Source organism: Sorex araneus, chromosome 10 (genome assembly GCF_027595985.1).
Source record: "Sorex araneus isolate mSorAra2 chromosome 10, mSorAra2.pri, whole genome shotgun sequence".
NCBI classification, from domain to species: Eukaryota; Metazoa; Chordata; class Mammalia; order Eulipotyphla; family Soricidae; genus Sorex; species Sorex araneus.
Genome location: NC_073311.1, coordinates 7,292,443 through 7,410,092, shown reverse-complemented (window position 1 = coordinate 7,410,092; position 117,650 = coordinate 7,292,443). Strand labels below are relative to the sequence as shown.

General features: G+C 38.6%; 1 protein-coding gene across 1 annotated transcript; it reads right to left on the bottom strand.

Moving 5' to 3' along the window:
• Positions 1-8,460: 8,460 nt before the first annotated feature.
• Positions 8,461-84,538, bottom strand: LEMD3 (LEM domain containing 3). Its single transcript, XM_055118357.1, has 13 exons — positions 82,971-84,538; positions 48,395-48,432; positions 44,317-44,383; positions 42,557-42,624; positions 23,418-23,497; positions 23,188-23,333; positions 21,308-21,409; positions 21,099-21,201; positions 19,130-19,308; positions 13,219-13,300; positions 11,080-11,185; positions 10,910-10,988; positions 8,461-10,693 (listed from the first exon to the last, which is right to left on the bottom strand). Exons 1-13 carry the CDS (start codon positions 84,424-84,426, stop codon positions 10,530-10,532), a joined length of 2,670 nt encoding a protein of 889 aa, XP_054974332.1. The 5' UTR covers positions 84,427-84,538; the 3' UTR covers positions 8,461-10,529.
• Positions 84,539-117,650: the final 33,112 nt, after the last annotated feature.

Here is a 117,650-nt window from a genome sequence, read left to right as displayed (position 1 = left end):
TAATTAGAAGGAAAAAGACAAAGATGACCTTTCTCATATCTGTAGTATAAAGAAATAAAACAGGGATTAAACAATCCCCAATAGAAACAAACTCTGAAATGCTGCAACTCAGCTGAGAACTGAAGCTGTAAACACCCAGGGTGGGTGGGGAGAATGAAATGGGGACAAAGGTGGAGCAGGAATAGCAATGCTCTGGTGGGAGCTGTGAGTGGTGTAGTAGCACTGCATAGCATCTTGTAAGTCAGGTTACCTCAATAAAAAGAACTGATCATCACAGGAGAATTGGTCAACCCTCCTCCTTCCCTCACTCCCCAGGTGTTCAGTGCTGTAAGTAAAATTTGTTTATAAAGTCTATATAACCAGAGCCAAAGTCTTTCTCAGGTACATAGCAAACTATTTATAAACAACATACTACTTGTAAACTACTTAAAAGCCAGTATTTTGATGCAGAGAGTCTCTTGCCCGCATGCCTGGCTGTCTTCCCCAGGGCCCATCAGAGGGGATGGGCTCCAGCTTCCCTCCCCACTCCGAGCAGAGCTCCCGGTGGCCGAAGACCACCGGAACCTAGCTATAGCCATGCTGGAGGCCCCTCTCCACTTGTTCGGACAGGCCTCATGCATGAAGGTACAGGCAGAGGAACCCAGGTGTGTGTAATCCCATCAACGGCCAACATCCAGAGAGACTTAAAAGCAAGCTTTCAGAAGCGATATCTTTGGTCTACTTCTCCCTCTGGGAGAAACTGGCAGTCTTCTGAGAGTTTCCTGCCCACATGGGACAGCCTTGCAAGCTTCCCATGGTATATTCATATGCAAAATCCAGTAACAAGCTGGATCTCATTCCCCTGACCCTGAAGAGCCCCAGTGCAACATTGTTAGGAGGGCCAAGTCCAGATAGACTTCTAAGATCTCAGGGAAAGGACGAAATGAGATGTTACTGAGCCCACCCGAGAAATTGGTGATTAACGGGATATCGTGATCGTGATTTTGATATACAATTTCTGGATCTCTTCAACATCTCATTTTCTATGAGTCTGGTAAGGTTCTAACCACTGTTAAGAATTACAGACAATGCCAGAATACCAAATTAACAATTTGGGTTGTTTTGAGGACAGATTCTCTCTAGTTTCCAGATTTTGGCTATTGTGAATAGTGCTGCAATGAACATATAGGTACAGATGTCATTTCTACTGTGCTTTTTTGCATCCTCGGGATATATTCCCAGAAGTGGTATTGCATGGTCATATGGAAGCTCAATTTCTAGTTTTTGAAGGACTGTCCATATTGTTTTCCAGAAAGGCTGGACCAGTCGGCATTCCCACCAATACTGAAAGAGTGTCCCTTTTTCCACACATCCATGCCAGCACTGATTGCTTTTGTTCTTTTAATGTGTGCCAGTCTCTGTGGTGTGAGATGATATCTCATTGTTTTGATTTGCATCTCCCCGATGACTAGCGATGTAGAGCATTTTTTCATGTGCCTTTGGGCCATTTGTATTTATTTTTTGAGGAAACTTCTGTTCACTTCTTCTCCCCATTTTTTGATGGGGTTGGAGGTTTTTTTTCTTGTACAATTCTACTAGTGTCTTGTATATCTTGGATATTAATCCCTTATCAGATGGGTATTGGGTAAATATTCTTTCCTATTCCATGGGCTCTTTCTGTATTTTGATCAGTTTCTTTTGAAGTGCAGAAGCTTCTTAGGTTGATGCAGTCCCATTTGTTTATGTTTGCTTCTACTTGCATGGTCAGTGCTGTTTCATCCTTAAACATGCTTTTAGCTTCAATGTCATGAAAGTTCTGCCTACATTTTCCTCTATGTATCTTATAGATTCATGTCTGATATTGAGGGGTTTTTTTGTTTTAATTATTTATTTACTTTGCGTTTTGGGTCACATCCGGCAATGCACAGGGGTTATTCCTGGCTCTGCACTCAGGAATTACCCCTGGCGGTGCTCAGGGGACTATATGGGATGCTGGGAATGGACTCTGGTTCGGCTACGTGCAAGGCAAACGCCCTAAGGCAAATGCTCTACCTGCTGTGCTATTGCTCCAGCTCCTGATATTGAGGTTTTTAATCCACTTTGATCTGACTTTTGTGCCTGGCATTAGACAGAGGTCAGAGTTCATTTTTTTGCAGGTAGCTATCTGGTTTTCCCAGAATCATTTGTTGAAGTGATGAGTTGAAGTTGAAGAGTCTTTCCTTGTTCCACTTCACATTTCTTGCTCCTTTGTCAAAGATTAAGTGGCCATATACTTGGGGGTCTGTGACAGGATTTTCAACTCTGTTCCATTGGTCTGCAGGTCTGTTTCTAGCCCAATACCATGCTGTTTTAATTACTACTGTTTTGTAGTAGAGTTTAAAGTTGGGGAAGGTGACACCACCCATCTTCTCTTTCCCAAGGATTGCAACAACCCAAGTGCCCTAGAACAGATGACTGGTTAAAGAAACTTTGGTACATCTACACAATGGAATACTATGCAGCTGTTAGGAGAGATGAAGTCATGAAATTTGCTTATAAATGGATAGACATGGAGAGTAACATGCTAAGTGAAATGAATCCAAAAGAGAGGGACAGACATAGAAGGACTGCACTCATTTGTGGAGTATAGAATAACATCACATGAGGCTGACACCCAAGGAAAGTAGATACAAGGGCCAGGGGGATTGCCCCATAGCTGGAAGCCTGCTTCATGAGTGGAGAAGGCAGATGGAATAGAGAAGGGATCACTAAGAAAATGATGACTGGAGGAATCAGTTGGGATGGGAGATGTGTGCCGAAAGTAGATAATGGACCAAACATGATGACCTCTCAGTGTCTGTGTTGCAAGTCATAATGCCCAAAAGTACAGAGAGAATATGGGAAATATTGTCTGCCATGGAAGCGGGGGGAGGGCGGGAAGAGAGGTATACCAGGCATATTGGTGATGGGGAATGTGCACTGGTGGAGGGATGGGTGTTTGATCATTGTGAGATTGTAACCCAAACATGAAAGCTTGTAACTATCTCACAGTGATTCAATAAAATAAAATGAAAAAACGATTCTCTCTAGTGCTTCTTCTAATAAATTCCTATAATAGAAAAAATTCTGAAAAGAAATTTGACGATGCATGACTGCTTTTTCTCCCCCATCTAAAAATCCACAATTTAAATAATGTCATTAACCAGTCTAATCTATATCTAACCAGTTTGTCCCATTTAAAAAATGTGATAAAGTAAAACTAACTTTCCACCTTAACTTCACCTCAAAGACATGTTCATTTTTTATCTTCTTAATATTTTTCTTAGTATCTCACCTATATCCCCACCTAAGGAGAATACCATTAAACATGGCTAAAACTGGGATTAATTTATATAATCTCTGAGATGTCTTTCAGGATATTCCCAAATTATATAATGAACTCAGATCTTTTTCAGAATAACTAAAAATTAGGAATACATGTGCCTGTTAAGAAACATCAATGCTAGTATTCCAAATACATTGCAACCTTAAGACACCCAATTAATCACCTTTCCCATCCAATTTATTTATTACTTATTCTCTTAATATTGTACTTTTTGGTTTGGGGGACCATACCCAGTAGTGCTCATGGTTTATTCCAGGCTATGAACTCAGGAATCACTCCTGAGGTGTTGGGGTGGACATATATGGTGCTAATAATCAAACCTGGGTTGGAAAGATGCAAGCTAGCACTCCGCCCACTGTACTATCACTCTGGGCCCCAAATGTTTCAACACTAGACATACATTTTTCTCTTTCAATACCCAATCAAGTTTTCATTTTTCTCTATTAATCTCCAAATCCTTTTTTTTTTTCCATTCCAGTAAAACCTCACTTGAACTCCTGTTGACAAGTGACAATCCAGCTTTATAAACAGGATCCATAAGGTCTTCCTTGATGTGATCATCTTCCAAGTCCTCCTCTTTGTTGTCTGGTAGAAATTCAATCCTAAGAAAGTTGTAATTTAGACATGCATCAATCTTTCTGCATGTGCTTTTTGTGCTTAAGAAGCCTTGTCATCAACTTAATAAGATCTACAAAGACTACAAAGGAGAAAAAGTAAGTTAAAAATACAAAGTGTTGTGCAAGCAAGCAGCAAGAGTGAACTGGAAGACTCCTCCTTGGCCAAGGTGCCCAAATGAGCACCTAGGAGAGAGGGGATACCTGCAGTTTTTAGAAGTGCGCTGGAAGTAGAACCCAGGACGGGCACCAATCGAGGCCTCTCCTCCACAGGTACAGCAGTGGCTGGGGGCATGGCCTCCAGGGCAGTGGCTGCCTACTCGGCTGCCAGTTAATTTCCCCTTTCATAGTGCATTGGACTCATATACCTCAGTCTGTTACTAACTCTTATGAGGGCAGCCTGGCTACTCCAATCACATTAAACGAATGGTCCACTAGCTTATTCCAATCAAAATACTCCCAAAACTCACCAAATTAATGAACACAATAATCTGTACAAACCTAATCTAAAAGACCACATTCCCTGAAGCTGTGCTAGTGGCCCCACATAAGTCACAGAGGAAACCAGAGGGAGGTACTATCCTTGAAGGGGAAAGAGGAGGCCACCATTGACTGAGCTCGTCCAGAGTCCTACCTGGCAGTGAGAAGGGGACGCTGATAGTGAATTGGAAAGATCCACCTCCATGCTACTACAGCAACACGGGGAAACAGTGCAGAACCTCACCACCAGGAGTGAAGAAAAGAGTCCTGAGGGGCCGGAGTGATAGCACAGCGGGTAGGGCATTTGCCTTGCACGCGGCCGACCCGGGTTCGATCCCCGGCATCCCATATGGTCCCCCAAGCACTGCCAGGAGCAATTCTTGAGAGCAAAGCCAGGAGTAACCCCTGAGCATCGCTGGGTGTGACCCAAAAAGAAAAAAAAAAAGAAAAGAGTCCTGAAGTCTCACTAGGGAATACTCACATCTTCCTGATAAAGGATTCAGAGATGAAATGGTGAGGATGTTCAATGAGCTCAAAGAAACAATGGAACGGACATCCAATAAAGTACAGGAGGATAGGAAAGAAACAGTGGAACAGGCAAACAATAAAATACAGAAGAAATGAGAGCAGAAATAAGCTAGAAACATAAGTGTCACTAATAAAAAATTCAGTAGATGAGATTAAAAACTCAGTGAGTGCTCACAAGAGTAGAATGACAACAGCTGAAGACAGTCAATGGGCTTGAAGATGAGCTGCAAAAAGCATACAGACTTACAACAGAAAATAAGACCTCAAAATAGCTCAAAGGTGAGTAAGAGACATATGGGATGAGTTCAAGAGGAACAACATTAAGAATCATCAGAGTACCAGAAGGACAGAGAGGCAACCCCAATGAGGTAGTAACAGTTAAAGATATCATTGCTGAGAAGTTCCCAGAGTTGGTGAACGCAGGCATCCAGATCCAATAAGCCTAAAGGGTACCAGCTAAGGGACCCCAATGAAAAGACTCCAAGACATATCATAATGAAAATGACAAATACCATAGATAGAGATGCAAACAGCAAGGTCAAAGAAGAAAATCACATAGAAAGGAGCATCCCTTAGATTTACAGTGGACTTGTCAGATGAAACTATCATCTGAGCCCAAAGACAGTGGTGGAATATAGTGAAAAAACTCAATGAAATGAATGCTTCACCAAGATATGTCCAGCTAGACTCTCACTCAGACTTGAAGGAATGATACATTAAATGAAAAATACATGATTCCAAAAGCAACCAGTGTTGGCGTGGCTGTGGGGAGAAAGGGATTCTCCTAGTTGATGGGAATATCTACTAGTCCAACTTTTTGGAAAACAATATGGATGTTTCTCAAAAAGCTAGAAATTGAGCTCCATTTTGACCCAGCAATATCACTTCTGGGAATATATCCTGGGGGCCCCAAAACACCCAGCAGAAAACCCATCTGCAATTCTATGTTCATTGCAGCACTATTCACAATCGCCAGGAGCTGGAAACAACCTGAGTGTCTGAGAACAGATGAGCAGATAAAGAAACTACACAATGGAATACTATGCAGCTGTTAGGAAAAATGAAGTCATGAACTTTGCCTATAAATCGATGGACATGGAGAGTATCATACTGAATGAAATGAGTAAGAAGGAGAGGGATAGATATAGAATGACTGCATTCATTTGTGGGATATAAAAAATATATATATAGAAGACTAATATCCATGGCCAGGAAAACAGGAGCTAGGAGAACTGGTCAATGGTTGGAATCAACCACAAAAGTGTGGGGAGCACAGGGTAGGTAAGATAAAGAAGAGACTGAGTGTTAAAAGTAGGCAAAGGGATATTCTTGATAACCTTTCAGTATATTATTGTAAACCATAATACCATAATATCTGAGGGGGGAGGGAGGGGGAGAGAGAGAGAGAGGAGAGAGAGAGAGAGAGAGAGAGAGAGAGAGAGAGAGAGAGAGAGAGAGAGAGAGAGAGAGAGAGAAAAGCGTATGCCATAGAGATAGAGGCAGACTGGGGGTGGGGGTGGGGGGTGATGGGAGGGAAACTGGGGACACTGGTGCTGGGAAATGTACATTGGTGGAGGAATGAGTGTTGGAATATGTATGACTGAAACTTATCCACGAACAGTTTTGTAAAGGCCTATCTCAGTGATTAAATTAAAAAAAACGTATTTAAAAAAAAACACCCCGAAATGTTAGTTTTACAATAAGCAACAAAATGAATCCATCTTCTTCTCCAAGTATTTCTCCTTTTTTTGGGAGAGGTAAGGGTGGGAAGGGGTTCATCCAGCAATGCTCAGGCGTTATTCCTGGCTCTGCACTCAGGAATTATTCCTGGCAGAGCTTGGGGACAAAATGGAGTGCTGGAGGCAGAACCGGCATGAGCTGTGTGCAACCTGCTGTTCTCTCAGCCCTTAGTAATGGTTCCTTTAAGTTGTAAAAATCTTCCATCAATATACATAGATTGTACAATTGTATTTTTTGTTTTATGGGGAGAACACCTGATGGTGCTTAGGAATAACTCCTGGCAGCACTTGGGGGAACATATGTGGTGCCCAGGATCAAACTCAGGTCAGCTAGATGCCAGGCAATTACTTACCCACTGTACTCTTTCTCTAAACCCTCTCCAATGGAAATTAAATGTATTAACTAGTCATGCTTACTGGAACCAGAAAAAAAGAATACTGACATTTAGTGTTTTTCTCTTCAAACCTCAACTTCTGGTTTCTAATTATTTTTGATTATCAAATAGCTCTTCTTGAGTAGGTTCCAAAAGAGTGGCTACCAATATTCTGCTTGATTTATTTAGCATCCTCTGTTGATCTGCAAGAAGTGACTTTTAGAGAATATCTAGGAATAAAAAGTAAAGAAACCATGTAGATAACCTATAGAAATGTAATGTACCTGAAAGTACTATAAAAGAAATTTCATTAAAAGAACATGTTCTGGGGACATGATACATTAAAAAAATGGTACTCACCTGGAAATCACAAATTACAATTTGCTAAGAAGTGAATAGCAAACAAGAAAAATATAAAGAAATTCAACATTGCAATTTAATATTTAGAAGATATAATGCAATCTATAGACCAATGAGTATAAAAATGGATTTTTTACTAACTTAGGTTTCACAAATTGTTATGAACTCATCATAATAAAACTTCCCCAGGAAAACGGGGTTGGAGATGAAGCTTAGTAATAGAACACTCATGGTTCAACCACCAGTCCCATTTAAAAAAAATAAAAGAAAGCTTACCTTCATATGTATACGGTTTACTAAATGTTAACTGAATTAAAATATAGTTCATCTATGACCTTGTCAGCCATACTGTCTTCTCCAGGGTGCCTCTCTGTATTCCAAAATCTGTATCTTTTATTAATTTTTCATACTGCCTTTTAAATTACCTGTCCTATACTTGTCTTCTGGAGCATGGCCATCTGGAGTACTGGGCTATGTCTTATTTTCTGGCTGTGCTCAGGGTTTAGTCTGGCTTTGTGATCATTCCTGACAGGGTGCAGGGAACCATAAGTGGTGCCAGAGCTTAAACCTGAGCCAGCAAACTTCGAGACAAATGCACTACGGTCTAGCCCAAGGCCATGCTATTATCCTGTTATTTCTTTGTATCCTACCACCCAACAGTACCTAACATTTGTTAGCAATCAATAAAGGGAACTACCAATTGAGTCTTCTTTTGCCTTGACCAAAACAAAAAATCTAAACCAAAACTCTCAAAGTAACTAGCCTATAAATGATACAAAAGGTAAACAAGTCTAAGGCAGAAAGCGTACAGATTGCTTCCTTTTCTGAAAAAGTACAGATAGGAAAGAGTGTCTGGCGAAACATGCTTTCGTGATGCAACTTATTTTATCATGTTGCTCCTTTGGTCCAAATACTTAAGAATTAGATGAAGACATCTGCAGAAAGGAAAGCAAGTGTTGAGAAATGGATTGTTAAAATTTAACTTTATGTTCATAAATATACATATATTTAAGATTCCCAGAAACATTAAAAAACACCTGTTTTCACTGGTTTTAAAAAGATACAACACACTTAAAAAGTTTAAAAAATCAAGAGACATTTTAAAAAAACCTAATAAACTTTTAATTAGAATTTTTTTCCTTTTTAACAGGACAAGTAACGGATTACATCAAACTTCAGAACTTCTCAAATATCTAGTTATTATACACATTCCCATTTGTCTTGCAGGGAAGGATCTTGGTCGGCTTAACAGTTTTAGGTAAAATAAGCTGCATAATAGTATATATTACAACAATAAATGTACAATGTTTACATGAATGTTTTAGAATCAAGAAAAAGATGCATCTGCATCAAAAGGCGACCTTTGAAAATGCCACAACTATTTTTTACATTCACTCTTGCAACAGGTCACAAGATGGGGTTCACTAAGCTCAGATAAATCACTAGGATGCACATAAAATACAGAAAGATCGGTTATATTATATATTATATATTTATATTTTCACACTTTAGCATCTGAGACATAGACTGAGAATTTAGAATGTATTCTCTTCAGAGAGCAAATCTGCTTTATTCTTCAGAAACATGGTGCCCACAAAAGCACGCAGGTAAGGCACGGTAGGGTTTCCTGCTCCAGCACGCTGTGCGTCACGTTTACTTAGCCAAAGTCGTGCAATCTCTGTGCAAGTTCATGCTGCAAACCCAACACATACACAACTGAGCAAAAGAAAACCAAGGTTTGAACAGAATCAGAATTGGTAATTTCAGCTGTTTCACATATTCATTTGAACTGACAACAATATACCAACAGGTTAATTTTAAAGCCAATTGTTAGATTACAAGTAAACTTTGTTCAGTAACTATTTTGTTTGAAATTATCAACAGTAATAAAGTAACTTTACTGAAACAAAGTAAATACTTGAGGCACAAAGCAACAGTCATTCTTGCATTTACTATATTGCAAACATTCATGACCCCAAATTGCAAATATGATTATTCAAATACATACTTTGCTGTAACAATGTGCCCTGCTTAATACTTGACATACAACAGGAGAGTTAACTTTTCATTAAACTATAAACAGATTGGGAAAATGACTCAATCCCAATGGTACTACGTTATAGCCCTAATATAATAAATAGAGCTTTTCACAAAATACTTTATCAATATCTGCCAATTGCTTCTTTATTGCTCACATAAATTTGAATCAATTACAACTGGTATCAACTTTCACACAGTCATACTCGACATTTTTTCATATAAAACCTATAAAAGATATTTTTACCTTGTATCTAATACTTCCAGGTGCTTGGCTGTTTGATCTATGTGACAGTACAGCCATACGTATATATATGTGTGTGTATACACAAACATATACACATACATATATAATATACATACACGTATATACATATACACATACATATATACATTAGATTATGAATAAAATAAGCTTATTTTACTGCTATACTGCAGACATCCTCAAAATACAAGACTACATTCGCCACCACCAGCATTTATACATATATACAAAAGCCAGTTTAAGTACATGTACATCCACTTATATGTAACCACTAAACCCAAATGAATTTCCCCATATTCCAGCTGTAGCAAATAGAAATTTTACAAGCAATAGAAATCTAAGGTTAAATTGGAAAATGAACGTTTTTTTACCACATTAAGGAACTATGCAGGTGACCGTATACAAAAATTCACAACATTAGTTCACAGGAATTATGGAAATAACAAGAAGCCTCTTCACCATGCTTTTGTGCGGTAATCCAAACATTTCTTGGTGCAAAAATACAATCACCACATCTGAAAATGCTTAATAAAGTCAATGTTCCTCATGCAAAACTTTAAATGCATTGGCTTAACGGAGCTCCAAAAGTTGAATGAAACAAGTATTCTATCTACTCAGCATTGCTGCCTCACTATTAAGTCCCATTGGAACCTTAAGATTTCTGGAACATTTAAACAGAGCTTTATTCAGTTAAAATATTACATACAAAAAGCATTTTAAAAGGAAGACAAGAAGCCAAACAGTAATTTTTCTACTGTAAGTAACAGTTGTAAGAGGGGAAGAGTCTTTTCAGGAAGCTCCTTGAGAATTGGCTAGGCCAGTCCGAAGACGAAGATGAGACATAGAGTTCATATGCTTATTTGATGGCTTCAAGGGAGTGTTGCAAGTAAGAGCTTGGGGAAAGCGATGGTGATATCTATCTAGTCGTAAATATTTCACTGTAACCAATTTCCCTGTTGTAAAAAAAAGATAGTATTTTAGAAGTATAAAATGTGCTTAATGTTTACAGAAAACTATGGTAAAAATATGTGAATACAAAATGTAAACAAGAATGCCTAAAATTATTACTCATAAATTAATTTGAAATTTTTAAATTTAAAATCTAGTATAATTTAATAGTAAGTCATAATTTATCTTTTCAAAATGTTTATTATATTAAGATTTCTTACCATCAAACCAAGAGCCATGCAATGCCTTAAAAGCTTTTCCAGCATATTCTGGAGACAGACATTTAACATATACACAACCCTATAATATTAAAAACAAAAAGAGACAAAACAATCTTAGCTTAATAGTCACAAATTTAATATGTAGACTTCAATACAAAAAGTTATCTTACCTCACGTGAATTCTTGTCTACTGCAATGTGAACAATGCCATCATTATCACTGCATTTTTCTAAAATTGCTTCTTGGATTGCCAAATGCCACTGATCTCCTATTTCCCTGAAAAATTGACAAAAACAAAAAATTAACAGCCACATTCTTATTTAATAAGCTATCATCACTCTCTTTTATGGCATACATATCCTACTAAAATATGTTTAAAATTTCATGTTGTTAAAATTAGTTAGTAAAATGCTAGCTGTCAGATTTTTAAAATAAAATTCAGAACTCCCAGACTTTTACTTTTCATAATGAAAGAAAACACAGCGATGAGGCAATAAAGGATTAGCCCTCTACAGCAGTAAGAAAGTGCTATTTTTTTTAAGTGAATCAAAGCAGTTTTTATTAAACAAAAACTGCTAAGGAAGATATCAGAGGAGGAAAAAAAAGGGGAAATCCGTGTTCAAGGGAGAATAAGGGAGAATACAGGCTTCTCTAGGATGGGAAAAGAGATAGAAAAGAAAGTGACACGTGTACAAGGGAGAACAGGGGCTTGAAGAGAAAGCCTCCTTTTTGTTTAAAAGTCCAACATATTAAGCCATTTCTTTTTTTTCTTTCTACACTAGGAGGAATTAGTGAATTGTAGTGGCTTGTAGAAGTTCAGTATTTTATTTTTAACAACATTTTCAAATTCCTGCATTTAATTCTGAGTAAAAGTTACTCAGTTCTTGGTAAACTGTACCTATTTGCTGATGTATTCTGAACTTCATATCAAGCAAACACATTCTGAGTTTTTATCAAACGATTAAACGTATTCTGAGCTCTTTTTCAGTATAATGAAAGAATGATAAAGAAACATGATGCACAAACAGGTATTAATACCTATTAAACTCTGCTGCAGTAACAGACATTTGTTTGCCTTGTAAGATAATGACAGATGATGGGTGAGTGGGTAGACGGCTGCAGTTAAAATAGAAAACCTTACAACTGGACTATAATTGATGTCCGAATTCCTAAGGCATGATGTATAGCTCTTTACAGAGGAATTATCATACTGCTTCTAAACTCTACAAGTGTGTGAATATGTATACTCAGAACTTCCAACATTTCCAATTTTGCTATCATTCATTTAGAATTTCGTCTGGCCAAGAAATTTTGTCTTGTTTTGAGGTCACATTGAGTAGATCAGGGAGATACTCAGGTGTGGTACTTGAGGTTCCTCCCTGGCCATATTCAAATGACCAAGTGGGACCAGGGATTGAACAAGGGTTTCCACATGCAAAGCAGGCACTAGAATCCTTTGAGCCATCTTCCCAGTCCCTCCTCTTAACTATTTTTAAGTAAATGCATTGTCACATGGGATTTAAGGATATGTTATACATAAAGTAATTTATCCTATTTGGGTTAAAAAGAAAATTTATCTGTCAGGCCACTGAATAGATAGATAAGCAATGGCTGTTATAACTTTATTAAGATTACTACAGTGTATATGTGATATAATGAGTTTTAAGGTAATAACTTCTGACTCTGCCATTCTCTGGATACATGTGACTATAAAAAGAAAAGCTTCTCGAACATTACATGGACAGTAGAAAAGACTTACAGATGGGAATATTTAAACATCTTTTTTTTTTGCTTTTTGGGTCACATCCGGCAATGCACAAGGGTTACTCCTGGCTCTGCACTCAGGAATTACCCCTGGCAGTGCTCAGGGGACCATATGGGATGCTGGGAATCGAACCTGGATCCGCTTTGTGTAAGGCAAATGCCCTACCCGCTGTGCTATCGCTCTAGCCCGGGAATATTTAAACATTTTTGTAAAGAATTTTTGATAAAGAGATTTCAAATTAAAAAATAGCGGGTACTTTTACTATATTGCCTCCTGAGTCAATATAAACTGGCAGATATGACTGATACTTTTTGTAAGAGGTACTGATTATCATGTGTGTCATTAATTTGACTCAAGCAATTGTAGGATAAGTCATAGGGAATACAAAGATTTATTTGTATACAATAATTCATTGTACAAAGTTCAATTATATACCTAGCTTTTTCACGTGGAAGAGTAATTTAAAATTATAGGGAAAAATATCACTTTTTAAAACCAAATATACAAAATAAATATTAGATGTATTGCTTATTGTAATACTTACATAACTGGATCAAACATATTTCGAATCTTTAGACATGGCGTCAAACTATTTGGAGGTGAATTTCTTCTATCTAAATGAAATGCTATCAAAAGAACCCAAAAAACAAGTTAGTTTTATTGTGTACCATTGTTCTGTTTTGTTAAAAGGTATTATCATACAATTCATTCAAAAATATTCATATATGCTTGTGTTATGAGTCAGAACTCTGGATATTAAGATAAAAAAGGCATTTACAGTTTTGTTCTCAACGACTTGAAAGTTTTGGGAGAAATGTAAAAGTGTTACCCAATAAATCATTGTTGTAAATACTAAGAAAGGTAATTATCAGATAAGACAACACCAAGAAAATGAAATTTAAGATGGAACTAACTTAAAGATCAAATAGATAAAAGCAGATTGAAGAAAAGTGTAAAGGACATTTCAAGCAGGTTTTTCACACAGCCCCAGAGAAAAGAAGGTAGTTCTTATAATCATGCACCTAAATTACAGCCACTCAGACTAGTACAGGGATAAAAAAATAAACCCCCAAAATTAATTATCAGATTATGCAGAAACAAGTAGATCATATTACAATATCCATAAAAAACATTACTATAAGAAGCTACAGGAGGTCACTCAAATGTTTTAAGAAAATGTCTTTTTTAGACAGAAATTTTAAACAGACTCCAATGTGAAGAATTAGGTAGAAGCAAAAGGAAATGCACTGGAAACAGCTGAAAAGACTATTGGGCAGAATTAAGACCTAGGCATTTGACTTAATATTATTTTTAATATGATTTAAAGACTGTACCAGGGAGTAAGGAAAATAAAAAAGATGACTCCCAGTTGATGGCAGAATCAACTAGAGAGAGTTAACCAGATATGGTCATGACACTGGAGAAGGGGTCACTTTGGGGAAAGAAAATAAGGAATTTGTATGCATGCTGAATTTATTATGTCCATATCCCAATTTTAAAAAAATGTCAAATATAGCTTGGGTATAAAAATCTAAGTACCAGAAAAGTTATTTCAAGATATAAATTTGGAACCAACATATGTGACATAAAAGAAGTCACAGCATATCATTTAGGCAAACAAGGTACAATAAAAACAGTAGACAGCCTTGAGAAAGACAGCCTTGAGAAACTCGCATGCAAAGAGGTACAGGACATGACAAAAGTCTAATAAAAGAAATGGGTGAGAGAAAGTTTATGGGGCTGGAGGGAATATAATGGGTGGGTAGGGTTCTTGCCTTGTACATGCTTGATCTGTGTTCAATCCCTGGCATCCCACATGGTCACCTGAGCATAGCAAAAAATAATTCCTGAGTGCAGAGCCAGGAGGTGTGACCCATCAGGTGTGACCCATCCCCCATGCCCCCCCACCACAAAAAAAAAAAAAGAGGGACTAGAGCAATTGTACAGCAGAGAGGGTGCTTGCCTCGCACAGCACAAGGTCAACTTGGATTTGATCCCAGGCACACCATACAGTGCCCCAGGCTTGCCAAGAGTGATCCTGGAGCAAAGAGTCAGGGATAAGCCCCGAGCATGGCAGGATATGGCCAAAATTAGGGGTGGGAAGGGGAAAGGAGAGAGAGAAAGAGGTAGAGAGGGAGGAGAGAGGGAGAGAGGGAGACAGACAGACAGAGACAGAGGGAGACAGAGACAGACAGAGAGAAAGAGTGGGAGGGGGAGATAAAATAGAAGTGGTATCCTCGTAAGTTTTAAGAGAAGCTCAACTGTTAAAACTATTAATTACGTAAGAAGAGAAAAAATGCCCAATGGATTTTGTAAAAGTGAACTGAGAACTGCTTTTTTAAAAGAATGATGAGTATCAAAAATAATTGTTAATGAGCAAAAAATAAATGAAAAGGGCTTGAGAGAGTACAGGGGTTAAGGTGCTTGTCGTGCACATGGCCAACCTCAGTTTGATCCTGGGCACCACATATGATCCCCCATGCACCACCAGGAGAGATCCCTGAGCAGAGCCAGGAGTAAGCCCTGGGCTTACCAATAAATGAAAGGTGGGAAACAAAAACACAGTACAGTAAACTGTTTAATAGCAGTAATAGGGTGAAAACCACATGATAATGTAGAGTTGTACAGTGTGCTGAAAATGGAACAGATTATAGCCTGTTTAAGTACTGATGAAAAGATCCTGTACAGGAAGGAAGGGAATTTAAAGCTGAAGATACTCTTAAAAATCAGAGGGAGGGCCAGAGAGATAGTTCAGGGGTTAAGACTCTTGCTTTGCACTGTTACACCCAGATTTGATCCCAAGCACTGTATATGGTCCCACAGCACTGCCAGTTCCTGAGCCAGGTGTAAGCCCTGAGCACAAAGCCAGGTATAAGACCTGAGCTCAGCTGGGTGTGGCCCAAATCTCCCATCACAGCCCATGCCCCTGCCTGCACCGCTGCCTCACACTCACACACAACAAAACAATAATCCACTGGAGGGAACAGAATCTAAGTTGCAAGTCTTCGGAACCCCAATACCTTCTAGATATTCTAGATATCTAGGTAATTATATTAATTTGGTGGTGAAAACCTAAAGCAAGTATGATCTTATTTCTTCCATTTTAGTCACCAATTAAGAATTAGCAGAGATGGACAATGGTATGGAAAAAGAGGAGAAAATCTGAGATTGTTGCTGAGAGGAAAGTGTAGAGGCTGGTAGACTGTGGAAAGAGCATGAAAGTCACAGAGCACTGAGAATAAAATGAAGCTGACTGTTCGAGGAGGAACAACTCTGACAAGTCTGGTATGGTCTCCTCCAGCTGTGCTCAGTCACCTGTGTGCAGACAGGTATAGATATAACAGTCTCAGCCTTGGGTTAAACTGATCAGAGTAAGATAAAATCACAGTTAATTAAGGATAGTTAACAAGACAGTGCCTAGAAAGATGGATCATAGAAACCAAGATAGACATTGGAAAAGATGACAAAAAACAAATGAACAAAAAAAAAACTTAAGAAAGCAGGTAAATTAAACTGGAAATAGTGAACAAACAAAAAACCTTATAATCATAAGGCCAAAATTTTTCCTGGGTGCCACAACATGAACCAGGAATGATCCTGGCAGTTCCTTGGAAACTGCATGGAAACATAACTAAAAGCTGTCTGAGTGCCATGACCAGGAAGCGCAGCTGGCGAGCATATCTGAAAACCATAGTGACTCCCAGCTAGCAGCACAAGTAAAGAGTGTGGCCTGGGCAAGCATGTGTTCAAGTACCACTCTAGAGAAGTACAATCCTCAGGAGGGTACAATCCTCAGATGGGAACACCTAATATACAACCATGGCAAGTAAAACTAAGCATACAAGCATCAGAACCAACTTTGTAACTTTATCACTGCAACAACAGTGAAATGGTAAAATAAGTAACAAAAATATAAAATAATAGAAATGAAAGGATGTTTATTATAGCTAAAAGCCAAAGACATTGATTAAAAACTTCACAAGTATTTAGTATTATAAACCAGGTTATAAATGCTTGTGCAGTGCAAGGGAAGGAGGAATGGTGATTGGTCACAGAAAATTGACCAAATTGTGTATCAAGATCTATGACCTCTAGCACCTTCCAAACTTTTCTAGTAAGTGTTAGGTTCTATTCTTAGGTAAACTTTTAATGTAGGCAATATGATTTGTTTGTTTTTTGGTTCACACCCAGCAATGCACAGGGGTTACTCCTGGCTCTGCACTCAGGAATTACTCCTGGAGGTGCTTGGGGACCATATGGGATGCTGGAAATTGAGCCCAGATCTGCCTTGTGCAAGGCAAACGCACTACCCATTGTGCTATTGCTCCAGCCCCAGCAATATGATTTTAGTAAAAATCCAATATGGCTTGAGACAGGAGATGAACCAGAGACAACAGAAGCATTCATGGCACCTTATCCTAGCCTACACCTAAGTTTTCATGTAACAGCAGATCTGGGAAAAATTATTCCTGACCTATTTAGTCAGCAATTAGTTTCAAAGATCAACGGATTAAAAAAATAAACAAACCCTATGGTGCTAGGGATCAAACCCAGGTTGTCATAGAGGCAAAAATATCCCTGCTATATCCCTGGCACCAAACAGAATTTGAAGATATATTTTTTGTTTTCCTAACTGTAAGCACCACCTAAGACAATTGGAGATCACCAGTTAATGAATGATACATTTTAAATACCTCCTTCAAATGAATGCTCTTTATTCTAAACATTTTATCTGTCAAATCATAAATAATTTGCTGACTCTTTGCAGGTAATGTACACTAAGTCACAAAAACCCAGCTCATCTGGTGCTTTAAAATATGAATATGAACTTCAAATATTCAATTCATATTTAACTATATTTTAACAGAAAAAACGAAAAAAGGTAATTAATAAATAGTTGGGAAAGACATCATTATATAATAACAGCTTGCAGGGATAGTGAATTTCCAAAGGTTACTATAATTATTAACTCGCCAATTTTTTGTTGTTGGTGGTGGTGGTAAGGCTGAGTAGAGGAGGCTTCTAAAATCTCAGGGATAGGATGAATGGAGAGGTTATTAAGACCGCTCGAGAAATTCAACGATCAACAGGATGACGTTGGTGGTGGTGGGAAGGGGGTCTTGGAGCCATATTTAGTGGTAAACTGAACCTCAGTCAGCTGCATTGCAATGCAGCATCTGTAACCCACTGTGTTATCTTTCTAGATAATTCTCCAGTCTTTTATTTATAGTGCTGCACTTACATGAAGGGAAACATGAAATCTGTAAGTAAGTTAAACTTTTTTTACATATAAGCACTATACAGCATAACGTGCTTGATATATTTAAATGAAAGCAAGAGTTTTTATTTTATAAATGAATATACTTAAAAAGTCAGTGACATTATTATATTTAGATAAAACACACATGTAATGGCACTGAAGTGTATTATTAAAACCAAATTCTATGTTTGAGTTATATGTTGCTCTTTTAATGGATTAAAGATGTAAAACTATCATGTAGGAATATTACAATAATGTCTCAGTACTAGCTGGTACAATAATTTTTATAGTGAAATTCTTGAATGTTTTGCTAATGTTACCAGTAAAACTGTACAAAGGCAAAAAACATTTGTGACAGGTCTGCACATCATGAACTTAAAAGGAAAACTCTCAAAATACGTGACTCTTGGAATTGGATTTTTTTTTTGGTTCATTTTGTTATGTTTTCAGGCCATTAAGCAAAAAAGGTTTTGTTTTTTGGTAAGATAAAGAGCATCAAGTAAAGAAATATATCAAACAAAAATCCCCCTGATAAGAATTTTTCCTCAGTTCTCATAGCTGAGAATGGGTTCCCGAAATTCTCTCAGGCATTTTATAAAGTTATTAAAGAAAATGGAAATATTATCAATGTTTTAAAGTGTAAAACATCATTCTTGGGCTTTCAGATCAGTATGTGATAAACAAACAAATTAGAGTAACACATCATAGACCTTAAACTTACTTGACGTTATGTGCCAAAATTCAATTAAAAATTATCGATAGCCTAGGATTTCTACAAATTGCTAAAAGATAAAACCCAACAGAAAGATGGACAAAGAACAAGCAGAAAGTTACCCTGAAATAAAATTAAACTGACAACAAAACTTTATTATTTATTTCACTCAAGCACTTATGATTTTTGCAGTTGTGAAGTTAGAAAATTATTTTTCAAGTTTTTGTTGTTTAAAAAATACCCTTGTACAAATTTCAAGATGTAGACCAAAAAAAAAAAAAACAGGTAACTTTATTTTGTATTACATATTACTGGACTTTTTTTCCCCCCCCAGTTCCACAAGGTTCACAACAGACATGTAGAAAAAAATTGAGGAATTACATATGAATAAAAACATACTCAGTAGGCATAAGGATTCAGAAAATAATTTAGAACTTTACAAAAGTTTGTCACCTACGGAAAAAAAAAACAAAAATAGCATACCTTGACCTTGCCATACTTTAGAAGGTATTACTAATATTTTGTCACAGGATGCAGAAGGTTGGATCCACCGCCAAACCAGAAAATCTGCACCGCCTATTCTTCTTGTTTCTGTGCGAACTCTAGACTCATTAGCAGCAAGAAACTCAACAGCTCTATCCCAGACTTTCTTCATTTTTTTCCTAGCATGTAAACAAAATAATTCCTATTATGTTAACAAAATGACAAAGGTACTATCATATTGGCTTATCGTCTTTTCCAAACACTAGTGATTTAAGGTAGGGTTTACTGTTAATCCGGGAGGTTGTTGATGCTCAGAGGTTTGTTTTTGGCTACACCAGCAGTGCTCAGGGCTGACTGCTGTTTTTGCATTCAGGACCAGTCCTGGCAGGCTCAGGCAACCTTGTGGGGTGCCAGGGACTGAATCTGGATTGACCATATGCAAGGCAAGTGCCCCACGCACTGAACTATCACTCTGGCCCTAAGATTTTTCTTTTCCAAACAAACTCAGAGACCTGAACCTTTCCTCAGATTTATTAAATTTCAATCTCCAGAGGCAGAGCATGAGCATCAGTACTTTATTCTTCAAAAAAACTCCACTGTGATTCTGATGTTCTGTTAAGGCTAAATGCTTAAAAAGGGGCTAGAGTAGCAATACCACTTCTGGGAATATATCCTGGAGAAACAAAAAGGTATAGTCAAAAAGACATCTGCACTTATATGTTCATCGCAGCACTGTTTACAATAGCCAGAATCTGGAAAAAACCTCTCAGGTTTTTTCTGCCCGAGAACAGATGACTGGTTAAAGAAACTTTGGTACATCAATACAATGGAATACTATGCAGCTGTTAGAAAAGATGAAGTCATGAACTTTGCATATAAGTGGATCAACATGGAAAGTATCATGCTAAGTGAAATGAGTCAGAAAGAGAGAGGGACAGACATAGAAAGATTGCACTCATCTGTGGAATATAAAATAACAGAGTTGGAGACTAACACCCAAGAATAGCAGTATATAATACAAGGAGGTTGGCTCCATGGCTTGTAAGCTGGCCTCACATGCTGGGGAAAGGCAGCCTGGATAGAGAAGGGAACACCAAGTAAAATGTGGTTGGGGACCCTGCTCGAGAAGAGAGAAGCGTGCTGAAAGTAGACTAGAGACTGAACACGATGGCCACTCAATATCCCTATCGCAAATCACAACACCCAAAAGGAGAGAGAACAAAATGGAATGCCCTGCCACAGAGGTAGGGTGGGGTGGGTGGGGGTGGGAGTGGAGGGTGGGAGGGATACTGGGTTCATTGGTGGTGGAGAATGGACACTGGTGGAGGGAAGGGTTCTCGAACATTGTTTGAGAGAAACACAAGCACGAAGATGGGTAAATTTGTAACTGTACCCTTACGGTGACTCACTTATTTAAAAAAATAAAAACGGTCTGGAGTGATAGCACAGTGGGTAGGATGTTTGTTTTGCACACGGCCAACCCGGGTTTGATTCCTAGCATACCATATGGTTCCCTGAGCACTGCCAGGGGTGATTCCTGAGTGCAGAGGCAGGGGTAACCCCTGTGCATCGCCAGGTGTGACCCCCCCCCCAAAAAAAAACCCAGAATGCTTAAAAAAGCATTTTTATTCTATCTCATTTTTCAACTTATTTTTTGTTGTCATATTTTAAAATCTTCACTAACAAAATATTTTTAAAAGTTCAGGTAAAATATTCACAGACTGTTATATAAATGTATTTTTTTTATCATGATAAAATTAAGGTTAAGAAAAAGACAAAATAAAAATTGCACAGGAATGAGAGTAATTTAGAGTCTAGTTATGCTACTCAAAAATTAAGATAAGAAATTTTAGAAAGAAAAATTAAAAATACAAATATAAAGCCTGTAGAGAAAATCAGGTATAGTTGAGAAGGGTTGTAACTCTCAATATAATTCTCGTGACTTCAACTCACAATACTTTGAACACACCTGTCATGAGGTTGTATTAAAGAATCTCGCACATGTGGGATAGGCATGTAAGGTTGTAAATCTTTATTTTCCTGGCAAGCCTCATTATGGCTTCGTAAAACATCTGTAAACAAATCACAAAAACTTAAAAATAAATCAATCACCAGACATTATATAGCATTTTATCACATAATTACATCTAAAAAGTATGTACTTCACAAACACTATACCTATAATCTTTACCACCATATCATACATCTGTCTTGTTTCTTCTTCTTCTTTTGTCCAGCGATACTTCATGTAACGCAGAACGACACAAACCATCACTACACCTGCAATATTAATATACAGTCTTTGTTGTAAAACTGTGGACACTGTACTCAGTAACACCAATTACAACTTGAACTTACTGAGCAGTCAACAGTTAACTCTGATATTAGCATAGCACGAGGCCGACCCGCAATTCCTCCGCCCCTCTCGGAGAGCCGGGCAAGCTACCCGTGGTGTATTCGATATGCCAAAAACAGATCTCACAATTGAGATGTTACCGGTGCCCGCTCGAGCAAATCAATGAACAACTTTAAACAACGTGATGACACTGACAATGATACAGTGACAGTGATTAACAAAATAAAACAAAAACAAAAAGAAAACTATTGAGGTGCTCCAGCCACAACAGAATAAATCTTACCCAGTGTTTTGAAAGTTAAATAATTTAAACTGCATAGAAGAAATAATATTAACTATTTCCCAGAATTTCATTTTTCTTTTTGGAGTTGGAGGCTCAAATCCAGTGATTCTCAGGGGTCACTCCTGGTTCTGCACTCAGGAATTGTTCCTGGCGGTGCTCAGGGGACCATATGGGTTGCCAAGGATCAAATCCAGGTCAGGCACATGCAAGGCAAGTGCCGTTCTGACTGGTCTCTTTCTCCAAGCCCCACGTAACTTCTTTTAAAAATTTTTTTTTCATTCCACTGACAATACAACATTTACATACTATTTTGTTGTTGCTTTGAGGCCAGACCTTGTGGTGCTCAGGGCTTATTCCAGGCTCTGTGCTCAGGGATCATTCATTATGGAATAGGGGAACCATATATAGTTTGGGGATAAAACCCAGGTCAGCTGTGTGCAAGGCAAGCATCCTGCCTGCTGTACTATCTCTCTTTGGCCCCTAAATGCCATTATTAAAAAATAAAGCAAAAATTATGTTTCAAATACTTCTTCCTTTATGACATTAAAACACTAGGAAAGTTTCATAGAACTATAAATGTACTATATTTTAAAGTGAATTAACTTCAATATGAATTAAGGAGGTGTTAATTTATATACCTACTTATATATATATTTAACTTATTATATCATCATCACTGTATCACTGTCATCCCGTTGCTCATCGATTTGCTCGAGTGGGCACCAGTAACATCTCCACTGTGAGACTTGCTGTTACTGCTTTTGGCATATCATCATCATATATTATTATAACTTATTTTATCATTATATATTACATATGTATATAATTTATATCTATACCTAGATATTAACTGATAATAGAACATAGTATCTACATAATAGGATGTAATATAGATATTTCTAATATCTAGGAATCTCAACTAAATTTTTATTTTGTCACATATCTGTTATTATAAAATCATTTTAACTCCTGGTACTTCATATTATTTAAAACTAAGTCTGGGGCCAGAAAGATAATTCAACAGACTCAGCACATACTTTCATATAAGTTTGATTTTCAGAGCCACATAGTTCTCTGGGCACTGGAAGGATGACTCTGGGGCCCTCTTCCCACAAAAAACGAAAAATAAGCTTAATCTTTACATTTTCCTGTTCTATTTTCTAAAATAGATTTCTATTATACACTACATAGATTTTCTGGAGGTTTTTAGGATGATCTTATTCCTGCCTCCCCTGTAGCACTATTCTTTAAGTCCTTCAACTGATATTAACATTATTAAGAAATCTCATTATTATTTAGGTTAGTGAAGACTTTCGAATATAATTATAATGACAACCATTATAGAAGTGAATTCTCAAAGCTGGCATCTTTCACGCTACCGCATTAAAAACTAATGTCTTTCTCATTCTACAAACTTACCTAAGCATAACAGTAATAATCTGTGGGTGACAGTAATAAAAGCACGTCTGAAACGACACCAGAAAGACATCTGAGGTCTTGTGGACTGTAAAAACTGCACATGAGTTATGTTTGTCAGTTCTTCCTCTGGGCCATTACCAACACACCTATTAAAAGCAATGAAGGGCGATCATTCAGAGTTAAAGTAACAAGTCTTATACTAAAATCAGAGTGGAAATAAAATCCTTTACCTTATTCCCACATCTTTTCCATTTTCCAAAATCCATTGCAATGAGGTGTTAAATATATCTTTATATTCAGGACCTAAATCCTAATAAGAAAAATAAAGAAAATAACTATTCTTAATAATTCACATTAAACTTAACTCTGTGAACTGTCCCATAAAAACATACCTTATATGACATTAAATATAAAACATTTATAAATACAAAGTACTTAAATGTTACCATTTAAGAATATTTTGCTATTTAAAAAATAGTTACATATTTGGGGTCAAAGCAATAGTAAAATGGGCCGGGTGACTGCCTGGAAAGTGCTGACTACGGTTTGATCCCCTGGCACCACATATCATCTCCTGAGTCCTGTCAGGAATGATGCCTGTGCACAGAGCCAGGAGTAATTCCTAAGCACCACCAGGTGTGACCTCCACAAACAACTGAAATATATGGGGGCTCACTTTCTGTTGACTTAAAGAAAATTGGGCACAGACTACTGCTATTTTCTGAACCCTATAGTCTGTTTCTTATAATGTATCACTGCGATAAAATTTGGCCACCTTTTTCCTTAATGGAATACTATTTTTATCTGGACAAACTGATTAGATATTGCTGTTTCATAAATATCTTATTTCAAATATTACAAATATAAATATTTTTTCAAAATGTGCATGAAGACTATAAAATTAAGAAAAACTGAGTTATCAATGATAAAACTCAAACTTTGAAATAAAAAGTAGAATATGGATCCAGAACTGTAAGCTAGACTGCTTCATAATATCTGAAAATCTTACAATGATAATAATGTTACTTTTGAGTGTAGCATGATAAAATTAGTCAATATCGAGAAGATCCACATAACCTCAAAAACAGTATTTTCCAAATGACCAATGTAAGTTACAAAACATTACACAGGTCAAAGAAACATTCAGTACGTAAAACAGACCTAAGCAGACTAATGCAGATAGAATATACCACTGCTCAATAAATGTTATTTTGAAAAATATTACTTTAATAAAACTACATTATTTATATGAACAAGCAGTGAATTCATTACTACATTTTAGATGACCAATAAATTAAAAGTATTTTCTACAGTTTCAATTTCAAATATGGTAAACATATGTGCATGTATCTCAAATGTATGACTACAAATATGTAAATTTAAGTTTTCTATAATTTCAGGAATGCAAAAGAATCCTGGATATATATATACAAAATATAAATTTTGTACTTTCAATAAAAATGTTAAAGTAGTATATAATATGTAGTTTTTCATTAAATGAATGAAGCACTGAATATATATATCAGCACACATAAAACAATTAGAATATTTTAAAATCAAGATAGTATTTTATCACATCTTATTTTACATTTTAATCAATTAACTCTGTAAGGAAATATTTTCAATTATTTAATATTAAACAGTATTGTAATATATAACATTGAAAATTTTTTCATTCAACATTTAAGGGCACATATGTGCCAGATAACTGTTCTTAGACCCTTAAGACATAACACTAAAAACAATCAAAATTTTCTGAACTCATGAATATATTAAAAAAAAAAAGTCTTTACTTTTTTCAAGTACAAAGAACAAATTCTAAAAGAGTAAGAAGTCAAGAAAATTTAAAAACCTTTAAAATTTTTATAACTAAGAGCCATTGTACTTATCAACATCCTTTTTTCTGTTTGTTTTGGCCACATCTGGTAGTGCTTAGGGAACCATTTGGGGTACTGAATCAGGGTTGCCTTGCACAAGGCAGGGGCATAATCCCCTGTACTATGGTTCTGGCTCAAGTTCCTTTTTTAAAGGCATTGGAAATTGCAGCTTTTCCGATTAATGCAATTTGCCTTCTAATATGAAATGGGAAAGTTACTGTAATCATATCAAGTTTTATAAAGCAGAACTAGTCTTGTAAGGTATCATTACTGTGTGTTATGACAACCAGTATTTTTCAGATGGCTATGATTTAAAAAATAAAAAAGTGGAGGCCAGAAAGCTATTACAGTGGGAAGGGCACTTGCCTTGCTCATGTCTGACCTGGGTTTCATCCCTGCCACACATATACACTGAAAACCACCGTGAGTTATCCCTGAGTACAGTCAGGAATAAGCCCTGAGCATTGACAGCTGTGACCCAAAAAAACAATAACAAAAAAAGTGTGGTCACTCATTACAACATCATTATAAATCTAAGAATCTGTGAGCAATGTAAATATTTAATAATTGAGAAATGGTTCATTTGCAATCATTTCAAATGGATACTACCAGTTCAGAGATGATAAGAGCAAAATAGCTATGAACTTTTAAGAGTATGCACACGCTCATATGAGGAAGAACTGAAAAAAATGATTTTAAAGGATTTTTTAGTTTTAATCCTGTTGGAAGATATAACAAAATTATCAAAAATTAATTTCAGACTAGTCTCAACTGTTATTAGTATAGTACTAGAAAAGCTTTGCATATACGTAAAAAAAATATAATTTGGTCCACAAGGCCATAGTTTGTTGAACCACCATATTCACTTGGCTGAACATCAAAAAAGGTAAAAAGCTCTGATGAAAGATCAACAAGACATACTTTTGATAACATTTCATGGATGAAGACTTGCAAAAGAATACACGATATAGGACTAGAAGGGCTAGAGAGTAAATACTCTTTTGCAGCCTTATACACTTCTTACCTGTTACAGTTTTGTATTTTAATTGTCTCTCTGACTTATCATTGAACTATACACATATTTCATTTGTAATATTTTGGAACTTCAGAGGCTAAGTTTCATACCTTTATATGTATAATTATCACTCATCTCAGAGTTCCAGTCAAATCATCACCAAAAAGATACCTCACTCATTCCTTTAACTCCCCTCTTCTAGTAACTGCCATACTATACTTTACTTTGAGTCTTCAGAACTAGTTCCATTGTTTCTCAACAGTTAGTTTGCTATAGTAATTGATACTTGACAGAGATGTGACATAATTTGATCTTTGTCTTTCACTTCTTTATTTCACTTAGCCAGAATCCCCTCAAGATACATCCATTATGTCCCAAAGGGCACAATCTAATCTTTTTAAAAAAAAAAAAATAGCAGAGCTATTTCCATTAAAATATAAATCATAGACTCTTTAACAAATCATGTCAGTGGACATTTCAGCAGATTCTATGTTTTGATTATGTGTCACATTCTTATTTTTAAGAAATCTTCAAAAATGTTATAAAACTATGCCATAAAACATATGCTACAAGTAGTAATTAAAACAGCATGGTATTGGGATGGAGACAGACTCACAGACCAATGAAACAGAGTTGAATATTCTGACACAGACTCTCAAATATATGATCACTTAATCTTTGTTAAAGGACAAGAAATGTGAAATGAAACAAGGAAAACCTCTTCAACAAATGGTGCTGGGAAAACTGGACAGCTGCCTGCAAAAAAATAAACTCTAACCTCTATGTAATGCCAGGCACAAAAGTCAGATCAAAGTGGGTTAAGGAACTCAACATCAGACCTGAATTCATACATGGTACATGGAAGAAAATAAAGGCAGAACCCTCCATGATATTGAAGCTAAAAGCATCTTTAAGGATGAAACACCACTGACCAAGCAAGTGGAAACAAACATAAACAAATAAGACTACATTAAACTAAGAAGCTTCTGCATCTCAAAAGATAGAGTGACCAAAATACAGAGAGAGCCCACTGAATGGGAAAAATTATTTACCCAGTACCCATCAGGTAAGGGGTTAATATCCAGACATTAGTAGAAATGTATAAGAAAAAAACCTTCAACCCCATCAAAGAATGGGGAGAAGAAATGAACAGAAACGCCCTCATCAAATGACCAAAAGGCACATGAAAAATGCTCTACATCTCTAATCATTAGAGAGATGCAAATCAAAACAATGAGATATCATCTCACAGCAGAGACTGGCACACATCAAAAAGAACAAGAACAACCAGTGCTGGTGTGGATGTGAGGAGAAAGGGACTCTCATTGCTGGTGGGAAAGCCAACTGGTCCAGCCTTCCTGGAAAACAATATGGGCATTCCATATCAACCAGCAATACTACTTCAGTGATTATATCCCAGGGGGTGCAAAAAAGAACAATAGGAATGACATCTGCACCTGTTTGTTCATTGTAGCACTGTTCACAATAGCCAGAATCTGGAAACAACTTGAGTGCCGGAGAAAAGATGATTGGTTTAAGAAACCATGGTACATCTACACAATGGAATACTATGCAGATGTTAGGAAAGAAGAAGTCATGAAATTAGCTCATAAGTGGATGGACAGGGACAGTATCATACTAAGTGAAATGAGTCAAAAAAGAGGGACAGACATAGAATGACTGCACTCATTTGTGGAATATAAAATAATATGAGACTGACACCCAAGGACAGTAGAGACACAGGCCAGGAAGACTGCTCCATGGTTGGAAGCCTGCCTCATGAGCTGGGGGAGAAGGCAACTAGGATAAAGAAGGAATCACTAAATCAATGATGGTTGGAGGGATCATTCGAGATGGGAGATGTGTGCTGAAAATAGACCAAGGACCAAACATGATGGCCTCTCAGTGTCTGTATTGCAAACCATAATGCCCATAAGTAGAGAGAGTAAGAGGGAAACTGTCAGCCAAAGAGGTAGGGGGTAGGATGGAATGGGGGGCGGGGGGGAAGGAAAATGGGGACATTGGTGGTGGAAAATGTGCACTGGTGGAGGGATAGGTGTTCGATCATTATATGAATGAAACTCAAACATGAAAGCTTTGTAACTGTATCTCACAGTGATTCAAAAACAAAACAAAACAAAACACATGCTACAGGATGAATTTGGCCCACAGGGACAATTTGTCAGCTCCTAAGCTTAGTCATTGCTGCACTGTTCACAACAGCCAAAATCTGGAAACAGCCCAAGTGCCCTAGAACAAATGACTGGTTTGACTGGTTAAAGAAACTTTGGCACATCTACACAATGGAATACTATGCAGCTGTTAGGAGAGATGAAGTCATGAAATTTGTTTATAAATGGGTAGACATGGAGAGTATCATGCTAAGTGAAATGAGTAAGAAAGAGAAGGACAGACACAGAAGGACTGAACTCATTTGTGGAGTATAGAATAACATCACATGAGGCTGACACTCAAGGAAAGTAGATACAAGGGCCAGGATGACTGCCCCATAGCTGAAAGCCTACTTCATGAGCGGAGGGGAGAAGGCAGATGGAATAGAGAAGGGATCACTAAGAAAATGGGAGATGTGTGCCAAGTGTAGAAAATGGACCAAACATAATGACCTTTCAGTGTCTGTGTTGCAAGCCATAATGCCCCAAAGTAGAGAGAGAGTATGGGGAATATTGTCTGCCATGTAGGCAGGGGGAGGGTGGGAAAGGGGGTGTGTGTATACCGGGGATATTGGTGGTGGGGAATGTGCACTGGTGGAGGGATGGGTGTTTGATCATTGTGTGATTTTAACTCAAACATGAAAGCTTGTAACTATCTCACAATGATTCAATAAAATTTTTTTTAAAAAGTCACTGCTGCACCAAAAAAAAAAAAAAAAGTTAAAACCAACAAATCAGTAAAGTGGCAGGATACAAAATAGAAATCTAATCTTAGACTTTAAAGAATGAGAAAAGGAGAAACAAGCAGTCAAATATCGGCTTATAGAAGAAAATAATAAAAATTAAAGTAGAAATAAATGAAATACAAAAAGATACAAATGATCAATGGAACCAAGAGATAGTTCTTTTAAAGTATGAAGTTGACCAAGAATAGTAGAAATAAGTACCAGGAGGTTGACTCCATGGCTTGGAGGCTGGCCTCACATTCTAGGGAGAGGGCAACTCAGAAATGGGAACACCAAGTAAAATGTGGTTGGAGGCCATGCGGGGGTGTGGGGGGGAGGGGAGGGAAGGGTGATGAGTGCTGAATGTAGACTAGAGACTGAACACAGTGGCCACTCAACACCTTTATTGCAAACCACAACACCTAATTAGAGAGAGAGAACAAAAGGGAATAGCTGCCACAGTGGCAGGGTGGGGTAGGGGTAGATGGGATTAGGGGGTGGGAGGCATGCTGAGTTTACTGGTGGTGGAGAATGGGCACTGGTGAAGGGATGGGTTCTCGAACTTTGTATGAGGGAAACATGAGCACGAAAATGTATAAATCTGTAACTGTACCCTCACAGTGATTCACTAATTAAAAATAAATTAATTAATAAAAAAAAGTATGAAGCTGATAATCCCCTCCCCAGACATCCCCTCAAACCTCCAATAAAACCTGTTAAAAAAAATCAGAAATGAAAATGTTACAACTGATATAGCAGAAATTAAATGGGTCTTAAGAAATTACAACAAATTATCTATGTGCAAAAACGATGGACACCCTCTGGTGGAAGCCACACGCACGACTGCTGCAGCGTGATTCGCCTTGCACTGGCCAGCCTGGGCCTCAGTCCCGGCAGCACGTGGCTCCTCAAGCCCAAGCCCACCAGGAGTGAGCCCTGAGCAGTTGGATGTGGCCAAAAAAACAAGAGGAAAAGAGGGGGGACTAGCCGAGAGGAAGTGGCCAATTTTTTAAATCATGAAACCTAAGACCAACCAGGAAAAAAACAGCTTGAATGGACCAACAAATACATAATAAAAGGAGTAACAACAACAACTGCCTAAAGACCCATGGATACGGCTCAGATTTCCAGCACCACACCATAATCTGAGTATGATCCTCTGAGGCACTGTCATTTGCAACCAATTGTGTGAGATATTTGGCATGTCGAAAGCAAGTGAGCAACATTTGGAGAGCTCACACTACAACCATGTGACTTCTAGTATCACAATGAAAACAAGAGAAGAAAAAGGAAGGCGCAGGGATAAAGGCTCCCTTAGAACAAAAGACCAGGACCAAATGGCATCATCAGTGAATTTTAGGAAAACTTGCAAAAAAGACCTAATATGCTTCCTACTTACACTCTTCTAAATACAGCAGAGAGGAGGAACACTCTCAAACACATTCTATGAGATCAGTATCACTCTGATCCCCAAGCCAAAAAAAGAACAGCACACATACAAAAGAAAACTGGTATTTCACAGTGAAAATCACCAACAAAATCTTAGCAAACTGATTCCAATAAATCAAGAGAATCATTCATCATGATCACATGCGATTTATTCTATCAATCTAAGAATGCTTCAACAATGTAAAAGGATTTCGAGTTTGACTTAGCACTGCAAAAAAAAGAGAAAGGTTCAACATATACCAATCAATTAATGTGATACACCATTAGCAACAACAAGTCAGTCTTATTAATAGATACTAAAAAAAAATTTGGCATGATTTAATATCCATTTATTTTTTTAACTTTAAACACTGTGGTTTACAAAGTTGTTTATAATACAGATTTGGGCATTCAAAGTCCCGCACTGATCCTATCACCCTATGACCTTTCCTAACCCTTGTTCCATTTCCCATCCACCCTCCAAACCTGCCCCCTTACCAAGCACAAAATATTTTATTTTATGTTGCTTATTACAACAAAATAGCAAACGAAGTTATCAAAAAATAAGCAATTCAGAGAGATATTATGCACCCCAATTTAGAACAATGTTATAAAGAAATGGCAGTTTAAACAGTATGGTATTGGGAACTGGCCCACTGTACAAGGCAAAACAGAATAGAACACTCAGAAATAAGCTCACACATAAATATAGACATCTGATCTATGATAAATACTGAGTCAGAGCTGTACTATGGTCTTTTCAACAAACGGTCCTAGGAAAACTGGAAGAACCACGTACAAATAAAGGGGGGGAGGACTAGATCACTTTAACACTCTTCTCAAATACTAACTCAAAATGGCTTAGTCTTTAACATTAGATCTGAAATCATATGAAGAAAACATAGCCACTTGAGCTTAAGAATGTATCTGGAAACTGAACTCCACTGACAAGAAAAAAGAACAGATAATCAGAAGTACACCAATTAAAAAGCTTTTCCACACAGTATAAGAAACTACCACAAAACCCAAATGCCACAGTAGAAACTGGGAGAAGATTTTTGTACATCATATTTCCTGAAGAGGCTGATATTCAAAATTTAAAAAGCATTTACACAATTCAACAACAAAAAAGAAAAGCACTGCAAAAATGGACAAGAAAGGGGCCTGGTATAGCATGGGGTTAAGACGCTTGCCCTGCAAAGTCCACTTGTGGTTTGATCCCAGCATCTCAGCAGGTGCTCTGAGCACAACAGGAGTGAATCTTGTGGGCATAGCAAGGAACACTGCCAAATGCTGCCCAACTTCTCTCCCCACCTCCCCTCCACGCCACCCCCCCCCAAAAAAAAAGTGAAATTTTACCTTTGGAGACAAAGGGAAAAAATTTGAGGTGATTACGCTAGGTAAAATAAGGAAGTAAACAATAATTACCGTAAGGTTTCACTAATATATAGACTATAAAGAAAGCAAAATAATTGGCAAAAACCAATAAAACTCTTCGAAAACTATGGTGTTATTCAGTGAAAAAGAGGAGAAAGGATGAGAGAAGTGGATAGAGGAGATATTTGAATAGTGAGATGAGGGGCTGGACCGATAGTATATCAGGTAGGGCATTTGCCTTGCACACGGCTGACCCCGGTTTGATCCTCGGCATCCCATATGGTTGCCCCAGCACCGCCAGGAGTAATTCTTGAGTACAGAGCCAGAAGTAACCTCTGAGTATTGCTGTTAGTGACTCAAAAAGAAAAAAAAATTAAATAGTGAGATGACACTAGAAGTTTGGTGAAAAGTCTGGTGAGTCATATATACATATAGAGGTGCAAAGAAGCTATATCACTTTAATACTGTAGCCTTGTACAAATACATAATTAAAATAAAAACTCATTACAATAGTGAATATGACTTAATGTTTGATGATTTAGTAGCAACTTGATCTTTCACCTTCAGAAATAATGAAAAGAACATGCTCTTTGAAATAAAGCAGTTTTGGGAATTATAGCATGTCTCCATTACTGACTTAGCCATATGAACTTATGTAGCACTGCACTGTAGCACTGTCATCCCATTGTTTATTGATTTGCTCGAGTGGGCACCAATGTTATTTATACAGATCTGTCCACTTTGATCACTTTTTCAGATCCTAACCCTTAAAATCAGTCCCTTATCTAATTGATACTCAGAGCTAAGGGTTTAAGATATACTGTAATAGATAAACATACTAATTATTAAATTTCTCCCACATTTCACTTCTTAGATTACCTTTTCTTTAAAAAGACAAATTTAATTTCATTAATAATAGATTATCTAGGGGCTGGAGCAATAGCACAGCGGGTAGGGTGTTTGCCTTGCACGCAGCCGACCCGGGTTTGAATCCCAGCATCCCATATGGTCCCCCAAGCACCGCCAGGAGTAATTCCTGAGTGCATGAGCCAGGAGTAACCCCTGTGCATCGCTGGGTGTGACCCAAAAGGCAATAAATAAATAAATAAATAATAGATTATCTAGGTCATAAAAGTCTATCAAACCCATAACTTTACAAAGTTATTGCTATCTTCTTGATTATTACTATTAGTAGAAGTAGTATTTTTTTTTGGGGGGGGGGGCAGACCTAACTGTGCTCAGGGCTTACTCCTGGCTCTGCATTCAGAATCACTTATGGCAGGGCCCAGAGGACCACATGGGGCCCCAGGAACTGAATCTGGGTCTACTGTGTGCAAGGCAAGTGCCCTGCCAGCCTTACTCTTTACAACCCCATTTCCTTATACCTTCTTATAATATCCTGAACAGAGGCAAAAGACATGACTTGACTTTATAGCACCTGCTTTGCATATGTGAGGCTGCAAATCTGGCAATGCCTTTGTGATCCCAGCACCACAACTGCAATCATCTATGGATCACAACCAACCGTGAGACCACCACAAAGGCAAGGCAAGAAAAAGAACCTTAAACATCTCCCTATATTAAAGGTTACAAAATGTTTAGAAAGCAACCTAGGAAGCCAACCACTGTTCACTACATCCTTCATTCAAAAAGTTACAACACAATGCTACTACCATTTAAAATAACAATCTTTAGTTTTCTTAGGAATATATAATGCTATGCATTTCCTAAATGTTCCACCAGAGGGACCTCTTAACTTTTCATAAATCAAAACAAAATTTTCAATCATAAAAATGAAAACAGCTCAAATTGAGAAAGTTAGAAAGACAGTGCTTAAACTAAATTAATCAATGTTTACTTAAATGTCCTTTGAAAGAAAAAGTGGAAAAAATTAATTGGGAGCGGAATGTAAAGTATAAAAAATAAATTTCAATAGTCTTTATTACTAATTTCACTCTATCAATTTCTAATATTATGCTTAAAATTGACTATATGTTAGAGAAAATTTAGTTTATACCTGTATGACTTCTACACATTCTTTGACTCGTACTTTTAGCTCTGAATGCATTTGGTTGCAAAATGCATTTGGTTGCTTAATTGTATTGCTGGTGAAACCCAAACCCAAAAACTAAAACTACAACTCCATTAACAAAAATGCATGTTTTGTAAACAAATCTTTTCTAGGAGTCTTTCTAGAAAAAAAAACTGATTAGAAAATAAAATATTTCCTGCCTAGTTTGAAGTATTTTCATAATACTAAAATACCATAAACCAAATCAATGTAATCATATAAATGACATGGGAAGATATTCATAATAAATTAAGAATAAAAATATTTTTTAAAATTGGGGGTTGGGCGGCACACTTGGCTGTGCTCAGGGCTTACACTTGGTTCTGTGCTCATTCTGAAATCATTCTTGGCAGGCTCAGGGGCCTGTATTTGGTCTGGGATTGAACTTCAGTTGGCAGTGTGCAAGGCAAGTACACCCCCCTCCTGCCCCCCTGTCTTTTACTTCTGGGAAAAAATATTTGTAATAAAATATTAGTGATATTTATAGTGATATTAGTTTTAAAGAAAAAACTAAAAAAATTGAGTAAATTAGTATTTATCCCTAGGAGTTAAATTTGAAATGCTTCTGTTACCTTTTGTTTTCCATATGAATTAAACCAAGGACATGAGTTACAGTCATATGGGAAAAATAAACAATATTAAAAAGAGTACTTGAAAGCTGACCAAACAGACAGGAATCTTCTTTTGGCCCCAAATTCCTATTTCATGGTTTTGTTTTCTTTTGTTTTTTAACTGAATCTCTGGAGGTTACAAGCCATACCTGATATCACAGAACATCAAATTCTTAGATGGGCTTCCAAAAATGAAAAGATTATATACTAACACAGCGATATAGTCAATGTATATGAAGGATATGTAATGTTTCTACATAAAGTAACTTCACTTGATATATTGAGAAATGGAGTTAAAACAATTCAGGATCTTTTATAAAGAATAAAGTTAGATAGCACAGGAGTTAAGGCACTTGCTTGCCTTGCACGTGGCTGACTTGGTTCAATCCCTGGCATCCCAGACGGTCTCCCAAACCTACCAGAAGTGATCCCTTAGCTTAGAGTAATGTAAACCCTAAGCACCACCTGATGTGGCCAAAGAAAAAACAAAATAAAAAACCTTCAAAATCCTACTCAATTAAAAACTGCAAAACCCAATCTGAAACAAAAAACAATCCCAAGGAAAAGATTTAAATATATCCTTAAAAAGTTTGATATTACCAATTTTTTTAATGTAATATAGGAAGTTTCCAACTTAACACTTTTTGTAACAAATACTTTGTTGCATTTTTAGTAAAATGAATTCTCTTGTTTGTTTTTGGGGCCACACCTGGTGGTGCTCAGGGATTACTCCTGGTTCTGCACTCAGAAATTACTCCTGATGAATCATATGGGATACCAGGTATTGAACCTGGGTAGTCTGTGTGCAAGGCAAGCACCCTACCAGCTGTACTAACTCTCTGGCCCCTAAAATTAATCTTTATCATACCCTACTGCAGCTAGCTTAGACTCCAAAAGAATTTCTGGTTCTGTGTCTTTTGTTACCTATCTTGTTGATTCACAGCTACAATCAAATAGTTAGGAAAAGAGGCAGAGAAAAATTTTATCTTTTCACACCACCACCTGTCCCTTTCTCAATTCTAGTTTAATTAAACTTGTTAAAGTAGCCTTCTTTCTATCCTGTCGCCAGATCCCATCAGATCTACCTTAGTCCTTCAAGTATAGCATCCAAAAAATTTTAAAGATTCTCTTAGAGTCTTAAATGAGTATCCTGCTTCAGAATTGATAAAAATTATTTGCTATACCTGAAGACATTAAACTGAGCAAAGGTGGTGTGTGGTGTTGTGGAGGAAAGAAAGAAGCACTAACCATAATCAGTTTTTCCTATAGCTAAAAGTAAAAAAAAAATTAAATATTAGGAACCTGCTTGTATTGGATTGTTACATGCTGTGTCTTCTTCCTAAAATACTTAGTTATATGCCCCCTTTTCCCATCCATCCCTTCTTTGTCTATCTCTACATTCCATCTACAAATTCCCCCTCAATTGTTGGACAAAGGGCCATAATCATAACCCTTTGTAAGCCAGGATTTTTAAACCAATTTTTTTAGTTTTTGATTTTGGGGCCCCAAGAGGCTGGATATCAGGCCTATTACTGTTGTGTGGGGGGAATGGGTGAGGTAGAGTGTCACTCAGGGTAGTGCCTGGGGAACCTGAAGTGCTTAGGGATCAAACCTGGGTCTCCCATATGCAAAGCATGAACTTTTGAGCTATTTCCCCAGGCTCAGAATCTAATTCTTAAACTAACTTTGTCATCAATATCATTGTTCTAATATATGTCAACATTGAAAATTAAGAGAATGAGGCTGAGATAAATCCTATATCATGTCACTAGAAACAACTCCCAAAGTGACTCTGAGTTAATTAGGAAAGACAGAGGAAGGGACACGGGGAAGGGTGGGCAGGAGGGGGTGCAGGTGGTAGAGATGCTTCCTGTGATAATCATCAAGCACTGACCCAACTAAATCTACCAACAACTATGACAAGTATTAGTAACAGTCACACTTTTATATTAAAAAATAGGTACAGCAAAGTTAAGGAACATTTACCAAGACACAAAGATTTATCACACCACTTCTTATCTTATAGTGCTAGGATCTGAATCCTCATTTAATCTCCATCTCATTATACTGTTTTAGCATCCTCGGGTATCTATGAAAAACTCACGAATTAAGTTAAAAACTGAGTCCACATTTCTCTCTTTTGATAAGCAAATCACGAAAAATCACCAATAGTTGGCCGAAACCCTTAGAATTATACTGCCTTCTAATTTTTTTTTAAATGTAGAGTACCACCATCAGGAAGTTGATAGAACGGGAAACCAGAGACTCCTCCCCACAGTGACCAAAGTCAGCAATGTACAGAACATTCTCCTTATGAGAAATCCTGGGGTGTGAGGGGAGTTCCCAGAGGACTGATTTCTGTTTTGTTTGAATGGAAACTCTGACCAGAAAGGATACAACAAGTTTGGAATCCAGTAGATAAAGACACAGAAAGTGTGAGAGAAAATCCTCGAAGAGTTGGCATGTGTGTCCAAACTGCCAAAGCAAGTGTTTCCCTGGACCACCTGACTCAAGGAGCTGACAATACTCAGCACTATTTAGATGTCTGGTGATTACTGAGAGAAAAAAAAAATTTTTGCTCTGGCTGCTCCAGATGGACACACAGCAGAGGGAGCAAGGGATTATAAATTCCTGAAAAAAAAAAAAAAAACTTGCAACATCTCTCTACTTAGGAATTTAAGTTCACAAGTCCAGAAATGGACCCACAAAAAAAAGCTTGAGGACCCCCAATCCCTAACAAAATTTACTGGTAAAAATCTTCCCTTCCATTAAGTCAACAATTTGTTAAAAAGAAGGGAATAAAGCTATTTACTCAAATGCACAAAGTAACAATGTACGCAAAGAAAACATGCCCAATGGAACAAATTACCCAGAAACTGAGAAGCACGAATCATCAAAATATATTAAAACTGTCAGAAATATGTTCAACAAACTAAAGAAAATGATGCATAAATCTTATGACACTATTCAATAATGAAATATAAACTATTTAATACTACCAAATAGAAATTATGAAACAAAAAATTAAATAACTGAATTGAAAATTTCACTTAATGGGTTCAACATTACTTAATTAAGCAGAATAAAGAACCATGAACTCAAAGACAATTTAAATTTTAACTTAGAAAAATAGAAAAGATCAGAAAGATTAGTTAAAAATTAAAGATTAAAAAATATTTAAAAATTAAATGGCCTAAAATATTTCAAGTCAGAAAAAAGAAATGGACAAGTATATTTAACAAGTCCAAAAAAGCAAAAATTGCTTTTCAGTTTGTGTTTGGCCCTTACCTGATGGTGTTAAGGGGTGACTCCTAGCTTTATACTTGTAGTTGCTCCTGGAGGCTTTCAGGGATCTTGCAATTGTTAGGGATCAAACCCAGCCCTTCAGCATGCAAAGCCTGAGTTCAGCCCTTTAAGCTATCTCCCTAATTTTCCAATAGTTTCTTACGGAATATAACAGGATAAAAAGGGAAATTCACAGTGGCAACCGCCTATCCCTAAAAAGATCTCTAGTTCTATCTTAAAGAACTAGAAAAAAGCAAACTATGCCCAAGTAAATAGAAAGAAATACAATAAGTATTACATTTGAAATAAATAAATGAAACAAAAAAATTATCAATTGAGAGGTGATTTTAAAAAAAGCAACAGATTAACAAATCTTAGCTATACCAAGGAAAAAGCCTCAACTTAGAACGTAATAAGGAGACATTATGACCAATGTCACAGTCTTACAGTCTACTAAAAACAATTGTACACTGACAAACAGGATAACCTAGAAGACATGGTAAATTCCTATAAGCATATATTGGAACTAAATAATGAAGAAACAAAATCTAAAGTTATTTATAGAAAAACTAAATTAAAACTTTCCAGTTCAGTGATTCTCTAGTTAAAAAAAAAAATTAAAAAAAAAAACAACTTTCCAGTAAAGAAAAGTCCTTAATGATTTTCCACCAGAAAAACTACCATCTTAACGAGTTAACACCAATTCTTCCCAAATTCTTCAAAAAGGAGGAAAACAAAACACAAATTCATTTTATGATGCCACCATGATACCAAAGCAAAAGACACATAGGAAATCAACTGACCAATATATGAAAAGGATAAAAAAAAAAATCAACAAAAAGGCTCAAAAACCCACATCAACTGGGATTTCACTGAAGGCAAGGATGATTCAGCATACAAAACTAGTCAACGTGATTAGCAGAATGAATCATACCAACCACAGGATTATCTGTTCATTACTAGTAAAAACCTAGAAATAAAAACAAATTACTAGGGCTGGAGAGATACCGAGCACCACAAGGGGTTGTTATTCCTAAACACATGCATATGGTATGGCCTCCAAACCAAAACCAAATTATTGATGCAGAGAAATAGTACAGGGGTTAAAGAGTTTGCCTACATGCAGCCAACCAAGATTCAACCCCTGGTTCAATCCCTGTCATCACATATAAGTTCCTGAGCATAAAGCCAGAAGCAAGCCCTGAGCACTTGACAAGTATGGGTCAAAAAAAACCAAAAGAATAAAAGCAAAACAAAACAAAAAGAATTACCTCAGTATAATAGTTAACTCATGAAAACTCCATAGCTAATAAGATAACATAAAAGTTCAGTTCTTTTTCTCAAAATTCAGGATGTTCACTCTTGCCATTTTCATATGATACAAGTATGGAAACAGATGGGGAAATCTTCTGTAGTGTTGGTAGGAATGTAAAACAGTGCACTTGCTATGAAAACCAGTAAGACGGATCCTCAAAGAGTTTTAAAAAAGAACTCATATGATCCAGCAATCCCACTTTGGGGAATTTTTACAAAAGAACTAAAACAATCTAAAAAGTACTTGCAGGGGGCTGGAGAGACTGCAGATAGGGTACTTGCACTGCATATAGCAGACATGGGTGCTATCCCCAGCATCCTATATGGTCCCCTGAACACCTCCAGCAGATTCCTGAGTGCACATCCAAGAGTAGCCCCAGAGCGTCACCAGGTGTGGCTAAAAACCACCAATCAACTTGTAAGGGTCTGCACACGGCCAACCTGGGTTTGATCCCCAGCACCAAATATGATCCCCCCAACCCCACCAGGAGTGATCCTTGAGTTCAGAACCATGAACAAGTCCTGAGAACAGCTAGGTGTGCCTCAAAAACAAACAAACAAAAAAACAATGTATAGGGGACAAAGAAATAGCACAGTGGGCAGAGTGCTTGTCTGCACGTGGCCAACCTGAGTTCGATCCCTGGCACCCACATATGGTTCCCCAAACCCTGCTAGGCGTGATTCCTGAGTGCAGAGGCAAGAGTAATCCCTGAGCAAAGCTAGGTGTGCCTCCCCCGAAATTATGTATTTGTATTCCCATTTCTAGTGCACTGTTACCTACAGTAGCCAAGAGTGGAACTAACCTAAACGTCCACTAAAAGTGAATGGAAACAGAAAACGTAACATATTCTTTGTACCAATTAATAATACCTCAGTCAATAAGGAAATCAAACTCATGATGGTGGTCCCCAAAAGGCTACCATTACAGCCTATATGTGCATCTAGGGATACAATCCAGATTGGTAAATACACTCAGTAAAGTTAGCATGACAAAAATCACCTTATGACATGTTTCTTAGAAGATAGCCCCATCTAGTGGCATGGCTGTTTATATACAAAATACTATTCAGAGTTCAAGTATAAAGTTCAATACCATAAAAAGGTTGAATTTGATGACATTACGGTAAATGAAACTAGCCAGTTTAAGAAGGATAAATACTTTATGGTTCCATTTAAATCAAGTATCTACTGTAGTCAAAGTCATAGAAGCAGTAAGGATAAAGTGCAGACTTCAGTTACTATGAAATAGGCATAGTCGTGAAAAATGAAAAGGTTCTAGAGACCTGCTATAAAACATTTAACTACTAATATTGTACTACCAAAAAATTGTTAATAGAGGACTGGAGCAGGTAGAGCGTTTGCCTTGCACGCAGCCAAGGTTGCAGAGCTTGTCCCTCTCAGAGAGCCCGGCAAGCTACTGAGTATCTTGCCCGCACAACAGAGCCTGGCAAGCTACCCGTGGCATATTCGGTATGCCAAAAACAGTAACAAATCCCACAATGGAGATGTTACTGGTGCCCGCTTGAGCGAATGGATGAACAATGGGATGACAGTGTGCAATGTGAGAGAGCAAATTTTTTTTTTTTTAAATTCTACTTGAATTTACAGTGTGCAATGTGAGAGAGCAAATTTTTTTTTTTTTAAATTCTACTTGAATCACCATGAGATAGTTACAAGCTTTCATGTTTGGGTTAAAATCTTATGTCATGTATTTTGCATAATAAAAAGTGCAGGAGAGGTCATGGAGTTTACGAACATGAGCACATACTTCGCATAATAACTGACACCCTGAATTCAATTCCAGCATCACAAGGCCCCCTGAATACCTCTGGGGATAGCCCTGGCGGCCCCCAAGCAGTACTGAGTCTGAGCTAGCACTACATCACTGGACTGAACCAACCACCAGGGCCACACTGCCAGGCCAAATAACCTCCAAGTGTTACTTGGAGCATCACAAAAAAATAAAATTAAAGGGGAGACAAGGTCTAGAGAGACAGTCCAATGGTTAAGGTGCTTGCCTTACACACATTCAATCCAGATCAACTGCCAGCATCACATATGGTGCCCAGGGCATGACCAGAAGTAATCCCTGATGATCCCTGAGTGCAGAGCCAGGAATAAGTCCTGAGTACTGTCAGGTATGGATCCTAAATCAGTAATAAGCAAATAAATAGGGGGACAGAGGGGGTGTGAAAGACGTTCTATGGACATGATATTCATAACAAACCATGCCTGCCACTAGAGATTAGTATTTCCAAGTGTAAGTGAAGCTGATATTAACACGAGTTTAAAGTTGCAAACTCAACTATTACACAGAATTTTTGGTAGGTATATGTAAATTTATGGTACAGGTTACAAAATACAGATCTGTAAATGTACTTTCTCTTCTTTTTACATTCTTAGCATTTTATTTTCTCTAGTTTACTGTAAGAACATAGTATAAAATACATCTTAAAATATGTTATTCAGAACTTAGTCCTATACATCTCCACATGGAGATCTTTTTTCTTTCTCTTCTGCTTTTCCATAAACTTTTCTACTTTTCAACTCTGAAAAAAAAAGTTTTCAACTGTTTTTGCTATCAGTAAAGCTTCTGGTCAATAGCAGGCTTTTAGTTAAATTTTAGGAGAGACAAAAGTCATACAAAAATTTTTATTAGGTGTAGGGGATAGAGAGAGGAAAGCTAATGTCCTTTATTACCCATAGTTCAAAGTCAACTGTATGCACATTTTTTTAGATTTACCTTTATGAACTGGATGGACATCAAGCTCCCTAGTATGGTTTTTAAAATGTACTTTTCTTTTTTAAATCAAAACAACACTTAATCACCCTAACTTCTTTTTCTTTTTTTTTGGCTTTTTGGGTCACACCTGGAGATGCACAGGGGTCACTCCTGGCTCTGCACTCAGGAATTACCCCTGGCGGTGCTCAGGGGACCATATGGGATGCTGGGAATCGAACCCGGGTCTGCAAAGGCAAACGCCCTACCCGCTGTGCTATCATTCCAGCCCTCACCCTAACTTCTGATGTCTTATAAGACTTCCTAAACTTATACTGCCTTACAAAGTGCATTTGCAAATTACTTTAGTTAATACCTTGTGATGCAAATACCAGGGACAGCAGACAGGTAAGATGCTTATTTTCTTACTTGCTAGTTATCTCAATTTCTTTCTAATTTCTTTCAATTTCTTTCTAATCAATATCAGTTCTATCCTTTCCAAATCAATTGTTTATTCTCTCACAGAAAATATTCTAAAACAATGCTTTTCAGTTACCAGTCCACAGATTGGAGATGGACCAAAGGTGTAAAAATGCTGGAAAAAAAAAGAAAAATCACTGATCCCAATGCAAAAGACGCTGGCCAATTCTTTCTCTATTTGATCATTTTACACTTACCAGCAAGTAGAAGCTTTTAGCAATAAAATTAATTGAATTCATGGTAATTTATATAAAATTTAAGAATAAAGCCATTAAAATTTTAATTTCACTGCTTACTTTTAAATATGCAGCTACTTCCTGGACAGAAAGGGTTCTCTGACTAGAGCTTCCACATTCATGATCTCCTGTAAAGATTAACACAGAATTAATTTTAATTAAGTACTAATTAGAAAATAAATGACTATAAAATATTATAAGTTACACAATTATTGGTCATATTGCAATCATTAAAAATGAATACTTTTATATTCTCTAGAAAAAAATTCTAGTACATCATATGAACAATGATCTTTATATAACCCAACATTTCAATGCATTTATCTATATAGGGAATATCTTATATTTCCAACTAAACTGCTAGCCAAGGTAGAAATCATGTCACACTGATATCTATTCATTTATTCTGGCACAGAAAAGGCTCTCCACAGACATGTATTATTTTTTAAGAGACAAAACACTCTGTGCCAACATCATTTCTAATGCTAATAATTCAAGGTATCAAATGAATTTGAATTTATTGTTGAATTAGAACATACATTTTCAAAGTACAACTAAAAGTCTACCTTTAGTAAGAGGTACTCGTGGCTTAAAAATGTAACACAGATCAACATGGAAATAGGAGCTTCTGGCTAGGATCTGATTTCTATAAAGAGATTCTATTACATATATAATTAGAAACTACATTTTACTTTTCCTGTAATTCATTTATAAGAGAACCCAAAGCATTTTCTTTCAAATACCTTTCAACTGAACTTCAAATGTGAGATTTTCCTGCACTGTGCCTTTCAGATTGTTAAAAAAAATTTTAGGGGCTGGAAAGATAGCAACGTGGATAAGGTGCTTGCCTCATACACAGCTGACCCAGGTTCAATCATAAGCATCGTCAGGAATAAGCCCTGAGCAGAGCCAGAAGTCAGCCCTGATCACAAATGTGTGTGACCCCAAAACAAAAGAGGAAAATAATTAAGAACCATGTTCTTATTTATCATTTTTGTATTGGTAGCCATATTTTAGTGGTTGTGGTTGTAAAAGGGAAAGAAATGTCTATTAAATGAAGTTTCTAAGCTTTCTAATGTATCCTTAGGGATTCAGATTCTGTAGCTCTTACAGAAGACATTGGCAAATTTCAACCACAAACTATAGACTAAATTTGGTTTAGTATTAGTTTTTACAAATGGGGTTTTAGTGGAACACACCCATGCTCATTCATCTATGCATTATCTACAGCTGCTTTTCATGCTGTAACAGCAGAACTGAGTAGCAGCAACAGAGACCATCTAACTCACAAAAGCTGAAACATTTACTAGCTGGCCCCTTCACAGAACAAAAGTTTGCCAACTATAGAGGAAGGAATCTATATCTTTGAAAGCACCCCAGATACTGCTGACCTAGCACACTTCACAAAACAATGCTATAGAGACAGCTTGTATAAGCATGTGATAGCAGTATCAGGAATTCCTAGCTAGAGTATGTACTAACCTATTTCTGGGCACTACAGCATACTAAATGACATGAGCTTGCAGCTATGAATATGACAGTCTGTCAGTCATTACAAAGGCTTTCAGAGATACACTGAGAATTATGAGCCTGAAAGATGATCTGAATTAAGGACTCAAAATGGGGGGAGGGGGACCCAGAGATTTACAACACAACGGGCAACCATCAAATGCTACGATACCCAATACAATATAGATATAATAAAAACTTCTAAAGAAAAATATTCCAAAAATTAAAAATCTAATTGGACTGATGTTACATGCTACATATATAACTTAACTAAAAATATATTTTACAAACTACAAATATTAAAAAAATACCTGCAAGCTGTGCCAATCGATCATGAAGCTTGTATAAAGTGTTCATCATAAGATTTTTTTCACTTTCCTAAAATTAAAAGAAAGCATTAGAAAATAATTCCAAGTAAAAAATATACACCGAATAACTTTATTCAAAGTTATTTTAAAAACTTATTTAAAAGTTATTTTAAATAAGGAAAGAAACTTATTTAAAATCATAAAAGCTACATAACATGAAAAAGAAATTCATATTTAAAAAAGAATCACAATAGTTCAAAGAAACTTTAAAAAGTAAATCATCTTCTAAATATTTTACTTTTTTTAGGCTAGTCAAATTCCCACTAACATTAGTGCTATAAAAGGTGTCAGATCCAATATATTTCCCCAACCACTAATGCAATACTTCCAATCCCTTTCTGTATAATACAGCGTATATCCCCTGATTCCTCTTACAAGTGTTTTAAGAGTGCCCCTCATGTTTTTGTTTTCATCTGATTCAACTACATAATAATAAGGAAATGAGTATTGATACTTTGACCTGAAACTTCTCCTAGGCTCCCAAAGCAGCCCTCCATAAACTTAGGAAACGTTAAAGTGAAATAAAGATCTTAATGAGAATGTACTCTGAATTAGGAACTGCTTCCAGCAAAGCAAGAGATCCACTGGACCAGATGTCTCCTGTTCTATGCACAAAAAGCATCTTGTTATATTACAATTTCAAGGTACATGTAAATACAGAAGAAAATGACTTCTTTACATAAATGATTTATGTTAAAGAATATTTGTGCTGAGCTTCAAAGGAAAAACACAACAGAAAGCGAGTTCCTAGCAGAAAGAAGAACATGAACAAAACTACAAAGGTATATAAAGCAAGGATTTTATTTCCTACATATCCAGTAGATACTGGATTTAGATACTGGATATTAGATACGTATACGTATCCTACGTATTCCTACTTTGAACCAGCAGAATATTAAAAAGCTAGTTTGAAATCACTTATTAGAGGACCCCAGATACCAAGACAAAGAATGTGACTTCACTCTAAAAGAGGAGAAACAAAGACTCTGACCAGTGGATAGGAGACTAGAAAAAAGATTATTGCAATGATCTGAGCATGCTGCCAAAGTCTAAATCAATGAAACTCTAACTGAAGAGCAATCATAATTGGGATGAACCAATGAAAGCAATCTGGAGGGTAGGCTAGGAGAGGGGGTAATAATAACACGTTATTAGAATTAAATTTCATGAGTTATTGGGAGGCTGTCTTTATGACTTCCTATCTTCTTGAAATTTCTAAGACTACTGGATGAATAAGACACATTCAGACAGGCTATAAGAAACGAGGTACGTTAAAAAGCAAATGCATTTCTATCCCCAATGGTATACAGTCTAATCCATTTGTTTTCATTTTCTACGTTAAAGGACAGAAGAGAAAAGTTTGCTTTGAAATAACATGATTTTGTCAATGAAGCTTTAATCAGTAACACCAGAAAAAGGAAACCTCAATGGGTCTTGAATTCTACCACTGGAGTCTGGTTTTATATGAGATGGCTGACAGAGAAAAGTGACATTTCCTCAGTGGATAACTTACCTGCTTTCTAAACTTTCTGATGGGGAGAAATTGAGGGGGATTGGTCCATACCCAGCAGTGCTCAGGGCTTATACTCTTAGCTCTGTGCTCAAGAATCATTCCTGGTGGGCTTGGGGAGTGGAGGGGAGGGGAGGGCATATGGAGTACTGGGGATTAAACCAGGTAGGCCACAGGAAAGATGGGCCTTGCCCCCTGTACTACCTCTCTAATCCCCCATTTTAGTATTTTCCTTCCATCAACTCTGTCAACCAGACTCTAAATCAAGCCAGTCTTTATTTATGTATAAGATTAAAATTCCAAAAGTCAGACATGAAAAATAACTGCAAAAGAAGAAAACTCAAGACTTTGAAAGCAAAACAGTTCTGATATATCAAACCACCAACTTTATTAAGTCTCAACATAACAGGATGAAAGACAATTACTACACTATTCTAACTCGCAAACTTCATCTGTAAAACTGACTTCAGTCTGATGAAACTTGGGGATTCAAGTAGCTGACAATTCTGATGTGTTTCCTTTATTGATCTGGAAAGAGAGACTTCTCTTTAGCTTTATCTATCTTAATCATGCCTATTGCCATTTCCCTTTAAAAACAAACAAACAGCTTAAAGGGGGCCAGAGAGATAGTACAGTAGGTTAGGCTGGGTGCCTGACTTTATATAGCGGACCGTGGTTCGACCCCCAGTATCCCATATAGCCCCCTGAGCATCGCTGGGAGTGGTCTCTTGAGTGCGGAGCCAGGAGGAAGCCCTGAGTAGTGCTGGGTGTGGCCCTCCCACTCCTGCCCCACAAGTCCAAATATTTGAAATCTGTCTCTAATTACATCTTTAATACATAACAGAAATTTGTGACTAAACATTTCTTGAATTATAGATACTAACACTGAGCTAGGTGAGTAGATTAGGTTTTAATCTAATCAGATGTAACAGAATAATATATACGTCTATACTTACACTCTCATGGAAACTATGTATGAGCACTCCAAAAACGCAACTACAGTTATTGTCAAGTCTCACTTTTCAGTAACAAGCTAGTCAAAATGACCATTTATTCACAAGTCTCAAGTATATCGAAATGATCAATTATGATCTACGCAGTTTTTGTGACTAACAATAATGTTAGCAAACCAATTTTTAGAAAGAAATAGATTATGACTAGGTTACATTTTCTTCAGTACCAATACACTATAGTAGTAGCAAATCTGAAAAGCACACATTTTAAAAGCTATTCTCTGACTGACTGACTTACAGGTTCAGTCTTCTTCCAATGTACTTTTCAGTTATTTCCTAATTGCATTCTGTTTGAAATGCATCTCTTGGCACTCTTAACCCTGGAACAAAGCTACAAATGAACCCAATTCAAAGTATGTTTTCAAGTAAACTTTTGCTAAAAATAATCGAATAACAAAATAGTTTCTTTCTTAGTATCTCATCTAGAAATGTCCAGATTTTCTTTTAGGAAAATTTGATAGGGCGGAAGAGTTGGGGAGGACTCTAGGGTAACTGTTCTATCCTCAACTTTCTCTTTAAGAGTACTTCAACTGTTTTAATCAATTCTCTGACTAAACAATAATAATTGATAAATTCAGCAGGGTGCCTGACAAAGAAGAACTTAATGTAAGTAAACTACCATTATTTTATAATTATTATTAAAAAATTCAGAGCATCAGTTCCTTTTCTGGGGAAAAGTAAAAGAAAATAAAGTTTTTTTATTTCCAATGCTCAGTGAGTAAACTGTGCAAAATTCAAATTATTTTGCTAGCCAGCAGCAATGCATACAGAATAATTGATAGTCAACTTTTTTAAAAACAAATATCCATAATAAATTACTAAAAATAATCATTATAAAGTCTCTATGAGAATATTCTATGAATCTGATTACACAATGTTATACATCATTCAATACAAGAAATGCTTTTTATACAAATCTTTATTACCGTTAGTTCTTACAATAAAAATCTAACAACCAATTGCATATTATAAGCTCAATATCTTACTCTTTTAAATGTCTATGATAGTAAGTGAAAAGTATTTTCACAAACAAAATTTAGGTTGAAATTACTATAACATCCCTCAGTGAGGATTATATAAAGGTATTCTTAAGAAATAGGTTTCTTTTCAAATCATTTGCCTTCTAATGGCTGAATAGGCATGTATATAAGCAAAAAAGGATCCAGAGAAACAACAAAAGGTCAAAGAGGAAAAAAAACTGGTATGTTACTGAACAACTTAAAACAGCCACAATTTTTAAGGGTTAAATCAGATTCACATGACATGTCACTGCCATTTTGACAACCTGACGTGAACATTAAAGTGATTAAACATTAAAGTTCAGCTCTTAGTAGAAATTTATGCCAGATTTAAATATGCAATAGGCAAGGAATACTGAAAATAAGAAAATGCATTGCTTCAGCCTAAAAAAAACTTTGAAATTACTATTTCTTAACTAAGTCATCCTATAATTTTATCATATAAAATATCAGACAAAATATTAGGATCTTTTACTTACTTGTATTTTTCCAAATGTTTCATCAAAGGGATTTTTTACTATCAAGGAAAGAAAGAGAGAAAACTATTAGCATCATTTAAGAATGAGAGTAAGAATTCCCTTAAACGAGCAGTATGCCAAAATTGAATGTAAATATACAAACAAAATGAAAATATACTGATAACAAGTTAGAGAAATAACTTTAAAAGTTTACTATATTTAGCATTCTCATTCTGAATTTGTGAGTTTTTTCATAAAAATAAACAGTTTTATAAAGTCTAGTTCTATAAATGACCCCTTAAAGGGTAAAATAACTTTTAATAAATTTGTATATTTTAAAAAAATTACCATTAAATGTCTGATTTATATACCTATTTAATATGTCTACAGGCCTGGGGTCTCGTAATAATTCTCAAGCAAGAGGGTCACAGATATTTTTGAAAAGTTTAAAAAGCCCTATACTTGGTCACTCTAAAGTTGTCATTTCTCTTCTTTAAAGGATATCACAATAATAATCTCTACCTTATATAGTTGTGAACATTAGATGAGAAGAAATCTTATGAAAATGTTCAACATAGTATCAAATACTTAACACTTTATCTACTAACTAGTTAAGGAACCTTACAAGATGTTTAGAATCCTAACTTTTAATAAATAATACTAGTTCTTGCCAATAGCAAAATGATGAGAAAAAATTATACAGATCAAATAAAATAATAATATCAAAGTTCAAAAAGTATAACAAGGAAAGGATTTACCACATTTATTCAATCTTATTTAGCCAGCCACATGGCTGGGTATGTAGCAACTTTCATGTTTATTATTTAGAATTCTTAATTATCCTTTTAAATGACATTCAAAGTTTTTATATACCTGAATCTCTATATTCAGACGACAACTGAGACTGAGCCTACAAAGTAGTTCACACTGACCAGGTTTCCTTTCTGAGATGCTTTTTCTATTTTTATTTGAGAAAACAGGAAGTCCCATAGGAACCAGAAACTGCTTGATTCTAAGAAAGTTCACGTGTGGGACCACTACAACAGGGTACAATAAAAAAGCAGAACATTTGCTGCTACCATCTAAAGAAGTGTTCCCCAAGTGGGTGACATCACCTATGCAGGAGACACTGACCCAACAGTCTGAGGGCGGCAGGGAAGGAACTCACAGTGGTAGCCTTGGATGAAACCTGGGAGCTCAGTGCTTTCTATCTAGTCACTTAAAGGGAGATTTCAGGGGGGGAGCATTAAGTTTTTTTTGTTGTTTTTTTTTTCTGAAAAGAGGTTGGTAGGCCAAATAAATTTGGTAACCTCTAATATAATAAAGGGATTTTATGAATGAATTTTCATTTTAGTAAGAGCAACAAGTTTTAGTGGTAGGAAAGAAAAAAAATTAAAGATCAAAGTAGTTAAGGGAGTCTGGGGTGATAGCTCAGAGACAGAGGCATACATCCCTGCATTCACAAAGATCCAGGTTCTATCCCCGAAACCAAACGGTCCCCTACGCATTGGTAGGTGTAGTCCTGGAGGAACCTGAGCACTGCTGGGATAGCCCTGGTATCACTAGGCCCAAGCAGAACAGCAGACCCAGGCACTAGTACTGAACCACTTGGCCTGGTGTGTTGAGTATCACTGGGAGTGACCCCAAGTTCCTTGCGCACTGCTTGGAGGCATGCCCCAAGGAAACATTAAAAGAAGGAATAATAGGAAGAAATAATATATTTAAAAGATCAAATAAAATCAGAACATGCTGAACTAAAAAGATATTCTTAACACACATTAGAGTATTTTTAATATAGCTATATTTAATTAAATATCCTACAAAAAATGAATGCTGAGGCAGAGAAATAGTACAGGGTAACGCACATGCATCTGCCCTGATTTAATCCCCAGTACAACATGGTTCCCCGAGATATGCAGGGCTCCGTCCTAGAGGGCTCCAGCACATCCAGAATGGCCTGGGTAATCCCAAATACTCCACAGCCCTCACATCAGCACCTTTGAGCCCTCACACTGAACCATCACCCTGAGAATAACACCCCTACCCCACAGCATTACTTGGGACCCCATGTCCCCCACTTACACACACACAAAAAAATGCTTATTGGCCAGGAGAAATAATACAGGGGTTAAGGTGCATGCCTTGCATGTGATTTACTGAGGTTCTATTCCTGGCATCCACACAGGGATCCATGAGCACTGTCAGGAGTAAACGCTTACCACTGATGGGTGTCACCCAAAACCGATACAAAAAATGATGTCATTTTTTATTAATATTATACAGTGAAAAACAACCTGTCCCAAATATGTTCTCCCACAAGACTGTTCCACTGTAAACTTCTAATGACAAGGAACATGTATGTTCCATGTTTGTATGCCAGGAGCCAAGCATAGTATTGGTGCTTAAAAACTGCTGGTTGATGTGGGAAAAGCTGCTGTCCCTCAGCCTATTCCCCCTGGCGGCTCAGTGGCCCCATCTTTTAGAGGCCATTGGGCCAGCAGTGACTAGACACACGGAGCCTCATGGGATGGGGGTGGAGCCGGCCCTTGTCCTTCCCCACCCAACAAGACCCAGAGTTGCCAGCCCATGAACCCACCCATGAACGTTCCCTCTGGCTACTGATCAAGCTGCTTAATGGCCATGATCCCAGAGACACACAGCAAATCTCGGAACCCAGCAGCTTTTGGCAGAAATTCCTCCAGATTTAATTATTAAAATTAAATAATTTTAATTTATAAATTTTATGATTGTTGGGGGAAAATCCCAAATAATAATGGTGGGTCTGGTGGAGAAATATTGAATGTAATCAAAGTAGATAGAGAATAATGTGAAAATCATCTGCCACACAGGTGGGGAGAGGGTGTGGGATGGGGGGGGTATATATATATATATTTTTTGCTTTTTGGGCCACACCCAGCAACGCACAGGGGTTACTCCTAGCTTATGCACTCAAGAATCACTCCTGGCAGTGCTCAGGGAACCATATGGGATGCTGGGAATCAAACCCGGGTCAGTCGCGTGCAAGGCAAATGCCCTACCAGCTGTGCTATAGCTCCAACCCCATCCTGGGGGATTTGGTGGTGAAAAATGTGCACTGGTAAAGGGATGGGTGTTTCATCATTGTATGACAGAGACTTAAACCTGAAAGCTATGTAACTGTTCTCAAGGTGATTCAATAAATAAATTTATATACATATATATATATATAAGTGCTAGTTGTGCTGTCTAGGCTAAATCCATTCTTCTTACAGTCTATGTTAACTTAGAAACGAAAGTGTTAAATTCTGCAGGAAGCAGCAGGAGAAGGGTATGTTCTGAGGAACTGGGAGGGAAAGGGACAGAATAACAAAGAGAAAGCCAGGGAGCAGAACAATACTTCTGTTGAAAAACACGGAGCTGCTCTTGGTATCTTTCTAGACTTCTTTCTTGTCTACTGGGCTAAAAGATACTCAAGAGTGTAACAAATCTAGTAAGTCAACAATAAAACTTTTCTATGAACCTTCTGATAAAAACACTTTCCCCCAACTGCCTGTAACTGTCACCTATTATATTAACAAATTGAGTATATAAACAACAAAAGTAAAACGCAGTCTCAAGGTTGAGTTTTAGAAAGAAAGTCCCATTTTAAAACAATTTTAACAAAGCCATCAAATTTTGGAGTCTTTTGATATCCAGTTCTTCTCTTCCTTCCAATCATCAGTACTTCTAAGATTGTATGTTTCATCAAACATCTACAATCTTTTTTTTTTTGGTTGCTTTTTGGGTCACACCTGGCGATGCTTAAGGGTACCTCCTGGCTCTGCACTCAGGAATTGCTCCTGGCGGTGCTCAGGGGACCATATGGGATGCTGGGAATCGAACCCGGGTCAGCCACGTGCAAGGCAAACGCCCTACCCGCTCTGCTATTGCTCCAGCCCTAACATCTACAATCTTTAATGTAAACAACATATTGATGCTCCAAGTGAAAATATTCCTACCACTCCCCACCAGTAAGGGTAATTGTAGACAAGACACAAATATCCAAAAGTACTCCAAGGCAAAAACTTGAGGCCTCATTTATTAATAAGCCTCTTTTTACTTTTTCTCAAGTTCTCCTAATTTAGTCACTTATTTACCCTTCAATATGCATGTGGCTTACAGAGATTTAAAGCTTCAAATATTTCAAACTTTGTAAATTCCACATTTTTCACTGTCCTCTTTACACTATACTAAGGACTATAGAAATCAAATTCCTAGAAATAGTTCATTATACTACAGAATCTTCAAAACTATTCAATGACTTCCTACCAGTCTGCTTCAAGAAAATGCTTTTAATTTGTGAAACATTCCTTCTTATGACACTCGATTTGCTCTTTCCCATCAATTCCAGAAATGCTACTAGGTCTCCAGATTTTTCTTGTCAGTGCAAACTTTCTTTTAAAGTCTTTTATTCTGGGGGCTGGAGCAATAGCACAGCGGGTAGGGCATTTGCCTTGCACGCGGCCGACCCGGGTTCGAATCCCAGCATCCCATATGGTCCCCTGAGCACGGCCAGGGGTAATTCCTGAGTGCAGAGCCAGGAGTAACCCCTGTGCATCACCAGGTGTGACCCAAAAAGCAAAAAAAAAAAAAAAAGTCTTTTATTCTGAGATAAAATCTATCAAGATACTAATTTTCAAATAGAGAAAAACATGAACACATTTCTAGATTGATATTCCCCATAGTATACATTTAACGGCGACCAACCAAGTTGATACTCTCGTCAAAAATGTTTTGTTGTCACTCAATGGCAATAAAGAAAAGCCTGGGTAGCCAAAGGTTTTTTTTTTTTTTTTTACAACTAGGGCTAGGGGGAGGTGTAACAAATATCTAGCAAGTACTTTGTATTGGGCACTAAATTATATGGTAATGTGTTTAAAAAGAAATTCTGCCTTGAAAGCACTTGTAAAAGGGTTAAAACAATTAACAAGTTTTTCAAAAACTGAAAAATATATCATTCCAAATGGTTCTAAATACTTTGGAAGTAGAACAGCAAAAATACCTTACATGTTAGAGAAGAGTAAATAACATGATGAGAGAATGTCATACTAATAATATATCTGAATATAATCATGGGGGAACAGTGAGAGAAAAAGCCATGTAACTATCTAAAGGAGATTTTTAGAAAGAAAAAGAATTATACGGTCTCTGGTATATTAATCTGGAGATGGAAAAGAGTGGGCAAGAGAATAAGATTTAAGAAATGAGGTCAAGCTAGCAGGATGACTTAATAGGTCAGCAAGTACAGAAAATGTAGGTTCTTTCAAACTTTTACACATAACTTTGAAAATTGGGAGCTTATAGTATCTGGGGGAACAGGCAATGAGGAATTGGCCATTATCTTGGTTAAGAGTGAGCCTTAAGCGCCTAGAGGACAAATAATCTTGTCTCATTCCCCTGATCCTAAAAGAGCCTCCAATCCTTTGGAAAGACGAGTAAGGAGAAGCTAAAATCTTAGGGCTGGGACAAATGGAGACATTATTGGCGCCTGCTTGAGTAAATCAATGAACAGTGATGACAGTGATACAGGGATTTCAGACTCATAAAAAACTCAAAAACAAAGTTTTCTCCTCCTTTGAGATACTTTTTTCTTCCTTTCATCCAATCAGCACAGTAACTTTAGTGAGCCTCAACACTTTTATGTTCTAAATACTTAAAATCACCACCAACTATCAGTAATCAAAAATATTATCTCAAGAGGAACTGAACAGATGCATTTCTAAAGAGGACATACAAATGTCTTCTTTAGGAATGATATACATGAATAAACAAAGTACTACTAATTCTCAGCGAAATGCAAATCAAAAACAACAATGAGAGATAACACTTCACACCTGTTAGGAAAAATAAATGGTAGAGTTAATGAGGATTTTCTGAAAATTCTTATACACAATTGGTAGAAATGTAAATTGGTACCAGTCATAAAAAACAGTACAGAAGTTCCACAAATAATTAAAAATACTACTACCAGATGATTCAGCAAGTTCTACTTCTGAGTATATACCAAAGAAAATGAAAACAGGCTCTTACAGAGATAGCTGATCAAATCCCCATGCTCAACGGTACCGTTATTCGCAATCACTAAGCTATAGAAAAAATTTCAGTGTTTATCAATGAATAAAGATGGTATATGTGTGTATATCCATACAATGGAATATTATTCAGCTGAAAGAAGGAAACACTGCCATTTGCAACAATATAAATATACCACACGTGTCAGAGAAAAATAAATAACATTCACAGTATGATACCAGTTATATGTGGACTCCACAAAAGTCAAGTTTAGCAAGAAATAGAGTGGTGGTTAGCAGACTGCTGGAGGTTGAAACCTGGGTCAGAGGTGAGAAACTTCCAGCTATGAGATGACTGAGTTTTGGGAATTTAATATATGGCATGATGACGATGTTATCTACTGGAAAGTTACTAAGGGAATAGATCTTAATGATTCTACACATAAAAAAACAAAAACAAGCAAAAAACCCCCCAAAAAGGAGCATGATGCAGTGGGATGAACATGTTAGCTAACACAATAGTAATACTTTCCATATATAAGCATAACAAATCAATATGCTACATACTCTGGACTAACACAATCTTCTATGTTGTCTATATCCCCATATAGGGAGAAAACCTTCTTTTTCTTTTTCAGTCTTGGGGCCATACCTAGTGGTGCTCAGGGGTCACTCTTGGCTCAGGAAGGATTCAGGAGTGTATTATACTATATATCACTCAGCTCAATGAGTTGGCATCGAGCAAGGCAAGCACCTTAACCACAGTACAATCTCCTCACCCTTAGGGGAAAAATGTTAAACCATGAATATTCTTTCTGAGTCTCTGACCTTTCTAGTCTTCATCAAGTTCAAATGCTTTTCTTCTTCATTATGTCTTTTAAGTCCCAGTTTGCAGCTCTACTATTCAGAAAAGATGCCCAACTGTAATAAGCTGTGATTTTCCTCTATCCGAAATACCTGTATACTTTTATCCTCAGTATCTTTTCTATATTGTAACTCAAGCATTTGTTTCTTCTTCGAAGCAAGCAGATATTGGGTATTAAAGAAATATGTACTGAAAAGAATGGAAGCCTGAAAGCATACTGACTGCCATCTCCTGGAATAAAGGTTTGACCAATGCCAGAAGATGAAGGTTTTATACAATCCTTTTGACCTTTAACAAAAAAGCTCAATAAGAAAATGTATATGACCCAATTTTATATAATATTTTATATATAATAATTTTTTGGGTTTTTTTTTTTTGCTTTTGGGGTCACACCCAGCGATGCACAGGGGTTACTCCTGGTTCTGCACTCAGGAATTACCCCTGGTGGTGCTCAGGGGACCATATGGGATGCTGGGAATAGAACCTGGGTCGGCCGCATGCAAGGAAAATGCCCTCCCCGCTGTGCTATCGCTCCAGTCCCCATATATAATAATTTTTTAAAGAGACTGATTCTATGGAGAAGAGAGACATGGAGGTAATGGGTTTCTCTGGTGAGTATAGTCACTGTTTGTATAGTCACTCCAAGGCTTCTAACATGATACTATTTCTTGTATTACCACCATTCCAGTACATTAACAGCCACCAACACACTTTCATCACAAGACTTATAAAGGGAACAAATTCCCACAGTACTCGTTAGACATACCTTCCACCAATTAATATCCATAAAAATTAAAAAATCAATGTGCGGGGCTGGAGCAATAGCACAGCGGGTAGGGCGTTTGCCTTGCACGCGGTCAACCCGAGTTCTATTCCCAGCATCCCATATGGTCCCCTGAGCACCGCCAGGAGTAATTCCTGAGTGCAGAGCCAGGAGTAACTCCTGTGCATCGCCGGGTGTGACCCAAAAAGCAAAAAAAAAAAAAAAAAAAAAAATCAGGACTGTGAGTTTTGCTTATGGTGCTTACTTGGCAAGTTCTAAAGTCCTTTTCTTGAATGGGAAAGAAATATCTGCTGTGCTCCTGGTAAATTCTGGATATACTGATGCCATGCACTGAAGAAGCACCTCATTTTATCCCCATACTATTTTAGGACAGATATTATCCCCAGTTCCATAAACAGAGAAAATAGTGCATGAGTTCTCATAGCTTCTATGAGACAAATACTTTAAAAATCTGGGATCCAAAAGACAGGAGTCTTAAAATTGTCTGATCCCAAGGCCTATTTTTTTAAATACAGAATTAATAGCTTCAGAAAATATTTGGCTTAAGGCATTCTACAAAATTGTAAGATTTGGGATGATTATACTTCTACATGTTTATGTTGTACAAAAAAATGCTAAAAATGGGAATAAGGGCTGGGGAGGTTACTCAATGAGCTTGAAAACATGCCTTGCAAATATGAAGTTACTAACTTTAATCCCAGCAATGCATGCCCCTATTATTGCTGCAGTAACCTTGATGGTCCCTGAGCACTTCTGATGTAAATCTGGTAACCCCAGCATACAGTAACTGTCTGGTCTGATTGATCAGCTATTACAATTATTGAATAGCGCACCACGGTCCATAAACATTGCTTGGAAGGTTTCCTCATCCATTCCCTCTCAAAAAATGAATGAGGAAGAATAAAAGGGGGAGTGTTTCTGGAGATGACACTAATTATCTCTTAGAAGAGGAAAACTTCTAAATACTGAATTATGTAACTGTATTTAAGTAAAAGATTTCTCATGATATATCAAAATCTAAAACAGTGGTCCCATGACCACTTTTTCTCTGTTGTCATGCCACTTCAGTCATAAAGCTGCAACAAAAACTACAGCATAGCATTTGTTTTTAGAAGTTGCAACTTCTGGCCAGAGAGTTAGTAGAGAGGGTAGGGCACTTGCCTTGAACACGACCCTATTTCATTCTCCTTACCACAGATGGTCCCCCAGGTACCAATAAAAGTGATCCCTGAGCACAGAACCAGGCTAAAGTCCTAAGTACCGTCATGTGTGGTTCCCCAAAACCATCTAAAAAGTCTTTTTTATTCACAGATATAGTACCATTGCACATCTAAACATACTGGTTTCATCTTTCATCATAAGATATTTACAAACATATTCAGGTATCTATGATGTGCCAGATATAAAGCATAATATAAAAACCTTGTTCCCAAGTTGAATCTCTGGAGGGCAGTAACTGCAGAATGAGATTTCAAGGCAGTCTCTCATAATTCTAAAAGCTCATGACCTTAATATTACCAAAAATTTCAAGACACCTAAACAGATAAATTCAACTGTCTATATGACAAATTGTCTAAGATAACTTAAAAAGTTACCTTTTTGTAAGCAGACATTCAAATCCGCAAACCCTAGAACTTATAGTTTAAAAAGGAATAATTATATGTGAAGAAGGACATCAAATGTTTCTAACAGCTGCAGAACACTGCACCTGTGTTAGAGCACTTCTGAGTTTCACCATCGGCAGACTATCTAAAACTGGACAGGGTGAATAAGGCAGTACATTCTTTTGCAATACAAGTTGCCCATGTGTTCTCCCAAAGCCCTCCAATTTTTCATGGGCTCTATTAAATATATGGTTGTTCTAAGAGGCACACTTACTTTCATGTACATACACTAAATAATTATTATGAATACTGAGACAAAGCCAGTAATTAAAATAAAGTCGTAGCAACAAAAACTGTCAACTAAAAATCTTGCCTAAGCAAAACTCAGTACAGTATGGCCCTCTGTTACTTTCAGGATATATTCCAATGCAATTATTGGAATTTTTTATATTACATGTGAAAATCAGGAATTGAGGTTCCGTATGACTCAACAATTCCACTCCTGCGAATGTAACCCAAGAATTTAAAAACACAATGCAGAGACATCTGTACTCCTATGTTCATTCACAACAGCCCAAAACTGGAAACAACTTATTGCCCAAGAACAGATGACTGAATAAAAAAGTTATGATACATACATAACACAAAGGAATACTAATTCATCAAGAAAAAAGAAAATCATGCAATTTGCTGAAGACAGGAATGGATCTGGAGTTATCATGCAGAGTGAAGAACCAGAGGGAGAGGGCAGACGTAGAATGACTGCATTCATATGCAGGATATAAAGAATCATAGTAGGGGATGCCCAAAGGCAACAGAAAAGAGCAGGAGAACTGATCTTTAGTAGAAAACTTGTCTGGGTTAGGAGGAGGGGGGAAAAGAGAGGTGGAATAGGTCAGGGAAGGAACCACTAAAACAATGATAGACAGAAGTGGTCACTCTGGAGTAGGCCCTGAAAGGAGGTCGAGTGACATGCAAAATACCCTATCAGTAACAGTATTGTAAACTACAGCGCCTAAAGGGGCGGAATGCCTATCCTAGGGCTTGGCTGGAGGCAGGAGGGAAACTGGGACTCTAGAGGAGGGACGTAAATACTGGTGAAAGGATAAGTTTTGGAACACTGTACACCCACTTGTAGCTCTATAATTCACTGTGACTCAATTAAAAAAAATTTTTTTTTCTGTAAGGAAAAAGAGACACTACCCTATATCACCCTTGGTTTGTTACTCATGACCAACTTTTTTTTTTTTTTTACTGCCATCATCTATATGGATTTACAGACACAAAGATGTGGACAATGAAGTGAATGAGGAGGGAACGGATGAAAATTCAAAAGCTTCTCCAGTTCTCTTAGAAGACTTCAAAGTTTTTACTTCCACTTAAAGAAAGGTAATAACCTCATTCTAGCTCTACATAAATTATTTTTGAAAACCAGAATGTATACAAAGATTTGTAAAATAAAAAGGATCTTAAAAATAGGCATTACCAATGTACTATAATAGAAAAACCTAAAAACAAAATATGAGTCAACCTAAAGACAAAATAATGAATCAACTTTTAGAGGTGAAGGTAATGTTTAAGTATCTGTAGGCATTTATATTCACACAGCTTTATACATTTATCTAAGATCTGATACATTAAAGACTTAGGTATTTGACTGCATACAGAATTTACCTCAAAAATATATATAATACTATGAATGGAGTATGCAAGGGTATACTCCTACCTCCAACTTATTCTACAAATACAAAATGATAGCATGATGGATATTGTATAAAGACAATGTTAGCTGCAGAATCAAGATAGTATTATCAGATTTCACTGCACAGTCCTTTCAATTTTCTCTTTGATTTTTCATAATGAAGTGCTAGGGGAGGAAAAATATTTTTTAAAAATTGTTGAAGGCGCTATAATACTATCAGAAAGCAGGTGTTTGGAAGAACAACATGGGGATGTGAAGGATCAAACTGACGTCAGCTGTGTGCAAGGCAAGCACACTACCCACTGTGCCACCTCTCCAGCCCCCAGACTATAAGCTCTTGACAAAGAAACTGAAACACACTGTTTTGTTTTGCAAATAACATGAAAGTTCTTGTAAGATTGGGGTTTTGTTGCACATCTGGCTAGTAGTCTTATTTTTAAAAAAATCATGTAATTTACATTTATAACAAATAAGATTTTTTTAAACCAAAATAATGTCAAATAGAAAATAGTATGCCTGGCATCTAGCAAAATAGTCCCAATGAACTTGTTGTTTTAATAGGTTTGTGTGTATATTTTAAGAAACATTAGTTTACTAAAAAAGCAGAAGAGATACTACCTTGTCAGGAAGGAACTTAGCATAAGTTCAAGTGCTTAGTAGTTTTAAAAAACAAATGTTTCATGGGGAAGAAGCTGCAGTTGAGCCAACCTAGGTAGGCTCAGTTTCTCGTTTCCGGACCCAGATCTCTGGAGCCTTCTTAGGATGGAAGTAGGCCGAGTCCCAGCCCTGTTTTAAGGCCCCATGCTCTACTACACCCCAGCCAGCATATAAACAGCCCACCTGAGATGTCATGCTGTTGAGTCATCCCAGGCCCACAGCTCCCAAGGCAAGCAGCCGCATGTACAGCTGTATGACATCTCCAAGTTTCACAGTACTGACAGCCCAGTAGCACTGTAGCACTGTCGTCCAGTAAGAGCACAAAAATTGCATAGATATCCACTGAGCTCAATGAGTGAAAATACTCAAATGTGAGCACTTAAGAGCTCGGTAAATCCTTAACAACTTTAGTAACACCATTTACGTTGTAACAAGCAATATAAAATAAATTATTTCGAGCCTGCTAAAAGGGCAAGGTGGCAGAATGGGTGGGTAGCTGGGGAACTGGCAAAGGGAAGGTCACACTGGTTGTGGAACACTGAATAGCTGAAATGACTGTATTACACCAGTCATTTTGAACAACTTTGTAAATCATGGTTTTTAAACAAAGTTTCAAACACTTAAAAAAATTAAATGTTTTTGTGGAATAAAAAGTAACAGAATGGGAGACTAACACCAAGAACAGTAGAGATAAGTACCAGGAGGATTACTCCACAGCTTAGAAGCCAGCCTCATACGCTGGGGGAAAAGGCAGCTCAGATAGAGAAGGGACCAAGTAAAGGGTGCTAGGACGGACTGCTCAGGATGGGAGATGCGTGCTGAAAGTAGACTATAGACCAAACATGATGGCCACTTAATACCTGCATTGCAAACCACAACACCCAAAAGGAGAGAGAGAGCAAAAGGTAATGCGCTGCCACAGGTGGGGTGGGGTGGTGGAAGGGATGCTGGGAACATTGGTGGTGGAAAATGGGCACTGGTGGAGGGATGGGTACTTGACCATTGTATGACTGAAGCGCAAACATGAAAGTTTGTAAGTCTGTAACTGTACTTCATGGTGATTCACTAGTAAAACATTTTAAATAAATAAATAAAATAACAACAAAAAAAGTTTCACAAATGATTTTCTACAGGTTTAATTTATTGAATTTTAGATGATTCACTTATCAAATGCTTTCACAAAGCTAGTTTCATATACTTAAAATCATTAATAATTTAGAAATTTAGGTCACTAGCAAATTAATAGAAGTATTATAGATTCAAATACTTTGATGGCTTATTTCTTCCAAAATTAAAACTCTAACCATAATTAAAATTAATTAAAATACTTTTGATAAATTATCACTTAATTTAAAATTAGTACCAAAATTCACAATTTTTAAAAGGCCTCAGAGATACCAAAGATGGCTTAGGACTTAAGAGCACCTTCCTTCAAGCTTGAAGATGAATTCAATCCCCAATGCTTGTTGCATTTACTGAATATGGATACAATGGCTATTTGTGCCTGGTAGGTCTGTCTGTGACCTCTGGCAATGCAAGCAATTTTCAGCTGCTCCACAACCTAGTGCTTGCAAAGTTACAATTAAAGGGTGAGACTCCTGGCAAGCACAGTAACATGGTGTGCGAGCACTAAAGCCATAAAGTAAGACCATCGCATGAGCACCACAGGGACCAGAGGGTACTAAAACCAGAATGTGTGCATAAATGAAGTTTAAGTGATCTACTTTTTCAGTATTTTCACAGATCTCTTTACAAAAATAATGTTTGCACATGTAAGAATAAAGTTACTGCTGTAAATAGAAACACAAATGAGGGCACCCCTAGCAGCCCCTATGATCAACTGTGGGCAAAGCATTTGGCCTCAGCCATCACAGCTACCACCACTGCCAGAGAAAGAAAGTAAAGGGCGCCGGGGAGGGGGGGGGGCTAGGAGTTTGAAAACCTTTTAGCTTTTAGCCTTCAAAGATATAAATTGAGAGCTAAAGTAGTCATCCACCCTACAAGTAATATATCTAAAAATTACATCTCGACTTTTAACTCTGGAAGCCAGAGAAAAAGGAAGTCACTTGGGAAACAGAATTTAAGTATGTAAACATTAGGTCTAAAACAAAAACCACTGAATACGACAAAATATAAGTAGTTCCAACCTATAGTAAACTAAGCTTAAAATACTTTTTTTTTGGTTATTTACAACTCATGTTTTTGGCATATCCAATATGCACGGGTAGCTTGCCAGGTTCTGGCACACGGGCTCAATACTCTCAGTAGCTTGCCGGGCTCTCCAAGAGGGGCGTAGGAATTGAACTCGGGTCGGTCGTGTGAAAGGCTAATGCCCAACCGCTGTGCTATCGCTCCAGCCCTATTGGATATGCCCAAAACAGTAACAATAAGTCTCTTAATGAGAGATGTTACTGGTGCACACTCGTACAAATCGATGAGCAACGAGATGACAGTGACAGTAATTTACAACTACAAACACAATGAAAGTATAGTATACAACAGAATCAAGTCTCACTTAAAATTTTATAACCATCAGATACATAGATACAAAATTGTTCATGATTGGATTTCATCATACAATGATCCAATACCCACCCCTTCACCAGTGTACATTTCCTACCACCAATGTCCCCAGATCCCTGCCTGCCACCTGCTCCCCTCCCCACCATTCCACCCCAGCCTGTGTCTGTGGCAGGCACTTTACTTCTGTCTCCCTTACTTAATGTCTACTAATTTCTATAACTTTGCTTAGGCAGAGAAGGCAAATATGAATAAACATAAATGACTGCTAGAAACAAAAATGATACATATAATTCTCCAATCATTCAACTGGCTAGGAGAGTCAATAAACATGTGTTCTGTGAAGAAAAACTCTGAAGTGGGAAAAAGGAACTCTGCTATTCCTTCAGCTGCTCTCAATTTTCATGGGGCATTCATACTGCAAATACTTCAAACACTGAATAGGACTAATGATTAAAGATGCACTGTGGTCTCTAGCGCTGCCTCCAGTTCAATAGCCCACCTACACTGGAGAAAGACAGGCCACCATTAGGGGAGACCATATAGCAGCCTCTAAATCTAAGGACTGTTCTTTTTTCCTTTGCTGGAGATGCCCAGACAGTGGGGCTGTCACTGCCTCTTGGGCACCTGTGATGGCATCTGGGATTGAGTTTATCCTGGGTGCTTGAAGTCACCAACTATCTTCTGGGTCATTCAGGCTGGGAAATAATAAACAGCAGACACTGAGGCTTGAACTGTTGGCCTTGTGCTTGCCAAATAAGCAGCTTAAGTCACTGAGGCATCTTCTGGGATTCTCCTTTTTAACCATATTTAATTTATTATTATACTTTTTGGGGATAGAACTGGGAATCAAACCCAGGGTCTCATGTGCAAAGCATGTACCCTCTATCATCCATGTTTAATTTTTATTTTACACTCTCATTTCAAATAACTATTTCACAGAACTACTATATGCTAGAGCTGGAAATCTGAACATGTAGTAACAAAAGTTTTCTGAAGCTATAAATCTGACACTCTAATATTCACTCACTAAATATTCAAGGTATCTTAATACTTGTACATTATGACTAAATTTTATTCCCCCACATACCATCTCTTATATAATTCTACTCGTAATTATTTTGGGGGGCTACACCAGCTGTGGCCAGAAGACACTCCTGGCAGGGCTCAGGGGGCTCTGTGTGGTGCTGTACATCAACCCTAGGCTGACCGTATGTAAAGCAAGCACCCTACCCTCTATACTATCTCTCTGGCACCTCAACAAATATTTTTTGGCTAACTCAAAACTTGCTGTGCTATGCGGTATCGCATAGCACAGCGGTTGGGCATTCGCCGTTCACTCGGCCGACCCGAGTTCGATTCCTCCGCCCCTCTTGGAGAGCCTGGCAAGCTACCCGTGCATATTGGATATGCCAAAAACAGTAACAATAAGTCTCTCAATGAGAGACGTTACTGGTGCCCGCTCAAACAAATCGATGGGCAACGGGATGACAGTGATCACAGTGATCAATTCAAAACCAGGTACCAAGGATCTTCTCAAAAATTAAAAAATCTAAAATTTGAATGTAACTTAATAGTGTTAACTGCTCATTTGAATCTATGGAGCCCTTTTGTATGGAAACCCTAATTTGGGTCCCTAGCATCCCTGGTCCCCAAGCATGGAGATGTGGCCCCACCAAAAAAAGAAAAAAGGAAAAAAGGATTCATGGACCTCTGGCTAAGAAACCTAAACTAATACAAAACTTTTTAAAAGAGGTAAGAATAATCACAAAGGAAATTCTAAAACAAATTAATTAGGTTGCACAAAACTACATAGGCACAGCAGTACAGGGACAAAGATCCCATTCAGTTGTCAGACTATCTATATTGCAAGCCTTGACTCTGTCACTAACAAGTTTCTGAATCACCAAAGTTTCAGATTCATCAAAAAAGAATGGTAACACTGACTCTAAAGACCAAATACAAGCAAAATTTAGTACTGAGTCAGAAGTACATGTACAGGTACAACCTAGAATCTTTTGGGGAAGTGCTTTGCGAAACAGTGCTCAGGGGGATGGACGGTCATTCCTGCTGATACTCAACCAAATGGGCAAGATGGTTCAATGCTAGGGTCTGGTGATGCAATAATCAAAACCAGCAGTTCTGGGGCCACCAGTGCCACACCTGGCAGTGCTGGAATCATGTAGTGCCAGGGATCAAATTAAGAGTCTATCTTAATTTATCTTAATCAAATTAAGGGTCTGAGCTATCTCCCACAAACCCATATTCTTTTCGTTGCTGCTGTTGCTGTTATTGGAGGGACTGAGATTGGAGAAAAATTGCTAGGAACTTTAAAAAGGTGGCATGACGGATCTGTGGTAAATCTACACACCTGATTCAACTGCAGAGAATTAAATACAAGCAAGTTCAGACACTTTGAGTCTTAAGGTAAACTGAATTCTGAAGTCTTCCAGTTTTCGTCCCCCAAATCTCACAATTCATTCTGATTTCCTAACACTATCTTGATGACCAAAAGAACCTTACTGCATTTTCTTTTAAACCCCACTGCCCAAAATAGCTAAAATTCCTTCAAAGTCAAAGATCATTTAAAGTAACAAAATGATGACTTCATAACTATCTACATTAATTCTTTAACCTTAGGTACCTTCACTCAAAACCAGGATTTGTTGATAAAAAGAAAAGTATGGTAACAAACCTATAACCAAGTAGTAGAAAAGGACTTACAAATTAATGCACAAATAACTTTCATTTTAAATTACATGTCTACTATACTGTCAGAATTTCAATTTACTACTTCAAGCTGCTTATTCCTTTCTACCAGAGGTTATATCACTTTGCTTTTTCAAGATTAAAACTGATAGGCCACATAACCCATATGCATATGCATTTTTATTTAACTCCTGTACTTATATTACGGTTCTTTATTGCTAAAAGCAGTTACTGATTGATAAATGCTCAGTAATAGGCAGCTACTAATCTGTGTCTTGCTGTAAAAACAGAACTATGTATGGTGATAGTTATTAACTTAGTGCAATAACCATTTCACAAAGAACACCTGTATCAAATCACGCTATCTACCTAAAACATGTCAATTGTATCAATTTTTCAAATAAGAAAACTTAAGTACCAAGTATTTGCATGTCCTGACAAGAGTATAGTAGAAAATCAGGAAACTTAAGCCAACAGAAGTTTAAGAAGAGGAGTCAAGAGATGGAAAAATAAAGGTCAGAGCAACAATACAGCAGGGGACAAAGCATTTGCCTTGCACACAGCCAACCCAGGTTCTATCCCCAGAACCCGACATGGTCCCACAAACCCCCAGAAATGATCCCTGACCACAGAGACAGGAGTAAGCCCTGAGTATCACCAGGTGTGCCTCCCCCTCCCTAAAAAAAAGAGATGAAAAAGAACAGAAAGAGAAAACAATTTAAAAAAGTAACTTGTCTCTTCCTCATCCAACTCCTTGAGAATATGCTACATTCCTGAGGACCTAAAATTTAAATCAGTACTGCTTTCGTGTTAAATTGGATCTATTAAATTATTGTTAAAGTGAGTAGGCCTAGAAATATTTTAGAGCAGTATGGTAAAACATGGTCCAAGTTCAAGTGTCTGTTTTACAAACTGTCTTACACTCAAAATTAAGGACTGGGACTGGAGAAAGGGGTTGAGGCACATGTCTTGCACATGGCCAACACCAGTTCAATGCCCAGCACAACATATGGTCTCTGCAGCACTGCCAAGAGTGGTCTTGAGCACAGAACCAGAAATGGCCCCTCAACAGTGCCAAGTGTGATCCTACTCAATGCCCCCCAAAACTAACAAAAAATAAAGACTACTCATATATTTGTGAACTAACACTCTCTCGGAATCCAAAAGTAATTTAAAAAATCATTTCAATTTCTCAGATGTTAATGTATAAACCAACCATACACTATTACTTTGAAAAATGATAGATAAAATTTTAATTCAAAGAATATGATAAATAAATAAGAATGTCCCAAATTAGATGCCACTCACTTTGTGACAAGGAGGTACTACTGTTTTACCCCAATAACAGTTTTACTGGTCATTTTGTTTTCATTTTTCTTAAGAGACGCTAACTCCCGGGACAATCATCTCTGCCTCCTACACAGTCTGGAAAGCTATATAAATATGTTTGTAATAAGGTAATAATAAGGGGACTATTCCCAGTAAGAAATGAGATTTAGGGGGTCCCATATCTACTTAGGCTAAAGGGCCCTTTATCCCTTTTAAAATAAGCAATTAAATCATAAGTCACTTAGTGAATCAAGAACAGCTGAGCAGAGCTAGGGATATAGCTCTGTGACAGAGTACTTGTCCTGCATATCTAAGGTCCTGGTTCAATCCTTGACATCACACATCCACACACACCACCTCCCCCCACCCCCAGCTGAACAGTAACAGAACTAACTTTCACTCACAATCTCACTCTTGATGGGTAGTTGGGCTTTATAATAATGAAAGCAGTATAGGGAAAAAGACAAGGGAATCAAGAGCAGATTCTTTTTAAATACTAGCTCTGGGGCCTGGGATATGGCTTGGTGATAAAGAACAACTCTTGCAAATATGAGATCTGGATTCGATCCCCAGTACCACAAAAAAAATTTTAATGCTTGCTCTATTGTTGAACTTGAAATAAATTAACATCTAAATACTTTATTTTATCTATAAAGAACAATAAAACCTATGCTATGGAGTTCTTATAAAGATTTAATGAAATTCCTAGAGAAAACTGATTAAAAATTATTTTTGATTTTAAAAGATTAAAATTTCACTGTCACTGTCATCCCGTTGCTCATCGATTTGCTCAAGCGGGCAAAAATTATTTTTAAAAAAGATTAAAATATTAGCAGCTGACAACTCATTAAATAACTAAGGTCATTGTAGATTTGTGCTGTGAAAGTCATTAGCCATATGTAGTGAGAATATATTCTTTGCTGTTACTGTCACTGTCATTGTCATCCCGTTGTTCATTGATTTGCTCGAGCAGGCACCAGTAACGTCTCCCTTGTGAGATTACTTGTTACTGTTTTTGGCATATCGAATATGCCATGGGGAGCTTGCTAGGCTCTGCCGTGCAGGTGGAATCCTCTTGGTAGACTGCTGGGCTCTCTGAGAGTGATGAAGGAATCGAACCCTGGTTGGCCTCGTGCAAGGCAAACGCCTTACCCACTGTGCTATCGCTCCAGTCCCTATATAAACTATGTTAATATAATTTCATCTGTTTACACATTATTTGTGGGTACTAGGAAAATTATATACTTGTCTTATACATTATTTTCATCAAACAGGCTTAAACAAATCACATTTTGCTTTAAGTGCAAAGTGGAATATGCAGGTTTCTTTTGAGATCCCATAAATTTCTCGCCTTTTCAAATGCTAAATGGAGTATCAATGTGTTTTGTATGTGTTATCAAAAGATTGATAATTCTAATGCACTTTCAATTCCTTATGATTTACATTGCATGATCATAAACCTCATTATGAAATTCATTTTACTTTACTCTCTCCAACTCTTGATTATCCCCAATCTATCACCTGTTTACAAGATCAAACCTCAACTACATTTTGGCAACTCTAGTACTTGTGGCATATTACAAATTAGAAAAACAAAATGTGAGAAGGCATCTACAACTGCACACACCGTCTTTTCTTCAGATAATGTTAACAGAAGGTTACTCTATGACCCAAACAGTTCCCTTAGAAATGTTTTCTGGCCCAAATTCAATACTTGGATGAAAGCAATGTATTCCATCTCTGACTTTTCTTTTTGGTTTTGGGCTACACCTGGAAATGCTCAAGACTTACTCCTAGCTCTGCATTCAGGAATTACTTCCCGAATGCTCAATGGACCATACAGGATGCCTATGATTGAACCCATGTAAGGCCATGTGCAAGGCAAGTGTCCTACCCCCTCTTGCCCCCATTTCTGATTTTTCTATCAGCAGGTCTACCACCTAGTGATTAGCAAAACTATAATCTTCATGTACTTTGTAATCTATTAAATATAATGCAAAAAAAGAAACTATTTTCAGTGTCTGAAGATAAGGCACAAATTAGGTCATATAAAAAGACAGCTCCTATTATCTGCCTGTACAGCTTGAGAGAAAATTTTTTAAATGCTGTTAAGGGCTATAAATTTAACCAACACTTCTATTACGTATTTACACTACTGAAAGGAAACATCAAGAGTGCTGAACATGTGTTGCTCAAATTAGACTACCACAGCTGAGAATCTTACAGTATTAAAAGCATGGTTATAGAGCTGGAGAGACAACTCAATGAGCTGGGTGCATGCAAAGCATGCTTGCAAGAGAGGCCCAAGCTCGATTCCCTGCACCGAACGGTCCCCAGCATGTTACCAGTGACCCCTAAGAACCAGAAGTAGCCCTAAGCACCATAAGGCGTGGCCCCAAAACAATTAAAACATATGTATTATTTCAAATTTCCCAAAAGCATTTCCCTAGAAGTTATCACGTTGCTTTCTCAGAAAAATCACTGCTCGAAGTTAACTTTATTATCCCTTCATTTGACAGCAGTAGAAACCAAAGTTCTGAGATTATGAGTAACTGAATTGCACAAATAAAGATAGTAGGTGAGAAAAGATGCATAAAAAAAATTCTGATGACTGATACAAAAGATTACAGGCTCTGAAGTCAGCATAAGTTCAAATACAGGTTGCAAAGCTCAGAAGCAATGGAATATTGGACAGGTCGTTAATAACATTTCTCCCACAGTACTTCCATACTCTTATGAAGCTAATAGCAACAATAAAGCTAATATTAGAAGAAACCCTCATAAAAATTAAGACAGTAAACACATATAAAGTTATCAACAATAATTTTACCATTTAAGCCTTTGGAATCTAAGAAAAGGGATAACTGGAGGTGACATTTTTTTTTAAAGCCAAGACTTTTTGTCATGAACAATGAACAAAAATGCTTCAGAATGTTTTATAATTCTAGTAAATACACTCTTTCTTTTTTGTTTTACTTTAGATTACTACTCAAATCCTGCAAGAAACAAAGCATCTGTTGTATTTGTGTGTGTGTGTGTGTGTGTGTGTGTGTTGCACGCAGGCCGAATACACAATGTGGTAAACATTGCTTCAGGCCGTACTGAAATTTGCAAAATTTCTAAGGTTATGCTTCTTAGTCACAAACTATAAAATCTGAAGCATCAGTGCACAGTAACTAAAATCTAGCTCGAGGCTAGTTAGTACATAAATATTTTAAAAAATAAGCAAATGTCGCACAACGCAGAGGGGTGGGGTAAGGAGGACAATGTATCTGGAAGAATATCATGCCTACACTTTTATAACGTATATACTCCTTACTAATCTTCTCATTGCAGGTGGCACATAGCACCATAAGTGAATGGATGAACAGGTGACACTTCACAAAAGTTTCAAGTGAATTAAATCAAATAAGAAAGCGTTGTATAGACGGGGGAGTGAGCTCAAAGTGCTGGAGTACATGATTTGCACTCTGGAGCCACCCCAGGTTCGATCCTCAGCACACATGGTCCCCTGAGCCATCACCAGGTATGGCAAAAAAAAAAAAAAAGTATTTGTAATATTCTAATACCATGGGAGTTTTCCTTATCAACCTAGAAAGTCATTCATAAGTCTGTCCAAGGTTCTAACTATCAAGGAACTAGAACACTGCAACAACTCAGGGGACTGTGAAGTGGTAGCCTCAGGTACAATTGGGGGCTGTTTGCTTAAAGAAGGGATAATTTCCTCTCCGCTGCTGCACCAGCATGATCCTGGAGGCCAACTGAACTACTTTGGACATGAGCAGCTTGCAAAAATGCCTCCAGACTGTGAACTGAACCACTGCCCCATGTGGCACCAGCGGGCATGGGTTTCTCTCTCCAGGCTTTTCCATCTTATGAGCACCACAAAAGGGAAGTAAAAGCTTGCAGTGATGCAATTTCTGGCAGAATTTTCCCTGGTCTTTATACAGAAATCCAAAACCACGCGGCCGCAACAGCAGCCGCACAACCTAATATCCCTTAATCGTCAGCAATGTGAAATGGTTCCTTTTTAGCAGGTCTGACTTTGGGGGGAAACTCCAAACAATAATAGTAAGCTTTTTGTTGAAATATTGAAGGTAATCAAAGTAGCAGCCATTTCTCTAGACTGTGAAGTAAGCTATAGCCCCATGCTGGCCGAGGAGAGGAAATATCCTTCTTTCTCAGTTCTTTTCCCTTTTCGGGGAGAAACACAGAGTGTCGTCTGCCATATTATGAGGTCTATTAAGCAGGCATGAACTTGGTGGCGCGGGAAGGGAAAAAAAAGTTATGTACTTGGAACATCGGGATGCTTGAGCAGTCTTGGGCCGGGGCCAATACCAGCGCACGCTCTGCCGAGATTCGACCCGGATGGCCACACTTTTGTGCGGCCGCTTTGCTGCTGATCAACCAGAATCCGAAGGCCAACTAGACTACTTTTGGTTCCAGAAACTGCTTGCAGCCATGTCTCTAGACTGTGAACTAAGCCATAGCCGCACACTGGCCGAGGACGGGAAATATCCTTCTTGCTCGGTTTTTTTTTTCCCTTGTCGGGCGGCGTGGCATCAGCAATATTATGAGGACTATTAAGCAGACACGAACTTGGTGGCGCAGGAAGGAGGGAAAAAAAAAGTTATGTACTTGGAACAGCGGGACTTCATATCTCTTCATTCTCAGCAATGGAAAACTAATTATCAAATGCTTCCTTCACAGTAGGATTGTTTTTTGGGGGGGCAAACTCCAACAATAATAGTGAGTTTTGTGTTGAAATATGGCATGTAATCAAGGTAAAAAGAAAATGAAGTGATGTATAACTGAGATTTAAACCTGAAAACTTTGTAACTTTGTAACTTTCCACAATAAAAAATTAAAAAAAAAATAAAAAATTAAAAAAAAAAAAGAAAATGAAGTGAAATTTATCAGTTACGCAGGTGGGAATGGGGGCGGGAGGGGTGGGAGGTATACTGGGGTTTTTGGTGGTGGAATATGGATGGGCACTGGTGAAGGGATGGGTGTTTGAGTATTGTATAACTGAGACATAAGTCTGAGAACTTTGTAACTTTCCACATGGTGATTCAATAAAAAAAAAAAGAAAGAAAAGAAGGGATAATTTCCAGGGGACACAGTGATTTTGGTTTCTCCTCAAAAGGGGCAGCAGCCCAAATAAATTGGGAACTTTTGGAAAGAAACAGATTTTAGAAAAATTTCCTCCTCCAAACTAATTCAATGGCCCTCTTAATATACATATTTTTTTTTTAAAAAAAAAATCATACCTGGCCTAAAGACTTTGATTCCAAAGATGTAACACATTCGGGCATCCAGCGCAGCATCCGAGAGCGATGCACTGGGACACCAAACTGGGCTACAACTCGGTGCTGCCGGGGGTGGATTTCTTTTTTCCTCCCCACCCTGTCTTCCTGCACGGAAAGCGACGGGCTGGCGGCACCCACGTGGCAGGCGCCATCTTCTGTGACTCCAGACCCACAGGCATTCGGATTTTACTTTGGGGGCTCCCAGGAACTCATGGGAAGGGGGCGTAACCGGCACGCCCTCGGCCCAGATAAACCCGGAGCCGCTGAGCGCGAATCGGACCCTCTGCGCTTAAAGACTTTGAATTCAGAGACTTCTTACAGCAATGCACTGGGACTGTGAGCTGGGCTATGTAATTTCTGGCAGAATTTTCCCTGGACTTTATACAGAAATCCAAAACCGCGCAGACGCAGCTGCGTCCGCGCAACTTAACATTTGTAATTGTCAGCAATGTGAATCGGTTCCATTTGAACAGGTGTGACTTGGGGGGGAAACTCCAAATAATAACAGTAAGTTTTTGTTGAAAATATTGAAGGTTTTTAATGTAGCAGCCACCTCTGGACTGTGAACTAAGCAAAAGCCCCACGCTGGCCGACGCGGCGTGGCGTACACCATACTATGAGGCGCAGGAAGGGGGATGAGGGGGAAAAAGGAAAAAAAAAAAAAAAGGGAAAAGGAAAAAGAAAAAAAAAAGAGAGAGAGAGAGAGAGTTATGTCAACTATAGTGAGTTTTGTGTTGAATTATGGAATGTAATCAAGGTAAAGAAAAAATGAAGTGAAATTCATTAGTTATACAGTAGGGGGTAGGGGGTGGGGGCGGGGGGTATACTGGGGTTTCTGGTGGTGGAATATGGGCACTGGTGAAGGGATGGGTGTTTGAATATTGTATAACTGACATATAAACCTGAGAACTTTGTAACTTTCCACATGGTGATTTAATAAAAATTTAAAAAAAAATCATACCTATGTGAATTCCCTCAGTGCAAAAGCTCCCTTTTAAGTATAAAGTGCTTGGGGGTATGGGGCCGCCAAAAGGTCAACCTGTACTTGCGGGGTGAGTGCATCAGCAACCTGATGGTGCCTTCAGGCTTCCTAACACCTCAAAATTGCTAACATGGTGCCTTTGGCCAAACCCCAACAACTTGGGACCAAGTTTACCAAGAAATTGAAGGAACAAAAGTTAGGCATGTGGGAGCCACGCCCACAAACCACCTCCGGCTCAGCTATATAAGTTCATTTATTGGCCTTACCGCAGAGACCCATAGATAAAAAAGATCAAAAGCCACAGTTAATCTTGGACCCATATATGGCTGAACAGACTGGAGTAAATCAGTGGGGGGCAGGTTGGCCTGTGCCTACCCAAGTGAGCCCTCAGCAGCCACTTGCTCGCACAATCCAAAATCACCGCCATACTCCCCCATCTCAGGACAGGCCTCACCAAGATATAAGCTGCTGAAAATTTGTGTATACGGTTTTTGTGACTGAAATCTCCAGGCTTTCACGGAGTTGGGGTGGGGTACCTCCCCCCACTTCCTAGTATACATGGAAGCACTAGCAGTCACCCCCACAAACCAACTCCAGTGTCACCCTGTAAACTCTTTACTGGCCTTGCTCCAGAGACCCATAAATAAATTTCGAAAGAGATCAAAAGTCAAGAGACACAGCAGTGAGTCCTGGAAGACATTACAGAGCCGGAGATCTCTCTGGGCCCCATACCAAGCCATTTCACTGGGGCACCTCAGAAAGAGCAGGTGCAGTCTCCCCACCTACTCTAGATGGAAACCCGGCAACCAAGACCTTCCACAAGCAAGGCCCAGATATGCGGATTCCAGGAGTAAATCTCCATGCAACATGACAGCAGAGGTGCTGGGCTGTCCCTCTGTGGCTCCCCGCCTGCTAGTCCACAGGCCTGGCTGTCACCCACAATGTGCCTCCCGGCACCATGTTAGCACATCAATAGCCCTGGTCCAGAGATGTGCAACTGAATCCCAAAATGGATTAGTAGTGCCCTACAGAAATGTCTCTGGAACCCAACCATCAACAATCTAGGATTCCAGAAGTGCATGGCCGCTGCACCCAAAGGGACAATAAATGATCTAGCATCTGCCCCTGGCAGGCAGGATTGAATGGTGGTGGGAAAATTTAAGCAAAACACAATGCCCAAAAGTAGAAAGAGAGTATTGGGGAAATTGTCTGCCATGGAGGCAGCGTGAGGCCTGGGAGTGTGTGTGTGGGGAGGATTGGGGGGAAGGTGGGGGGGGGGGGTGGAGAATATACTGGGGACACTTGTGGTGGAAAGTGTGCAATGGTGGAGGGATGGGTGCCCGATGATTGTACAGCTGAATCTCGAACATGAAAGCTTTGTAACTGTATCTCATGGTAACTGATTTAAAAAAAAAAGTAATGTGGATGGAGTTCATGCCCAATTCTACCAGTTTAATTATGGCTGAATAAATAGCAGTACTTTTACATTTAAAAAAATACTTATAAAGTGCTTTAAGGACTCAGCCATAATTAGCAAGTTTCTTTCAAACTTATAAACATATGTAAAAAGATTCCTAACTTTAAAACAAAATATTCTACTAAGTGTTAAAATGTTCACTGCCCTTTCTACCCATGTCACATTCAGAGTGAAAGAACAATTGTTGGTGCATATTTATTCAATTCAGGACAGCTGATTTCAACTCCTTTATGGTTTTAACCTCAAAACTTTTTTTCTAAATGTAATCTTGACTTTTGATATCAAGATAGCTACAAACATAAATTTAGAAATAATTTTGTAAAAAGCTGTGGGCACAAAACAATAAGCCTGTTAGACAAATGCGTAATTTTAAACTATGCTGCTAAACATGAAAAAAAAAAATTAAGACATCTTTTTAAAATAAAGATGGATTCCACAAATTTGTTACCCTTTTTTCAGACATCTTTACCTGTTAATAAAAACGTTTTTATAATCTTTTCTAAGAGCTGATATTCTTAAAAAAGTTATTCTCAAAGGTATATTGAGTATATGAAGTCTAATGGTAGACAGATAAATATTAACATTTGCACATATTCTTTCTAGTCAGTTCCAGCTAATAAAAAATTATAAGGACATTACTCAAATATATAACTAGTTCACCTTACATCTTGTTAATAAATCCTGAGTGTGAAAGTCAAAATCTAAAGGTATAAGACAAAAAACTATTATAACAATTTCCACAACCCAACTGGGCTGGGTACACAGTTAAATGGTAGCAATTGTTTTGTGCATAACAAATTAATAGAGATTAGGATTAAAGATATACCACCAATAACAATTCCCATAAAGAATTAGGACAGGGGCCAGAGACATAGTACAGTGGCTAAGGCACTTGCCTTGTATGCAGCCAATTCAGATTCTATCCCCAGAACCCCATATAGTCACCCAAGACCCACCAAGAGTGAACCCTCAGCGCATAGCCAGGAAGAAGCCCTGCATAATGCCAAGTATGCCCTTGAAAAAACAAAAAGTAGTACTACTTGCTTACCATATATTTTAGAGGTGATCTCCAATAGATTAAGATATACATCATTTATAAACTAGATTAAGTATTTTGTATATAGCTTATATCTCTTTGTACTGCGGTTCCTCTTATTTATAGAAACTAATTTTCAGATAATGAACAAGAAAAAAAACTAGCTTTAAAACTTTACTACTCTACTGAGAAATCATTTAAAAAAATCTAATTTTAAAGCTTCCTTGAAAACGTAGACCTCCCAACCACTGAAATAAAAATATAAGAAAAACCAAGTTTATTTAAAAGAATAAATCTACTCAAGAGGTCTTTACAACTTGGCAATGGCAAAATAATTTTAGAGAGGGCCACTTTCTCTAACAATTTTGAGACTGCAAATCTTTAAAAAAAAAAATCAGTCTGTATTTTTATATTTTGCATTTTATTAGTCACACAGATCTCTCCTCCTCCTATATTATCAGTGAATTTCTCAAAAACCTTAAGAATACCACATGATTGCTACCTATTGCGTGAGTACAAATTTCTATTATTGTCCTAAAGTTACTAGATCTCACAGATTATTCGTGGCATTTTTAGGTCCTTATGCATTAATATGTTCCACCCCTCAATATTCTTCATAATTCTCTGCGTAATAATAGCACTCATAGAGAATACTTTTAAACTTCTCAAAGAAGGCAATCTAGCAGAGTGGTTAAGAGTCACTATTTGAATGCGAATATAGTTTTTGTACTTACTAACTACATGACCCTGGGCAAGTTATTAACTACCTTCTCAGACTCTTCATCTATAAAATGGAATAAGCACCTACCTCATGAAGATTAAATAACAATTAGAGTTGTTCAGCTCAGCACCTGTCACACAGTTACACACAGGGTTAGCTGTGTTCCTTTTACTATGTGTCAAGTACTACTGAGTCAAGAATTTTACATGCATTATTTATTTCTCACTTACCTCCTATTTTACAGATGAGGATATTGAGGTTTACAGTGGTTCAGCAACTTGCCTTTAGTAAAAAAAACTAGTTAAGTAGAAGGGTCAACATTCAAATTCAGCTAAGCCTCCTCAACAGTATCTGCTCTCTATGCCAGTATCCGCTCTCTATCCTTGATGAGGCTCCAGGATACAAGCTTGTAAAATTCACAAGCTTAAATTCTGACCATTTTTAAATTATTCTAGAGATGTTCAAGTGAAGAACATATCCAGAGGGTAGATACTAATTTTATTAATCATCAAAGATATAAACCTGTGAGCGAGGGAGGGCTCCCAGGAATATTCTCTTTGGAAAATTTTTTAATTTTTTTCCATTTAAGCAGTCAACATGGAAAAACTTCAAACATGACACCAAGTTTTCATTCAAGAAATTAGGAAAACGAGGGGCTGGAGCGATAGCACAGCAGGTAGGGTGTTTGCCTTGCACGCGGCCGACCCGGGTTCTAATCCCAGCATCCCATATGGTCCCCTGAGCACCGCCAGGGGTAATTCCTGAGTGAAGAGCCAGGAGTAACCCCTGTGCATCGCTGGGTGTGACCCAAAAACCAAAAAAAAAAAAAAAAAAAAAAATTAGGAAAACGAGCTGAAGCGATAGCACAGTGGGTAGGGCATTTGCCTTGTACACGGCTGACCCGGATTCGATTCCCAGCATCCCATATGGTTCCACCAAACACTCAGGAGTAATTCCTGAGTGCATGAGCCAGGAGTAACCCCTGTGCATCACTGGGTGTGACCCAAAAAGTAAAATAAAAAAAGAATAAGGAAAACAAGTATATTTCAAGGTCTTTATGTCTATATGCATTATAGATACCAATCTTTGGCATTTTTTTGCAGTCTACATGAAAAAAATAAAAACTGTAAATAAAACACCTTTGTACACACACAGGTGCACATGGTTAAAGGTGACTCACTCACCTTCAGCCTAATTATGAAATGGCCTGCAAGACTGATTTCAACTTTGAACAATTCACACAATGATTCCAAAACCCACAATTTCTTGCTACACTAACATTACTTCCAAGTTTATGTTGTAGTACCTCTTATCCTATCCAAAGTATCACTATTCTTAGTCACCCATGATTGCAAAAAATATTCTTTGACTCTTACCTCTCTTGTTCTCTGTATTCAAACCAGAACCAAGTATTTTATTTCCTTCTTCAAATGGACTCTCTCAATTGCAGATTCTGTTGTAGCCTGTTTTCAACTTCCTTCGGGTTTTCATCATTCCCTCACTGCTTCAAGTTATTGCAATCAACTCCTCATATATATAATTTTTAACTATCTCCTGTGACTATTATTCATGGGAGTGGAGGCTTATGCAGATCACTTGGATGATTGTAAGTCATATATAAAGGTATTAAGTCAGGCACTGAGTATGAAACAATGATTACATTAGATGAGTTAATTTTGTCCATGCATATTGGGCTCTAATATGTAATCTTATATTAAACACTTACCAAAAAAAGCTACTGTGCCAAGGATAGCAAGTGACTTGCCATCTACTAATAAATTTAGGGGCTGGAGTGACAGTACAGTGAATAGGACATTTGCCTTGCACACTGCTGACCTGTGTTCAATCCCTGGCAGCCCATATGGTCCCCCAAGCACCACCAGGAGGTAATACCTGAGTGAGAGCCAGGAATAACCCCTGAGCATCACTGGGTGTGACCAAAAAAAGAAAAATTTATGCCTCAAACAGTATTTTGTATACATTAATTCACATAATGACTAAAGACACCATGAGGCACCTGAGTACTGAGTAGTCATGTCTCAGGCACAATGGAGAAAAGAGGGCCAGGAAAACAATGCAAGCAGTGGGGCAGGCACATGACTAGTATGTCAGGGTCTTGAATTCAGTCGCAGTATCACATAGACCTCTGAGTACTGCTGGGCATGACCCCACCTGAAAATTCAAGTATAACCACCTCTCTGATATATTCAACACAGTGATAACCCTCTTCTTCATAACTCTCTTTGCAAACTTCTCTATTTCCACTCTCCCTAGTTTTCAATTATGCCTGCTGCCTGTTTTAAATATTGATGGTCTCTAGAACTCTTTTTATCGTTAGCACTAACCTTTCCTTCACAGCTTTCATAAGCAATTCCATTGTCCCCTAATAGCCTTCAATTATTTTGTTACCTTAGCTTTTTTCTCCTAAGTTCTAAGTTTACCTATCTGTTCCATAGGTCTTCCCTGCTACCCCAAAGTAGAATAGTCTTGTTATAATTTGGCCAGTGATTGGGGTGGGTTGGGGGAGCTGTGGGAATACCATTACTAATTTATATGTAATATCATTGAGCATCCCCAAAACCCCACAATAACCTACCAAATCATGCCAAGTAGGAATATTCCTATTTTGGATATCAAAGGGAAACAGAATCTTCCAGATTGTACCAATACTGTCTGGCACTCATTAGATGTCCTTACTTTAACCTTAATTCGCTCCATACTTAGTTAATGGTACATCCATCCACCTAGAATTCATGCTAGAAATCTTGAATTTACCAAGATACCTTTTCCTTCTTCCTACCAAATTTCAAAGCAGAGTCTACTTGTTTACCAAGTCCTATACTACCTGCTACTTTCCTACATCTTTTGAATCAATCTTTTTCCTATCATCACTAGACTCTTTTCTGAACTATTTCAATAGTGGTTGTTTTTGCTCTGTTTTGTTTTGCTTTCCCACACCCAGTGGTGCTCAAGAATCGATTCTGGAGGGCTCGGGGAACCAAAGGAGTGTTCTGGATAGGCTACACCAAGCTTGTCTACCCGCTCTACTACCACTCTGGCTCTTCAGTAACTTTCTAACAGGTGTCTGCTACTAGGCTAATTTTCAGTATCAGAGCAACATTTCTAAAACATGGATGCAATAGTTTATTCTCCTAAAATTGTTTAATGGCTTTATTTATTAGATAAACTCTAAACTCAATGGCTAATACGTTCATGATCGTTCCTACTTTGCTTAATTCATTTCCAACCAGGTCACAGTAGCACCCTATTGTTGAGTAAAAAGAAAAACATTAAGTTCTGAAAGGACCTGTCATTTGAACTTACTTGTAACAGGGATAAACTAGGAGGGGCATTAATACTATTCATCCTTTTAGTCACTGATGAGTATTTAAATTTTCTATAAAAATCCTGTCTTTTACAATTAAAAATATTTTTCAACAATGCACATAAGCCTAACATAGTCCAATCAGCCTATTTTCTTTTGGAGGGTTGTCATGAACTAATCTGAGCGCAAGCTAATCAACCCTTAAGTTGTTTTGTAAAGGCAAGTTCAAAGTTTAGATTAAACCTTACAAGTGGAAAGAACTTGGGTGTTACCCAACTCATCCTCTTACTTTTATGGATGAAGAAATGGGGTCTCAGAATAAAGTTTACTTAACTAATAAAAAGGTAATTTAATAAGACAAGGATCACTGTATCACTGTCATCCGGTTGCTCATCAATTTCCTCGAGTGGGCACCAGTAACGTCTCCATTGCAAGACTTGTTACTGTTTTTTGGCATGTTGAATACGCCACGGGTAGCTTGCCAGGCTCTGCCGTGCAGGCGAGATACTCTCAGTAGTTCGCTGGGCTCTCAGAGAGGGGCGGAAAAATTGAACCCAAGTTGGACGCGTGCAAGGCAAATGCCCTACCCATTAAGCAATCACTCCAGCCCAAGATAGCGAAAATTTTCCAAGGAGCAAATGATTAAGAACTTCTTAAAAGGCTAGTCTAATATAAGCAATTTAAGTGATAATAAAAGTTTACTAAAATTTACTCTCACATATAACTTAAAATCTTCTGGAGAAATTATTACTCAAAAGCACACTATTTGACCAATGAACCCTATGGTTAAGCACTATATTATAGTTAACCATTGTAATATGACAAGTCTCAGAATACAGTGAAAATTATTCACCATTAAGTGTGCAGCCTAACTAGCAAGTTCTTCTTTCCACCAGGGTACAAAACATATGCATGCATATAATGTATGCAATGCACTTGGGGCCAGAGGAGTAGTACAGTGGATAGGGCTCTTGCCTTGCACAAAGCCTATCTGGTTCCATTCCTAGCATCCCATATGGTCCCCAGAGACCAACAGGAGTGATCCCTAAGTGCAGAACCAGGAGTAAGCCCTGAGTAACACCAGGTGTGGCCCAAAAGTGAATAAACAAAAAAATGTAAATAACACACTTAAAAATTGATTACACTGACTTAAATATGCCAATTTAGTGTATTTAATAAAAATTAAGTATTAGGTATGAAAGAGCCATGAAATGACTGACCTGCTTCTCTTTCTATATGTTGTAGTTGAATAGAAATACAAGTTTTATCTACACTTCTGAATAACACTGGATATAAGTTTGCTTTACCAGTTACCTGATTTGTTCCTTAGAACAATACCACAAACAGCTTCCTATTATTCCCATTTAACAAATGAGAATGAGACTTTAAGATTTATGAACTTGATTAAGGTATTTTCACAAGTCCTAGAACTTACAGCTTCTACTAGTCATTAATCTTTCCATTACTAGGGTATCCCATATTGACTATTTCCTAATACAACACTTTACAGTTTACACGTGTGAATCTGAGCATTTCTAACCCTTTCTAATCCATTTGGAATTTAATGCCTAAGATGAATGTCACTTTGAGAATTGTGCTGATAATTCCTTCACAAATAATAGATTATTTTCATATCCTAATAAAAGTTCCTTCTTTAGAAAGCTCTACAAACATAATCAAAGTAGTATTAAGAAAATGCCTTACATTTGAAAAAACTGTTAAACCAAATCTTTGTCCTAACAACTTACTCAATTATAAGTGCATTTCTTGAGTCTCATCAAACTCATCTAAAAATTCAGAGTTGTGGGAAAAATTTAATGATAAAAAGTATAAAAAGATATTAGAAAAGGGCCAGGTCAAACCATAGTTGGTATGCTTAAAGAAATAAACAGGCTCTGTTGATAGGTTATATATACCATTTAATTTATGTGACATTTACTAGTTTAACCTCTACAGTGACCTTATTTCTTCTTTCACAAACTATCTAGAGCAGTACACTCTACTTACTCTCTTACTCTCAGGGAACCATTTAAAAGTGCTGAATTTCAGTTCTCTGCTTAAATTCTTTAATCAAACTATGAAAATATTATTTGACTATCTCAGGAGTGGCTATATCCAAATCAAAGTTCACTCTACTCTTTCTCCTACCCTTATTTTAATCTGGAAATTTCACTCTACTCTTGAAATAAAACATATTAAGCCAACGTTATAAACACAAATGATACAGTGAATTCATGTTGGGTGAAAGAGGCAGAAAGTTTTGGAGGGAGTGGGGAGAAGTTTAAGAAACTGTATTCAGCAGTATATTATGCAGTAACTGTATCTTCTCTTACTGTCCACAGGCACTAGTATCATCATCTTAGATCAGGAAAGAGAAACTCAAACTCTTGCTCACTCAAGGTGCCCTAACCACTTGGATCTTGCTCAATTCAAAGCCTTTCATCAGTGTGTCCTCTCTACCCAGAATGCTCTCCTGTCGGAGCAGATTGTCTCCTCCTGGCTGATTCTGGTCCCGCCTCAAATAATACCTTTCTCACAATCTATTCTAAAACAAAGTTATTTAAAATAAACCTATTTCCGGGCAGAAGAGAGTACAGGGGTAACGTTCTTGCCTTGTACATAGTGGACTCCGGGTTGAGCCCAGCACTGAGCATGGCCCTTCAAGTGACCTGCAGTGATCCCTAAGCAGAGTCAGAAGTATGTCCCAAGCACCAGAGGGCTTGGCATGCCCCGAAACCATTATACATATTATATAATAAAAGCTATTGCTATAAGCAGTATTAATTATTCCATCGTTATTTTCTTCACAGAACAATGACCCGTATTTGTCTTTATAGTGTGTTAAAGAAAGGGAACCACTGGCATATCCTGAATCCTGAGCACCGAAGGTGATGCTGGCTGAATGAATGAATACACTTGCCTAGTCAAACTGCTGCACTGTCCTCCATCACTTTTTCACTGAAAATAACTTTAGTTTGGGAAATAAACTGAGAGGTGCGCCTTCCTGTTTAATCCACTCACGTTAACTAAAGATGGTACAGAAATACCAATATACACACTTACTACCATACACTATACAACCAGAATCTGGAAAGTTCTTGCACTGCCCTTTCAAAATCGGAACTGAATTTGAAAAATCATTGCATGTATCAGTTACCGTTACCAAAATACTTCCAAACTGTTAACTGGCATCCGCAGCTCTAACTCTTTCAAGGCTAAACCAAAACGTAAATCACACACATAACTGCATTTTCTAAACAGCAAGCTGGCAGTTAATTTTTTTCTTCTCATTTTTAGTTTTTCAGATGTTTTCTATTTTCCAATACATCACACAGAAAAATGAAAAACCTGCCATCGGATTTCCACTGGGATGCAGTGAGCGCTGTGCGTCCTTGGAGGATTCAAGCGCCCTCCATCTGTTGCTTTCACTCCACCTTTAAACCCGGTGCCCGCAGGTGAAAGTCACCGCGAGTCACGCGCCCGGCGCGGGGACGGCACACCCCTCATCCACTCCCTCTACTGCCTCCTCCACCAGGTCTAATACTTACTGCCGAGTCCTCCGTCCTCGGACACGCCCGTTCCTCGCATGCCCAGATAGGTCAGCCCCAATATTAGGAAAAATAGGCAGGCGGCAGTCAAGAGGAACATGGACAAGTAGTGGGCACTGAACGCCCCCGAGGGGGACACCTCCTCCCGCTTGAACTGCTGCAGAAGTTCCTCCTCGGGTTCCGAGAGCTTCGGCTTGCCGTAGGGGGGCTTCGGGTACGTGTGATTGGGGCCCGTGTGGTTGGCGTGGTTGATCCTGAGCGCGCCGGCGGGAGGGCTGGCCACCGCTGCCCCGGGCGCGACGCTGTTGGCGAAAACCCGGGGGGCGTCCACGCCGAAGGCGCCCCCGCCCACGTGGTTGTTGGTTTTCAGCAGCGGGCCGGGGCCCGAATCCAGGCAGGGGTCCCGCTCCGGCAGCGGCGCGGGCAGCAGCGGGGCCAGCTTCTTGGAGCTACCCCGGAATCGAGGCCCGGGGCCGGCGTCCAGGGGCTCACAGCCCGCCGCCCGCTCGAGGTCGCGGCTCCTGTCTAGACTGCCGGCGGCCGCCGCCCTGTCATTCATCGCCAGTCCGCCCCCTCCCGGGGCCGCGGGCTCCGGCCGGCTGCCCTTGGCCGCCGGCGGCGCGAGCGGTTTCCCGTGGCCCCGTCGGGGCCGGGCGCGGGCCAGGGAGTCGTCCTTGGCTACCTGGCGGGGCGAGGCCGCGTCGCCGCCGCCGTCCTCGTCCTCGTCCTCCGAGTCCGAGTAGTTCTCCCGGCAGCTGTAGGGGTGCAGCCGGCTGCCGTTCACGGCGCGGCTCGCCCAGCGCGGCTCCTCGGCCTCGGCGCCCCGGTCCTCCCCGTCGGCGCCCTCCCCGCGCGCGTCCTCCGCCGCCGCCGCCGCCTCGCCGGGCGCGGGGCTCGGCGGCTCGGGGGGCGCCGGCCTCCGGGCCCCCCACCACGCGTGCGGCTTCCTGCGCTCGGCCGGCGGCGCGGGCGTCCCCTCGAGCCCGCGGGCCGGGGGCGCAGCCCGCTCCTTCCTGGCGCCGCCGGCCTGCTCGCGGGGGCCGGCCTCGGCGTCCGACTCGTCCGAGCTGAAGCCCAGCAGCACTTTGCTGCCCGCCGCGAGGCCGGCCGCGGCGCCCCCCGGGCCCCCGGGCGCGCCCTCCGAGCCCGCGGCCGGCGCCCGGCCCGGGCCCCCCGGAGTCCGCAGGAAGGCGAGGTCGCCCGCGAGCGGCCGGACCCCCATGCCCGCGGCGGCCGCCGTGTTATTGTTATTACTGTTCCGCGTCTTGGCGCCGCGGCCCCCGAGCCGGTGCTGCTGCTGCTGCTGCTCCTCCTCGCGAAGCTTCTTCAGCTTCTTGAGGTAGACGGGGCGGGTGCTCTCCGTCACGGGGCCCGGAGACAGGCCGTAACGGCGCAGCTGGGAGAAAAGCTCCTCATCCGAGAGCTGCTGGGGCGCCGAAGCCGCTGCCGCCGCCATTTTCTCTCCAGGGTGTTTTACGAGCTCCGCGCTACCGGAAGTGACGCGCCGCCCTAGACCCTGAACTAGACCGTTCCGCGTCGTCCTCGCCGCGCCGCGGGCGCCCGGGCCAATGGGAGCGGCGGGAGGAGCTCACCTGAGCGGGAAAAAGCCACCTGGGCGCCGCGCGGTTCCGCGCCGGAGGCTGCCCCCGCGCCCGCCGCCCGGGACGCCCGCGCCGCGCTCGCCCCGGGATGCCGGCGCGCTCCCCCCGCGCCGCGCCCGCACTGCCGCGCCCGCTCGCGAAGCCACACCTTGACCTCTCCGTCCCCTGTTCCCCCGGCCGTGTCGCTCGGAGAGACCCCCGACCCCACGAAGTTCACGGCTCTCGGCGTCTCTGCGTCCCGCCCTCGCCGGGATGCCTGAGGAGACTGAAAGGCTTGTGCGTGGCCGGGCCGCGGCGGCGGCTTCCCTTAACCTCCGGCTCTTGCTCTTCGCTTGGCCTTTCAGCTTGCCTTGGGAATTTAGCTGAATTTTTTTTTTCCTTCTCGCGGCGCCTTTTGAGAAGCCACTCCTCTTCCAAGAACCTCGCCCGTCTCGGTACAGTCTTACTCCGTTGGGACCATCTTTCACGCATCCCTCCACGGGCTCACCCCGTTTGAACCGGATGGCCCCCATCGCCTGTCACTTGGGGGATGGAAGGAGCCTGCGTGCGCTTCGTCCCAGGACGGAGAACTGAGACAACACGCCACCCTTCTTTTCTTCTTCGCAATATCCACCTGATAATTAGTTGTTATCGAGTAGTGATGGTTTTGTGCACTCGTTTGTAGTTGTCTCTTTTATTTAGTCCTTTTGAACTGCAGACTCCATAAACGGAAACATTGTGTTATTGGCAACTTCCGACTAACCGTAACTACCTGACACTGAAAGTTAAAGTTCAATAAACACTTGAACTAATTAGTGGTTGAAAAGCTGGGATAGAGATGGACGTTTTGACACGAGGGTCGAGGCAGATGACAAAGAAGAGCCTTCACACAAACCCAGAACAGTTTAACGACTGTATATCCAAAACCCTTATCTACGGAATTGCTAATGAACTCCAGAGGTAGAATTTACGGAAAATGATAAAGGTCGTTATTCTCCCTCAAAAAACTTAGAGCTGACACTTAATTGAGTTCTTATACTCTGACTTCTACAAGGCAGTACCTAGCACAGTTTCAGGTACACCATAAATTTTTTGTCAAATAAATTGTTTTAACCTATCACATTATACACGTCTGTACAGAAAAAAAAATATTAGTAAAAAGCACAGATGCTTTTTTAACATCTTTAATAGCAGAATTACTCAATAATCTGAATTTTCAAATTCTCTGGCAAAAAGCATTTTAAGTGAAGTATGTGGAGGGACACTTCCTTGTCCTTTATCAGAAGACTAAAATTTCTAAATGTTCCCAATCCTAAAACAAGCATGTATAACAACTTTCAATGCAGTAGATTTTAGTCTGTATACTGACAATGACCCAAAACTTAATACTGTAATTGTCTGGGTGGGGCATCAAAGCTTTACTTACTGGTCCTGTGTCTCTGTATAGCAGAGTGATTATGCTATGAGCTTGGAGTTAAAAAGGAATATGGACCCAACCCTGCCTCTTAATTCTCAGTTCAACACATACTGTCTCTTCAAGTAGGAATTACGGAAGTCTATTGGTTCTAACTCTAATTTTCACAAAGTTTTCAATTAAAAGGGGCCAGAGAGATGACCCAAAGGGCTGGTGGAGTGCATGCTTTGAATATGGGGGCCTCAGGAGATCCTTTGTACATGGTCCCCAGAGCACTGAGCAGAGTGGTCCCCAGAGCACTGAGCTGAGTAGCCCCCAGGCACTTATGGGTCATGACCCAAGACCCCTACCCCATAAGCTCGGCTCATAAATCACTGTATCACTGTCATCCTGTTGCTCATTGATTTGCTCCAGAGGGCACCAGTAATGTCTCCATCGTGAGACTTGTTACTGTTTTTGGCATATTGAATACACCACGGGTAGCTTGCCAGGCTCTGCCGTGCAGGCAGGATACTCTCGGTAGCTTGCCAGGCTCTCCAAGAGGGACAGAGGAATCGAACCCGGATCGGCTGCGTGGACTGGAGCTATAGCACAGTGGGTAGGGCGTTTGCCTTGCATGCGGCTGACCCGGGCTCATAAATAAATAAATGCCTACAAGAATCATTACACATTATTTAATCTAAGTTTTAGTTCATGTATAAACAAAAGAGGGATTATATATTTCCAACAGAAAGCTGATTTAAGATTAAGTGATAGTTCATTTGTATAAAACTTAGCATGACACACATGTGTGTCAAAAACAAGCACACCGTTTTTGTATCATGGCTCCTGAGAACAGTATCAGCAATTTAAAGAATGTGGCACTGCATTAACATATATAGAAAAGGTCAGACTTTGCCCAAAACATTAATCATATTTTAAAAGTTACCGAACAATAAGTGTTTCAGCAATATTAATTCTTGGACCCTTGGAGAGGTAGCAAGTTTGGGAATGAACAAGGAACCAAAGTTCTCAAGTGTCCAGTTATGGGAACTTGGGATTTAGGGCAAATATTAGGTAGGCACTTAGAGCCTCATTTTATTTTCTTATAATATGCCCTACCCTCATTGGTACATAATTAGTATTTAGTGTTTTGAGAATGATAAATGGGGTACTGAATATAAAAATGCCTTTCAACCTGATTATATATTAAGACATTGTAGCCAAATATTAGTTACAATGAAAACTATAATTGATAAACATTTTACACTTTACAAAGAGCTTCCATTTACATTGTCTCAGAGTAGAGAAACGTTTCCTCTCTGAGAGTACTGAAGGCATGATTTATTGTACAGGACTCTATTGAATTATAATTACCCTTGGAATATCCGATTAGAGTATTTCTCATGAGAACCTTCACTATCTCAGCACCACTGCTCCTCACTTCCAACATTCTGTTATTCCTGCTTTCAAAATAATTTTTGAAGCACAAAGCTGTATTTCTAATTGGCAATTTGCACCCACTCACTTGACTGGTAACCACTCACAAGAATAGGTTATGCAATTTTAAACCTATTCTTGCTCTATACCTCATAAGAATTTGATCGGGGAAATATTTATGATGGATTCCTGAAGAAGCCATCTCTTCCTCTACCTGTTTTAAATTTATCACCGAGTGAAACCTGTTTTTCAGAAGCCACACACATTTTTAGCACCACACACTCCCCAGGTTGTCCACAATTTATCAGTCACCACGGTGTCCATCATAGCAACCAACTTCTTTTGAAGGGCTTTCTGAACAATGATATGAAGACTGACATTATATTTGAATAAAAATATTTTTATTTTTTAAAATGTCCCCTCATATCAGTATTAAAAAATGTCGCACTTTTCCCAGATGATTCACTTGTTTTTGTTTTGTTTGACTGTACTTTATTTTATTATTGAGGTAAATTTTATATACATAAAATTAGTCACTTTACAGTGTGCCACTAAGTGGCATTTAGTGTATTTACAATGTTGTGCAACCATTGACTTTAGTTGCAAAATATTCTCAACACTCCTGAAGGAACAAACATACCCATAAATCAGTCACTTCAATTTCTTCTTCTCTTCACCCTCTGGCAAACACTAATTTACTTTGTGTCTCTATGACTGTAACTGTTCTTGATATTTAAAGTAAACGGAATCATACAATATGTGACTTCTTGTTCAGACTCCTTTCACTTAGCATAATGTTTTCAGAGTCTGTTCATGTTGTATCATGTATAATTACCTCACTAATTTTTATGGCTGATAATATTTCATTGTATGTATATGCCACATTTTGCTTACCTGTATATTCATTGATAGACATTGGGTTAAAAGTCCTCTGTTTTCGTGTTAGTACCTACTTTCAGATCAATGCCTATATCTGCTTTCAAGGAATTGCTCATTCCTTAGGTATCTTCTGAGAAGAGAGATATAGTACAGAACTTGGGGCACTTGCCTTGCACTGCAGCTGACCCCATCCCTGGCATCTCTTAAAGTTCCATGACCCATGAGCACAGAGCTAGAAGTAAGTCCTGAGCATAGCCAGGTGCAGCATTCATAAAAACGAAACAAAACAGAACAAAACCAAAAAACCCACATTTTAAAAGATAATAAATATGTCTCTACATACTGGGCTGGAGCGATAGCACAGCAGGTAGGGCATTTGCCTTGCACGAGGCCAACCCAGGTTTGATTCCTCTGTCCCTCTTGGAGAGCCCGGGAAGCTACCGAGAGTATCCCGCCTGCATAGTAGAGCCTGGCAAGCTACCCATGGCATATTCTATATGCCATAAACAGTAACAAGTCTCACAATGGAGATATTACTGGTGCCCGCTCGAGCAAATCGATGAACAACAGGATGACAGTGCTACAGAATAAGTATGTCCCTAGCAAATAATCACAGATGATTTGGTAGTTCTGTTTAACTTTTTGAAGAATTATTAATTTGCAATTAGTATTAACTCTACTAATTCACATTTAACATAATGGGTGGATGATTTGGCGACTTGTCATATTTCTGTTTTTGAAATGTCACTCGGGCCATACATAGCAAGTGCCTAGAGCTTAGCTGCCTATGTTTAATCAATCACTTTTTAAAATGACATCTAAATTTTCTAACATTTTCATTGCACTTGCTTTATTCTAATATCATGTGCAACTTTTTTGCTACCTTCTAATTATTTGGGGAATACCATAAATTCCTCTGACAATTCAGGGTAGGCTTTATTAGTCCTCATCTTTAAAAAAAAAAACTACATCTTTAAAAAAAATAAAGCTACAACTTGCAGTGCTGAAGGTAAGGGTTTGGCATGTGGAGCAAGAATCAAACTTAGAGTCTTGAACTTGCTTGACATATGCTACCACTTGAGCCCCTAGTTTTCATCTTTTACAGGTCTAGAGACTAAGGCTAGGAAAAGTCACTCAACTCAAAGCCACAGAAGTTATATAAGAAACTGAAATCTGTGACCTCAAAGTGCACATTCCTCAGGGAATTCCACCTCTTGTATAACTTTCTTAAATAATACAATAGCATGTACAAAAAAATACTTAATTCTTTCTTTACTTACCTTAAATTAAAAGAAGTATACAGTAGGGTGAGAAAGAGGACAAAAGCTTTTATAGTTAATCTATTTCTTAGCTATGTTGCTACATGCAGCAACTAGAAAGAAAATTCAGAAATATAAGACTGATTATATCATTTAACCTTTTAGCAGATCAAAGAAGTAACACAAATAATAATGATGTTATCACTTAACTTCTCTTACAGTGCCTTAAGGATGTGTTCACTAGTTTTGATCTACAAAGTTCCTGATGTTTATTTTTCTTTTTAATTGCTCAACTTTTATTCAACACTGACAGTGCTTCTCAGGATGAAGCCAGAATAAACAGACTGAAAATACAACATAGTATTGAGAAATGTTGGACAAAATTATTTTCCTATTTTACTTAGAGAATTAGTAAGAAACTATTTCTTAGCAAGAAATGCTTTATTTTTCTGTATTTTGCAATCTTATAAAGACTAGTCATACAATGCAAGAAACCAGTTGCCTGTGATTGCTAATTATAGTCTACTCTAATAAACAAGAATTGCTAAATCTTACTAAATTGCTAAATGTATGTTCTAGAAGTCATAGACAACATTTCATATTAATCATGAAGAGTAAAGGCCTGAAAGTTAGGAATTTCTATTCCACCTCTGCATTTAATGAACTGTAGTAATATTTTACATTTTTATGTTGCTTCATAATCAACAAAACTTCACCCCAACCCTAACTTGCAACTCTTGTTTTCCTAGTTCTGTGGATAAGAAAACTGAGGTACAAATGGTTTCTATCTTTTATCTTTGTGGGAATTAGTAAAGGCTGAAATCCAAAGCCACGCCTAAATTGTCTAATTTTTAATGCACTGTTCTTTCTAGACCTCCATGATTGTAGTACACAGAATGAATCATTGTTCATTTTTTGTTTAGTGTTTTCATCTAAGGAGGATGTCAAGAATACTTGACCTCTGATGTCCTTTAGAAGTTTGAAACTTTCTGAAAGGACTTTCTTATAGTGGCTATTGTGGTTTTTATTAGTTACATACATGGTTACCTTATTTTTTCTCTCCAGACTCTTTGTTCCTCAAGATAAGGGTCTGTGTCTTCTTGAAATATGTGCATTCCCATCTCCAAATTATTGTTGAATGTGTTGAATGAAAAGTAAACTAATACCACATGTTGCAAAATAGCATTGGGAGACTTTGAAGTTAACATACAGAAAAGAAATACATTAGGGATAGAATTTTTGTAGGATTATCCAGAAAGAGTAAGAGAAATATGAATCTACAGATTCAGCATGAAGCTTGAGGGATATCCTTGAAGAAAGGACTTGTTTTAGGGACTTGGTTTCTTTAAGTAGCAAAAAGAACTTTAATTCCTGTGCTTTTTCGGTCTATATCATACGAGCAACAGTGTAAACAAAGAGTTCTGAATACTTTGGTTTAAGATTACTCATTCATTTCAATACAAAAATGCATTTTGGTTTTTATATGAGAACTTTTATTGAATAGTTATATAAAATCATTAAGTTTGTGATGTTCAGGCTTTGGTTTATATAACCTTTGATGTTCCTTATCTGTTCTCAGGAATTTAAGCGTAGACAAAGGGGACTTCATCGAGGCACAGCCAGTGCCTTTTGTTTCTTTTGTTTCTTCCAGTCCTTGCTCCAGACTAAGAATTCCTCCTGACCTCGGCTGCTTGCTTCTAAGTGAAAATATTTTTCCTACTAGGACTAGAGGAATATTTATTAATGATGTATTCTTTAATCATTCAATTGGCTCCCGAAGAACAGGCCCACGCACTATGAGCTGCAGTGTTCACTGGCTTCCCCACCTTGTTACAAGGCAGAAACTTCTCTTCAAATAAAGGGTGGCAGTTGTGGGTTCACCTCCTTTGCTCCCTTTTTCTCAGAGATCACTGTTCTGTATTGCCTGGTGTCCGTTGTCTACAAAATGTTGGTAGTGGTTGTTGTTGTTATTTATGTATTTTTTTTTATACCTGATGGTGCAAGATGAAGCACAGGGGTAGAACTCAGTGCCTCATACATGCAATTTGTGTGCTATACCTGAGTCAGTGGCCTAAACAATATTCTGTTGTTTCAGCTTGTCTTCAGTTTGTATCGTTTGTGAAAAGATAAATTGTAACTCTACTATTGCATTTTGACAGAAAACAGAAATCTATATAGACAGGATTTAATGACCTCTTTACTTTGATTACATAGTTAAAAATTTCCAAAGTAGAAAACGTTTTTTTTTTATTGAATCACCGTGATATACAGTTACAAAGCTTTCATGTTTGAGTTTCAGTCATACAATGATGGAAGACCCAGTGTACATTTTCTACCACCTATGTCCCCAGTATCCTCTCCCCCATCCTAACCCTCCCTCTGCCTCTGTGACAGACAGTTTCCCTCATTCTCTCTACTTTTGGGCATTGCAGTTTGCAATATCGATACTGAGAGTTAACACATTTGGTCCCTTTTCTACTTTCAGCACACATCTCCCATCCCGAGCAATCCCTCCAACCATCATTGACTTAATGATCCCTCCTTGATCCCAGCTGCCTTCTCCCTCAGCTCATGAGGCAGGTTTCCAACCATGGAGCAATCTTCCTGGCCCTTGTGTCTACTGTCCTTAGGTGTTAGTCTCATATTATATTATATTAAACTATATCCCACAAATGAGTGCAGTTATTCTATGTCTGTCTCTCTCTTTCTGACTCATTTCACTTAGCATGATACTCTCCATGACTATGCGCTTATAAGCAAATTTCATGACTTCATCTTTCCTAACAGCTGCATAGTATTCCATTGTGTAGATGTACCAAAGTAGTAGAAAACTTTTTATAAAGGTGAAACTTAATAACTATCATTTCAGAAGATATTGAAGGGAAATGTGGTGCATAGTGAGAATTTTTTCCAGTTGCGAAGGTTGTTGTCTTAAAGATTTCCATGTGTAATGTACAAATAACTTTTTTTAAAAAATAAAAGTTAGAATTGGATCATGAATGTTGTTGTCCATACTATGACCATAACATGACTCTTTATCATCTGATTTAAGTATTATGACTTTTGTCTTCATTCTCTGTCTCTATGTTTCTTTGTATACATACAGAATTTATATACATATATATGCTTATAATCACACTTTAAGTATATGATATGTTGTTATTTTAAATTTTTATGTAAGGGCCGGGATATAGCTCAGTGGTAAAGTACATGATTCACATATATGGAAGCTTGGGATCCATCCCTAGCTCCAAAAATAAATTAAATTAAAATTTATATAAATTATATGTTCTTCTGCAAAGTTTATTGTATTTGTATGATTCAGCCATGTGTAATTCTAGTTTAATCATTTACAGTAAATCTTATTAATGACTGGCAGGTTTATTTTCTAGCTGCTCATATATATTTTGTCATATCTCTAATATGGTCTGATTTTCCAGCCAAGATTGAGTGCTTATTGTGGACCAAAATTGTTTCTACATGAGGCAGATATTACTGTCACTGTCACTGTCATCCATGAAAATAAAAATAGATATCACAGGTCTTCAATTTTAGTTAAAAATACACTAAATGAATATGTCAGTTACCGATTGGTGCTAAGAAGAAAATTTTAAAGACAGATTAGAGAATAAAGGTGACAATTAGATGGTGCTATTTTGAGTGAGGGGCATGCTCAGCTAACTCAGGGTGACATGCATGTAAAGCATGTTTCTGCCACTTTGTTTATCCTCAGTTCCCTATGGGTTGTGCAGTATACATATATACTGCACATATCTCTGTGTGTGTGTGTGTGTGTGTGTGTGTGTATGGTTAGGAAGACTTTTTTGGGGATAAAGTTAAGGAAGTGTGGGACTAAGCCACACACACACATATTATAAGGGATTAAAATAATGGCAAGGACAAACACTAGGAGTGGGACTGTGCAAGGTAAGATCATGCTTAGACTCGAAAAGCCGGTATAGCTGGTGTAAGTGGGGGTGGGGATGAGCCATGTGGATGGGATCAAATCAGTAGTGAGACAGTACTAAATCTTGTAGAGATTTTAACTAAGGTGTAAAGATTATGGCGTAAGCAGAGTGATAGTGGAAAATTGAGAATCATCTGGATTCTGAATATGTTTTGAAGTAGAACTATGTGGAATTTTGCTTCTAAAAGGAAAGCTGAATATAAAAGAAAAGTCAAGGATGACTCCAAGGTTGCGTGGCTGAATATCTGAAGAAAGAAGTTGCTATTTACTGAGATGTAGCAGCCTGAAGATCAATAAGTTTTGGTGGGAAGTAAAGAGATTTATTTGGCATTTTTATGCCTATAATCTTATGATAAGGAATCTAGTAAACAAATGTATACACAAGTCTGCAGTTCAAGGCAAAGAGATCTTGGTTATCATAAAAATTGTGTCACAGTAGATAGGTGGAAAATATATACAACCTTGTAAATTAGCAGGATGGAAAGGAGAAAATTTATAAGAACTGAGCCCTGAAATTCTCTAGCATGAGAGAAAGAGAAGATTGATTACAAAGAACCTGAAATGGAAACGGAAAACAAATTGGCAGTGAGATAGAGAAAAATCAAGAGAATATGATTGGAAACAAAGACACCAAGTTTAAGAAGCTTCTCCCCAATCAAAACATGTTGAACTATCTCTTCAAACCTGGAACTAAAGTTTTAATTTTTTTATTGAAGTAACATTGGATCATGCCATTATATAACTTTAAGGTATTTGTATTATGATTTTACATTTGTATATGCTATATTATGATATCACCTAATTTTATCTTTCACCATAAAATTGATCCCTGTTACTCAATTTTTAGCACACTCTCTCTCCATGTCCCTTCTGCTAACTACTATTTTGATTCTGTTTTTTTCTTACAGTGTTAGTGTTTGTTTTATTGAATTGTTCATTTTATTTGTCTCCTATGTTCCACAGCCAAATCATATGGTATTTATCTTCCTTTATTTGAATTATTTCACTTATTGTACTATCCTCTAGGATAGCCATGATATTGAAGATAGAATTTCATCTTTTTCACAGCTGAGTAGTATGCCACATATGTTGCATTTCTTATTAAATATTCTTCAATAACTTGTCAATGGGAAACTAGAATGATCCCAGCTTTTGACTATTGTTAGTTATTCTGTGATGAACGTTGGGGTTTATATACAACTTCAAATGAACGTTTTCATAAGGAAATGTTGGCTTATTTCATATTGTTCAAATAAATTATCTAAATGTTGAATAATTGAATCAAATACATTTTGTTCATTTTTTTTTAATTTCCATACTCTTTTGCACAACTGTTACCATATTCATTTCCATCAACAATGCTTGAAGATTTTATTTTTCCCTATCCTTTCCAACAGATGTTACTTTTTTTTGTAATACAGCATCTCACAAGTGTGAGGTGCTATTGTACTCCTTTTCTGACTCATTTCTCTAAAATATAAGAAGTAACAAAATTTCAGGGGCTTTCTGAAGAGAGGAAATATGACGTCAGAAGTGTCTGTCTACATTCAATTCACATTTTTGTTTGTTTTTTATTAAGATACTGTGATTTACAAAATTGATTATAATAGAGTTGTCTGTGGCATACACTAATCCCAACAATTTGCCAATGACCACCCTCCTTGCAACAATATCCCCAGGTTCCCACCCACCCATTTCCCAAGCCTGAACCCTTGGCAGACAAATAATAACTTTATTTCATATCATATTATTTGCTCCAACAAAAGTTAAAGGAATGGCAAATGGAATTATAAGAAAATAAATCAATAAAAGTCAATTTCTGATGATTGATTGCTGTATGGTTTTAACTATGTAAATAAAGAAATTAAAATTATTGTTACAATGTAGTATACTGTCTATTTTCATTTATACAACTAAGTTTTCAACTTTGACATCTAAAATGTCACTGTATCACTGTCATCCCATTGTTCATTGATTTGCTTGAGCAGGTGCCAGTAATGTCTCCATTGGTCCCTGTCGCGTGCTAGTGTATCCCGATGGCATATTGGGGACTCTTTCAGGATCAGGGGAATGAGGACGTCATTGTTACTGTTGTTGGCATATCAAGTACACCAGGGGTAGCTTGCCAGGCTCTACTGTGTATCTAAAATATATTGCATTAAATTTTATTTTGTACAGTAACAACAAGTCTCAACAACAATGGAGACATTACTGGTGCCTGCTTGAGCAAATCAATGAACAATGGAACAAGTGCCACAGTGCAACAGAGTGCAACTTGGATCTTATTGTAGTAATTATCATATCTTCCCTGTCATGAATAAAATTTTTTAATTGATTCACTATGAGATACAGTTACAAAGCTTTCATGATTGAGTTTCAGTCATACAATGATGGAACACCCATCCCTCCACCAGTGTGCATTTTCCACCACTAATGTCACCAGTACCCCTCCCAGCACCCACACATCATCCCCACCCCTGCCTCTGTGGGATGCACCTTCCTTCTTACTAACTCTCTCTACTTTGGGGCATCATGGTTTGCAATACAGATACTGAGAGGCCATCATGTTTGGTCCTTTATCTATTTTCAGCACACATCTCCCATCCGAGTGATCCCTCCAAGTATCATTGACATAGTGGACTCTTCTCTATCCCAGCTGCCCTCTCCCTCAGCACATGAGGTAGACTTTCAAGCTGTGGAGCAATCCTCCTGACCCTTGTCTCTGCTGTCCTTGAATGTTAGTCTCATATTGTGATATTTCATATCATGAATAACTTGAAAATTTTCTTTGCTAATTTATTTAGAGTTCCCGTGAAATAAGCAAAACCTACATGTGACCAGTGCCATATTAAAGGGCCCACTCCACCACTCATGAACTGCTTGTTGCTCCTCCACTCCAGGTGGGGCTAGTTTCTGGCTGACATCTCTGGGTTAACTCTGAATCAGAGACAAAACCCCTCCCTTCCAGCTAGGTCCCAGTAGCAGCCATACCTGACCCACACCATATTAACATCACCATATCACAGCTCCTGAAGCAACAGCAACTCAGCAAATTACGTGTTGTTCACAGTTGTATGTCTGTCATTTGGTAAGGCTGGGTAGAAATAGGAAGGAGCTAATCCCTCAGAGTCATCCAGAAATTCTAAGAAGATTCACCCTTAGCACAGCAAGAACACTAGAAAACCAATGAGGAAAACACATAAAAGTCCACCAAATTCAATGAGCAAATACAATGTCACCAAAGACAGAATCAACATCAACCAGCTCAGTAAATCCTCAGACAATGACTTTCGTGACACTATGATGAATGTTTCATGAACTTAAAACAAAGATTTCACAGGTAGTCAGAAAAGCAGAAGAAGGTATGAAAGCCATAAAGAGAAAACTGGAAGCATATGTAAATAACATTGTATCACTTGTCATCCCGTTGATCTTCAATTTGCCTGAGCGGGCACCAGTAACGCCTCCATTTGTCCCTGTCGAGCGCTAGTGTAGCCCAGTGGCATCTGCTCACTCCAGGAACATGCAGAGCTTCAAACAATTCATTCAGGGTTTTGACGAAGAAGTGTAACCATCTCATAGGTGGGCGGCCACACGGTCTTTTGACATCCCATGGAATCCAGTCGATAACAACTCTAGTCCAGTGGTCGTCATTAAATCGCATTATGTGTCCTGCCCATTTGATTTTCGACACCTTGGCAAATTAGACAGCATCCCTGATTCTTTTTTTTTAATTTGTTATTAGAGAATCACTGTGATGTACAGTTACAAACTTATGAACTCCTGTGTTTGCATTTCACTTGTACAGTGATTTGTTTACCCATCCCTCCACCAGTGCCCATTCTCTTCCACCAATGGTCCCAATATCCCTCCCACCACCCCACCCCATCCCCCACCCCACCCCGCCTCTGTGGCAGGACATTCCCTTTTGTTCTCTCTCCTTTTTGGCATTGTAGTTTGCAATAGAGGTATTGAGTGGCCTTCATGTTCGGTCTATAGTCTACTTTCAGCTCGCATCTCCCAACCCGAGTGGGTCCTCCCAACATCCTCTACTTGGTGTTCCCTTCTCTATGTGCACTGCCTTTTCCCCCAGCATGTGATTCTTTTTTTTTTTTAAATTTATTTATTTTTAATTAGAGAATCACCGTGAGGGTACAGTTACAGATTTATACACTTTTGTGCTTATACTTCCCTCATACAAAGTTTGGAACCCATCCCTTCACCAGTGCCCATTCTCCACCACCCGTAAACCCAGTGTCCCTCCCACCCTCCCCAACCCCATCTCCCCCCCACCCCACCCTGCCACTGTGGCAAGGCATTCCCTTCTGTTTTCTCTCTCTAATTAGCTGTTGTGGTTTGCAATAAAGGTGTTGAGTGGCCGCTGTGCTCAGTCTCTAGCCCTCATTCAGCCCGAAACTCCCTTCCCCCACATGGCCTTCGACTACAATGTAGTTGGTGATCGCTTCTCTGAGTTGACCTTTCCCCGGAACGTGAGGCCAGCCTCGAAGCCATGGAGTCAACCTCCTGGTACTTATTTCTACAGTTCTTGAGTGTTAGTCTCCCACTCTGTTATTCTATATACCATAGATGAGTGCAATCTTTCTATGTCTGTCTCTCTCTTTCTGACTCATTTCACTCAGCATGAAACTTTTCATGCCCATCCACTTGACTACAAAATTCTTGACCTCCTTTTTTCTAACAGCTGCATAGTATTCCATTGTATAGATGTACCAAAGTTTCCTCAACCAGTCATCCGTTCTGGGGCATTCGGGTTTTTTCCAGATTCTGGCTATTGTAAACAGTGCTGCGATGAACATACATGTGCAGATGTTGTTTCGATTGTACTTTTTTGCCTCTCTGGGATATATTCCCAGCAGTGGTATTGCTGGGTCAAATGGGAATTCAATATCTAATTTTTTGAGAGTCGTCCAAATTGTTTTCCAGAAGGGCTGAACCAGTCGGCATTCCCACCAGCAGCATGTGATTCTTGATCATTGATGGAGGTCGGAACTCTGGATTCCTTCTCTCACTTGAGTGAAACATGATACTCCAAGCATAGATTTTGATTCCTCTTTGAGATACCCAAATAATGTTCTCATTCTGTTTTCGTAGGGCCCAGGTCTCTGAGGCGAATGTTAGTGCAGGAAGAACGGTGGAATAAAAAAGATGTTGCCAGAGCCAGAGGTTCTTTGTCCTCTTAACTACTTTTTCAATGCTCTTGAAAGCGTTCCATGCCTTTCTTCTTCCTGTGCATCTCAGGTGCCAGGTCATTTGTCATGTTGAGTTCTCGACCTAGATACACATAATAGCTGCATTCAGAGATATTCGTTTTGTTTAGGGCAAATGGAACATCAGGAACCAGTCTGTTTCTCATGAACATTGTCTTCGTGAGGTTCAGCTGCAGTCCGACCTTTCCACACTCATGGTCAAAGTTGGCCAGCATTTGTGCTGCTTGGCTGATATTTGGTGTTATTAGAACGATGTCATCAGTGAAGTGGAGGTGGTGTCATTGCTGACAGTCTATCTTCACTCCCATTCCTTCCCATTCCAGTCGTCCCATGATGTTCTCGAGGGTGGCACTGAGGAGTTTTGGTGAAATGGTGTCACCCTGCCGAACCCCTCTCTTTATGTTAATGATCACTTTCTTGTAGAATGGTGAGATCCTGGTGGTGAATCCGTAATACAGCTCATGGAGGATCCTGATGTATTGAGTTTGAACACCCTGTTTGTCTAGGGCTTCGATGACCACTTCAGTCTCAAAAGAATCAAAGGCCTTCTTTAAATTGATGAATGTTAGACAGAGAGGCATCTTGAACTCTTGTGAAACCTCAATGAGCTTGGTCACCATGTGGATATGGTTGATCGTGCTGAATTCTTTTCGGAACCCGGCATTGCTCGCATGGTTGTCCTTCATCTAGTGTTCTGCCAATCCTATTCAGGATGACTTGAGTGAATAACTTGTAGATGATGGACAACAGGAAGATTGGGCAATAGTTGCTAATGTTATGGATGTCTCCCTTCTTGTACAACAGAACAGTTCTGCTGGTTTTCCATTGGGATAGAAGCTTGCGATCGGACAGGTAGCATGTGAAGAGTCAAGCCAGTGTATTGACGAGTACTGGTGGCAGATTCTTCAGGTGTTCGTGTCTGACCTTGTCTGGACCAGGTGCTGACTTTTTTACTGACAAAATGGAATCAGCAGGGAGACTGCTGGGAACGACATATCCATCCTGCAGAATTTGGTATGTGGGCAGGTGGACGTGGCCATTAAAGAGATCTGAGTAAAAGTCGTGGATCACCTTTTCCATTGTCCTTCTGGAAGATGTGATAGATCCATCAAGACGTCGGAAGGCAGTCATCTTGGTTCTATAGTTGGGGAAGGACAGGCGGGTGTTGCAAAAATTTTTCCCAGCTTCTGCTGCATCACTCCACACTGCTGCTCTTCTCTCTTTGAAGTCTTCCTTTATCACTTTTCTGCACAGCTTTGCGAGCTTGGACGTTAGTTTGTGATTGTCTGAGACTCGGGCCAGACCACGTTGGTGAATGAGCTGGAGAGTTTCCGAAGACAGGCGACTTTTTGTGGCTTTCTCTCTCTGCATTCCTCACACAATCATGGAGGTGCTGAACCAGTCCATCGTATTCCTCGTCGATGTTGTCAATGATGGCATCTTCCCATATTGCTACAGTAGTGCCAAAGAGCTCCCAGTTGGTGGTTTTTCTGGGAGTTCTCTTCTTAAACTTTGCAGCCCTTTCTCCCCACTCCGTGAAGTAGAATTTTGCATGAAGGAGATGGTGGTCTGATCCAGTTTGGAATTTTGGTACAACAATTGGTCAGGCAAAACTGTCGATTGAATATGATATGGTCAATTTCATTGTGGAACTGTCCACCAGGAGACTCCCATGTCCAGAGTTTAGATTTAGCCTTCTGGAACTGCAAGTTACCATGGATGGTCTTGGTGAACATGATGAACTCAGGCAGTAAAAGAAAAAGACTCAGTAGGAGTTCTGAGTAGCAGAATGACAACAGTTAAGGGAAAGATTGAGGGTCTCTAAGATGAAATGCAAGAAACCACCAGAAAAAAACACAAGTTGGAAACAAGTCTGAAAAGAGATGAACAAGGTACCAGAGAACTATGACATGAATTCAAGAGAAACAATCTAAGGATACTGGAGTCCCTAAACAACAGGACAGCAAATTTGATGAAGAAACAATAAATAATCAATAAGAATTTCCCAGAGTTGAAAAGTACAGGTACTGAGATCCAAGACACCTGAGAGCCCCCAGTGAGAATATACTCAGTTTGGAAAACTCCAAGACACATTATACTCAAAATGACAAAATTCAAAGATGGAGGAGAATATTTAATTCACCAAGATTAAAAAAATCAAAGGAACTTAAATACAAAGGAAAGCCCATATTATAAGAGGTACGGCAGATCTATTTAATGTGAGTCTCTGAGATAGGAGGCAATGAAAGGATATATTAGAAAAACAACAAAATAAACACCTCACCAAGAATACTCTACCCAGATATATTATCACTCAGGTTTTCAGGAGTGATACAGAGCTCCACAGAGAAGCAACACCTTCAATTCACAACCTTGAAACCAGTTTTGCAAGAAGGACTATAGAAGCTTTTTTAAAGGACAGGACTAACTTCCCAGAACATGACACTCACTCATTGTACTTACGGTTGCCCTGTAGTACAAAGGTATGTTTACTCAAATTTTGTTAAGAGATTCTATGTATTTTCAATATGAGTTAACATATCATTTATATTGATTGTTATATATCTGATTTTTTACATTCATAGAGATTTTAATTACAACATTTAATATTACTGCAGACATTCAAACTAGAATATATTTTACAATATAAAAAACAAGATTCTCTTTTTCTCCAAATAAAATACTTTTCATAATTTAAAGAGTTAATTCCAGTTTTTTTTTCATTATTTTTCTTAATACTCTTACTAAATTTTGCAGTTGTAGGTCACTTCCCATTTTTAAATCAAATTGTCTTTCTTTTTTGTGTGTGTGTTATGTAGTTCTTTAAAAAAAATATGTACCTTGGATATTAATCCCTTGCCAAATGTATGCTTTGCAAATCTTCTCCTATGTAGTAGATTGCCTCTTCATTTTGATAATAAGTAATTTTAGAGTACAGTTAGTTTGATGTGGTCCATTGTTTATTTTTCTTTTGTTTATTGTGGCGTTAGAGTCACTGTCACTGTCATTGTCATCCTGTTGCTCATCGATTTGTTTGAGCGGGCACCAATAACGTCTCTCATTGTGAGGCTTATTGTTACTGCTTTTTTTTGGCATATCCAATGCACCATGGGTAGCTAGCCAGGCTCTGCCGTGCGGGCGCGATACTCTCGGTAGCTTGCCGGGCTCTCCGAGAGGGGCAGAGGAATCGAACACAGGTTGGCCACGTGAAAGGCCAACACCCTACAGCTGTGCTATCGAAGGCCAGTGTTGAAAATCTCATAATCTATGTTTTTGTCTATATATTTTATTGTTTCACAAACTATAAAATAGTCTTTAAATCCATTTTGAATTAATAATCACTTATAGTAAAGTGTTATCTAGTTTCCTTCTTTCACTTGTGATTTTTCTACACAATTTGAGATTGATATGTTAGCAGTCTCAAATAAATTGTGTATATATTAGATATATTAGACTTGATATATTAGCAACTTCTTTGTCATAAATTAGTTGTGCATTTATGTGTAGATTTATATCTGGGCTCTCACTTCTCTTTAATTGATCTATGTATCTGTTTTTAATTCAGTAGCATGCAATTTTGATTTGCTGTGTAGTTTGATGATGGGAAACATGATACCTCCTTTCAAATTATTCTTTTCCTCAGAATTACTTTGGCTATTAGTCTTACCTAGTTCACACAAACTTTAGAATTTTATTCTACTTCTGTAAAAATTCTATTAGGAGTTTTATAGGAATTGTGTTAAATTAAATAAAATGGCCATTTAAAAAATATTAATCAGGGGCCGGAGCGATAGCACAGCGGGTAGGGCGTTTGTCTTGCACGCGGCCGACCCGGGTTCGATCCCCGGCATCCCATATTATGGTCCCCCGAGCACCGCCAGGAGTAATTCTTGAGTGCAAAGCCAGGAGTAACCCCTGAGTATCGCCGGGTGTGACCCAAAAAGCAAAAAAAAATAAAAATAAAAATAAAAAATATTAATCAGTACACAGAATATCTTTCCATTCCTTTGTGTCTCCCATTTCTTTCAGTAATGTCTTACAGTTTTCAGTGTCCAGATCCTTCATTAAATTTATTCCCAGATATTTAATTTTTGGTGCAATTATACATGAGGTTGCTCACATTTCTCTTAATGCTAGTTATTTGTCTCTGGAAACATAATGGTTTTTTGTATATTGATTTTTTAACCTGCCACTGTACTGTATTAATTTATTATTTCTAACCTTTTTTAACCACTGTATTTTTCTATGTATATGTTAAGTTATACTCTACAAGTAATGATCGTTTTTTTCCTTCCCTTCCAATTTAGATATCTTAAATTTCTTTTTCTTAACTAATTGCATTGTCTAGATCATGTAATACTATGTTGAACAATAGTGGTGAATAGGAATAGGCTTATTTTGTTTCTTATTTTAGAAGAGACACATTTATTATTTTAAAAACCATTGAATATTATGTCAGTTATAGGTTTTCATATATGATCTTTATTGTTCTGAGTTACAGTCCTGCAATACTAAATTTCTGAGATTTTTAGTCATAATTAGATGTTAAGTATTGTGGTATGTGTTTTCTGTGTCTATTAATATTTATGGTTTCTGTTTTTACTGTTGTTGATGTGGCACGTCATGTTTATTGATTTGTATATGTACAACCATCTTTATCACGGTTTGATCATTTTAATGTATGTTAATCTAGTTTGTTAGTACTTTGTTGAGAACTTCGACATTTATATTCATCAGAGTTTTTGACCTGTAGGTTTTTTTGTTTTGGGTTTTTTATTTATGCTTTTTTTGGGGGGGGAGGTCACACCCAGCGATGCACAGGGGTTATTCTGGCTCAGCACTCAGGAATTACTCCTGGCAGTTCTCAGAGGACCATATGAGATGCTGGGAATCGAACTTGGGTTGGCCATGTACAAGGCAAATGCCTAGCCGCTGTGCTATCACTCCAGCCCCTTGACCTGTAGATTTTTAAATGATGTTTCTGTCTTGTTTGATTATCAGGATAACCACAGCCTCATAAAATATGTTAGTAAACAGTCCTTTCTCTTTAAGTTTTAGGAAGTATTTGGAAATGCTAAGTATTAGGTCTGGAGCCAGAATGATGGTACAGTGGGTAAATTTCACTTTCCTTGCATGTGACTGACCTGGGATTCAATCCCTGGCACTCCAGATGGTCCCCTAGGCCCTACCAGGAGTGATATCTGAATGCACAGCTAAAAGTAACCTCAGAGCATCACCCTGTGTGGCCCCAAAACAAACAAAAAACTGACATAAATTTAATTTTAATCGCTTTAAAAGTTTAATCATATTTTCAGTAAGTTTTTTTTTTCATTTTTTGGATCACACCCAGCGATGCTCAGTGGTTATTCCTGGCTCTGCACTCAGGAATTACTCCTGGTGGTGCTGGGGGACCATATGGGATGCCGGGGATTGAACCCGGGTCGGCCGCATGCAAGGCAAACACCCTACCCGCTGTACTATCGCTCCAGCCCCTCAATAAAAGTTTTATTAAAAGAATTTGAACTGATGTCTCAACTATCATATTTTCTCTTACCAATATTAACTTAGGTTCCTTCTTAGACTTTGACATATTGAGATATAAAACAGTACTTGTGTTTTTCCTAAAGGAGTATCTAAGCACTACTGTCTGCATTTTAAAAACTTTACATAGAAAGAATAAATGTGTCTAAACAAAATGCATTGGTGTTATTAAAATTCTTTAATTCGCAATCTTGGGTGAGGATCCAAGCTATAAAGCTCACAGTAAATGAAATTTTTTATTTTACCTACTGTGGTCCCTCAATTATTATTTAAACAAATTGTTGGTTTCAGTTTATTGTTTTAGGGTTCCTTTAAAAGTCTTTCGCCATGTCAGGCTCTGTGCCTCTGTTCCTATTTTAAATGTATCACGAGTCTCTTAATTATTGCAAAAGCTACTAGACATGCACCTTGATGAAGATAAATGTGAGACTAAAATTTGTGTTTTTCTTGACTGTGAGCCAGCATCTAAAATTAAAAAAAAAATCAGAGAACTGAGAAGGATCTTAAGAAGTGTGTAAGCAAATATTTTTTTTCTTCAGGTTGGGAAAATAAGCTGATCAGGTTATATTATTGTTTAAGATGACTCAACTAATAAGTGAGAAAATTGGGGAATGAACCCAGGCATCCTAATATCCAGGCCAGTTCTTCATACCTCTGAACTGTACTATGAAGAGAAAAAAGAACAGCAAGGTAAAAGAAGTTACATGTGATGTTATTCTATACTCCATGATGAGTGCAGTTCTATGTCTGTCCCTCTCTTTCTGAGTCATTTCACTTAGCACGATACTTTCCATGTCTATCCATTGATAAGCAAATTTCATGACTTATCTCTCCTAAGGACAGTAGATACAACGGCCAAAAAGATTGCCCTATAGCTGGAAGCCTGCTTCATGAGCAGAGGGGAATAGAGAAGGAATAACTGAGAAAATGATGGCTGGAGGAATCAGTCAGGATGGGAGATGCATGCAAATGGACCAAACATGATGACCTCTCAGTGTCGGTATTGCAAGCCATAATGCCCAAAAGTAGAGAGACAGTATGGGGAATATTGTCTGCCATGGAGGCAGGAAGAGAGTGGGAAAGGGGGGGTATATACCGGGGATATTGGTGGTGGGGAATGTGCACTGGTAGAGGGATGAGTGTTTGATCATTGTGTGATTGTAACCCAAACGTGAAAGCTTGTAACTGTCTCATAGTATTTCAACAAAATAATAATTTAAAGAAAGATAAAAGAAGCTAGCACTGTCGCACTGTCGCACTGTTCATCGATTTGCTCGAGCGGGCTCCAGTAACGTCTCTATTGTGAGACTGTTGTTACTGTTTTTGGTATATCGAATATGCCACCGGTAGCTTGCCAGGCTCTGCCATGCGGGCAGGATACTCTTGGTAGCTTGCCGGGCTCTCTGAGAGGCATGGAGGAATCGAACCTGGGTTGGCCACATGCACGGCAAATGCCCTACCTGCTGTGCTATAATTTGATATATGATCTTTGACCATTTTTCTTGTCTTGTATCAATACTCCTTTGGCTCTTCCATAGTCTCTTTGAAATTTATAATAAACCCATTGAGTAACAAATACAATTTCCACTTTCTAATGTTTTATGTTGTGCCACATATAGTTTTCTTTACGTCTTTAAGGTCACAAAGCTAGTAGATGGCATGATACACAAGTCTTCTGAATCCCATTTTGACTTTTCTTTCTACGATTAGTCACATAAAGAGGAATATTTAAATGATTTAGCAAGATCATTTTTGTGAAAAAAAATTTTCGTGTTGTACACCATTTGGAAGACAAGGAGGACAAGCTGATGACGGGCAATGTAATGACAGAAAAAATAGTAACAACTAACTGTTGCCATAGTAGCAAAACTGAGCAATTAGAAGCATTGATGCAAATTTCTTTGGATAATAGAATCAAATTCTACCAAAGAAGATAATTTTTGGTCAGTCCTTACATAGTTTCAAAATACCAACTGCGATTTTCTCCGCGCCCGCACCCCCAGAATGACTGACGAAGAGGATGGAGCTGCTTGGGACACCGGCAGCCCACCAGCAACCTGCAGTATGTGACTTGAGAGTTTCCGCCAGGTCCCCCGAGCGGGGGCCTGGTGTTTCTCTTTTTTTTTTTTTCTTTAATCTATCTCTCTTCCCCTCAACCTCTGGGCACAGCACAGCATCTACCCCACTTCTGAGCACAAAATGGAGAGACGCACCCAAGTGCTCGGCGCGGCTGGCGGGGGATCGAGGGCGGGGAAGTACCGGTCTCCACCCACATCGGACACTTAAAGAGAGTGCAGCCACGTGGGCTTTCCCATTTCTCCGCGCCCGCACCCCCAGAATGACTGACGAAGAGGAGGGAGCTGCTTGGGACACCAGCAGCCCACCAGCAACCTGCAGTATGTGACTTGAGAGTTTCCGCCAGGTCCCCCGTGCGGAAATCTCTCTCTCTCTCCTTCAACTTTTTCCCTGGACTTTAGACAGAAACCCAAAACTGCGCGGCAGCAGCCGCGCGACCTAATGTCATCTTAGTATCAGCAGTATGTAATGGTTCCTTCTTAATGGGTCGGACTTTTGTGGGTGATCCTAACAAGAATAGTAAGTATTTTGTTGAAATATTGAAGGCAATCAAAATGGTAGCCATCTCTCTAGACTGAACTAAGCTATATCCCCACGCTGGCTGAGAAGAAATATCCTTCTTTCTCGGGAAGAAACGTGGCGTGGTGTCAAACATAGTGTGAGGTCCATTAAGCAAACAGACCTGGTGGCGTGGGAATGGGAAATAAGGGGAAAAATTAGGTACATGGACCAGCGGGACGCTGGTGGTATCTCGAGCCGGAGCTGATATCAGCGCAAGAGCTTTGGTTCCAGAACCTGCTTCCAGACACTCTACTAGACTATCAACTAAGCCAGAGCCCCACACCGGCTGATGATGGGAAATAACCATCCTCTTCGGGTTTTTTTCCCTTTGTCAGACAGCGTGGCGATTACTAAACAGGCGTGAACTCGGTGGCTCAGGGCAAGGGGGAAAAAGAAAAGTTATGTAACAAACAGCAGGACTTAATATCTCTATATGCTTAGTAATGGAGAATTATCAAATGCCTCATTGGCAATAGGACTGTCTTTTTCTTTTTGGGGGGAAACCCCAGCAATGGTAGTGAGTTGTGTGTTGAAACATGGAATGTAATCGAGATAAGCGCAAATGAAGTGAAACTTATCACGTATAAGGGTGGGGACTAGGGAGGTGGGAGGGGGCGGCAGATATACTGGGGGGGTTGGGGATGGAAGATGGGCACTGGTGAAGGGAGGGGTGTTTGAATATTGTATAACTGACATAATCCTGAGAACTTTGTAACCCTCCACTTGGTGATTCAATAAATAAATAAATAAATAAATAAATAAATAAATAAATAAATAAATAAATAAAATACCAACTGCACAAGTGCAAGGTTGAGTAGATTTGAATTATCCAGAATCTTATTCTGGGTGAATCCATGAGAATTTTTGTTCACTGAAAAAAGAATGTGATCCAATATTATTACATGGCTGCCAAAACAGAAAAGTCAGACTGCAGTGATAGAAGAGGTATGGAGAAAACTTCTCTGGTTATGCAAAAGTTGGATCTCTGTGCTCTCATCTTGGCACTAATTCTTAAGAAGGACACAATAAAAGTAAGCTTGATGTTAAATAAATGTAATCAGAATGAAAGTCTGGATGCTATTTCTTCACTTGATAAACTTGATTAATTTGAAAATAAGAAGAATAACAGTCCTTCCTTCCTCATTTCCTTCCTTTCTTCCTTCCTTTCTCCCTCCATCCTTCTCTCCCATATTTACCTTCCTACCTTTCTCTCTCTCTCTTTCTTTTTCTGTTTTTCTTCTAGTGAAGGAAAGGAGGCACTGAGGACCCCATGGGATGCTGAGGACCAAATCTAGTGATCAAAGAAAGCAGAGCCGGCAGCTGAAGACCTCCAGAACACAGCCATAGCCATGCTCCTCCACCCAGATCCTCCTTTTTCCAGTAGCTAGGCAGTCACACCCACAAACTGCCCCCAGCTCCCACCATGTAATCCAATCAATGGCCAAGATCCAGAGACTATAAAACAAAGCTCCTGGAAATGCACAGCCATGGACATCTTATTGTCTATTTTGCCTTCTCAGAGAACCCAGCAAGCTACCGAGAGTATCCTGCCCACATGGCAGAGACTAGCAAGCTCCCTGTGTTGTATTCAATATGTCAAAAACAATAACAATGGTGGGTATCATTCCCCTGACCCTGAAAGAGCCTCCTATGTGGCACCATTGGGAGGGACGAGTAAAGAGAGACTGCTAAAATTTCAGGGTTAGGACGAATGGAGATGTTACTGGTGCCTGCTCGAGCAAATCAATGAACAACGGGATTACAGTGATACAGTGATACAGTGAAGGGAAGAAGTGATTATATTTTAGACATACTTTGGCCTTGAGATATATTTAATGTAAGTGGAAAAATTAAATTGATCATGCTAAATTAAAATCTCTGCAGCTCCTGAGGACCCACGGATGCTGTTGTGGGAGGGAATTGGAATGGGTGGGGGAGTTTGCCCCAGTTTGTAGATCCTTCAATGGCAGAGAGAATTATTAGTGTGGCCAGGGAGGCGCCAGTAGGCATCCTTCTCCCTCTAATGTCAGAGCACTTGATCTTGTGTTACAGAAAGAAAGGTTCACAACTGCCGGAAATATTAGAGAATTTCACCAAGTTTCTGATTAGATCATATATTGTAAAACAAAACTACTATTGGATTTCTACAACATCAATTGTAGAGATATTTGTTCTACAATAAATAAGTTGCAAATAACATATGAAATGAGACAAGCACTGCGGCCTACCCATTTTTTGAAAAGGTATTTAAGATTTCCTACTTTCACATTGCCTGCATGACCACCCAGATGTAGAAGGTCATTTATTGATTTATTAAATGCACTTACCTTTTTAATAAAGTTCTTTTATATGTCATGCAAAAGACATATAAAATCTCAAGATGAAAAAACTGGAATGTATCCTGAGAAGACAATAATCCTTGTCCTCAAGTAACTATAGTGTCAGTTTTTAATGTTAACTTATATTTGAAAATCACCTAGAAAGTATAAAATGCAAATAGCCAGTTCCTTTTTCTCTACCTCCTACAGAAATATTAGTTTAGAAGATCTAGAATGAATCCCAGGAATCCAACTCCATTGTTAAAAAGCTCCCAGAGAGATTGTAATGTAAGCAGTACTCAGACATAACTTTGAGAAACCCTGAAATGTAATAGAACCACTTAACAGAACCAGTAGATTCTGATCAGCCTCTCAGGGGGTAATAACTGGTAACTAGAACCAGATGACTGACTTCTTATGACCAAGAAGGTATCCTTTCCTGGGACAGATAATTCTTAATGAATGGTTAGTTTAAAGGATAACTGCCAATCTTCAGGCTACCTTCAAATGTGCCTTTGTGAGGATCATTTATCCACTGGGTACATACTTGATACGTTAGTCAATTGACCAACTGCTCCCAAAGATGCCTTTTACTTTAAGCTACCAGACCCACTTGAATCTGGAGAGAAAACAATTTATTTGCCCCTAACACTTCCCTAGTTTTTGGAACAAAGGTGAATATCAAACCCACAACCAGACAATTTACTGGCAGATTAGATTAGAGAGCATTTTTTCTCTTTTAATAATCTGAATTAAAATTAAAATTGAGTTTTACTCACTTGATAATAAACTAAACTAGAAGTTCATGAATCATAAGTGTGAAATGGTTAAATAGCAACCGAGTAAGAAAAGGTATCAGAAGGGCTAGACAAATAAATAGTATATCACATAAGGTGCTTACCTTGCACATGGAAGTCCCAGGTTTGATCCCCAACACTCCAACACAATCCGCCAGCACCACCAGGAGTGATCCTGAGCATAGGGACAGGAATAATCGCTGAGAATAGGTGGGTGTGAATCTAAAACAAAACAATAGATACCAGGATACTGAGGGAGAAAATAGTGTAAAGCCAGAAGAGAGGAAACTATGAAAGAGAATACTTGGCTTCTAAGAGATCAAAATATCAAGATGAAAAAACTGGAAAGAAAATGTATCATTGGCCAACCCTAGGATACATTCCTAAGTTGGTTTTCTTTCTCTTTCTCTCATTTGACCTCCCAAACAGTGCTCAAGACCCTGGAGTCACTCCAGGCAATATCTTGGCTTCTAGCCTGGTTTTATAAGGGCAAGGAAAGAAAGAATTTTCTCTTTGAATTCTTAGTGGAAGGTTAGAACTTAGTATTACTTTTTTAAAAACCATAAACTATGGAAGAGATGTAACTTTGGAAAGTAAAGTTGAGGACTTTTATGAGTAGAAATGATCATCAGAAGTATCTTGAAAGAGAGATAAGTAGCAAAAAATCTTGAGCTTATCTTCAAACCCTTAGAGGAAAAAAATAAAGAGAGATAATTTGATATTCACCATAAAAAAATATCTGGGCCTGAATGCTTGTACAGCAGGAAAGACATTGTCCTGTATGTGGCCAACCTGAGTTTGAACTACTGTCTTCTGAACACTGACAGGAGTGATCCCTGAGCACAGAGGCAAACGTAAGCCCTGAGCACTTCCAGGTATCACCCCCCCAAAAAAAAAACCCAAATAAAAATAATGTTCTTATAATTAGATAAATGGAATAACTATGATTGTGAAATCACCAACTCCCCATCACTCTATTCATACAAGAGTTGGAATATCCAATAGTAATATAGGGAATTTCTAATTATATGACCTACGGGTTTGGTGACAATTGCTTGCAACTTACAGTTATTAATCACTGTCATCCCGTTGCTCATCAATTTGTTCGAGCAGGCACCACTAACATCTCCGTTGTGAGATTTGTTGTTACTGTGTTTGGCATATCGAATATGCCACGGGTAGCTTGCTGGGCTCTCCGAGAGGGGCGGAGGAATCGAACCTGGGTCAGCTGCGTGCAAAGCAAACGCCCTACCACCGTGCTATCGCTCTAGCCCATAGTTATTAATAGAATAAGGAAAAACATTTAATGCTATATATTGTGGCAAACAATCAACCCAAGTATAACTTCAGGGTTGAGGTATTTCCCCGGAGCAAAAACAGCTTCGTTTTTAGAATATAAAAGGGTAGCAAAAATGTATGCAAGAAAGAATACAAAAAATAGTTTAGGGTCTTCTAGATGTTGAGAACAACATTGGAAAAAACAGAATAGGAAAATGTCCTGATCTTACTTTTAAGGGTGCCTGCTTATTGACTATACAAAATATTCTAGTCTCTGCTCTGTATCCAGAGAATTTTCATGGAGTTTACCAATTGTTCTTAATGTCTCTGGCAATGTGAACAGTAACTAACAGTTAGCAGCAAGGGTGGATGAGCAATATTGTATGGAATAAATGGCCAGCCTGTCTGCTTACTTGGGGCTATGCAGGAGACGTTAAAGCTTTAACAATCCATGTGTGTTTTGTCTCCTTATGTGTTTATTTATCTCTTTCTCTGTGACCCACCTCCAAGGGATGGAGGTGGAAGGTACCAATCTGAATGGCTTTAGACAACATATTTGTTTCACATATATCTTGAAATATTTTTACTCTAGAAAACATATCTGGGGGTAAGGAGTGCTGAATGCTATATATTTACTAAACACCTTATGAAGTAGCTTTGCTTTTGCCTTTTAAATTATTCTAAGCTTTAAAGTGCCTCTTATTTCCCTATTTTTGCTTCTCTCTAATTGTCATTGCTAGTTGTCTGGAGCTCAAGTTATAGTCTTGCCCAGTGCTTTGGGATCAAACTTACTCCTAGGCAGAGGGACTAGGAAGAACCCTACTCCCCAGGATAGAAATTTAACAACACACAGCTTGCATTGCTGCAGAGCGCATCCTGCAGTTAGTTTCCCAGTGCCTTGATAGTGTGGGAAGTACATTGTTTTCTTGTAATGGAGACACTGCCTGGCTTACTGGCCTCCTAAAGGACTTAACTTTTCGTCACTGCATGGGCTATTTACTCAACTTCTGCTGGTTAATGGTTGCCTAAGTCTTACATGTTGAGTGTCTTTCCTGACCATTGCTATTGGGCTGCATTCAGTGCAGGGCACAAGGGCTGCTGGAAGTACTGCATGCAGCAAGGGATTTAATACTGGGAATTAGGTTACTGCAAAATTGCTGCAAAGGCTGGAACATGTGGTAATTAGAGGAGATCAAAGAAGGACTCCCTGAGCACTATGAAACTGACCTTCCATAGAGTTGCCACTTCTTCCTGTTGTGGGAAGGTGTCTAACCAGGAGTCTGCCTCTGGGACTATTAAAGCTCCAAACAAAACAAACAGAACAACAAAGATAATATCAAGGCACTGGATAAAACTGCTACTGTCACTGCCTCTTGATGATCATGGAATTGGAGACTGGACAGTTTAGGAAGCCTCAAACTTCCACCACTCTGTACCAAAAAGCTACCCAAAGCAGCAATGCAAAAATAACCTTTGCCAAAGCACCTCTCCTTTTCAAGTGTGTGCCTGTACATCTAATTGTTTTATGAAATGTAATCAATTGTAGCACTTTAGTGACAAAGAAGTCTCAATAGTTTATAGCTTTCCATCTCTTTCATTACAGAAGCTATACTATGAAGGCACTATAGCACTGTAGCACTGTCGTCCTGTTGTTCATTGATTTACTCAAGCGAGCACCAGTAAAGTCTCCATTGTGAGACTTGTTGTTACTGTTTTTGGCATAGTGAATACATCATGGGTAGCTTGCCAGGCTCTGCCGTGCGGGCGGGATACTCTCGATAGCTTGCCGAGCTCTCAGAGAGGGACGGAGGAATAGAACCCGGGTTGGTTGCGTGCAAGGCAAACATCCTACCTGCTGTGCTACTATGAAGAAAGAGGAAATAAATGTTGAATCCAACACTTATGCCCATTTGTGCTAGAAGGGCAGTAGATTATAGCAAGAAAATAAATAAAAGTAAATAGTCAGAAAGAAAGGGTTATATAGTCAGAAAGGAAGTGATAAACCAGAGATCCCACGGCTGCTTCTCCCAGAAGGGAACACAAAACGAGACCGCCATAGCCATGCCACCAGACTCCATGCCAGGCTGTTTTCGCAGAGGGGGGCAGGTGAGAACCCTCTTCATCTCAAGGGACCCAGTCACGGCAGCGGACCTCCACAACCCAACCGCTGCCACACTTCAGGCCGCTCCCGACCCACTTGGGCGAGCCTCACATATGAGTGAACATATTCCTGGACTGTGCAGCCACTTTTGCAGCTGCGTGACACATCCCTACCCACTCTCCATAATTACCACATCCTATTTGATGGGGTTCAGACAGTAATAAACAAATCATAGATGGAAATATATATATACATATTTTCAGATATATATACCAAAACTCACATTACCCAAACTTTAACAACATGTTAGTGATATCTTATAGAATGTCTTAATGGCTCCTGGAAAAATAGAACAATATTCATACTGTTTCCTATGTGGACACTTTTTTGTAAGCATGTTCAGCAGTTCTTCATAAGAGGCAATACAAAATATATTCTTTCGGTTGTGTTTTGGGACAGGGATTGGGGTTTGGGATGGAAAGATATTGAATTTGGTGGTGGGAAGGTGTAATTGTGGTGGGATTGATGCTTGAACATTAAATGTAATCAAATATTGTGAATTCACTTATAAAATAAAAAACTATGCACCAATGACATGTTTTTTGTACAGGAAAAATAATCAAGAACTAGCAAAAAGCAAACCAAACAAAAGGGCAAAATTTGTAAGCATTACATACATATCAAGGTCAATACTTAAACACATTTTAATCTCATTTATAGTAGCATTAGAAAATATGAAGCACTCCAGGATGGGTTTTGTAAATAGATGCAATTACTATCTGTCTGCTGAAAACCATGAATAGAAAATTGCTGTGATAATTAAGAAAAGACCTTGTTAAATAGAGAGCAATTTCATGTTCACAGATTTCCAGAATTAACATAGTGATGTATGTCCTCCTGGAATTGACCTTAAAATTCAATGCAGGCTCAGGTTGGGTGTGTGACTCGATGATAGAGCACTTGTCTTACATGTGATTTTGATCCCTGTTATTAGTCACACAGACAATTAAATTTAAGAAAATCCAATGAAGAATTAAAAAAAAATTTTTTTATTAGTGAATCACTGTGGGGTACAGCTACAGATTTATAAACTTTTGTGCTTGCATTTCAGTTATACAATGATCGAATACCCGTCCCTCCACCAGTGCCCATTCTCCACCACCAATGATCCCAGTATCCCTCACCCCACCCCACCCCGACTCTGTGGCAGGGAATTCCCTTTTGTTCTCTCTTTCCTTCTGGATGTAGTTTTCACTAGAAGCATTGGGTGGCCATTGTATTCGATGTATAGTCTACATTCGGTTCGCATCTCCAAGCTGGTCCTCCAAATACCCTTTACTTGGTGTTCCCTTCTCTATCTGAGCTGCATTTGAGGCCGACTTCCAAGGCATGGATTAAACCTCCTGGTTCTTATCTCTACTATTCTTGGATATTAATATTTTTTAAAAATTAACAAGGCTGGGTTTCTTATACTACCTAACTTAACATATTCCAAAGTTACATTTATAAACTAAAGTGACCTACAAAACTCAGTGTCTAATTGATATTAATCAATTACCTAAAATGCTTACTTATTAGAGACAAATGAAGAGAAACCAGAAACCAATACATAAAATAGGAAGAGCAATAAGGGAAAAAAGTTGAGAAGAAACACTTGTTTTTACAGAAATAAAAGGATTAAACTCTAATTCCTTTAGGACCTCTGCCCACTCTCTATCTCATCTCTGTCTGTCTGTTTGTCTGTCTTTGTGTCTGTCTGTTTCTCTCTCTCTCTCTCTCTCTCTCTCTCTCTCTCTCTCTCTCTGTCTCTCTGTATGTCGACCTCAGTGCTCATACTATTTCTGTCTCCTCTTCTTTCCCGGAGTCAAAACTTTAAAGATTACTTTTGGTTTCATTTTTTAAAAATTTTTTATTAGAGAGTCACTGCAATATACAGTTACAAACTTATGAACTATTGTGTTTGCATTTCAGTCATACAGTTATGGTTTATCCAGCCCTCCACCAGTGCCCATTCTCCTCCACCAATGATCCCAGTATCCCTCTCACCACCCCCACCCATCCCCCACCACCCTACCCTGCCTCTGTGGCAGGGCATTCCCTTTTGTTCTCTCTCCTTTTGGGCGTTGTAGTTTTGCAATAGAGGTATTGAGTGGCCTTCATGTTCGGTTTATAGTCTACTTTCAGTTCGCATCTTCCAACCTGAATGGGTCCTCCCAACATCCTCTACTTGGTGTTCCCTTCTCTATCTGAGCTGCCTTTTCCCCAGCATGATAGGCCAGTTTCTAAGCTGTGGGGCAGACCTCCTGCCCCATAGGATCACCTTATGTCTACTGCTCTAGGTTGTTATCTCCCACTCTGTTATTTTATATTCCACAGATGAGTGCAATATTTCTATGTCTGTCTCTCTTTCTGACTCATTTCACTTAATATAATACTTTCCATGTTAATCTACTTCTATGCAAATTTCATGACTTCATCTTTTCTAACAGCTGTATAGTATTCCATTGTGTAGATGTACCAAAGTTTCTTTAACCAGTCATCTGGTTTTGAGCACTCTGTTTTTTTCCAGATATTGGCTATTGTAAACAGTGCTGCAATGAACATACAAACGCAGATGTCATTTCTACTATACCTTTTTACCCTGACCAGCTGAATCAGTTACATGTTTCTAAGTCCTTTGTAATAATTCTAACATCAACATCATTTTCCTCCTCTTCATTCCTTCTGCCACTTCAGTTTATTTGACCTCTTTCTACTGTCATCAGCAGACCAGCCAATTCCTTTCCTCTCTAGTCTCTTTACAATCACACTGCTCTCTGTTGTGTGGTTAATTTTCTTGAAGAATACATCTTTGGAGGTGCTTACAAGATCAAAAAAATCCCCAAACAAACAAAATATCAATAACAACAAAATTCCAATGGACTAATTGGTAATAAAACCCCAAAACCAGTATTCAAGATACTCCAGAACTGGGTTGTAATCTGCATTCCAGACTTACATTCCATTATTTTCTCACTTCTATTCAGGCTGTGCAGTGGGGTGGTTGAAAGCTGTCATTATTATCTCTGTATCAACAAAAGCAACATGGAAAGCCAAATACTTCTAAATAAAGCTCTGTGTAAAGGGCAACCTCTGGCATTTCAACAACTCTTTAGAAAGTCCTCTATTCATGTAACACAGCTGTGTCTGTCGTCTGGTTTTCTCACAAAGTACGTTTCCTTCAGGTCTACTATCCTGAAAGTAGAACGGTGTGTGCCTTCTCTTGTGTTACTCAGAATCATATTTAGCTAGTCCAGATTTTCAGAGATTCATATATAGAATCCAGAGATTCATATATAGAAAATAGCCTTTGTGTATTTGGATAAGTCTTTGTGTTACATAGTCTGTTTAAGAAATGTTGGGTGTTCCCTCAGAATAATTTTCCTTTATCTTAAAGGATTGATTTGCTCGAGCGGGAACCAGTAACGTCTCCAATGTGAGATTTGTTGTTACTGTTATTGGCATATCAAATATACCACGGGTAGCTTGCCAGGCTCAGCCATGTGGGCGGAATACTCTTGGTAGCTTTCCGGTTCTCCGAGAGGGATAAAGAAATCGAACCCAGGTCGGCCGTGTGCAAGGCAAACTCCCTACCCACTGTGCTATTGCTCCAGTCTGATAGGAAAGTAAGACTAGAAAAATATTTAATTGAGTTGACCACTTTGTGAAATATCCTTTACTCACATGGATATTATTAATATTTTAGCATTACAAAATAGTAAAATATGAATTGGACAAAGATTTTATGGCATCTTTAAGTAAAGTCACTGTCACTGTCATCCCATTGCCCATAGATTTGCTTGAGCGGGCACCAGTAACATCTCCATGTGAGACTTGTTGTTACTGTTTTTGGCATATCAAATACGCCATGGGTAGCTTGCTAGCCTCTGCCATGCGGGTAGGATACTCTCGGAAGCTTGCCGGGCTCTCCGAGAGAGGTGGAGGAATCAAACCCAGGTCGGCCACGTGCAAGGCGAACTCCCTACCCGCTGTGCTATCGCTCCAGCCCATTGTAAAATATCAAGATAATAAATCTTGAAAGTCTTCTTATTTAAAGCAAAAATGGTTTGTGCCAATATCTCAATAAAAAGATTTTTTAAAAAAGATATTTTCGTCACTGATAGAGTTATCCAAAATGTCGCAGGGCTTCAAGAAAGGAAAGATTATATAGGGCACGTGAACTGAGGCAGTCTGGGGCTGAATAGGAGCGTGTTCTCTGCCAG

What these genes read in the sequence shown, in the direction of transcription:
- LEMD3 (XM_055118357.1), bottom strand. Translation starts at nt 84,426, where the DNA reads ATGGCGGCGGCAGCGGCTTCGGCGCCCCAGCAGCTCTCGGATGAGGAG. An exon ending in CGAGGACGGAGGACTCGGCA is followed by an intron (nt 48,433 to 82,970) that starts GTAAGTATTAGA and finishes TTTCCTTGATAG; the next exon opens with TAAAAAATCCCTTTGATGAA. An exon ending in GGAAAAGATGTGGGAATAAG is followed by an intron (nt 23,334 to 23,417) that starts GTAAAGGATTTT and finishes TGCTTTTAATAG; the next exon opens with GTGTGTTGGTAATGGCCCAG.